The following is a 113,513-nucleotide window of genomic DNA, read 5'->3' on the forward strand; positions in this document are numbered from 1 at the left end:
CAGGTCTTAATCATATCCGGGTGTTTGTGCGAAAAACAAAACAATCGCAAGTATAAAAGAAAAAAAAAAAGAAGGGATTTCCATGTTGTTTCAAGGTTATGCTTTTATTATGTTTTAGGTTAAAATCTGGTTCCAAAATCGACGCTCAAAGGCTAAGAAGATGATAAAGCAGGGCGCAAATCCTATGCAGGCAAGCGGACAACAAACACCCACTCCGGTGACGTCACCAACTCAAGGCCAGCAACCCATGCAACCGCAGTCTCCATCTCAGCAACACTCCCCTCCGACGCCTTCCGCTCACAGTCACAACGCGCATGGGCATCATCCCCCCAATGGACTCAAAATGGAGACCCCTGATCAGAATCCACACAATTCTGTGATGATTTCCCCTGCGTCCTCCGTGAGCCCCGAACACGAGCCCCAGTGGAACGATCACCCAGCAAACAACTATACCTCATCACAGTCCTACATGCCAATGTCCAGCATGCCGCCGATGACGTCAGTAATGACTTCCGGTATGCCTCCAATGTCTCATTACCATTCTGCCTGGTATTCTACTCAACCTATGATGAATCAACAGTCTTGTCTCACGTGAATATGGTAGTATTAGAGCGTAAAAACTGTCAGTCTAGCCTCGGCACGTTCCGATAGTGCTCGGGAATTCTCGGGGAGACTTGTCTGCTTGTGATAGTCCCTGAATGTGTTGTAAACATTATATTATTGCGGTCAAATGTTTGTGGGCTCTCCCACTGAGCGCAGAAGGTTTGCAACATTTGAATTCCGCGCCGTGTGACTTAACACACGGTCACCTGACAGTGCTTGCCATGTCATGTGACACGGCGGAACAGGTGCGTTCTCATTAATTTATATGAAGTCTATAAATTTGTATATACAAAGCCAGTGGGAAAAAAAAGAGAAAATGAAAAAGAAAAAAGAGATCAGTACTGACACGAATTTTTATATCGGGCGGTTTTTATTTTGAAACCCGTATTCCTTTTGCTCATGTACCTTGTATTTAATGCTCCTTGCATTTCGTTTTTCTATGGCGTAATTTATAATTTTGTTGTTCAATTCGTCCTATATTCTTTTAGCGTTATATGGTCCCTTTGTATAAATTTTCCTTTGTTTTTAGCGAAAATTTTTACTTATTTTTTTCTTCTTAGACATCCATTGTCACATTTCATCAATTACATTGATATGTTGACTGTATAAAAATTTTATCTAATGTAATTTGCATGTATACGTACGGTGAAACCGTGACTAAATTAATAAAATAATTTTAAATCAGAAATATATTTCTTAATTGTTTGTTTTCAAGGGAACTATACGACAGCTGAACGAGGGATACCCCCCCCCCCCAAAAAAAAAAAATAAAAAAAATAAATTGCAGTTACTTTCATTAGTCGTTCAACTTGGAAAATGTTGTAGACTCTCTATTTTCTTTCATGCACTGTATTGTCAATATCTCGAGAATCGAATGACAAATGTGTTATATTTTAAAGAGAATTAAAATTCTTAGAATTTAAACTATATACTGTACATTTATAAGAACCGCACGCGGCTTTTTAATTTGACAAGTCAACAATTGTTTATAAGCATGCTGATTATTATTAAGTACATGTATATAGACAAATATCAACTCGCCCACATCATCTTCAAACTGTAAAACTTATTGCTTGACATTTGAATTTCATTTATAAATCTAGAAACAAGGAAAATATATTTGACAAATTAAAAGCTCAGTTACCGAACAACATTTTAAGCGTTAATGTCATTGGTTTACACTTAACGACTATATTTACGAAAACTATAACAGTATCCTTTGATTGTCATTTCATTTACATCTTTTCTTTCGACATTAAAATTCATTTGACAATTTTTTTCCTTCAAAATGTTGAACTAAAAAAAACAAGAGACGTAAGCGAAGTCATTTTTTTCTCTCTAATGATTTCGATTTCACAAATACTAATCCATTATATCTGCATGTATAATGGCCAACGGCACCAGAAAGAACAAAAAATAAAACTGCAAACCCCATTCAAAAAGAGTTTAATTCTCGGTATGAAGAATGATGTAGAAAAAAAAAATCACTCAAATACTCCATTACTTTTCACTTTTTTCCCCAATAATAATCATACTCAATCTTCAATCATGAAAAAAAAGTTCGTTAATTTTTGTAAAGATTATATACATATAAAATAAAATACACACAAACATCCTTCAAATCTCTCAAAAATAAAATTTGAAAAAAAATAAAATACCTTCTGACAACCTGAACAAATATTCGTTGCAGAAAGTGAATTGATTTCTTATTCACAGTACAATACAATCTCGGGACTCGGTCAATACGATTTCTTAACCAAATTTGAATACTTTCCGGTCTTTAATTATAGCTTGTTGAACAAAGGGCCAGAAGCCGAACGCAGGCTGCCTACATTGCTACTGGAATCGATACGAAATTGTTACCTTTGGTTCTTCTGTACGGCGTTTTCAACCTTTCTTAATAAGGCAGTCCAAGAACAATGGCAGCGTCTGAAAACTAAAAGCAGAGTCTTTTGAATCTCTGGGTTTAGCTCGGTATCATATGTTGCCTCATATGTTGGGATTTTTGCGAGTGTATCAAATGTAATGTGCCCTAGTTTTTAGCAATGTCATTTTTTCTTTGTCTGAATCTGGATGGCTAATATCCTACAAATGCTTTCCAAAGAAAGTATTGTTGAGATGAAGAAAAAAATACTCGCGTTGAATTTTGTGATTCTGATTTCTCCAGCTTCACTCATTTCTGCAAATACTTTAAAAATAAAAATAAAAATTTAAAAACATTCAAAGAAAAAAAAAAAGCTTTGTTACAATGAAAAAAGAAACAACTATTCAGGTTAGATTAGTTTATTAACGATTTCACTAGCTGTATAGCAGAACTATTTAAAAAAATTGTAATAGAAGGTTCAACTCTAAAAATATACCAAATTACCCAAAATGAATTATTTATTCTTCATTTAAGTAAGTAAATAAATGATCTCATTTCGAACGAGCAATAATTACATACGAACAGAATTGACTAAAACGGTAACGATTGCATAACTCGTATGATGGAATCTTCATTAGCTCTACTAGTGTATTATCCATTCATTAGCAATTATAACCAGTGTCCATTAACTTATACCCGCGGTGACACGTGAAATTGTTGTGGATCACGGTGAACATGGAACAAAATTGCTTTACACTTGGATTCAAAGATTTGTAACAAAAGATCCACTTTTTTTCCCTCCATGACAATAGAGTTCGTTTAAAATATTAAAAACAAGAAACCAATTTATAAAGCGTGAAATTGAGTTTCTCCTCATTTTTTACCAACAGCGGGTTCTTTTAGATCCCATTCGCACTTGTCACTTATTTTTTTTTATTTCTATTTAGAAAATATCACTTTATTGAAATGAAATGACAAGAGTCGATTGAATTGATAACAGCCTGGAAATACATCATTTTTAGCTTTAAATGGAATAATGGGGAAATCCTAATGATAAACAGATTTTTTAAAAGTCGCATTATAACTTCAAAACAAAGCCCTTCATTTTTTAACAGGTATCTAATAAATCAGAGTTTAAATAATATAGATCCATCCCCCTTGAGAAGCCCTGGATTATTATCCCACAATTAAGCCAAAACGCGTTGGGTTCGTGATTTAGCGATTTTTTTTCTCTCCTTCATATTTATGAGCTGTATCCGTCCTTAAAGAAGAAGACTCACGCCCCATCTAGGACAACAAATGGCAAGAGATTTGGGAGTTTGAACCTGACACCCGACCGAACTACAGGGGCCGAACGCTACATCTCCTCGCTCCGTGGATTATTCAGCCAAATGATAGAAATATGGCTTTCTCCATAATAACGCCAGGTAAATATTTGCTTTATAACGCTGCAGCCGCCGAACTGGGACCAGCCAAGGGAAGAGGGTTCGTCCCCGAGATTGCCAAGTCTGTGTCGGTTAACTGGGTTTTCTCATTTAGACTGCTCATTGAAGCGAGGGAAGAAAATAAAGATTTGAAGTATTTGTTGGCCTAGTCTAATGGCTTTCCTTTATGACTTTTTGATCTATGTTCAAATGAATATAAGAACAAAGTAAACAAACTTCACATAAACTAAGCGCTCTGAAGCATGGGAGTTTTTCCGTAGCTTGGTGATTTTGGAGATGCTACATGATAACCTATTGTTGGAAATGTCAGAGAAATAGATCTTGTTTGAAAGAATTCGTTGAAAATCGCGGAGCGTAGATCTTTACATTTTAATCTCTTTTCATAGTGAAAGTAGCGAAGTTTATACAAGAATTGCATATCCTCATGGAATGCTCGTATGGGCGTAGAGAAACGTAAAGATCTGTTGCCAGGTTCCTGTCGTATTTCGCACTATAACATGCTAAGACACTTTTCCTGGTGCGTGCAACAATGGACTCATGACGAGTCATACAATCTCTTCACTCCAGTCGCCCGGGGCTAACACCGAACTGAGATGTCCCCACAATGTGACACAGCGCCATTCCCCAGCACCGTCCAAAGAAAGGTACATGGAATGAAGTCATCGCGCAGACAACTCGACACCTAACGGTCGTCTGCTGGCTCCGGACAGTCGCGCGGGGTCCGAGGAGCTGGACCGCCATAGTCCAGAAGCAGACGATAGGGTGTGTGGTCGGTATTGTTTTTCGCGGGTTTATTGGTTTTGTGTTCGATCTGTCACTCCGTCTCGTTGTAAAAGGGAGGAGAATGGATCGACTACAGGGCGAAAAGATATATCACGTATGAAAATCACAACACAGATCGCCTGCCACATGCCTTTTTTATTGTTTTTAAGAAAATCACAATGCCCTTTTACTTAAAACACAATGCTTAGATTAGTCATACATTTTACGGGGGAGGTGTAAAGAACGTAGGAATGTTTTTAGGCTTTTTTATGTCTTGAATTAAAAAAACAAACAATGCAAGGAATAATTATTTTACGATACAAAACTACAAAATTGTGTATTGTGCAGCATTAAAATATTTGAAATATAATTTTCATAAATAATATTTCCTCCTTAAATCTCAGAAATCTGTTCAGATGACATAAAAAGAATTTTCAAAAAATCGCTCTGCAATTTCCGTTGGGATCGAGAGCCAAAGTTGTAAGTTTGACAGACGACAGATTCCCTACGGCGCATGAACTTTGGAAGCTGCAAGACTTCGCGCCACACGAGGTAGTGTTGCATAACGATTTCAGCGTTTCCCACAAACCTCACACAGACCGATGGAGAAGTTTGCAACAACCAAAAACCCCCTGGCTACTAATGTACCCGCTTTCATGTCTTTTAATTCAATTTTTTGTTTCAATTTCCGTAATGTTTTGATCACGATTAAACACCGACTGCTGTTTCCCCGGGATATATTTCACATTTCTCTATGCTGTAAAATATAAAAATGAACAACAACAAAAATCAATAACAACCTTCTCATCACTACATATAAGACACTAAAAATATATATTTTACAGATGCAAAAAAGAAAAAAATGCGGTAAAAATGTCTTTGAACACACAATCTTAGCTTTTTCAAACAAAAAAAACTCTGTCGCACTCGGTAACACTTGAAGAACACATTGTAATTGATCAAAGAGAATTCCTTCCACAAAGCGGGTATTAAAGGGACTGTATGCTATCAATGTATGAGAACTACTTGCATCTCATTAAACAAGTGTATTCGCAGTTCATTTTGAATGCATTTGTTTTTATCTGTGTTCAAAAACCGAGATTTTTTTCCTTCTTAAATCTCATCTCAAGTATAGCTAAATTTAAATTGGATCTTCACAATAATGGAATAAAAAAAATTTTAAGGATTTGATTATCTGTTGAATCATAAGTTGTTAACTAGCAAGATTCCGAAAAAGGAAAAACTCTGCCAAAATATAGGACCCTATGCATGACAATTTTGTTTTTTCAAAATGACGTTGCTATCTTGATTCCAAGTCCCAAGTGTTTTTTTTGCATGCCAAAAACCATCAAAAGCATTATATCTTGAAATGAATTTTGAAATGAAACTCTATGACTCTTTTTAACGAATAAAAAAAACTTATGAGAATTTTTCTCCAGTTGTTCCGGGTAAGAAGATATGAAACGATTCAAACACTGAAGAAAAAACTCTGGAACTAACGAATTTACTGGCTATTTCATGAATGCGGTTCCTGGGTTGGTCAAAGAAAGCATTTTATTCATGTTCATCACAACAATAACCAATCGACTTCTGATTAACAATCGCAAGGTAAAGATTTCTCGAAATTCAAATTTTCATTAGGATAACACTTTAAAATGAGAAAAAAAAATCATTTCAGGTGGGCAGCGGTATATTTCGCGATTTCCTGTGCAACCCGCGCCATTTAATCATAGTTACAAAACCGGAAATGAAAACGTGCATAAAATCAAGGAAAAGAGACGGAAAACTAACCATCCGTGTTCCGTTATTTGACTGAGTCACGTGGCCCATCTCTGTCTTAAAAGCTACAAGATAACTTGTAAGAATGCAGACAACAAGTGATATATGGTGTCAATCTTTGTCAACGCCCCTTTGAGACTTCAAAGTATCCGTATAAGTGTTTCATGTTATCCCATTTGATACCCTGCGCGCGGGGGTTCGCTGGGGTGAATAGTGGCTCCCTTGTGTACATTTAACATGCAAATTGCATGACCCATAATCGTTTTAAAATGTACACTAAAATCTTAATGACTTTTGGGAAAAGAGATATGAAGAAAAAGACTGAAGTGAAGAAGAAACACACAAAAATAAGCAAAAACAACGAAAGACAAATGTGCTCACAAATCAGAATTGTGAAAATTATACAGCTTTAAATTAACAAAAATGAATATAAGATGAAACATCGTTGAAAAAAAAAACTTTGCAATTTGACACAAACTATTGTTTCTAAACGTCTGCATAGTGCGAGTTTGGCGAGCGAGGGCTCTTGCTTGACACGTGCGGTTTCGATTGCACGGTCCTTTGTTAGTGTTACCACGAAGTCATGAACTTTGTTTAAAACTGTCTGACGAGTAAGTGTCTTAGTTAATAAAGAGTTATTTATCTCCAACATTCATCGCAAAACAGCGTGTAATGGGGGAGAGCGTGTAACAAAAAGAAGACTTAGTCTTGTTTTATCACAGAAGCGGGTCCCTTACAAGCGGTTTGTTATCATGTAACAATTCTTCAAGTTTATCTTGCTTTTTCGTTTTTACACCTTTGTTTAATGATATCAGGAAACGCACGAGGGCACTTGCATACATTGAAAAAATTAAATTGATTCGCATTGTGGAATCGGTTTGAATGGAAACGCGATGGGTAGATAATAAACAAAGATGTGTCGCAGAAATGAAAACCAATGCTCGAACTACGTTTGATCAGAAATATCACAGTTCCCTTTAGGTTTACAAAAATAAAAATGAAAAGATGAAAAGCGGGCTTGTACATTTTTAATATCTGATATTTCTCCCTATTTTGTAATAGATGACTAATGCTTTGACGTAAAATGATATCAAAAAAGATTTTTATTGACAAATTGATTTTCCAAGAAAGCGGTGCAATCAATATTAAAGATATCCAATTCTACTCACTTCTTGCGTTTAATTTTAATATTTCTGTATTTGTCCAAAGTAGACGACTACACATTTTCACTTCTTAAAAAGTTGATATTGTCGTAGCATTTTAAGTATTTATGCAATAATCTATAACAAAAATACATAAACATTAATATTTATTAATCCAAGAATACTTACTGGCTAATGTGCGAAGTCATAATTTATAATGCTTCTGTTCTGTTCATTTATGCTGTTAGGTGATTAAGTTTTACTTCATTATATATAGATATATATGACAAATACTAATACAATTCTTCTAAAATACAATTCATATACATGTTTTTAAAAATGAATTATTTTATTCAGTATTGTTTTCAAGGGAATCAAGTAAAGCCAAGGTTGCAAGGTTTCCAACCTGCATGCTTCTATTAGTCATACCATATAAATGTAATAAACATGATTTGTTTGAAAACAAAGTTTATGAACAAGATACTGCGTTATCTAATTGAACTTCATCCTCCACACTTTTAAAGAAAATTTTATCATAAACTGTCTGCATGTTGTATTCCAAACATATAGAAAAAAACAACAACAAAAAACAGAGTGAACATTTAAGGGCCTTCGAAGTAATGATATTTACTTGAAAAAGGCTAGAGATTACTTTGAAAAAAAAAAATTCAGGTCCAATTCAATTCAATTTATTCAATCCTAAATATGAAAAATTTCCATAAGCAGAGAAAATCATGACGAAGCATCGTCCAACCTCGGCCAACATGTACGATCCTCTCCCATCTCGAGACAGCTTCATTGTATAGCTGTGTCATGTTGTAAATGTTGCTTGAATATACTGGATGGGTGTAAATACAAAAATTACAACATGACAATGTAAATTTTGTATTTACACCCACCCAGTAAATTCAAAATTTACAACATGACAGCTGTCTACCAGAACATGGCTTCAGATGATGAAGGCAATGGTAATGATGATGTTTTTTATTTGATTTTTTTATTTCTAATTGTATTTTATTCGTTGTCTTGCTAGATTATTGATAATCCATGTATCTTTTCAAACATAGTGACTATTTCCTAAATACTTAACAATTACAAATTCAATTTAAAAATTATCCGTGGAATTGGATTTGCAACTTCTATTTGAATCCATTTCGTCTGCTCTCATCACATTAGTGTTTTTATTTACATAAATTGGGTGCAGTATCACGAAGGTTTTACATATTTGTCAACAAATTTTGAAAGAAACGTGTGTAAAACAAATCAACGATAAATGCAATTTGATGCTTTTAATTCTTTTTCCAAAGGACGAAATTTGACTCAGCGTACTGTGTCTAAATCTTTTTATTCAAAATGTTTTTTTATAATTAGATTGGGGCTTCGTCGATGAATTATTATGTAAAACATTGAAACGCCAGTCGCGAATATTTTTGCATCTTAGAAAAAAATCGTAACTTTCCAGATAACATGACCCTAGGAGCATCGATTCCTTAAGGCGAAATTCGCGTTTTGTCTTTTTGTACGAAATAAAGAGAAATAATTACAGGCTTTCTGTTCCATTTCAGTATCAATTCGATCGGCGGAATTTTGAGCTGTAGAGACTGAAAGCTCCACTCATATATCATAATTATTGACACAGAAGAATAAATACAGGAAACTGCATACAGTGGAAAATAGCACATAACAACGTCATTTGACATCGGAATAGCGCCAATTTTTGGTTATTATTAGGCCATATTTCTTCTGTTTTAACCAAGATTTCCCTTCAAATGCATGTAAGATCTATAGTACACCTCCAAAGATTTCATGAATAAAACTTTACATAAAATTGTTCTTTGCCGGTAATCGATAATGGCTAATTTGATCGAGTCCTTCGATTCTGATTATTAAATAGGGTACTTATTTTTTGATTTTGCACATAATTATTTGAAATTACAGAGTTACTCGGTAATGATAATAATACAGGGTTGCAATCCATTGGAAATTACTATCTAGAACTGCAAAATGTCACATATAAAGCTCACAAGATGTAGTTTCCTCGTCTTTATAATAACTGTATTTCTGGAAAAAGGTGATTTAAGCTAACGTTTTAGGTATATAAGAGCAATAAATTTTCTTGGAATTAGTTGGATTCCCAGGAGAGGACTTGGAGAATACAATGGAGTTAATTCAGAGACCAGAGAAGGATTAATCTCGATTTGTTGTGTTCTATTTGCTCATATGGGATAACGCCGATGTGTTATTGGAATATCTATATTGATGGAATCAAATTTACCTTTGGGATTACTTGTGTGATATTAAGTTAAGGTAAATTGAATGCTTTCGGTATCTGCTGGGCCAATTTTGTTTTGTTTATTAACTGTTTTCTTGAAAACCTGTCCTGGTGGGGAAAAATATAACATTAAACTTATTTTCTTCTCGGTTCCTTTATGGAGCACATAATCTAATTCTGAAGTACAACATTTATAGTGATATGTTGATTAATAATACGTCTACATTGAAATAAAGGAAAGTAGTTATTGATATCAGGGTTAATACATGTCAGCATTTGTATAAAGACTCCTCCCCAAATCTGCCGTATGCTTTGTTCCTCCATACTGCATCCAAGTGCTCCCGTCCAAGAATTAGTGGTCAAATGTTACATATGCTTTAAAATGGTTACAGTATATATGTACACAAACATTATGTACTTTACTTTATATATAACAATAAAATTAAGAGGGCTCTATAGTAGTGGGATTTTTAAGGCTTTATTTACCTCCTCTGTGTAAAGATACAGGAAATTGCTCAAATTTTAAAGCTAAAATTTTTAGATTTTTTCTTTACTTAATGTAAATATATGGCCAAAAATATCAGTTGCCAAAGTTGAGGCTGATCTGATTGTTAATTCGTTGACCATCCAGTCCCCTTAATATTTGGTAACTTCTTTGCTTATTTCTGTGAAGTTTGATATGATGAGACCTTCGATTTTTTTTTAATTTAGACCATAAATCTATTTACATGTAATGAATTGTACATTTTATTGTTAATAACAAAACTTCAAACTGCATTGGTTTACCTAGGGTTCTCAACAGGCGGTCAGTTATACTATTATTATTTTTTATTTAGTTCTGTAATTCACCAAAAATATATATACATGTATAACAAAATTTGTAGACAAAATAAAGGTGATCACAGCGATGAACTATTTATTTTGTCCAATAAAACAACTTTTATTTAATAGATTACGTTCATTTGTATAACTTTTATTAAAAAGAGAAAAAAGTTTTTAGCTGAGTACTGTTAGAAACTTCATGTCTACAGATTTAACGCGGCAAAACTACTTTAAAATATCAAACAAAACTTTACAACACTGGTAAATGAAAATAGTGTATATATCTATATAATATGTTTAACAAGGAGGTAATTTAATCTTTTATAACAAATTCAAAAAAAATTGAAAACTTTTTTGTCATAAATCCACAATATGGATGCATCAATAAATTAAATCCTTTAAGAGGCGAAAAGTGTTCTTTTCAAAGCATTATTAGCTGCAATTTTCATGCAGATTTTTTTTTTTTACGAAAATGTTATTTTCTACTAAAATGACAACAAATATAATGGTTTTTAGTTTCTGTTAGCCTTACTTTTTCAAATCTTGTTAATCATAGAAGTTTAAGTTACATGCAGACTTAGCATACTAGATTTAGCAGGTTTTTGCAGCAAAAAAAAATTCTAAAAAATACAGCTCGTATTGCTTCAAACATTCCCATTGTCAATACATTGTACGCATATTTGAAAAGAGTTATTTTCTTTTTTCAAAATACATGTAAAAAATGTCATAATTCTATATTTCTACATTGTTATTGCTCAGGCAATCACATATGACAATCATATAAACTTTATTTATTGTCATTCGCAAACTTTAACTTAACATTTTTACCATCATATACAATGTAAATTTTATACAAAGTACATTTTAAGAATATTTACATAATATGTGATACAGCATTAAAAAATACTACTTTGCAGCTTCATTTCTATTCAACATTCAACGAATGTACAGAAAGAAGTAATATTATTAATTACACTTCTAATACATGTATATTCATCCGCTGTTTCATATTGGGATGAACAATGTTAACATAAAGATTTTCAACATAATTATATACAAATATCTATTATTTTATGTATATTTCAATTTTTTTTCACATTTTAAACAATCAATTAAATTTATAGTTTAGCGTATTGACCATTGAAGTTTGTACATGAGTGGTATCTCACCAAAAAGTATTTTTCAACCCTTCAATCCTGCAAATCCTTGAGTAGTATTGTAAATATGTAGGATTATACCGTTTCATTCCAAATATAAAATACATCTTTTCATATGAAAGATACTTGTAGAATAGCTTTATATTCACCATTACGAAAAGTACCGATTTCGTTTTCAATAAGCTTAATTTTCTGTACAAAACGATTTACAGGAAATGTTATAAGTAAAACTTTTACATCAACCAATGAACAGTATAATTAGTACAATTAAATACCTTAAATCATACTTCAAGTACATCTTTAAGCTCCATTCTAAGTACAATATTCGTATAAACTCCAGCTCTGATTTTCTCCGCAAAAATGAAAAAGAAGTTGGTTTAAAATTCTTCTTGTTAATTTTCTTTTAAACTTGTTTTGTGCATATATTAATCAATATTAATTTATCATAGGCAAAATCGAATTTGTCACTTCAGAAAAAGTGTCCTAAAAGTTGTTTTCCTTCTAGAAACTTTGAAAACGTACTAACGATGCTAATACATGCATATTACAATAAAAAAGTAAAACTAATGTTTTGTTGTGTTTTCTACAAAACGTTTTCTAGCCAAACATGAACTCATCACGTTTTAAAGGAATAAATCATCAAAAAATTATTTACATTTACTAAACACGAGCATTGAAAAAAGAGTGTTTATTAATAACATTTCGGACTGTGCATGTTGAATCTACTAATAATTATTTAGACTTAATTTTTTTTAATTATTGTATTATTAAATTCTTTCCCTCATATTTCAAAAAGCATAGTGTGAAAATTTGAAGAATTATAGACATCATAAAATGTATGGACACTTTTGATAATCCTATTTTAGAAAATAAAGTGGTTTAAACGATGAAAACTAATAGATAAAGATTCTTTACATTTTATTTCGTGTACATTTTGACACAGTTAACCTATTTGGTGAGTATTTTAAAACGATTAAGAATGAGAAAACAAAATATTTGGATCTCCCATCATCTTCCCCCCAAAATAAAGTTATAAATAGAGACAGTTAGAACGGTCTGATTTATGTCAGAAAAAATCTCAGCAATTCAGTAAAAAATATGTAATGATAAAAATATGAGAAACATTCACTTTCTTTAAATGTGTTTTTATTGTATTGTTTTACAACATAGATCTTAAGAAATTACAGAAAAGGTCAGTAAAATAACTGCATGCGATTTTCTTTGTTTTAAGATTACCTTATAAGAGAAAATTTTGCAGATAATTGTATAGACTTACTTACATTCCAATTTTGTATAATCAATTTTTAACATCATTATTCAAATTAATACAATCTTGATTAAAGGTCTTTGAATTCAATAACTTTGGTTTAACTATATCACATTGTATACATTTTTACAATCAAATATAGCTTTAAAAAATTGAATGCATTCACACATTGTTATTCAATCTTAATTTCCCAAATTTTAAAACAAAAGTGAATAGCGGAGAACAGTATTTCAGTATTTTATAATTTGCAAAATACTAATAAACAATTTATGGATTTAAACAGTTGCCTACTTTTATATCACGAAAAATGTGTTATTCACATTTACATAGAATATTAGATCAATTTAAAACAAATTTGAAAATATTTTTTTATTTTGATTTCAACCTCTTTCTTTGACAGGGAAAACTAAAGACATTTTTATAAATGCATAAATGAAGCATATGTACATACATAATTGCTTTATAGTTTTTATTTGATATTTCTTATTATTTTATATTTTCGAATAGATAACTGTTTTATCAGTAAATAAATTTTATTCTTGAAACAGAGATATTTTTATAGATTTGAAATTTGAAAATATAACAATGGAAGGAAGGGCAGATTCTGAAACTCATAGGAAGCACTCTGTGTCAACGTGTAAACTTATCATAAAAATAAGATTAAACATACAATGTGACTTTTATTTTCAAGTAGAGCTGACATTTGCAGCACCCCGTTTAATGACTTAATGTTCACAATGATCATAAATTTCACATAGTTAAGTAGAAATTTAAAAACAATTACGAACTCACAGATTGAAGTTTGCAATTTATTTGTGCAATTACACGATGGTTATAACAAGTTTTAGGAAATGTCAGAGATACTGTGCTCGGTTGTTCCCAGGGAATATTTGTCGAAGATTCGTTTAAGATAAAAATCAGTGGTGATATTTGTATCAAACAATTAGGGAATAATCTCCTCGTTCACTTTTTTTTGTAATAACAGTAGAAGACTAGTATTTTTGCTCATCAACCTTGCTTTCTTGGATCAAAAGCACATATGGTCGCAGCCTGTCAATTCATGGTTGATCAAGCTAATCGCAATTGCACTCGAATTCCCAAAAGTGATGAAGAGTGAGAATAAATTCCTCAATTAGCTGTCTATTGTTATCAATGGAGAGAGAGAGAGAGAGAGAAAGAGAGAGAGAGTTGTTATAATTCCTCAATTAGCAGTCTATTGTTATCAATAGAGAGAGAGAGAGATTGTTAGAATTACTATATACGGAACACAGTATAAATTTTTTCAAATTGTAATATCAATGATGAAGAGGGGTCTTTTTTAATATGAATTTTTTTGTTTACAGCCAATTGCACATTACGTATAAACTGTTAACTTTGAATTTGATCAATTCGATACAACCACGTGAGATATTTTTCAGTTAGTGGTAATTATGTTTTTCTTAAGATGTGAGAAGCATTCTTAAAACAACTTTGACCTTTTTATTCATCCAAAGACATTTAAAGAATAATAAACATTTTCCTTTAATCGTTAGATAAAGTCTACATGTATTATCTTATTATAGTTTGCCCTTGACATTTTCTTTTTTATACACATGGTAGGCAGTTATATAACAGTAATTTCCATATTTAACAAGACTACTTACAGAAGTATACAAGCATTTCATCCTTAAAACACATTCATGCAATGAAATCATCGTAAAATATATGTATTTTAAAAATATATGTATAAAAATATATGTATATCCTTATCTGATTTTAAAAGAAATGTTCAATGATGAACGCCATATGGAGAAATTGTCAATACTACTGTATTGGCATCAGCATATTTCGATCACCTGGGTCCGTTGGAATCTGACAAGTGTATTATTTCTTAAACGTGTTGGTTTTAGATGTTTACACATTAAATTTGTCAATTGTACATGTCACTAGTTTTTGAAGGCTTGAGGACGAAAAAATAGCCACTATGTGTACATATTTTTTCTTCTTACACTACAACGTTACATTTATAAACATACAAACAGTATTAACAAGTTTATACAAGATAATAATGTAGTTCTTACCAGTATATGCATTTGTTTAATATTTACGGATTTAAAAGTTCTTTTTATACTAGACATACATAAAGTTCTAACAAGTACATACAATAAATAGTTCTTACAAGTATACTTATAAATGTTTAATATTTCGGGATATAACACTGTGTAGAATCGTTTTGCCAGACAAAAGTTATCATGGTATTTTAGAATCCGTCTTATGTGCAGTTTCCAGAGAATCAAAATAGATCGTATGATAGACCATTGTTTAAAGAGTACATGACCATTTTTGTATCTTATGTATCTCATTTGTCAGGTGAGATATTTCCTTTCTATAAAAAAAAATAATGAGGGAATTTTTTTTTTAAATTATCACCGAAGGAAAAAAACCAAAGGTAAATATCTTACTTATCACATATGAGACACACTAAAAACAAAAAAGATAATATAAACTTTTAAAGGAATGGTCTTTCAATTGACATAAATGGAATCTTATAAAACTTTGACTTAAGCAGATGTAAAAATCATATATTGACATTGGCCCAATTATTCGTCACAATGTTATAGATTCCATTTTTCAATTGCATAACAAATCTAGTGACCTTACCTCTTACTTTAAAAACAAAATTTTAAGATGAGCAGGTTTGTTTTAAGTAATGAAATGTCCATTTTTCCATTTCAAACGAAAAATATACTTACAAATGATTTTAACAAAATTGGTGTTGCATATTATCTTGACACTCTTTTAAGGATAGTCAGTTGATATCTATTGAAAAAAAATTGTGAATATTTTTGTGTTGCACTGTTGCTCATTTTACTTAATCTTGGTAAGATTTAGAAGTTGACTTTTTAATGTCATAAAATATACTTCTGTTTCACAACAAAGGACTTGAACAGTTAAGTAAATCATTTTTAATCTATATATCAAATCATGAAAATGTACATTTTGGTTGATACTGTTGTTTTATTTACTTCTATATATATAATTTTATTATGCATATAATAAATACTAGTAAGTATTTTATGCTGTACAAGCACAACTCATTGTCTTGACTTTTACTTATACAAGAAAAGGTTACATTTGCTTCCCTACCTTTATTTAATTTGTTCAATAAAAAATGTTTACATGAGAATACATTTTTTTTTTTCACAAATTCAAATTTGATATTTTGTAAATGAATGTGTTTTAAAGGTTTGTTTACCTCAGTTCAACCTTTGATTATCTGAAATCCCAAATAATCATATTACGATATTTGTATTTGGTCTGTATTTGACTTATTTTCTTTCAGTTATAAGTTAAACGAACTGTTACATAAAATAATAGAAAGAGAAAAAATAGGAATAAATGACCGTATAAAACCCACTTTAGAACTGCAAGCGCTATGGTTATAAATAATTCTGAAAATATGAAATTGATGACGATCGGTTGATTTACTGTGCAATTGTCGTGTTTTCTATGGCCACACTCTCTTCCCGACGTCCAGACAGGGATAACACGAATATAAAGTCACAAAAATTGCATCATGTCAAAATGAATTACGTGTTCTAATGATAATTGTATCGACGGTCCATTCATTTCTCGGTCCTAGTTTTGTCGTTAGTGAATTTAGTTTTAAATATGTCATAAGCGGCCACGTGTATTCCCTCAAAAATCCCTTCTTTTATTTCTCAGTGTGATCTAAGCGACCCTTGTCCTAGTGACTGTCATGAATAATGTTATCTTAATATAACGACCACTGACGCAGTCGCCTTTCTGGATGCGATCCTTGATGGGAGGGTATCAATTACAGGGCCCTAATGAACTGCTATTTTCCACCTAACTTGTTATTATAGAGTGAATATTGGACAAAATTAATGAAAAATATTAAAAGAAATGATTGTTTGCGTGAGTCTAGCGGAAAAGAGCATCTTTCTTGTGGACTGATATTGGTTTCGTGTTTAAGCTAATAAATGACATTTCATTATTGGCTTTGGCTGAAAGAATCGTCTTTTTTGGGAGGATTTATGCAAGTCTGTCCTTAACAAAGCGGAACACATAGAGTATTTACTGCGTATTCATAGATTTTTATATGTATTTCAGCATAATAGATCTAAATATGAATTGCACTTAACATAATCCATTTTAAAATCGTTATCTAATTAACTAGACAGCATCAGCAGCATCATTAGAGTTGTGCTCACCTGGTGATCAAGTTCTATCTAAAAACCTTCAGAACAAAGTAAGATGCATTGAACCATTAAAAGTACATGACGTAATTACATGATGTAATACACGTATTATTTAAACAATGTAAGGGGGAAATTGATTCAATAAACGGTGATATTTAACTGAATTTAAAAAAAGAGAGAGAGAAAGAAGACCACCCACACATGCATGTATGTATGTATGTATATGTGTAAGAATTTAACTGTCTACGCACGTTTTGTCAATTTTGTCACATTTGTCTTACGAATCGGTAACAATTAATGAAGATAAGGTTGCAACAAATTATGATTAATATCCGAAATTGTTTACTGCAACATATGTAGGTACACAACAGGCATGATTACTTGCATGAAAATGGATAGAGAATATAATTTTGCCGCATAATGGTGAAGATACTAAAAAGCTCCCTATTTCAATAAATTCTTCTTTAAGTGTGGTACTTTTCACCCCTGCATGCATTTGTGGCCATTAGCTGACAAAAAGTCGTAGGTTGACAAGATATATATCTTGCAATTTTATACAAGCAGCCTAAAGAAATCAAAGTCTGATTTGAAATGTTGCATTTGGTATTGTCTGTATATCTCTGCATAAGTGACATTCTTGGATATTAATACGAAACATACTAGGCAAATTAGTAAGACCAAGAACAGTTTTAAGTATACCATTCCTAAAAGCATTCTAGTGCTTGATTTTGTCAACAGATTTCAAATACTGTGGAATCATTTAAATTAGTGGGCGCCAATTTTCGTGGATTGTGGGTTTTTTGCTGGATCATGGAGATGTTATTTCGTGGAAGCGTCGGTTTTCAGTTTCAGTAAAAAAAAAATAACTCTTTCAAAATATGTTTTCGTGGAGGATTTAAATTTGTGGGAGATGGATATCCACGAATACCACGAAAATTGAGCCACCGCGAATTCTAATGATTCCACAGTATTCTGTTTAATTTTTCACATTAACAAGTCAAACAATACCAATTAATTAACAATTCAAATGCTTTATTCAGTTTTGTAAAAATAAATATCCAATTTCATTTTTATTTGAACAAAGTTGTTTATTGGTTTGATGACTAAGTAATTAGAACACTTTGTATAAAAACAAAAATGCAATATAATCATCAAACAGAAAAATATACAACATAGTATCATTCATAAGTACATGTGATTAAAAATTGAAGAACCAATAGGACCTTTATTAAACAGTTTGTAATTTTGAAGAAAATTGTTTACTAAAATGCGCATAAACATGCGCAATGAAAACTAAAGTCATCCCCCTTAAATGAAAAACACGCTACGTAATGAGTTACAAATGTCAATATTATAATATATAGACATTGCTCTAAACGAACAGTCTGGATTCAAATTCTTTTTTTTTTAAATCACTGATTGATAATTCTTACAATTAGCCAAAGTTTGAACAAGTTTTATCAAAGAATATATCCAAGTTTAATCAATGACATTATATGTGATAACTTTGGTTGTTCAAAGTTGCATTTTATGTATATCCAATTCGAGAAAAAAAACAAACATGGTTTGCTCATACCGGTAATTATTTGATTGCAAAAAGCATATGCGAAGTCTAAACATATAAGACTATTTCATAGAAAATCATCTAAAATAAATCTAAAAATAGCAAATCGTTCTTAATCCCTTTAAAGATATATTAGATCTATAATGTCAAATACATGTAACGAACCATACAAAAAAGCTACGGCTTTTCGTGGGCCTATTTACAATTTTTGTCTGCAGTACAAAAATACAGCATTGTTTGTTTCCAAAATATTACCTTTACCTGCTTGCCTCAGAACTTGTTCTTGTGTCAAATCACTGTTTCATTGTTTTAAACTTACTATATATATTTATATTATCATGTTTGTAAAAGTTGCTAATAATTGATTGATATTTTTGGACTATTTTTGTCATCTTCATTTGAACATTTTTTCGTATGTAATATATATATATATATATATATATATATATATATATATATATATATATATATATAATAATATATTTTTTAATATATATATACAACATTTTGTTTTAAATGAACTCACTATGGTTTTTCCCTTGGCAAATATTCTCCGGTAGTTGAATGAAAAAAAACAGAAAGAGAGAGAGAGAGAGAGAGAGAGAGAGAGAGAGAGAGAGAGAGAGAGGAGGGAATGATATGTGATTATAGTTAAATGACTCTAAATGGCAATTAACTGGCAAACATTTCCTCCAGCGGACAGAGCGCTCATTTTTTGTTAATTTAGATGCCGCGATTGCAATAGTAATTGTACAAGATGAAAATATTTAGCATGATTTAGTTCCTTTCTAAAACGAATTAAATATGTTGAAATAATATCATGAATCGTAAAACCACATGCAAAAACGTAGTGAAGTATCATAATTATATATAGTATTTTAAAAGACTTCAAAAAATTTTATAATTGGGTTTTACCCAGTTCCATATATATATATATATATAATCAGAAAAGAAAAAGAAAATGAACAGTTCCAAAGTTTCTATTCACTAGCACTTTCTGGATTTTCTGAAAATCCAGAAAGCGGTAGTGAATAGAAACTTTGGAACTGTTCATTTTCTTTTTCTTTTTTGATTATTTATACTGTGTGATATCACCTTTCACTCTTTTTTGATTATATATATATATATATATATATATATATATATATATATATATATATATATATATATATATATATATATATATATATATATATATATATATATATTCAGTATTGAATTATTCATATAATTAAAAAAATCTTTTACCATATACTGTACTGTAATCGATTATAAGTTCAATAATCTAAAATATACCTACATGATTATGAATATAATTGTCCCTCAATATGATAAATGTTTTTTTTTGATAAGTGTAAATTAAAAGCAGTTCTACGAACCCTTATTGCACGAAGTTGGTGCTTTTACTACACAATGATGTATATGACTATAAGTTATTATTTTAATGAGAGATTTTAAGGATAAAATAGTTGCTAAGACGTTTCAACCTAATGCACTTCTTATAACAAACCCATGTTGTTCGTCATTTGCCTCTAAACGTGAACAATTCATTTACACTTTTAATTTGTATTTGAAGTTTTAATGTCAAAATCCTTGCAAGATTTAATCACTGCATGATCTAATCTTGGATGTCATCAACTGTTAGATCATAATAAATTTTTGTCATTTTCTTTTTTTTTCAACCTTTGACACTGTTTCCACTAAAATCGAAATAATTTTTGATTTAAATTTAATTTTAAACATATTTTATTGAGTAATCAAATGGACTTGCTAACAGGCAAAGCTCATATAGACCCTCTCCAAGATACAAAATAATATTTTGTTGTTTACTTATTTTTTTTTTATTGTGAATTTCATTTATCTTAGAATAAAATCATGATAATATGTGGGGTTTTTTATTTTTCTTTCCCATTTCAGGTCTCTGTTGCAGATGACAATATTCATCGCCCGTTGTTTGCGAGAACATTTTATATGAATGCCTTATCAAACCTAAACGGGATCCTCTCTTCTCTCTATTCTCCGATGGAAAGGAAAAGAATTGCGTGTAACTGATCCTTTAAAGCATTGGGAAGGCGTGAGAATGGCCGAAAGTCAACTTCTGTTCCAAGATGGAAACAAAAAGGGCTTGAAATCCGACAGTTTTTAGTGGTGTAATAAACATCTTGAGATTTCTGGCTTCTGACAGCAGTTGACTATGTATATCCCCCTAACCTGTAATTTGTATGAAGGCTGTATGAGAACTAGAGAGAAAACTTTTTTTTCAATATTGTTTCCGATCAAAGGGAGGCCCACATAAAGGAGTTTTTCAAAGTCTCTTTCCTTGGTTTCTTCATTTATTCTAAAAGTCACCAATATACCTAAAATAGTTTCTAAAAATTTCTTTTTCTTCGTTTTCTTACTTTCAAATTTTTAGTTTTGTCATAATAATTGTCTTATTAATTTCACTTAATGAGCTTATATTATTTTAATGTTTAAAAAAACAACAACATTAACAGTAATAAAATTTGCTGAAAAAGACTAATATCTTTTTACTGCGATCTTTTATTAGAATTCTCAATACATATAAACCTGATTGCCCATCTTATGTCACGTTCAAAGATAAGGGTCTTATTTAACTTTGACAAAACCAGATCTGCTGAATGTCAAAGGAGAACTCAATCATATCAATTAAGTTGTCTGTAAGATAGATAGAGACTAGCATAGCATGTTAGTGCTAAGTCATTTCCCGTGCCCCTTTGAATGCAATCATCAGAAATCAATTATTTGGACATCTGAAATCGTATTTGTTCTTTTAATTCATTTATGAAACGCAAGAAAGGTATTTTCATATTGGATTACTCTCAAATGATTTGACTTTTGTCGATCAACAATGAGAAATCATAATTTTCAATACATTTTTTTGAGGAACTTTTTTTTTTGAGATCCGGTGATTTTTTTGGTAGCTGTAATTACCGCTAGTGAATGATGTTTATAAAGAATATGAAACAGATTGAATACAATTAGAAGTAGATAATGCAATGAATAAATAAAAAGATCGAGCTGATAAGAAACTGTACAAGACGACACTGGAGAAATGGGATACGTTAGAAAGATGATCACCCTTGCAATTACAGCCCTAACCTTTGCCCCCGATGATTCCGTTGCATTCCTTTGACTTTGGTAATTATCGGTTCATTGTTAATTTAAAGTTTACAAATGCAATTTCAATTCAAAATTTCAATGGTCCGTAGGAGTATGCTGAGAAAGTTTGATACACTTTACACAATACGCTTTCTTGACGTTCGATGGGATTTTTTTCTCTCCCCTAAATCATATACATCACGACATTCCATAACGAAAAGACGATGTCATCATGACCTAAAGATAAGACAGTATATTGAACAGTATTAGCAAAATTAAAAAACATGATCTGTTCTTCGATCAGGAAAACCATTTTCGAAGACAGGCATTATATAAAGGTACCTTGGTCAGCTTTTTTCTCAAAATTAAAGCAACATCCAACTTTTAGTTCGCTAGATTTTTCCTCACGTATATATTTTGACGATTGCTTTTCTTAACCTTTTTATTACAAGTGCAAAAGTAGCCGTCCAAAAAATTTTTTAAAAAAGAGGAGTTTAATAATTCTCTTAATTTTCCAAAATAGCTTTCTAATACTTGTTTCGGAAACACAGAGAATCTATCATTTTTCTTTGCAGTCAATTTTAAAATGGATTTTGTAGCCGGAGGCGTTTTTCCTCCCTCCATCTCTGTCCACGAGCGCCGAATTTTCGGGATAAATCAAGGGGTGGGTCTAGATTTACATTTCTCTTGAACAATTTATTTCACATTCAAAGATTTCAATTACGCCAATTAATGAAATAATCACAAAATCAATTAAAGGCGGAAACAGGCCTCGCGCCAATTTTCCGAGAACGTTTTAGTCTGACGTCGGCGCAGCGTGCCGTGACTTCCGGCGTTTGGGGCGAAATGGTAGGAAGACACGAAGCTCTGCATAACAACCACATAAAAAAGCCAATGTTTTCTTTTTGATATTCCATCAATCTCCCAACTGGATCAATATGATTACAGTAGGTTTAGATTTACGACATGCTAGAGTTTCATGACAAAGCTATTTAAAAGAAATTAATAAGGAAAAAAAAACTTCGCATGGCTTGCATGTGCAGTGTAGTTATATCATTCTAAGATTTTTGTTACAGAGAGATGGTTACAAAGTAAGGAAGACGGAAGCTTTTTCTGTTTATTTCTGTTTATGCTAACATTGTAGGTCGATCCGATGTATTTTCGGATTAGAATTCAAATTGAAATTTTTTTCTCTATCAGTTTATCATCACACTGTCTTTTATATTAGTTCTTAATCGAACCGTCATCGTTTCATGATTATAATTGGGTAAAAATTAAATTTTATAGGATCCCTTGCTTATTGCAATTTTGTTAACACTAAGATTTGGTCAAGACTTTTTCATTGTAGGTTATACATGCACATGTATGCATGCCATTCCTCGACAGTTGGTTAATTCGTCACACATTGTTAGATACAAAGTTTATATTGTTGATCGTCTCTCGCTTAAGTTGTTTTGTAACGCACTTCAATAAATAAAAGGTCGCGTTCAAGAAAAATACTGGTAAAAACATTGTGTCACTGAATCACTTAGCAAATTACATTTCATATATGGAAAATATTTACTAGATCATAAAGGAAAGAGCATCAAAACAAAGCTGAACCCGACATTTTAGTAATCAAAAAGTAGGGTTATTTGTTTCAATATCATGAAACATAATAGAAAAATAATGCGGAAATCGAAATTTTCGCATTTAACATGCTTTATTCACCTATCCTCTGATTTAAAAAGAAATATCCTTGTTCTGAGAATAGATTTCAAAATGTTGATCATCGCATTTAGCAAAAGCTGGCCAATCATTCTTCTACAGGAAAACCCAGATAAATCTCATAAGTCAACAACCTGCCAAGATAAATTTGATGAACTATACTTCAAAATGTTATGAAATTTTATGACTGACATACATGAACCACCTTCTCAGGGTTTATTAACAATTAGCCAAAACTCAGAATATCTTTTTCCCACCTAGCCAAAATTAGGATTTTCACAACTGAGTGGTCACTTGTATATTGTCTGTTTTGACTTGCATTTACCCGTATTACACATTGTATTTTAAAATGAAATTAATATGTATATGTATTTATCAAATAATTTGCATTACTTTTCCCTATGTCCGGTTTTTATGTTTAAGTATAGAGCTGAAATTAAACCATTTTTTTTTTTTTAGATTGTACTTATATCGGTAGGACGAAATAAAGAATTAGAAAATGATTTTGAAAAAAAAGGAGAAACCCTTTATTTACTTTACAAAACATTTTTTGGGCCCCCACTAAAAAACGCTGGACCGCTGCTGGATATTTGACATAAAAACTCGAATTTGAATTAACCGCGGCTAGGATAATAAAGGGTCTTTCGTTAATTCAGTGGTCAATTTATTATTTGGGATTGTGTCGGAATAGTTATAATTTGCAATATAGTTCCTAAGAAAATATAATACCGGTATTAGAGATAAATTATTGATTCTAGTTACTTGGTTAGAAATGTATTTAAGTCATTTATAAAATTAACATGCCCGATGCTGTAGTCTTAGTAGCGATGTATTTTTATTTCTTATATATGAAAAAGATTGTAAAAAGTGACCAAATAATGAAATTTTTTAAAATGTTTACCACGTGGTTTGGTCCAGAGTTAATATTAAAAAAAAGCATTTTCCCGCCAAAAATGGGCATATTGTAGTATATATAAGGGCTTATAAAATCTAATTTTTTATGAAATAACACTTTCATGAACATGGTAATTTCTAGCATTTTTTTTAAATGTACTTTGCCTTGTAAAATCTAATATAATTGTTTGTAACAAATTCCTCTACGTTCATTTTGAACTTTCCATGTTTTAATAACCTACAATTATCGACATTTTGACATTTATGTTACGCTGTAAATTTTGAATTGACCAGGTGGCAGTAAATACAAAATTTACAACTGTCTTGTTGTTAATTTCGTATTTACTGCCACCCAATCAATTCAACTTTTACAATATGACATTTATATTCTCTATTTGTTGAAGGAGATGCATCTTGTCTTAATTCAGGGACGTATATACGTCCCTGCTTAAATATATAACATATTTACCGTATTTAGTCTTGCATTCACTTATACGGATTAAAGAATCATTTTAAAGATTTGAAGTATTCACAAAACGAACAAAATAATCGGACTATATATTCCATATAACCAGCGAAATTAAATCATTGTTCTAATCATTTATACAGTGAATGAAACAATGTTAATTTAATGTAATTTCCTTTTTTTTAATTGTTGCCATGTATGGTACAAGGAGGAATGTAAAAATTATTTTATATGTACACGTACATGTATATTATCACATGATTTGCATGAGACAACCACTGGGTTATTGCAGATTTTCGTACATCAAAAATTTGTTCTAGTCATTTTTTACGATATATAGGCGCATTTCCTTTAAACGATGCTTAATCTCACTTACCTTTCTAACAACATTTAAATTTGATTTCAAGCATTAAAATAAAATATATTATAGATATGTCGGAACTAAATTTCTGGTAAGTTTCTTTAATATAGGTAATATTATGAAACAGCTCTTGTATGCACCCGACGTTTCGCAATAGAATGCGTCTAAGGCATGCGGTATTAAACACAATTGTACCGAATGACCCCTTTTGGCAAAAAAGGAATATCGATAGAAAAGGGGAAACAAATGGCGGGATCGAGTTACTAAATATTTATTAAGACTTTGGCTGGGGAGACGGAGCCGACAGGATGACTACCCTCTTTGTGGACGGGAGGGTGGTTCTGGTTTCGGGAGTCACCCTAGAACAATGGGTGAGGGGCTTGATAGATCGGCCGATAGAGTACGGAGAAGTGAGACCCCTAGCTCGTGGTCTCACTAATAACCGCAATTAACCAACGCAATTTTCTCACTCGCGTACACATTCTGTCACATTTTTACTATCAAAGGAATTCAAACTTTCCCTGAGAACAGATCAACCGTAAGCGGTTAGCGATGGTGTACTGCATCAGGTGAGGTTCGGATGTACCTCTAGAATGTACCTTTACATCAGACACTCTTGGTTTCTAAAAAGAGCAACTCTATAAAAGAGACTCATAATACCTTGACAAAAAATAACCAACAACATGGAAAATGTTCTTCTTATCTGTGTCCAAACATATGTATTTTAAGAAATTTTTAATCTATATTTTAAATGTTTTAAAAATCAATTCACAAATTATTAAGTATCAAATAATGATTTGAAATTGAAACAACTTTCTATTCTCTATAACTTCCAGTTTTCCCCATCTGCCTGTTCGCGAATCGACAGTAAAATTACTGATAAGTTGCTTTTTTTAAAATAAAAAATAGAAAACAATAAATGTTTGTTTATCATCACATCTTGACAAATAAAGGCATTTGTGAAAAAAAAGAGGAAAAATACATTCGACAAAAGCTCACTACTTAAAAATACTGTAATACATGTGTATAAATTTACTATAAACTGAACAAACTCCACTTATTGCTCATTCTACCGCACCCCATAAATATTGGATCTGTAATTGTGAGGACCTTTGGGTAGAATGGATTAATATTTCGAACATTAAGTGTCGAGTTACATTTGACATTTATAATTCTGAATTGGTCATTAGCCGAGTGTCATCCGCTCGTTAACTCGGCCATCCAGAGTTGTTCATTTGTACTAAAGCGTGCAGGGTCGAGGGCAGATGTTTCGGTCCCGGAACATTGTGGTTCGCAGCGGCCCCTTCTCCGGTTCAGTGATTACACTCCCCCGCCCCTGGCAGACTCCGTCGTTGTGTTCTGGGCGTAGTATATAATTAGGACCCAGGAACTGACTCTGTTCTCTCATTCCGGTCGGTACAGATTGTTATCTTCTGACCATTGCTTAAAAGACAGGTAAATGCGTGCGTGTCTTTGGCCATTGCTGATACGAATACCAAAAGTGGAATTTGCATCCATTGCAGATCTACGATTAAATAGCATGTGCATTAATACATGTATCTTTAAATGTTGTTTCAAAACTACTTGTCGTCCGAGAGTCACCCTGATAGATATAATATTTTATCATCAATGAATATATTTGATGTCTTACTCAGCATATTGCAAATAAATGATGTATTTTTGTAAAGTGGTCCTAAATAGAAGCCTAGTTTATTCAAATTATTTGATGCAAAGGGAAACAGTGCACTCTACGGCAAAAGACACTTTATTTTACGACAACGTCTTTTTCTCGTTATATCAGTAAATAGTCTTTTTACTGCATGTTTTAATTGGCCGTCGTAATTATGTATCTCCCGTAGTGTCTCATTCTTTTCCTCCGCGGACCGTCATGGGTTCCTGTTTTTACATTGATGTTCTGATAACCGGCTCAGCATGTTCGCAATATCTGTGATGAAAATCCCCAGAATTGTCCCCAGTTATCAATCTTCTGTAATTGTTGTAAAATAAAATCTCTGACAATTTAGTTCGTCTAATTAAGTTCACGTTTTCTATTGCTCCATTGCACTGTTGAACGGCGGACTGGCATCGACATTGTAAATTCAAGCACCTATCACTTGTATCTTAATAACAGATAAAGTGGCTCTTGAGTGCTACATGTTGAAACCAAAATGACCGTGCGCATAAGATTTGTTGAATGTTCGCTACCCGTATATTAATCGCTATACCAACCAACATCCCGCGCGTCGGATTGAGATACAAGGGTTATCATTTAATTAGATGGGTTCCAAACGGCGGTCGGAAAAATCGGAACTCACCCGCATGACATGTCGCGGAAAATGTCAGTCTTGCCAATCTGATGCTTCATATTACCATCCACGTGGCCTCAATTTAGAGTTATTTATCATTCCAACCGCTAACTATACAAGCTACTTACACAAAAAGCTTTTTACCGTTGATTTTGCACAATGGCCATTATTTCCGAAGGATCAAGTCGGTGTAACTTGATGACAAACCAATGCAAATGAACAGTAGCATATGATGTTTGTAGAGAGATCTCATTTCAAGTATGGGTCGTTAAGATCATAATTAATATCTCTTAGAATTATGCCCCACATAGTTCACCTTTTTTAAAGGACTTTCTTTAATTAATCATTTCTAAAATCTTCAAATGAATTATTTTTTTAATAATTACACAATTCTGCTAATTCACCAAACTTATGATATTTTTTTTTATTTCAAGAAAAATCATGTATACAAGCAACAAAAGAAAGATTGAAAACTGGTTATAATGATAAATGATATCCAAATCTATTAATATTTGTTTGTTTTTTTTTTTCATTTAGATTTTTGAGATAACTTATGTTTCAAGAGATGTGTATGTCCGTGGCCATTTTTAGTGTTTTTTTGGGTTTTTTTATAAATTTTAGGAAGTAAGGAAAACGGGCTCAGTATAAATATATGGGAAACAATGAAAAAATTTTCTTTACTTAATAATGGTTTATAGCTAAACAATTTTTTATTATTATTTAAGATAGATCTGATATGTAATCTGTTAAGCACCCAGTCTCTAAAACGATAAGACGGGTAAGTTTGTGTTTATGGTAATATGTTGGTAGTCTTTCTCCATTCTTACAATAAAAGCGGTCAATTTCACATAACTCTCAAATCTTGAATTGTCAAATGTAAAAAAAAGGAGAATTAAAAGCAGAACATTCTATGCAAGAATTTTTTGAAGGCTGGAGAAAGTAAAGCAACTATCATTTGTGATTTTTAGTTTTAAAAAAAACCAGTAACTAATTGAAACTGCACTACCTTTGCAGTATTATATTTGTGTGGGTTGAAACGCACCTGTTAAGATAATTCTTATTTACTAAAAATTTATTATTGAAAAATTAACATTTATAGTGTTTTTATTAATTACAAAACATTATGATCACCGGTTGGTAGATGACTTACCGGTGACTGTTGCTGCAGATGTTCTTTGTATAAGATTTTTCTAACAAATAATTATGATGCATCGAATTGGTTTATTGAGTAGTCATGTCTGATAATTGCACTTTATTACTGCAAAAACTCAAATGATGCAGGTTTCGTGATGTTTTTGTTTAAAGTCTTATATTGTCTTCTTTTTAAATTTTATCCAACGAGTCCGTATTTTATTTACTGGTATAGTGTTTATTTGTACATGTACGTGTTAATATTTTGTTTCAAAGTTGTATTTAAATGCGAGATTTTTTTTGTTTTGTTATTTAAGTTAAATTTAATTTAAGTTTGCTTTCGTATATTATCACTACCACAGTCAATTGTCATCTTAACAGCTTTACATTTCTGCATGATAATCCCTCAGAAAGTTTTTAATATTTATTAAAATTCCTGTGTGCAACCAAAGGCATTCGGTTAGGGGATAAATTCTTATAGACTGTTGCAGGATAAGTGTAAAGCATTCAAAACAGCGTCGATAAAATAAAAGTCAGCTGACAAAAAGTGCAGCCAGTACTCACTATAAGGGGACTGTGGTTTACGTGAATATCAATATAATATAATTAAGCAGTAATTTAGCTGCGATTAAGAATATGTTTGCAGGCAGCACGCGTCTAATTACACAGGTTAACAACAAACATGAAACAGATAAATGCCAGAGAAGTTGTGATAATCGTTTAAAATTCAATTTTTGTAAAGCTTTGGCCCGAGATCATCGGGTAGAAACCGCTAAGGTACAAAACAAAGCGACAATTAAGGTGTCAGAAATGATGTAGTGGCAGCCCAAAGAGTTGTACTGGCTTCTAATCTCTCTTGGAGCTACAACTTACACTATAAAACAATAGCATTTTATCTTTACTGTGATCACGAACTGCGAAAATACGGCTGCGTTCGCTTGGCTGAAAACCGGAAGTGAAGTGGATGGCGATCGATGCAGTACCGTAATTAAGGAATAGTTTAATCACAAATGTCAAACTGATTACAACACAGATATTATAAATGATCTTTCTTCTTCGATATCATACTCAATTTAAAAACAATGAAATTTCCGAAAACTTGTAACAAGAGAAAGACCGAACAGAGAGAACGACGTCGGACAGAAAAGAACTAGCGGAGGTTTTGATCACGTGACGCATGCCTGTCTTCTGCGATGTGACAGTGGAAATAAATTGCAAAAGAATAGCGTCCCATTTCCGATAAACCAACCGTCAAAGTCATTTGTTTCGGTCTAAGTATTTTCTGTGTCTTGTTTTTTCTCTCGATTAAATTTCACATTAGCAATATTTTTATGGTTTCCGTACAATATTATCGTTTCTTTGAGATTATAAATGCTGTAGAACTTAAGATTTCTATCAAACTGACGAATCGCACACACACACAAAATATTTCAGTCTTTCAAAACAAGTTTTGATAACATTCACTCAAACAATCTGCAACAAAGGAAAGACTTTTGTCGTTGTAAATAATATTAATTGACCCTAAAAGAAAATTTAATTAACAATTTATATTGATTAATGAAGTCTAGAACATTGTCACTCCTTATAATAAGGGAGGATGTTAAAAATGCAATCATATTCAAGGACAACAACAAACTGTGACAACTATCATAATGTTTGATAAACTGGTAGAATATATATATATATATATATATATATATATATATATATATATATATATATATATATATATATATATATATATATATATATATATATATATATATATATCAGGGCATTACAGAAAGAGGACATTGTCCTATTCAGTGCGTCATGTAATTTGCTTTCTGCAGGTACTTTACAAAGAAGGAGCAGCCATTTTTTCATATATGAGATCTAGAGAATATGCTAGATCTTTTTGGGAGTCTAACGTCAGTCCTCATGGAGTCCGGTCCATGTTCCCAATGTAGTTTATAACCATGACATAAAGCACACACAGTAAACTAAGAAAACATGAATTTAGGCGCCGCTTAACAATGATACCTTTTCTGTAATTGGTATTTGAATAGATGTCGGCACAGAATGAATATTATGCGTTTGAAGACCGAATTTTCTTTTTAAGTTTAAAAGAGGAGCAGATTTTAATACGCCGAAAAAATATGAATATATTTTATAACTATATATAGAATACCGTAATTCGGTTTTGTCATTAGCTGTATAATTACCATAATATTTTTAAGAAGCAGGTTAGGAAATAAACATCAGTAAACGTAAATTCAATTGATTAAGATAATGTTTCGATGTTAATAAAAGCAGGATGGGATATCCACTTTGTTTTTACAAATCATAACTATTTATACGCAAAGCAAGGAAAACCGCTCTAAAAGAACTAATGTTTTTAAAGTGTCAGGACCAAACTTTGAGTAGATAAAAAATTGTGTAGCTCGTATACTTGAAAAAATACTTTTTGATAGATTGAAAAAACTTAGTTTTTGTATAGGAGGAGAAAATGCACATCCATTAATTGACCCTAATCCCATGTTATTTTTCTCTAAAATCGACATCTCCTGCTGAGGAACTATTCAGATGTTAGAATAGTTCACGATTATCACTTAATTAGATATATAACGGTCCCTGTCTTACATGTAATTTTAGAACAATGTCTGTAAATTAATACTTCGTGGACTTTTTCGGTTTTTCCTGATCTGTGGAATCAACTCAACATTGAAAGAAACGAACGGCAAGAACTGACTATGGATTGGCTGTTCCATCTAGGTCACTTTCTAATCAAAGATTCGGTATATTAAGAAATTTATTCAACTTGCATGAATTCTTCTATGATATTTTCAATATGTAAAATGGAAAATGTGCTAGGGATGTTGTAATCATTACGGACAAATCTGGCGCGGGTTAGGTATATTCAACAGAAAACAATTTATTAATAGTTTGAAATCAAGCGTTCCTTTGAAAACAAACAATTTGTTAAGAGGCTAGATGGTCGTATCCATTTTTAAGACTATTTTGATCTCCTTGGTAAGAAGAGTTCTGTATGCATTTTTGGTACATTATACTTAAATCTGAACGCTAAAATACATGTATATGGACCTTTTGAAAGAATTTATATCTTACATTTTATAAACCTGTAGGCACCTTTTATTTACTAGATCTTGACCTTAAAAATCGTGGCAATATATTCTTTATTTCGCTAATTAATTAAGAATCTCATGCTGAGAGAATATCATATCCAGACACCCAATCATGTCAACTTGTCTGAGTTTTTCAACAAGTCAGATCTAAATAAGTCATAACAATCTTAGCGTCATACAATTTAGCTGATGTTATATGTTCAATTTGATATGTGTATTCATGTAGATAGAACCATTTTAACAAGGCCTTGGACTTTCAGTAGGGCGTAGCTATCTATTCCTTGCGTCAAAACAAGTTAAATAGGTTTCAAGCGAAATATGCACCGATTGCGTTGTCCTATAGCTAAAAAGCCAGACAAGTCTTGTTGATTTCAGAGAGCCGTGGTTGACAATGAAATATACAGGCCTACGTCACATTGCTGTTTGACACAACTACCCAAAGTCCAAGCTCTTATTAAAATGGTTCTATATATAGTCTTTATCCGATCCTCAAACAGTTCAAAGTCTCGTTATTACCTTAAAGATGTTACTCGTTCTTCATGCGTTACTAGTGTAAATGATTTGAAACTTAGAGAAAATTAACAAGGTCTCTTACAAAGTTATACAATACTGTCTAGAATGTTTTAATAGAAAATACATGACTGCGTTCAAAAGGTGTAGATTTGTGTAAAATTAAGGGGTTGTCAAACTTCACTTTTTTTTCAAACATGGTTGCTGGTAATACTGCAGAGCTAAAGTAAAATAATTGTTACCTAAGTGAAATCTAAATATCAATACACCATTACACATTTTCCATCACAAAGCCCAAATTTTTAAATATGAACCAAAAAATTCTGAAGATGCACGAGTTATCGAACGTGGCCCAGGGGATCCTTTTGCAAAAGTCCTTTTTTTTCATTGGTAATTGCAAATTTTCATTAAAGCCAATTTGTATTCAAAAATAGATAAGAAAAATCCAAACGGCTATCAGGCATAAAAAAAATTAATTTACTTGTTTGAAATCAAACTATTTAAAACTGGCTTATGCGGGAAGGCAAAAAAATAAATATTAGGAGTTGTTATTAGAGTAATGAGGAATGTCTATAGACGAAGAATGCTCCAATAGTTCGTTAGCGCCATTGAATCAGGATAATTCTGTTCGGGATACAGGGCGGAAAAGGCTTTGTATAACAGTGTTGTCTTATAATGTCCCCATATGGTCGGGATTTTCTGAATTATTTCGCCTCAATCCAGTTTTCCGTTTATTAATTAACTAAAATAGCGGCCTATTCTGCATCCTTAACAATCTTTTTTATAAGCATTTGCAATCATATCAATGCAGTTTTTGACGTTTGAAAAGAGAGAGAGAGAGAGAGAGAGAGAGAGAGAGAGAGAGAGAGAGAGAGAGAGAGAGAGAGAGAGAGAGAGAGAGATTTTCATACAAAGTCATAAAGAAAAAAACCCAAAACATTATCGAAATTTTTTTAACTTTTGTGGGTTTTTTCATTTTCTTTTTTTTTTCTTTCCTTTTTTTCCAGTGAGGACATTTTCACCGGAAATTTCAAGAAAAATAGGACCTTGACCCACAGGGGCATCGTAAGCCTGTAGGTTACAAGTTAGAACTACCCGTACCAGCTCAATTACTTTTCTTGTTTAGCAGTTGTAACGTGTACTTGTACGTTTAAATGTTTTAATGTAATTATGGATATCCTCTCCTACTAAGCTGAGAATGTTGGTTATAAACGAAAAGTAGGAATTCTGCATGTGTTAATTTTATTAAACATCATTTATTATATATGCACATTTTTATTTATCGCAAATTAATAAGATAACGGAGCCATTGCATGCTTTGGAGGAAGAGATGCGTGAAATAAACTCCAATAACATATTAAACGCTAATGAAAATTTATGTTGGTAGATATCAGTATTCGCATTGAATATTCAGGCTTAAAAAAAGTGAACATATTTTTTAAAATTAATAGACAACAGGGAAACAGAAGCTACAAGTTCGACCTTACGGGTACTTTGCAATTTACACGTATGTTCATTCGGGTACATACGTGCAGAAATTCGTCATTACACAAACTGATGACGTAATGCACATATTTCCCGTTCTACACGTACACGTACGCGTACACGTTGGTTTGCTAAACCTCTCTATTTTGCATTTATTTGCCGGATGTTTTGTAAATTTAAGCATTTGGTTGCGAATGGCTTGCATTTTATCTCAAAAGAATGAAACATATCAGTTATTCTTTGCTTTAATAAGTAGAGAAATTTCTTTTAAACTTTTTGATATATTGTTTTAAAGGGGCATGATCACGATCTTGGCATGTTTTTGTTAACATTGGTTAAATAAATATACTGGTAAAAGTTACCTGTAAACTTTTTTTCCAAACTGATTTTTATATCTGCTGATTCGTTTTAAACATAATTGAACAGTTCCTAGCGTTTTTCACATTCATGTTTAGTTTTAGAAATGATTTTTTTTCTATATTCAAAATGTATACAAAACATGACCTGAGCTTTGTTTACAGAACAAATAATTGTGAGCTCTGTATCTCGCTGACTGCAACTCAACGACTGACTCTCAAATTTTCGTTGACTATTAGAAATGCCTTGCTGATGTACTAGTGTTAAAACATTTTTAAAAAATCCATACTGTTATTTGGTTGGCTCTCTCCACCACCACTATACCGGCTCCCAATCGCAACTTCTCGGGCCTTTCCGGAAGAGCTCGGATTAGAATTTTATTCAAAATGGAGTTGCTTCCTATTATAAGAATCAGCTAGACAGTCTTTCATGTCTTTCCTGAGGAATAACTTAGGGTGTATCATTGACTTCAATGAAGTCCATCTCACTTCTAAACAGATCGTAAAATGTGTTGTATAAAATAGCAAATTTAATGAAAAGGGGGAGGGGGTGTCATGGACGCCTATGTAATACAGTCGAGGTGTTTTTCCGAGCACTGCCGGAAAAGTCCGAAAAGTTGCGATTGCCACCACTCCCTACCCCCTCCCCCCAATCATGATTTTAAAATGTTAAATTTGCTCTTAGTAGGTCGGGTACAACTCATATGCGCATGACATTTGGTATTTTTTATTCATGCAGTTGTAGTTGCGAAGTTATGAATTGCTTTTGAATATTTTTTTTTCAAAATTAACGTTCTTCATAACTTTTTTGACGTTAAAAAATTGTAATTCATGACATAATTTCAAGTTTTGAATGCATTCCCATACACTCTATCTGACTCACTAACAGAGGTGTGGCTTATGAAACAAATCTCTCCATCATATTTTCAGTCTTTATTTTTAAAAAAAAATCTTGCCTTAAGAAGAGGCCCAACCCTTGATTAGAATAATTGAGCTTGAACCCCTTTACCCAATGATAGTTTGTGCCATGTTTGGCTGAATTTGGCTTCTAAAGATGTTTGTAGAAGAAGTCCAAATTGTGAAAAAAAAAAAGTATCCACAAACGGCGCTGGACAAAAAGTGATCAAAAAAGCTTATGTGAGCTAAAATCAGAAAATATCAATTAGAGTAGATTACACCACTGGGATTTATTCTAATTAAATTCCAGTGATTTATAAGAGTCGTTGATTATTTCTTAAAGAATGAGAGTACCAAACCCCCGGATGTTTACATCAGAGAGAAGTTATAGTACCAAAACCCCGAATGTTTACATCAGAGAAAAGTTATAGTACCAAACCCCCGGATGTTTACATCAGAGAAAAGTTATAGTACCAAACCCCCGGATGTTTACATCAGAGAAAAGTTATAGTACCAAACCCCCGGATGTTTACATCAGAGAAAAGTTATAACGTTGTAATAATAAGGAATGAATGAGTAGGCGTTACGCGATTGGCTGAATTCAGGTATGTGACAATTCTCATTTTGCAGTAAAAATATTAGTTTTTAAAATAAATGATGGAATGAGCGAATATTTTAAAGAATATAGCAACACTAGGAAAAATTGTAGGGGTGTGGGTTGATTTTTTATGTAGAGTGAAATTTACTGCCGATCACTGTAAGTTGTAAACAACTGCAAATTTTAACGCCACGGGGCCCTATATTTTTTTGTCATTTCCTGAAAGGTCTTGAATTGAAGTTTCAAATGATACCAAAGATTTGACTGAAACTATTATAGTAAAGTACTGAGAGGTCATAACGTTTGTATGGTGTTCTATGGGAAAATAATTGGCAGGCGTTTCCCTATAAGAGGGCAGGATGTATCGTCGTGGCCATTTTTATGCTATTTTTACCTCATGTAGATGAAGAGCTATGAATAAAGATTTAAGAAATTGTTGAAATTTAATTCTAAAATGTTCAGAATTTTTCTTTATTTCATAATAGTTTATAGCTAAAAACATCATATTTCAAGGTTGTTGGCAAATCTTATGGTTTATTTATTGACCAACCATCCATTAACATATATATAAAGAAAAATATGTTTTGATTTGAAAAATTTATAACAATACAATGTTTTTAATTTTCAAAACAAGCGACGGAGTTCTTTCGATCCTTTTAAAGTCAACAAAACATTAAAATTCTATATTTTGTTATAAACAGACTGGGCAATGTAATGAGTTAGCTTCGGCGGAATTAAAGAACACAATAGTCTTTCAACACAAGAAAACATTGTTGTACGAAAGCCTATTAGTATCATTTATGCAAATGAATTATAAAATAAATAGCGTAACGTTGGTTTACATTAGGATAACTCTGATAAGTGAATCAAAATAATTAAAAAAAAATTTATAATATATAAATTAAATCTGATAAAAATTCACATAACTTTTTATATCAATTAAAAATGTTTCAATGAAATAAGACGGTAGGGCATCTTTATCGATTTTCTGGCCGACTCATTTGCTCGTTTATTCTCAATAAAAAAAAATTACCTACGAAAATGAGACCAATGGGCCTCTGTACCCCACGGGTTGGGACGTTTAAAGTGTGTTTATTTGATGTTGCTTGTCAAATGTTGGGGTAGGTTTTCCCCATCCCTTTCAACAATAATTCTACGTGTCTGTTATATATGTAATCTAGAAACATACATATAATATATTTATGTTTCAAAAATAACCCTTTGTTCATCTATGCAGTGTTTAATTAACTTGTTATAAAATGCTAATTATAAAAAATGAACACAAAATTTTCTTTTACATACAGAATACATATACATGTTATCTTTTTTTTAAATAACACACTTTCCAAAAATTTTCAAATAACAAAAAAAAAATGTCCATGAGTTTAATTTCTTTAGCGATTGCAATTATATTCAAGATTTGGTGCGATCGCTCAAAATATACATGTATAATGTAGGTCAAGAAAGATAACTCTTAATTAAATAATTCCAGTGCGGTCAGTGTTTAATACCAATTTATTTCGACGTTTGATAAAATATTAGATATGACTTCTATATGTAGGTAAAACGTGACCTTTTTTTTTATATTCAATTAATAATTTTTTAGCCATTGAGTGTTTCGTCTTGTGTCAGAGTAAGTGGTTTGGATATATGTTCGGGGAAGGGGTGTTACAAAAAAGTAAACTTATTAATTATCAATAAACTTTATCCCTCTAACTGAAATTATAGTTTAGAGAGAAATTGAGTTATGAACAATGTTTAATGGAGAAGGCTTAAATAGGCTGTGGAGAAGGCTTAAATAGGCTTTGCCTGCTGCCCAATCCTATTATGTAAATATTATTTTGCATAATAAAATATGTTCAAATCAAATCAATGTTTAATGGAAATTACGTCATACATAGTGTATGAAAGCAGAAGGAGGTAAACCGACGGTCATTACAAACGAATAAAGAATAGCAGAAGAAAGAAAACTAACTCTCTCATGATCTAATGATCTAGAAGGTGATTGGGAGTCCGCCCCCCCCCCCCCCCCCGGAAATTCAAATTTCTTAAATATACATATTAAAATCACCAAAGGTATGCCCCGAACAACGTAATCTCTAATAAATCAATGTTTTTGAAAGGTTTTGTAAAACATCACTTGTTGCCAGTTTGATAATGAGATACGACTCAATGCTCACCAAGTATAAGAAAACATATGAATTCTAATATCAAAAATTGATAACTTCATACACATAATTTTCCACAAGAAAGTGTACTGGTAGTTAGAAAGATATATATTGTATCCTATGAACTTAACATCTCTTTCCCATTCTCATATACTCTTTATTAGAAATCTACAAAATAAATGAGTTAGAACTGTTAATTTTTTAATACACTGTACCTTTTTTTGCAAGATTTCTGACAATTTAAAATGTGACACAAGATAGGATATTGGTCGTAAGGAAATTAATAACTGAATTCCTGACAGTCATATACATGTATCACACAGAAACACTGGTGTACAGGGCTTTCAAAAAAGCTGATCAAAAGAAGACAAAAATCTGGATGATTGTTTCTTCATTATATATTCTTCTAAAATCTTTATTGTCCTATGAACGAAGAATGTTTCACACACTTCCTAAAATTTTACGAGAACAGGCAACAAAAAATTTATTTTACAACTTCAGGAATTACAGAATCTCAAACGATACACTGTATAAACATTTTATCTGTTACAAGTATTCTATGAATTCCTGTTGAGCAAATAACAATAAATCGGAAAGCAACCAAAAAAAAAAATTCACCTTTAAAAAAATACCCATTGCTCTACCTTAAAAGGTATGTATCAATTGTGAGAGATATGTATAAATTAAAACCAATTCTAAAATTGTACAAGGATAAATGAAGAGAAAGAATAGGAGAATGAATATCAAACATCCTTTTTAAATGTATAGGGGCAGGATCAAATTTTGAGCTGAAAATTTTCAAAATTTTCAAAATTTTAATTTTTCATTTTTGGCTTCCTTTCGTGTATTTTTAATAGTAAACCAAAATTTGAGTGTCCATCTGACTCAGTCATCAATTTAAGAGCATGATACAGTGCTTACAAATCTTTTAATGTAAACAAAGCTTAAGCCAAGTTTTTGTTTACAGATTAAGCGCTGAATAGAAAACACCAGGTATACCAAAATTGAACATAACAAACACTTAAGCCTGTTCAAAACAAACAGTAAATGCTTGAAATAGAGACTTTTACCAGTATACTGGACCAATGTTAGCAAACACATGGCACAAGCCTTGTTTACATAACAAAGATTTGTGAGCCAGAGGTCTGCATCTTGACGCTAATATTTTTGGCTGAACTTTAGAAATACCATGGTGAAGCATTGTAAAGATTAAAAAAGGGACAATTTGAAAATTTATACTTCAAATCAAGATCATGCCCCCTTTTAAAACAAATATTCATAACTGGTTGAAGACACATCACAAAGTGTTCTGGCAGTGAGGCAGTGATAAGTACTGAATTTTGAACACTTCTAGAACTTTTGCTACACAAAAATGATTGTTACATTGACTTGTTTTCATACATGATTACATGTTTTGCAAAGTTGTTAATGACTACCATGGACAACAGAAGCGAGTACAAAAATATCCATACAATGCACACAACCATGCTGCTGAATACTGTTAAAAATAATGCATGCAATATACACCAATGTAAGTACATGTAAATGTAAAATATTTCACCCTGCAGTATGTTGGGCCCAAAAACATTATTGTTTTGCTTCTCAGGCTAAAAATTTCACAAAATAAAACAACATGTGGGTATTTAATTTACATTGTACATGTAAGATTTGCATTGGGGGAATAGCTCAATTTTCATATCCTATTAAAAATTCAAAATTGAGTTATTCCCCTTTTGAATAAGGAAATAAAATCAACTTTTTTTCGACAGCATTTGAAATTGACCCAATAGGGCAGTGCCTGAGAAGCAATACATTCCTTGTTATTGGTCTAAGTAATTCATTAATAATGCTATAAAATAAATTACTACACATTAAATAATTTGAATCCCCTCATAGCATAATTGAGCAGCCCTGATGTGATGATTTCCCCATTACTGGAAATAAATGCCCCTGCAACTTAAAAAGCATTAATATCAAATACCTGGTGACTATGGATGTAAGTTAATTAAAAGTTTCAATGTTTATACATACATGACGATGTATATTTTAAAAAATCTTCTTAATGTTCTAAAAAACGACAAATTTAAAAAAATGATCAAATATCAAATAAAACCTTCATACAACCATTTGTTTTAATATAGGTCATACATTAAGAAAAATATTTTTTAAGTGTTTAAGTAATAGCGACAGATTAGGGGCAATAATTCAATGATAGGATCATAATCATACAGAAGACTCATGAGAACTCTGGCGGTGTTTCCTACGTGGTGCTGGAACAGGAAATGGATTGAATGGACTGACTAATGAGGGTGAGGGGATTTCTGGGGGAGAGACAGGTTCTGGACTCCCAGGAGACATGGCCTCCGCAGTTCTTGACCGTGGCCTTTTGAATGAGAATTTTTTAGGGGAGACAGAAGCACTTTTGGGACTGGTGACGAGACTAGAGGAGGTATGGCCGTTAGTAGTATTTACACTCAGATTTTTTATCCTTGCAAACAGTTTTCTTGGACGTGATGACTTTTTCTTTGGGGTAGGAGAAAGTGTTACCGAGGTTGAGGGGCACTCATCCGACTCGGAAACTGAATCCAGTTCTTGCACAGTTTCAATGAGGGGGATATTCTCCATTTCCTTTTCATCCCTTTTCATGACTCCCACTTCAAAAGCCACTATAGAGGCATGATCCAATTTGCCAGGTGCTTTAGCCATTTGATTTACAATGTCAGAGTCTCGTTTCTCTTTTTCCTTCATGGTCAGTTTTCTTCTGACGTACAGCTGAGGATTTTCTAGTATTTTTCTCTTGGCGTCTGTCAGAGCGAGAACATGCTGGACTAGGGCCCCACACAGTTCCTGGGCAGAACACTGCTCCTCTGTAACCAGTTCAAACTCATAGACCACCCTCTCCATTTGTTTCATAGCATACAAATGTCTCTCACTGGGCTCCATTTCAGGTTTTCCTGAATTCTCGGAACTCGGAGAAAGCTCATTGCTGTTTGCATCATTGATCTTTTTCGGCAGCGCAGATTTGGTGACAACAGGGTCGAAATTATCTGATATGCCATCTGTAGTCAGAAACACAATATCACCTGGTTCACAGAAAGACAGTGAGCATGTTAGATTCTGGAGCTCCGGATCGTTACCACACACTGGTCCTATTGCACCACCTGCGTCTCGAATATCCCGCTCTGAGGTAATATCGTGTGAACCGATTGTCAACTCCCTGATACCAAAGCGATGGCTGAATATGTAACAGTAACTGTCCCCTACATTTACACAGCAGATGGCAAACTGCTGGGAATTTTTCACTGGACAGACCATGCAGGCACACATGGTTGTTAGGCCCCCTTCCCTTTCTAAAATGGTGGCATGGGCTGCATCAAAAGCCTGTCTTAAAAGCACAAGAGCCTCCTACAAATACAAATTCAAAACACACATAAACATAGCACATTTCCATATTTTTTTCATTCTCATCAAAATCAATTGCAAATGAAAAATGAAAATATTTGCAATTTCTTTATTTATACCATATATCAGTTTTTATTTCAAATCTTGATTTTTATGTGGACCATGGGTAAACTATTTTAAAATCTAAATATAACTATGATATTAAAATTTTGATAACATAGAAAACAATACTGATCTGACACAAATAACATAAAAAATAAAACCCAAAATTATCCAGGTATACTCGGCATCTTTCATGGTCAAAACATTTTTGTTAAGATAGATATGAAAATTTTGGGATTAGCATTAAAACATTTTATAATCCATTCCACTTACCTGTGTGTTTTGTGGCTGTTGGCGATCCTGGAAGAGTTTCCGGTTGACGTACTTCATGGCCCCATACAGGGCACACCTAGCTGCCAGTCGAGACTTCTCCCCCCAGTTTACACCATCCGCTATCAGCAATAAACAGTTATTTTTCCTTGCACACAATGCAAAAGCATCAGCAATAGGATCCCCTGAAAACATCAAACTACATGTACTCATTTAACACAGGCTTTAATTTGGTGTTTTAACTATCTTATCAAAAAACTACTGTAAAACATCGTATTGAATTTTCAATGCTAATGGGCAAAATGGATGTTTTACATACAATTAACCAAAATGGCAATTAGGGACAGAAATACATGTACCATACAATCGCAGCTCCTTGGGCCTTTCAATAGAGCTCGGAAAAACCCCTCGAATGTATTAACATCACTGGATGTTTGAATTTTATACAAAATGGAGTCTTTCACATCAGTTTAAATATCCGCCAAACTATCTTTTATGTCTCTTCAGTGGTATTTTTAACTATATATCATTAAATTTATAAAAGACCAGCTCACATCTCAACAGATCTTAAGATGTGTTTTAAATCAAATTTTTACAAAAGAGGGGTTTGTCATGTACGCCTAATTCATACATTTGGGGTGTTTTTCCAAGCTCTGCCAGAAAGGCCCGAGAAGCTGCGATTGAAATACCATATTCTTATTTTGCATTTTACTACAGATGTACTTCAACATCTTTCCAATTCTATTTTGGTCCAGTTAAGTAAGTTTAGCAAGGTATCATATTGTACATTATATACTGATTACTGGATAATGACTTCCGACTATAAATGTCCTTTGCAAACATGCAATAGACCAAAGTAGATTACCTTAATAAACTTAGGACCATGAATGTCCTTTGCATACCATACATGTACATAATGTACTAGACTAAAAAGGAAAAATATTTTTATGACATTGATAGGTGATCTTTTATTACTGTGTATTACTTGTAAAAGGGCACTGACATAGATTAAAAAAGACACTTTTGAAATGCACCTTACAGTGAATTCGTTAATTTTCATAGGCATCAATTTTCAAGCAATTTGGTAAAACACAAAGTACTGATGATGTGTAAATCTATGGACAAAGGCTCTACCAATACAAATTGTTAATTCAAACATATACCTTTTACTTTAATGAACATTTGCTTTGGGGGATCATGCTCAATAATGAAATCAAACATATTAAGTGCTTACTGAATGTACATGTAGATGAGACAAATGTATTTATACATCGAAATCATGGTAATAAAGTAAAAGCCTTATACACGAGTGTACCTGACATCTTGCCATTGACTGGATGCTGCTCATAGAGAGACATGCAAATCCCATAAGCTCTCTGGTCCTTTATATTCCAGTTCTTCACACCTGCTGCCTCTATGTATGTATTAGATGGTACCCTGTTGCTGCCTGAAATAACAGAAACAAGCATCTTATTGAATGGACAGAACTTAGAACACCAACAAATAGGCATAGCAAGAGATTTTGTTATTTTTCATGCCATGTTGCAAGTAATGGTATGAAAAATAGTATGGACTTATCAGGTCTATGTTAAACTTTGTCTTAGTGAAGTTAGAATTCTGAGTTTTTATTTCACTTCACAAAACCCTTCAAATGTGTCTGACAATATACTAGTAAATGATAAGTCATTTGCTGCTACTAAATATACATGTTTCAATGCTTTTGTTTCTTGTGGCCACTGTTTTATCAGGGCATGTACTACGTGTGATCATTTTTACTATTATAATTTACCAGTAATCAAAATACTATTTTCAAGGTAAAAAGAGTATTTCAAGATGAATATGATTGCCCTTGTCCATCTTCATCAAATAACTTCCATACCTAGTCTTCAACATGAGTATCAATAAAATACCAGTATGCTTTACTGTGTAATGATAATGTAAGCTTTAGATTTAATTTTAAAATATTTAAATTTTCATAAATGCATCACTGTGACATGTCTAATGTGCTCAAGGGATATTGTTTGCTATTTTCTTTGTTCTTGTATACAGATGTTGGAAAAAATCATACTACTAAGGTCATTAAATATGCAACATGGGTATAAAATTTCTGTATAAAATTATCTTCAGATGATGACATTTTCATATCTGAATATAAATAGTTCATACATCATACAAATGCATATAGGATGAGTAACAGCATATGCACTCAATTTGCAAGGCATAAATGATTTATCTTTGGGTCAATCGTTCTATGCTCTTTCCCTCGCATCATTACCATAGATTTTCCTCCCATCCACTTCATTTACTAATTTCCATTATTCAGCATCGAATGACATTTTCCTCTGGGGACTGATAATTAGTGAATTCAATGTAGTTCCTGCATCTAATGATGACTTTTAGAGGTTTTGTTTGGGTCATTTGGTAATCTGTTTTCTGTGAGTGTGTATGTATAACTGTTACTACAGTAAATTTGCAGATCATGATGGAAAGAATACATCTAACCTTCATATATATATTTAAGTGGAGCAACTTTATATTAAATAAAACATCACCAAGAAATGATACTTAAGCACCGACTCATTATTTTTTAAAAGATAATAGTTTCATAACTACAGTGGTGTGTGCATGTTAACGCATTAAGAAAATTTGTGTGCACATGCCAATGCAGTTATGAGACTATATATTTAAAAAAATAATGATTCAATGCTTATGTTTACATTTTTTTTTAACTTCTTGCCTTGTCTGCAAATGTGATTTATGCCTCAAAATTACTGTACGTTTCACTTTAACAGCATCTCAACAAAATAAAACTGATCATTTACAGATTTATCCTTTGAGTACCCTGCCTGTGTTATGGTGGTGCACCTACAGTAGCTTTCCACATACTTCACATGCAAATCATTGAACATGTACATGTTTTTCTTACTAGTGTCTCTGAAGACAAATCCGAGTCCATCCTCGGGACCAGTGTAGCTAGCAAACACCTCATCGCTGAACTCATCCAGGCCCAGTAACGGCACATCCTGTGATGATTTTCCAAACCAAGTCTCACTTCCAAAATTTGTCATGCTGCAAGACATTTACTTTACACATTATATGGCCAGTATAGTTTGCAAACACTTTACAAACTCAACAAAAATTCATCAATTGTAATTTTGTCAACCCTATGAAATTGTGTATGAATAAATTTAAAATGACTCTGACATTGTAAGACACAGTTGGTAAAGGGAAGACATTTATGGGTGCATTAATCAATTTTATGGAGCAATGAAATTGCAATGATAAACAAAGATCACCGATCTTCAGTAGTGACTTTCAAACATTGACATACATGTCCTCTGAGAGTAGTAAGTTTGTCTACATAAAGTTGATAAAACACTAGGGCATATTTGGTGTAATTGACCAATACATCGTGCAGTTTTTAGAGAACACCGTGTAAATACTATAAACTTGTTACCAGATTAATCCGTAGTAACGTTTGTGAGGTACCACTAAGAGTATCTACACAACGTAATAAAACTAAAAGATTTCATTCAAATTCCTTACGTTTTGTCCCTGTGTCAAATGTTAATCCTCTTCATATCTAAGCACGTATCCGTTTTGAGTACATCTTTCAGATTATAAGAAAGTGTTAAAAATGCTGTGGACCCTCTTTTGAATCATTATGTTAATCACTAGCGTCCAAGATCAATGTTTAGAAAGAATTCCTAAAATAGATCGACTGTTCAAGGTTGATGTGACGCTTTAATGATGATTAGAATGTTTACTTATATGGTGGGTACATAGTTTATGATATGTATGTGTTATTGATTTCGGTTCTATTCGATCAAACCAAAAAGTTACGCCAATAGCAAAAATAGTGTGAGCACATTTCTTATTTATATCGTACAAAGTTCTATGGTTTACTTATAAGTTTATATCGAGTGTTTTCTCCTGCCATACACAAGACGAGGTGGCCGAGTGGTTAAGGCGATGGACTGCTAATCCATTGGGGTCTCCCCGCGTGGGTTCGAATCCCATCCTCGTCGGTAAACTTTTTAAGGTTTTTTTTATTAGAATGGTCTCAAAGGGTCATCAACACTCGCAGTTAATACAGTACCGATCCGGGTACCCGGTTTACTTTTTGAAAATTTGGGTCCACTCGGGGTTTACTTTGGGTTTACTTTTGTGTTTACTTGGATATTGCTTTTGAGGTCAACAGTACGCACTGAAGTGTGAAGCAGACCTGTCTTTAATCTTACCATCCTACTGCCCCTTGTATATTCCGAATACACAGTTAGCGTCTGTTTTAAGGGGTATACTTCTAACTTGGTTTACTTTCTGTGTCTACTCTGGGTTTACTTTGGGTTTACTCTGGGTCCACTTTAGTAAACCCGAAGTAAACCCAGAGTAAAAACCCAGAAAGTAATCCCAGGGTTTAGTTGGGGTTTACTTTCTGTTAGTTTGGGTCTGATCGGTACTGTAGTGTATGTATACAAGTATCATTTTCTCCACAAATCCAGGAGAAAATCTCGATTTTCGGTTTGCAATAAAGCATGTGGTTTTAACTATAAGAGACAATACTAACAAGGTCACAAATGACAGCGTGTAATCATAATGATATTGATGTAACTTCTGCCCTTGATGGTCATAATCATTCTCGTGACATTTCGGAATCACTTTATTGAAAAATGAAAAGTCTTGATTTACGTAATAAATGTGACTCACATAATTATTTGACCCTTTATCACTGTACTCAATAACAAGAGGCCAATTGGCCTTAACGGTCACCTGAGTAGCATATATCCCATACACAAACTTGTCATGGAGTCTCATATATGCATCTAATTAATTAGGTTTCATACTGGAGTAGAAAAATTATAAATTTGTAATGACGACCACGTTTCAAAAAGAACTGTGAAACCTATTATTTTGGTGAAAAACTAAAAGATCTGGTCAACAAAATCATGAATTCAGTTTTCCTTTCAGGTGTGTGGGAGTAAAGAAAATAATTTTTAACGTTATATGCATTAACATCTATACATCCATTTTGGCCCTGCCCTAGAGTCAAAACCCATCCTTGAGGGGACATGAAAATTAAAATTTCAGTAGAGGACTTCCTGATAAACATAATTATTAGTCAGTTTTTTTATACAGATGTGTGAGAATAGAGAAGAAAATGTTTAAACATTATATGCATTAACACTATATTGCCATATTGCGCCCCCCCCCCCCCTTTCATGTTTTGAACCCCTGACTCAGGGGCCATGAATTTCACAATTTAGGTCAAGGAGATTGTGGATATCATAACCATGTATTCATTTTTTTGCCCACATGTGTGGGAGTAGAGAAGATTTTTTAAGATTTAAAACATTTTTACTATATGGCCATATTGGCCCAACCCTAGAGCCTGAACACCTAACAAAGGGGTCATGAATTTCACAATTGTAGTAGAGGCCCTCATGGACATCATAACCATGTATTCAGTTTTTTGCTCACATGTGTGGGAGTAGAGAAGAAGATTTTTTAAGATTTAAATTTTTTTTACTATATGGCCATATTGGCCCCACCCTAGAGCCTGAACCCCTGACCCAGGGGTCATGAATTTCACAATTTTGGTAGAGGACCTCATGGACATCATAACAATGCATTTAATTTTTAACAAATATATATGGGAGTAGAGAAGAAGATTTTCTAAGATTTAATACATTTTTACTATTTGGCCATATTGGCCTCACCCTAGAGCCTGAACCCCTGACCCAGGGGTCATGAATTTCACAATTTTGGTAGAGGGCTTCATGGACATCATAATCATGCATTTAGTTTTTAACAAATATATATGGGGGTAGAGAAGAAAATTTTCTAAGATATAATACATTTTTACTATTTGGCCATATTGGCCCAACCCTAGAGCCTGAACCCCTGACCAAGGGGTCATGAACTTCACAATTTAGGTTAAGGGCTTCATGGACATCATTATCATGCATTTAGTTATTGACAAATATATATGATAATAGAGAAGAAGATTTTCTAAGATTTAATACATTTTTACTATATGGCCATATTGGCCCAACCCTAGAGCCTGAACCCCTGACCCAGGGGTCATGAATTTCACAATTTAGGTTGAGGGCTTCATGGACATCATAATCATGCATTTAGTTTTTGACAAATGTACATGTATATGGTAGTAGAGAAGAAGATTTTCCAAGATTTAATACATTTTTACTAGATGGCCACATTGGCCCCACCCTAGAGCCAGAACCCCGGACCCAGGGGCCATAAATTTCACAATTTTGGTAGAGGGCTTCATGGACAACATAACCATGCATTTAGTTTTTTCCTCACATGCATGGGAGTAGAGAAGAAGATTTTTGAAAATTTGGCTTTTTTTGCATATTTGGCCCCGCCCGTGGCACCTCAGGGGTGGTAGAGCCATGAATTTCATAATTTAGATTCTTCTTACCATAGAGATGCTTTACACCAAAAACGGTAACGATTGGCCTGGTAGTTTTCAAGAAGAAGTCAAAAATGTAAAATTGTTAACGCACGACGCACAGACGCACGACGCACGACGACGGACGAAGACCAATTGCAATAGGTCACCTGAGTGACTCAGGTGACCTAAAAATTATACCTGAAAGAAACCCAAAAACTAATGCTCCATTTCATTTCAGCTATTTTGTTATAGACATTGCTAGGATTGGACATATATTAATTAGGTGTGATATTCTGGTGATGTAAATGTACATGTGGCATTCCAACAACTTTATATTGCAACTGGATGGCAGACTTTATGTAGGATGGCAGACAAGTAAATTTGTTTTGAAAGACATTTTTGTTGGAAAGAAATAATATTGTTCGAGATTATTAAGGACATTGGACACATTACACTGTATATGAACTGATAGTACACAGCTCCTTGATATTTAACACAGGAGAAACCATGGAGCTAACAAGATCTGTTCATCTTTTACATTGCTTAATACCTTTAAATTTTCTGTTTGGTAAATTCTTTAAAAAAAAACAACAACAACAATAACAACAAGACGGTTTATGTTATACAAATTTTGTTTTAATATTTTCATGTTTATGGTAAATTATACATTGTACAGTACATAGAAATAAACAATATATACATGAAGACTACTATTTCTGAATTGAATATGAAATCGTGATGAGATTAACAGTTCTGTCAATGCTGATTTAGTAAAATGCTACATTAATGAATGAATTTGAATGTGTTTGCAAAGTACACATTACAATTTAATTAAACATATCTTTAACAAAGAAATTACACTATGTATAATAATCTTTAATCTGAAGATGCAAAGATACTGTAATTATGCATATTTAAAAAAAAAAAGATCACTAACTGCATAATTTACAATACAATCAATTTCAAATGAATGAAAATTATAAATTTTGTATGCTTCAGCAATCAACACATAATAGTTGTACATACTTGGGGGGGGGGGGGTGTCAAGCGTTTCTTATTATTCATACACATACAAGTATATTTGAGAGTTAATGCTTAACTTGTAAATACATGTAGTACATGTACATATAAAATGGAGATTTCCTATCGCTGTCTAATCACATGCAGGGTTCAACATAGTTTCCAGGAAACAGTCCCGTGAGTCCATTCAACACTCCTTCATACCAGCCATCGTCGTTTTTCTTCAAGACGTAGATAACGGAATTCTCAAAGAAAGAGAGTTCATCCTCTTTTTCGGCATTATAGTCATAAATTGCTATAACTGGTAAAGAAACAATGCATGTGAATTAGAATCTGAATAATCAATGAAAAGAGTTTTAATCAAGCATAATAGGATAAAAGTATTACAGCACAAAATTACTGTAAAAATTCAAGCATTGTTTATATTGTAAATCCTCTCTTTGTCCTAAAGGGTACTGATTTATCCTTTAAATCAAGTTTTTATGCAATTTCCCTTTAAGTATATCAAAAATGGTAAATCTGTATTTTTCCAAACATATTCATAATTTGCAATTTTATTTTTTCCCAAAGAAATGATATCAAACAAATTTTTGTCACTGAATTCTTACAGTTGAGAGAAAACTGCAAATTTACTCTAAAAACTAGGCACAAAAAATCCAGTTACTGTACACGTATCTGTGAAGAGTTCTACCTCTATTTTTGCATCTCTGTACAACAGTTTTCTGTGTTCTTACCTTTCTCCAGGTAATGTTCAGGTACCCAATCAGGCAGGGCAAAGTTTGGTCCAGTGGCAGCGTAGGGGTCCTCCTCCTGGCGGTATCCAATGTCATCACCGTCGTCTATGAACTCTGGGGGTGGGAGGGGGTGCTCCAGATAGGGTGGATACTGTTGGTTGTCCTGTGGGGGTGGAGGCAGAGGGGGTGAGGCTAAAATTAAAACCAGTTTCATCAATTTGAAAGTCAATATCTGAGTACATGTATTGGCTTATTTCGTATCTGCAAAGCAAAATTTCGCACCTTTAGATACAAAAAAAAAATATATCTGCAAACAGGTTATAATTGATATATCTATAATTGTTGCTCAAAATGTTCATGAAAACATAAAAAACACGTACTTTTTTGATAGTCAGCCATATTAGGGCAAAGATTTTTTTTTTGGTAAAGGTAGCATATATTGTAATTGTACTGATCATAGTGATACTAATTATATGTACATAAAAAAAAGTTGGTTTTACATATAACCTAAAATTTTATAAAACCCAACATGGAATTTAAATAATTTATACACGTATTAAAGGTTGTTAGAGTGACATGACTATCACCAAGAGCTTTAGTTTGCTCAGTGTGTGTTTTATATAATTACATGTATCAGTAAGGGAAAGCAACAAATTGCATGAAAAATGGCAAAATCCCTCTTCCGTTGTAAAGTTTAATAATGCATTTGTTCAAGTGTGTCAGCTTATGATTTGAGGAGCTTAATACACAAAAAATGATAGGATTAAATGATAAAATATACTCAAGGCATGAATAAATAGAGAGAGCAATATTAAAGTTTGAGAAAAAAAAATACAGTATGCATGTATGTTTTGTATATTCAAAACTTTAGGATATATATGGTGACTGAATATATTAACATTTAATCAAAGGTTACATTTGGGGAAAAAAGTTTGAAACTCATGAATATATACCAGTACCAGGGTTACCAGAAAAAAGGTTGGTTTATGACATTTATGATGTTATGTAAATGCATTGTAAATTTTAAATACTGTTACATCACAAGTAATACTCCAATGTATAACTCTGATGATATATAATCTATAGCAAGAAGTCATTGGAGAAAAGTAGATACCGATATTGGCTAGAAAAAAAAATCTATAAAATGATGTTGACATAAAGTAGTTATTCAAGAAAAATTAAAATGCAACCTTTACATCTGTTTTCTTAGAGTAATCTATTGTAAATTATTATGCCTTCTGTCAGTTTGTCACTATATATTCAATACTCATCCATTTTCGCATAGTATCAAAGGATTTATATAGCGTAAGCATACTATGCCGAAATAGAGCACGACAAATGTTTTCAACGAAAATCTTTCCAGCACCGACAGCGGGATTCGAACTCACGACGCTAAAATCATTCCAGCGTGAAGTCCTCATCCATTTTCGCATAGTATCAAAGGATTTATATAGCGTAAGCATACTATGCCGAAATAGAGCACGGCAAATGTTTTCAACGAAAATCTTTCCAGCACCGACAGCGGGATTCGAACTCACGATGCTAAAATCATTCCAGCGTGAAGTCCTACGCGTTACCGCTCCGCTAAAGCAGCAGTTATCAAGATATGCGGTATTGATATATATATAACGTAGATATATACGACTGACATCAAGCAATTAAAATTATTCATTTTTCCAAAAACACTTTATTATTGACGGTAATTTTAAAGTTAAAGTTTCTTTTAAACTTTTGAACAAATTGATTGAACATTTTTCAAAGAAATTCTACATGAGAATCACAAAAACGCTTTTTTAAAAGACGCTTTATAAAGAATGTACAAGAAAAAAATTCAATGAGATTTCGTCTGCTAAACATTTCGAGTTTTCTCGGTAAGGCCAAACGTCTCTCATTACTTGAAAAGAACATAAACCTCTGTTGACTTTTTATTGTACAACAACTTGTTGATTAAATAAACAAGCAAATCAATTGATTAATTTGAAGAAAAAAACCCAACAACAAACGCTTGCTTTTCCGGTGAATATTTTTAGGGACTTGTCAACCCTCGAACGTCACAGCTACTTATAGCAAAGCACGTCAGTATATTCAACAGTCGGCATAATAATAACAATAGTGTAGTGTTGTGCATGTACTATGCCTAAATAGTAGTCAGGGTTTGATACATAGTGCACTCGCCTCTGGCTCGTGCACTATGTATCAAACCCTGACTACTATTTAGGCATAGTACATGCACAACACAACACTATTATATAATTTGGAGTTCATGCTCTGATATAAATTTCAAAGTTAGCAAGAGGCCCAGGGGCCACATCACTCACCTGAGCAACAATATAGCCTTAACTCTTATCAAGTATTAAAATCCAAATATCTTGAAAAATAAGTACAGTGAATCTTGCACAAAAAGTTAAAAAATCTGCAAATTTTCATCCACATATTTTTATGGTAAATACCAAGCCGTTTTTTTGTTTTCGTATTTGTGAAAAGATTTTTCTCTATTTCTATTTAAAAATCCCCTGCTCCATGCCCCCCTTTTCTCCATAGAACTAAACTATATTCTGTACAACATGTGCTTTCACACAAGTTACAACTTTTTAGGCTGAATGCTTTTCCAGAGGATTTTATCGATATTTTCCTATGTAAAAATTTGCCCCCCCCCCCATTGTGGCCCCACCTTACCCCTGGGGACCATGATTTGAACACACTTGAATCTACACTACCTGAAGATGCTTTCATACAAGTTATTACTTTTCTGGCTGAATATATTTGAGAAAAAGATTTTCTCTATATATTCTTATGTAAAACTTGACCCCCCCCCCCCTCCCTCAATATGCCACCCTACCCCTGGGAACCATGATTTGAGCAAACTTGAATCTACACTACCTGAAGATGCTTCCACACAAGCTCAGGTGAGCTAAAAATCCAGTAATATTACATATAGAAATGTTATGTCAGTTATATTTATGCTTATTAATGCAATTGGTAAACCTAGACATGTTTATGTTTAACAATGTTTTCTTAACACTGATCTTAAAACCTTTATTGTAAAATTTGACATTAATTCATCTGATTCTTAGGTAACTCTGTCTATTTTCATCTAGTAGAGATGTATATCCCTGTGTTTATAACAGTAATAAAAGGAGTAAATTTGCTGAACATTAAAGTACATGAGAAACAACATGTATTAAGGTGAAATGGGAAACCTCCATGTTGTGACTCCTAGCACAAAAAAAAACAATAAATTTAAGTGTAATTTTATAAATATGTTCTTTCAAAAAATTGTTACCTAACAGCATAGCGCAATGGGTTAGAGCGTTTACTACAAATCTGTACGTCATGTGTTGGAATCCCACTGGGGCTTTTATATTTTTATGGAAAATTTTAAAAACATATTTCTGGGTCTAATATTGTAAAATTCAAAAATTCAAAATCAATGAAAAAGTTTTGATTTTAATGTATTTGATCCACAATAATATCAACATAATTTATGGCCATACCACCTTAATTAGTGTTATGTACCGGTAATTGATGTGTATCTTGCAGAATTATAAGATTTAATGTATATGCCTGTAATAATCTTTTTGATAACCATATTAAACCTGATGGATTTTTTTCAAACCAAGACCATACAAATACATGTATTATAATTTCTCCATTAGTATGCATACATTCATATCTAATGGACAGATGCTAACAATCAGAGCATGTGTCTATGTGAGTACATGTATTAGCCTCTATTAGTGAGTACATGTAAAACTAAATGTATAACATATTACATGTATGTGTCTATACGTATAAACTACATGTAAACTACATGTATAGACACACACATGTATGTGTCTATGTATATGTAAAATACACATTCTCCATTAATACACATTCCTACAGAAGGTAAATGTATTTTTTTAAACTACTAGCAGCACAATTTTTTTTCTACATTTTAAATTTTATATATGTATTAAATATATGTAATCTCAATCTATCCTAGCTAACTGCTGAATCTAAAATTAATGTAAAAAAGAAACTCTAATATAAAACAAATGTCACTATATATTAAGTCCCTTTGTTACTTCAATAGTCAGCATATCAGGATTCTCTGAAACTAAAATGAACTGTAAAATCACAAACATCATGAGGGGAATAAACCTGAGTTTAATGAAGAAAAAAAATTCAGTTTTATTGAACTGATTATCTTTTAATTTTGTACAGAAAAAAAATTGACTGAATATTAAAATATTGAAAATATGAATCTTGTAATCATCAAAATAAGACATCTATTCATTCACCTCAAACTGTAAGTGATTTTCCAGTACCTATTAAACCAAACACAGATCAGTTTTGTTGATGAAGAGATGAAGCAAACCACCTCAAAGCGAAACAACAAGCCAAAGCAGTGATGTGCTAGGGAAAAGAGGCTGGTGAGGGAAAAAAAAGGGCAGGAAAAAGCATGCAAACCTTCCAGAATACCATTGGGCACTTCCACTCCTTGCTGAACCTCGGGTGAGGGGGGTGGCGGTAAGTTGTCTGAAATAAGACCACAACATCAACACATGCTAAGCCCAGCCATGACCATGCTCCTCTCTCCTTTCTTTGTATAGAGAGAGAGAGCTCACTGACTGCAGGACAAGGGTTGACAAAAAGCATTGACAAGAGCTGGACTCCAAAAACTAATTTACAGCAAACTGATTTAATTTGTGATTTTATTCAGGCATTTTAAGTCTTATTTACGCTGTCATTAAATAAAATGTTTTTCTTTTTTATATTCTGTTTTTTTTTGGTGATGGGGGGGGGGGGGGGGGGGGGCATAATGGGAATCTTTTGAATAGAAAGAACTGCTACAAGCTCTTCCCTAGTAAACATAAACTTACAGTATCAAATTTGTTAAAGAAGCACCTTTTATTATTGTTCATGTCGATAAAGTTTAAATATCTGTTGGGTTTTTTTTTTAATCATCAGATGGTTAATGACAGCAACATTCACTTGAAGCATTTTTGCCAAATAGACAGTACATACTTGGGTATGCCATTAGAAATTTAAATTTAAATGTACCGTAGTTAAATTATTACTCAAAAGTTTTATGGGCAATGACATTTTTTTTTTTACATGCAAATAACATAACAGTTAGAGAAACAGTACACATGTAAAGACATCTTTGGACCTGTCAATAAATGTCTTATTATCAACATCAAGCATAAAATCAAAATCAAAAGCAAAATATTTTCATACGCATACCAGGTACACATCAACTGCTTAAAATTTGAAAATAATGGTTACAGATTTATTCTTTTCAACGTTATACATATCATTATCAGAAAATTCAAATCTATCAATATACCATTAAACTAAAAACAATCTCTGTAATGAATTCCGTTTACAAAGAAAGATTTAAGCATAACAACTCTGTGTACAATAAAGCTGCCGTGGCAATTGTAATAAACTGCTTTGAATAACTGCTTTACAACATACATGTTTGTATGGTAACTGACCACCAGACTTACCGACAGCGGACTGTGACATTCGACCAGGGTGTGACATGGGCGTGGCCATTCCTACCGGTGGGGGTGGAGCAGGAGCAGGGGGTGGGGCCATGGAAGGCGCCATCATCTGACCATAATTACTTCCTCTTGTCGAAGATCGAGACTGACCTGGAGAATGTTAAATAAATATTTATTGTAATTCATTTAAACTATTAATCTATTGGGTGCAAAGCTCATACATTGCATGAATTAAAGTAATCACAGACTAGAACATACATAATTTTGTTCACAATATTGTAGGACGCTAAATTTAGCATGACGTGTTCCAGGTTTCAAAGAATAATTTGGATTCATTTTAATTGCAATTCATTATATTGCTTAGTTTATTTTATGTTTCAAGACTTATGAAGAATGAAATTAACCCTGCTGATGAAAGCACAAATTTGTCATAAGCATTTTCGCTACACCCTGTAACCTCATACATGTATTTAATGTACTTTACATGAATTCTGTTTCAACTTTAAATCACACTTCATTTATATATGGTTTACACATATTTAAATTTTCCATTACATGTACCTGGTAGCCCTGTGGTCTGAACAGTGTAACTATTAGGTCCAGGTCCGTACTGTGAGGGGACCGAGGGGACTGAGGGTGGGGCCACAGGAGGGGCAGGGGTTCTGTAGTGACTTCCAGCATTCCTCCCCATGGTGCCCCCAGCCCGGTTCATTGGGGGTGTGGGGGGATGCGACGTCGGAGCCTGGGAGGATGAGCTGCTACTGATAGAGGGGCTTCGAGCAGGTTTGGTACTACCCTGTTTGTAAAACAGAATATGAAATTATCATAAAACCGAAAATTCACATTTAAAAATTGTGAAAAAGATGATGATTTATTACCATCAGCAAAAAAGTCAATCCAAATGATGAGATAATGAAAATGAGTTCTGTTACCTCTAATGCTGGTAAATAGACTTTTATATTCCTTTATTAGGTATTCAATGATAACTGCATGCTCATATTCAATGCTCATTCTGTTTATTTTGGCAATTTCATAAGATGATTATTAATAAACTTAAAACGGTCGATAATAATAAATTGAATTTTTTCATTCAAAATGCGTTTTAAACTAAAATCTTTCAGAATGCTACTGTAAAGTACAGTTTACAAAATTTCATAACACCAATCGATTAATTAATGCTGGAAAAAAAAATTGTTTTAAAAATCAACTGATATTGATAAAGAAATTCAAATGTACCTATGAAATGTTAGCAAAAATTATTTAAAATTTTAGGTTATTCTCAAATAAAGAGTTCTGTTGTTAAACATACATGAGAAATACACTATTGTATGTTATCATACATCATGGTAAAACTAAAAGACATATTAATATGAATTTCCCTTGACCACTCTAGTCTACAGTTATACATGAATATTTGTATCTACATGTATTTTTCTACCTACAGACTATATATAATCAGGTCTAGGAAGTTATTCTACAAGCACCTTAACATTCACCGAATAGCAGTATATCAATACATGTATTAGATATGGAATAAAATATAATATACTTCAAGTTAAATTACTGTTTATTTAATAAATTGGTTTAAGGTGGAGTCTGGAGTATGTTCAAATTAATTCTTCACACAAATACTACAAAAGCAGTGCTGTCTAAGGCTGTGTGGTGAAGAGAAAAGTTTGATGCCCTGTGACTTTTTTTGTTTTGTTTTTCTTTTTTGGTGCTCCAATTTGAAATTATGGATTTCGATTTGCAGTCAAATTTTATTTTACACAAACATATATATAAAAGGCAGCAATTGTTAATTAGATGTATCACAGTACATGTACTATATTTTCCCAACTAAAGAAGGTGAAAAAGACAGTATCGGTTCTACAACTTTGCTGTGTAAACTTAGATTTATCATAATATTAGTTTTATTTCTGTAAAACACTTGTATAATAAGAATCAATGATGAACTAAAAGAAAGTTAAATAAATGAACTAAAATCAACCAATTACATGACTGTATTTTAATTGAAATTTAACTAGCCCATGGGTATTTGAGCTCTTCTTTCACAAACATTCATTCAGTATTACCGTACATGAATTTAGATACTAGTACATTTACTTATTGATAGTTGAAAAAAAAATTGAAATCTTCATGTATTGTATTTAACTTCCTGCACACTAGGACATTACAAAACAATATAAAGTTTAACAAAAAATAAATAAAAATGCCAGTAAAAATTGTATAAATATAAACACAATAACAACATAAGTTTCAAGCACTTATCGATAAAAGAAATCTGATCAAATTCATACAAAAAATCTGCCCATAAACTGGCTGTAAAGGAACCAGTATTCTAATTTACTGCCTCTAAACATTAACACCTGTAAACAAATCTGACAGATGTACAAATGATTTGATGTAAAAGTAACCATGAGCAGACACCCAGGTGTATTGATATTTTTTACATGTACCTAGAATTGTAATATTTCAACTGTCGTAACTTTGTAGAAAATACTATACTTTTTATTTCACAAATTCAGCTAAATCTTTCAAAAAGTATAGGATTTAAAAAGTTACTGTTACCAACGGCTATCTATTTTACTGAGAAGTTAAATCTTGTAAAAAGACTTTTATTTTATCTATAATTTACATCCCATTAATTTATACCATTTGTATACCGGTACATGTATGTTTAAGCAATAAAATATATTCAAACAATCTATATCTGATTAACCAACCTAAGCAAAAACAAGATGCCTATATTTTGTTATGTTATTTCCTTTTTAAATATAAATGAATTAACCATAATCGCTTGTATTTGGTGTCTATAACAGTCACTTAATGGGTCTGGGAGAGTTTTTTTCAACCTTTTTTAGAATTCTATAATGCATACACATTTTTTACCTAGTTAATAAAAATTTCAAATTGACATTTATCTTTCAAATTGCTGAACTTTTATTCCTATTCCTCCTCAAATCAACTACTACATGTACCCTGTTGTAAACGCAGTGTAACAAAATCAAGCAGTACCGAGCACTGTAAACCAACTTTTATATGCAGCTTATTTATTTCACAATTCACCTGTAATAAACTAGTTCTGCAGCAATTGGTTTTTGCCACAGATCCTTTATACATGAACTTCAACAAAAATCAAGACTGGGGGTGAGAAATATTTGCAATTAGGACGTTATCTCGAAATAATATGAAATTTTTTTTCTCACAAATCTTGTGGAATTTTCTCAGCACACCAATTAAAGTTGGTTTACAGTATGCAGTAGTGACATTTAGGAGCATGCAGTGAGTGAAAATTGTGAGCTACCACACCCAGGGTCAGGTATTTGAATCAAACTACACCGAACATAAACACTACCATGTTACCTTGAGCATTAAACCCGGTTCTTGTACCTGGAAAGAGATCTATAGTACAACACACCGATACATGCAAAACAATGATATCCAATACATGTGTACTGCTAAAGACATCACAAGGCAATTAAGCATGCTATGTACATAGGAGTCTCTTTATCAAATGGTATGACATGAATCTTCTTTTACCAACATAATCAAAACATAGAAGGGTGAACTTTGTTAAACATTCAGATATTAAGGTTATATTTTCACAGTTAACTTGTGATCATGCTTTGAAATGAGAGCTAGAGGAAAATAAGGGCAAGCTACATGTACACGAAGATCATATTGACCTTGATTTAAAAAAAAAAAACAACAGAAAATGTAACTGTCATCATTGGAGGTCATAGGTCAACTAAGGTCAGCCACTTACCCTGACCCCGTGACCTAATTCATCCAGACTGGCGTAATCTATGGGTTTGCGCTGGTATTTTGTGGGTTTCTCTGCTTGCTCTGGAAAGATGATGCCATTCTTGACTCCAGTCGGCCTGGTTGAGCTCCTGTTGGTTGTCAGGACACCGATTTCTCTCCTTGCCACCTTCTCTTTGTGAATATTTACTGTCTGTAAAACAAGACATTTCATAGAAGTACTGAGTCAAGACTTGCATCTCTGTATCCTCATAACGTCAGAAGACAAGCAACATATAGAATTGTTTTGCAAGTTGGTTTGCTTTGATTGCAGCACTAGAAATATCATCAAAACTGTTTTAATGCAGTTTTAATTGTTTGTCTGTGTAATTCTACAACAGGTTTACTTTTATAATCAGCCAATCAGTTAAAGTTCTTCAATCCTCTAAAAATCTATACCCTTTAAAATTAAAATGCATACAATCTTAGCATACTTTTGCTATGACAAATAAGCCAAAACATTTCTGATCCTTAAGAAGTAAGAACATGTGAATACTGCACCTGTGCCAAGTAGTTGACTCCTGATTCCATTTCTGCCAGCTGACTCTGCTGAAGGTCAAGCAGCTTGAGGAAGTTAGTGGCCAAACTGTTGATCTGGTAGGCTACACTGGCCAGAGAGTGTGTGGTGTAGTTCTTGGTTTCCTCCAAAGCAGCACGCTTGTCTGTAGCCTTAAAACAAAGGAAAAAAATGGCAGTCATTATCAAGCATCTATGCATTCTTTAAAGTCAGGTCACAAAGAGCAGAAAGATGTGACAATCCTATGGGTGTCAAATTATGATTTTTGTGTTTCATAAGACATTGGATGAAAACACAAACATGTAATGGCTTCTGCGTTTCATGATACTCTAAGTCTGAGTGACAGTTTACACACCTTTTTATTAAAGGTGTCAAATGTTTAATTATTGAATATTTACATAGAGCAGGACTTGCATGCGCAAACTATGCTGTTGCTATACCAACAGATACTTAGATAGTACTGTATATGTCTATATGATATGCATATTAAAAAAATATTCAAAAATGATACTCATAACCAAATTTCAAGAGAGAGAGAGAGAGAGAGAGAGAGAGAGAGAGAGAGAGAGAGAGAGAGAGGGGTGTCTTTGTGAAAAATGAAGATTTGAAAATAATGGTTTAAAAAATTGCTGGTGCTATTTACTACACTTCAGTATGAAACACATGGATGTAACACACCAACATCCTGCCAATTCAAGTTACTATGACTTAGAAGAGATAAACGAAAAAAATTCATAATAAAATCAGTAAAGAGCTAGGCATCAATTAAAAACATCCTGAAATTGGGTGTTAACATCTCATCTTGGGGATACATCTATCCAAAAACAGAGACAGTATGATCTTGACAATTTTTCACCTGAACATAATTATCCCGACAATACTGAGCTACTTTCTCCAGATTTTTGTAACTATCTTGAAGATGCTGGCGTCCATCAGGGATCTCTTGATCCATAAGCTGAGTTAATTCAGCCATCTTTCTGGCCCGAATTCTCTTCCTAAAGCGTCTGTAAAACGCAGATAACAATATTGGTTTTCAATTATTTGAAGAGCGTTCCCGATGTAAAAAGAAATTTTCCTAAAAGTTAAAGTAAACGTGTCATACTGTACTAAGCAATTTGAATTACATAAATAATGCCTTAATATAACAAAATAAAGGTGACTGATTGAGAAACTTAATATATGAATTCTCAAGTGATCAGAAATTGCTGCCATCGGGATCATTTATTTCTGACGGAGTAAAAGAGTTTTAATGAACTAGACTTACATTTCATTTCCCGCGATTTTTGTTTACATTTTGTACAGGTGGATACATCAATGACAGATTGAAATTAACAAAGAGGTAAAAGAAAAGTATTAAAATTTAAGTATAATCACACGGTGACCCATTTTAAAACTTTTATATGGTTTTTAATATCCCGATCTTTTCTGATCTTCCTGTTCCGCTGCAATATCATTATCTTCAGCGGCTTCAGCTTTTATAGTTATACTGATATTGCATTGCAGTAACCGATCATGGTGATGCTAGTGGAACTACAGGCAACGTGCAGTGCCCTTGGATACCAAGAAGGCAAAAAATATGTGAAAGAACCAGACTGTTTAGGTATGATATTCAATTTGAGATATACAGTACAACTCAATTATACAGAAACTTGATATTCCAAATTTACTGCTACAACAAAAATTAAAATACCATTTCCTGACCTGTTTAACAATTTACTGATGTAGAATTAATAGCAAATTCTTTTGTTTATCATTACTGGTAGTATTTCTTTTACAGAGACGGTCAAAGATCTTATTCGCTTCTTGAAAAGGGAGGATGAAACCTGTGACATTAGGAGACAGTTAGGGGAGGCCTGCATTTTGCAGAAAGATATCATTCCTATCCTGAAGCAGTACCACACTGACAGAGTCCTGTTTGAAGCTGTCATCAGGTAGGACTTGCTGATGCAAAAGAGCACAATTGTTTGAATGATAATCTCTGAGACGTTGAAAGTGAGGGCCACTTGAAATATTTAGTAATTTAAGCACATTCTAACTGAATGGTTTTGATATGATACTGTGTACAGGGAAATATTCCCCCTGTTTTATTTTTGCTTCTTTTGTCCTCTTCAGCAGTTGAATTCAAGACTGGGTGAATTAATTGTTTTTAAAGTAACTGTTATTTAGAAAGAGTATCTATTTCTAACTGTGTCATGGTGAATTTTAAGATGGTTGAAAACGGTTCAAAAGGCGATAACCACCCTGTATACAGTATATGATTCAATATTTATGATGTTAACTATTTTTATGTTAACTAGATTATTAGTTAACTTGACCCAGCCTGCAGTTTTGTGTTTCAACAACCACATCCCAGAGGACAAAACACTTCGAAATCATTACATTGAGATTGAGTCCCAGTTACAGAGCTATAAAGAGGTTAGAACGACCATGATTAACAGTGTCACAAAGAATATATTTAGTTAAAAAAAAAAAAAATTCCTTCTGATACATTATAATTTTCATGCTTGCATTTTACAGGTCTTTGTTGATGAAGAATTATTTGGAGTCTTGACAAGAAAAATGGGAGACCTTTTAAAATTGGTACTTTTTTTAAAATTTAATCGGTTAAATTTTCACTGACTCAGAAAGGGGTTGGATGGCCAATGGATTAATAATAAACATTTAAATATTGTTGTTAAGAAAAAGGAAAAGGGTACATGTGAAGTGTTTGTTTGATAAACTGTATTCTATGTTGATAGGACTGGGAGCACAGACAGGAGGAGGACAGACTTCTGATAGAGAGGATGCTGATCTTGATCAGGAATGTTCTCCATGTCCCACCAAACTTGGACAGAGAACAGGCAAGTCTTTGTAATTACAGCACATGCACAATCCTGAAATCAATTTTTTGCTGCTTTCTGTTTTATGCACAGATGTTTGATCATGTAACATTTACTAGGTCCTTGTTGTGCTTTACAAAACTTTTAAAGTACATGGAATAATCAAATAGGTATTTGTTACATGAAGAGTGAACTTTGTCTTGATATTTGCAAAACATTTAATATTTTAAAGATGTGTATTTTTATTTATCCTAGAGGACGGATGATGATGCCAGTGTTCATGATCAAGTTATCTGGTAATTATCAAATAAAATTACTTTTCATTTTATTTATTTATTTTTGCTAATTCAAGAAAAATGTTATATGTACATGCATTTTTAATGACTCAGGAAAACAATTGGAGAGGAAAAAATCATCATTAGGCATTGATTTGAAGCAAATTACTAGTACATGACAGAATTCAAAAATTATTTTTTATCTCTTCAGGATTCTGTCTGTCAGAGAAAACTTATATTCCTGAATGTGTAAATTGAAAAAGTGTACTTAAACATGTATATCTGCATGCTCATTTCTCTGTTATTTATTTCCAGGGCTATACACTGCAGTGGTTTGGAAGACCTTCTCCTTTACATTGCCAGTTCAGAAGATGAGAGGAATTTCTCCATGCATGTGTTAGAGATTGTCTCTTTGATGTTTAGAGAACAGGTACATGTAACTCTTTATGTACACAATTGAAGGCATTCCGTACATTAGTCATTAAGAATCTGGATAGTACCCATCATGCTCTGCAATCTGAATCAAGAGAACTTTAAATTTTTCATTTTTCACTTGAAACAGTGAAGTTTTTCAAACCTGTTCTTGAAATTACCAGGCACCAGACAATCATACCATGAAGATATTTTGAACAAAGTGTCCCAAAACTTATTTACAGTTGTTTCACATGTACAATTCGTTGCTGTTATTGTAGACTCCTGATATGCTGGCAACTGCTGGAGTTAGTCGGTCCATGACAGAGAAAGAGAAGGATGAGAGGTGAAAGCACTAAACATCACTTTATGTCTGTATTCTTGATTTAATTTCAGATATTAGTGTAAGATTAATATCATAGAGTAAAATTAACCTATTGGGGTGTCATTAAGATTGAAAGATTGTAGAACACGTATACAATATATATTGAAACGAAATCATTTTGGAAATTATAATGTCTTCATTTGAACATCTAAATTGCTATGACTCTTCAGTTTTATAGGCAATATCATCAGGTATACGTATATACTAATGCATCTTTAAAAGGTTTTATCTAATATTATTTCCTCTTTAGAGAACTTCAGATGGCTCTGGAACAGGAGAAGGCACAAAAGAGGGCCAGCTTGATGAAATTTAGCACCAGGTATACAGTGAAAGTTTCAATATTTTTTTTTCAATGATGTCTAATCTACATACATGTGTAAATGTTACTGAAATCTCTGTCATGTGAATATTTTTTTTATATTAACCTTTTATGTATTTTACATGTATCTATATACACAGACATTCTCGATTTGGCGGTACGTATGTCGTGCAGAACATGAAATCCATCAGTGACAGAGACGTCATTTTCCACAAGAACCAGAAGGATGTGTCCAATCTAACGTTTGACATCAACAAGAAGCCAAAGAAGAAAGCCAAGAATCGACAGCCAATCAAAGAGCAGGAATTGACGCGGCGTTCCACTCTGAGCATCAGACTTGGGCTGAAGGAATTCTGTGTCCAGTTCCTGGAGAGCTGCTACAATCCACTTATGTATGCTGTCAAGGTACTGAAGCTGTTTTCTTGGTAGCTGTTTTGAAGCTATTTTGACCTTCTAATGATGGAACTTTATTAAGAGTGTGTCTATGAATTTTGTATATAAGTTATGAATTAGTGTTACATGTTAGATTGTTTGGCAATGTCAATGTTAATTTAAGGTTAGTGGTGTTAAAAAGAATTGTAAGAGAATATTAATATTTATACAAATGTTTTTTTGATGTGATTGTCCATTTCATTTGATGTACAGTGAGGTATCAGTAATCTGGACACTTTTAACTAACAGAGTAATGTATAATATTGTAATAAAGAGGATACAATTATTTCGACGTATCATCAATCTAGAAAATCTAGAGAATTTGATTAGGGATGAGTGTCAAGATAAAGCAGGTTCCACTGTACCTAGATATTATCAAAATCAAATAAAACCAGCCTGATTTTGAATTATCTTAATATTAAATGCATCAATGAATAATCAATCCATACTGTGGTTTCCTTTCCAGGATATTTTAAACAGGGAGAAGGCCCAGGACCATGATGAGACGTATTATCTGTGGTCCATGCGGTTCTTCATGGAGTTCTGTAGACTACACAGCAAACAGGTGGAGCTTGTCAGGTGAGGCCCCTTGTGTCCTGGAGAATGTCTCTAAACATTTGTGTAGTGTGTTTGAGACATTGATTGAGGGGTGCAGTACATGTACATGATTATGTAAGTACATGTCAACTGTTCTCGTCAGTTGTTGATGCAGCTGAACTTTGATATCTCAAATGTTTGAATGTTGAATACAATGAATATGTATCTCAATTTTTTTTTCTTGATCGAGTTGAGCTCTGAAACAACGATGGTTCACAGAACAACTATTTCTGTAAAAAATATCTATGAATTATTTTTTTTTCTTCCAGTGAGACTATGTCTGTGCCGACCTTCCACTACATCCAGGTACAGCTCTTCCAGTACTACGAGATGATCATGATGGAAAAGAAGGAGGCCAAAGTCTGGGCTAAAAGGTAAAGATACTGTAAACATATTAAATTTAGCACGTTCAATAATTTACGGTAAATTTTTTTTCCAACAGCTTTGCATAGATTTGATTTAGTGTAGTTCTGAATGTACCAATTCATATATGCACGACATTCACTGATGTATTTTAGAAGCTGCATTCTGTCAAAAACAGTAAACGGATTAATTGTAATACATTTGAAATACTAATCATCTCAAAAGTATGAGCTTCTCTGTGACATGTCTCAAACAGGCAAGCTTACTCTGTTTTTAGCTTACCTGAGCTGAAAGCTCAAGTGAGCTTTTCTGATCACCCGTTGTCCGTCGTCCGTCTGTCCGTCCGTCTGTAAACTTTTTACATTTTGATCTTCTTCTCTAAAACCACTTGACCAAATTTAACCAAATTTGGCACAAATCATCCTTATAAGAAGGTGAATATAAATTGCAAAAATAAAAGGCCAGATTGTATTCAAAGCGGAGAAAACCTTGAAACTGTATAAAAGGGGGGTGCATTTTAAAAAATCTTCTTCTCAAGAACTACTGAGTTAATCTTAACGTAATTTAGCATAAATCATCCTTAGGGAAAGGAAAATATAAATTGCAAAAATTATAGTCGAACTCTGTTCCAAATTTGAGATATTTGCGAAAATACTAAGAAAGAATGGCTCGTTATTCCATATACATAGACTGGCAATTCATTGTGATAGACTGGTCTTATGACAGGCATCGCCAGTCTACCGCATCTCGAAAACGAGGTTCTTTGTTTGAAGCTGGCAGTTTGTTGTGCAACAGTTCACGTGCGAATATAATCTATGAAACATGGAAATAACATTGGTGCCGATTATTGTGAAGTTATTTCAACGCGTTGTCATTTTCACTTGTGAGGGTGGTTTTAGTTTGTTTTGAATTTTTCGTTTCATTTTGCTTTTTACTTGGGAAACAATCGCCATGTATTTGGAACATAAACTTCGGTAAATAGGCAGTTGATTGTTTACCTGCGAAAATGATAAAATCTGATGCATTAACAACGTACTAAAGTGCATTTCCCTTTGTTTTTATTGTTTATTAATTTCTAATTGTGTCAACAAGGATCAAACAAGGGAGCGACTTTGATTAAAATAATCGATTTTTGATCGGAATTTCCTCCGAAAGAGAATTTGAAGTAGCCATGTATTCCGAGTAATCGTGTAAATTAAATCCAAAGACAATAAAAAGATGTTAAATTTATGAATTTGAAAAGACGTTTTCACAGCCTCAGTTAAACCCTGATGTGATTAATCACCTGCGACTGTCTTATCTTTAGAGGTTATAAATACGGGTGATGCAAACACATATACGGTGCATTGAAAATTACAATCGATAATCATTACATTTCTTGTTGATACTACAATTAGAAGGTAACTTGTAATTATTTAATAACTCTGCCAATTTAATGCAAAACCGTTTGTTTACAGTTATCTTCAAAACTAAAAACTGTTGTAATTGGGTCATAGGGTAGGACTAATTTCTCCAAAATACACAGTGCATAATCTGATTTTGTGTCACCTGGCTAACTCAATTACAAAACATTTTATTTATTTAATGTATGAATGCATTAAATAAAATGAAATTTAACAAATTGAATAAGTTTTTAAAAGTTGCCTGTCATTCTACGGCTGACGCTGAAATGTTTGTTGATCATTGGAATTGTCTTGCTAAACATTATATACTTGTGTACAGAAAAATCAAAAGGATGATGTGCTATAACTACTTTCTGGGGTCCTTTCTCATTTGATAAATTATTTGAAATCTGCAACAATTTTGGTATTTTTCAAACGAGTAAATAAAAACTTCTTTTTAACAGTTCTGACACATTATAATTATGAGGATATCCGTGCATTATCATTATTTTAAAGAAAATATTGCAGCAGAAAATCATCTTGGTTTGTAGTCGTTTGTTGTTTTTGAGGGAATATGAAATAATTAATGGGCCTTAGACCAGAACTGATACCTGTATGCCTGACAATATAGTAAATTATATAGCTTTTTAACACATCATGTGATAACATTTTCCAGTCAAATGTTTTCATCGATCAAGTGAGTAAGGATATTAAACGTCACACAAGTTTACATCAGGTAAACAATTATTTAAGGGAAGACCAATTAAGTTTTTTACTGTAGCCTTAGCAACTTTTGCCACAGATTTCAAACACTGCGTACTGCCTTCCAGACTAGCTGGCGATTCTCTGTCCGTCAATCTTTGTTAACTTTCACATATGAGATATCAGCTGTGAAAATGAAATGTATCTCATCTGCATGGTATATTCATAGAGCTTGGCATCTTAAATAAACACACTAAAAATATTCACTTAGATGTGGAAAATGATAATTTCACTAATTTAAGTTCGATATTTTTTTTTCATAAATACAAATTTACCAATTGAAACAAGAAATATTGCAGGTAAATGGTAACTACCTTTTCCAGTATTTTCATCATATAAAATAAATATGCATTGCATGGCCTCTAAGACAACATATTAATGAAATAAAATGTTGGCATCCTTTAATTGTGTAGATTCAAAATGTTCAAATTATGATTACACACAATAAGGTAGGCCCAAAATGGGTGCTGATATACGTCTTAGGAAATATATGATTTTTTTTTATCTTAAATGAGCTAATACTGTTCACATATGTGCAAAAACTGTAGGAAATAATATACCGGTGTTATATATAATTAATATATCACAATATATTTTCACCCCTACCTCTTTATAAAATATTGAGTTTTAGGTCAGAAAATTATCATGGTACTTAACTTTGCTAAATATTAAATTTTACTGTTCATAATTATTTAAGGACACACGAGACGTTCCTCAATTTTATATAATTTTCCTTGATAAATTATTCCTTATTTATTAACATTTAAACCTGTTAATCCCCAAAAATTGAAGGTTTATTACCAGGCTATTTTTAGAGCTATAATATTTAGAATTTTCCTTAAAATAGCATGCAAAATGCATTTGAATGCTTATAAATAAAGTCATAGTATATATTTTCAATTGACCACTTTATATCTAAATAAAAAAAAGTATCATATAACAGGAAAATATAATTATGGAATTACTTGGTGGAAATCTTCTCATTGTGGAGATAGGAAAAAATAGAAAATAATGGAACGCAAGATAGGTTGCGTCTGACCGTTAAATGTGTTAAGTCAATGTACTTCGCCATTGTTGCTCAGGTGAGCGATGTGGCCCATGGGCCTCTTGTTTGTGTAGGGTACACCTTGCTTTAAAAGCATACCAGGAGTTGTTGATGACCCTAGATTCTATGGATCGCTCTGGCAACCGTCAGCTGGTGGAAAGTGCAAAGGTCATCAAAAGTAGGTCATTGATGAATTATATTTATGAATTGTAATTTGATGATCTTTTTCGTGAAAGAGGTTTTTTTTTATGATTATTTGTTTTTGTTGCAGACAATATATTTTATATGATGGAGTTTCGAGATACTTTTTTGACTCTGCTGAGAAAGTTCAATGAAAGTGTCCAGTCAAGGTAAATGTATTTGATTGTTGAATTTATGAGACAAGTTCAAATATTTTCTTACACAATCTTTAAAGATCAGTAAAGATTTCTTTGTATACATGTAGGTGCTAGGAAGTGTGTTGAACTAAACTAAATATTCTTGCAATGTGAATATTATTATTCTGGTACATGTATATTGAACAGTAGGTGTAAATGCATCTGCTAGCATTGAATGATGCATACAAGTTAGTGCAGCTGATTCATTTAGATTATTTTTGCATGTTACAAACACTTTCATTGCTCTGCAGGTCATTTTTGAAAGATTTAGTGGAAACCACTCATCTGTTTCTAAAAATGCTGGAAAAAATGACCAAAGGCAGTTCCAACTTTGTTGTGCAAAAGAAGAAAGCCAAAAGAAAGAAAAAAACTAAACCTAAAGGTGCTTTATGATCTGCTTGTACCCGTTTAATATCATGGTGAATTTTACAAAAATATTTTGAATCTTTTTATCTATATCGATTATATACTTTGTTATAACTCTTGTTTCTTTCCTGACATTAGCTGCACCTGACCAGCCAAGGGAGCCTACTCCTGAGGAACTGGAGGACAAATGGGATGACATTTCTGGAGAGTTGTCCTCCTTGATACAGGGAAGAGGGGAACTGCCTACAGATGTCGCTCCATTTGATGCGGCATCAGAAGTAGATATTGACCATCAAAGGTAACACCTTGTGCTTGTAGATGAAACCAAACATTAGAGACTCAAAATATGAAGAGTTTTTATATTGAATAATTTTTCCAGTATCTGTAAAATGTTGAAAATTTTCCTAATTTTAACAGCCTTTGGCCACTGCAATAAAATGAAGCACAGGAGCCCTGGATACAAGGAGGACAATAATTAATATAAACTTATTTGATTATACTGTGGAATCATTAAATTTCGTGGGGGCCAATTTTCGTGGATTGCTTAAGTTTTACAGGTTCGTGGGGACGAAATTTCGTGTATTCTCTTAAACCTACAAAGGATATATGACTTTATTATCCTAATTTATTAATTCGTGGAGGATGTTAATACGTGGATGCAAGGTACCCACGAATTCCACGAAAATTGAGCCACCACGAAATCTAATGATTCCACAGTAATTAGTTACATGTGTATAAAGTAAGAGCAGTTCAAAGTCTGTCCAGTGTGTTAATTTTGATTCTTGATGTCACACAGGGTGGATGCCTTGATTCGAATCCAGGATGCACTTCGAGATCAGCGCCCTGGAGAAGCATTGGCTCTGCTGAGGGCAGCCAGGTAAAAATAAAATGCTTAGTTAGCTCTAAATGCATGCCTTTGTGGATCATCAGTCAATTGTACATATATGTATCTTTTCACCAAAGATATGTGAGACAGTTTTTATCCTGAGTATATCATCATTTACAGGTCAACTGCATGTAATGTAGATCTCTGAGTAAATACAGGGCAAATGGTTATGAAAGATGACATTCAGTTTGTATTTTGATTTTATGTGTGGCATTTTGTAGAGAGGTTTGGCCAGAGAGGGATCAGTTTGGAGCACAGGACATTGGGCCAGAGGAAGAGTTCATGGCTGTGCGAGAAATCTTCATGTCTGACCTACCTAGTAAGTATTCTATTCATTGACCCTTACTGTCTACTTAACCTCTGTGTATGAGATAAAGAGCTTTATTCAAAAGTTTATGACTGCGAAAAGTGTCATGTTAGACCTAGCCTACCAAATGAGTATTGTATCCATTGATCCCTTTTGCTCTGCTTAACGCTTATGAGATAAAAGCCTGCTTAAGGTTTTTTGTTTCACTTCACTGTAAAAACTGCATGGTCCTCTTTATTTCTTCTATTAGCTTAATTTTGTCGTGAAATACTGTGTGAAGTATGTAAAGAAGTTGAAATCATAACTGTTATTAAAGCTGAAACATTGCCAGGTCTCCTGGATGTCACATGATTATGAATTTAAACTTACATGAACTTAGTATTATCTTTTGTTTACATTAAATAATGCCCCTAGTTCTATAATACACAATAAAATGTCCATATAAGTTGTTTTTGCCCACTCAATAACATGAGGCCCTATGAAATGAAATGACGCCAATGCATTTTTTAATCAATAACTACTGAGTACTTGTTAACAAAATGTACTGTCTAAATGATTAAGATCATTATGATCTCGAAATCGTTTTTCATTCTGAGATTGAAGAAATCCAGTAATTTCCGAAGAATCAAGAATGAAGATCAATAGCCATGAAAATTTCATGTTGGATTTATTTTATTCGCATAAAAAAAAATTGAATTAAATTTCATTCTTGATATTGGACATGTCATTACCCGGTAAATAACAGTGTAATTATACAACCAAGCTACCCACTCCATGTATACACTTTGACCCCCTGCTCCTCACTAGTTATGTCCCTTGATGTCTGTGAGGTCACTGAGCACCGATCTTCGCGCGTCAGCCTGGGTGGGGGAGGAACTGGGGCATTTTCCTCGTTGGAAATAAAAAAGTTGACAGGGGGTGGGTGATTAATGACAGTGGATCTGTTATAGTCCAGACATCGAGTCTGTCTGCAGATGTGAAATACGACGAAAGCTATAGCTGCCAGAACAATGAAGACAGAAACTGAAACTGTCAGGGCAATGAACTGAGTGTTGGTGGCTGCCAAGGACACCGTCTGCTCATTGGACATGCTATCAGGACCCAGGGGTTTCTCCGTTGGAAAAAACGTCACAGCGTGAAAACTTGTACCGAGGCCTGGTAAAGGAGTCGTTGCTGGGACAAAGTCTGATGTTTTAAGTTCACTTATCGTTTGACCGTTCAGTTCCTGTGGTGTGTAACAGACAATATCTTCTGGGTCGGAGAACTTAGAGGTTTCAAATTTTATCCACTGTCCTAGCCATACTAATCTTTGATCGCAATGGAAATTGTTATCCAAGATGTTCAGTTCCTCAATATGAGGCAGACTACCCATTATGCGGTTTGGTAAGGTGGTGAGATTGTTAGACATTAGGTTCAACTCACTTATAAATCGCAGGTTTCTCAGCATCGCAGAAGATTCTAACAAGTACTTGGCTAAAGTAGGACTGTGGCTGAGATCTAAAGTACTTAATTTCGATAGAGGTCGAAGGAAATTTCCCTTGACTGAGTCTTGGGCTATAGTGATTCCTGACATTGACAGTTGTAGAAGGTTCTCAAGGTTATCAAAAACATCTTCAGACATTTCCACAAGGTGTAACTTGTCAATGTTGAGATAAGAAAGGCTAGACACATTATAAAACAACTTTGAGCTCATATTCTGAATGAGGTTTTCTCCTATACTTAGCTTTTTAAGGGAAGTAACTTTCCTGAAAGTCCCTAAAGTTATGTTGGATATTAGATTTCTTTGCAGATAAAACTCCTCAAGCTGAGAATTTTCAGGTAATGAAATAGAATCCAGTTCACTGATTAGGTTGTTTTGAATATTGAAGTAATGAAGTGAAGGAGGAATCTTTGGCAACTCTGTTAGATAATTGTTTTGGAGCTCCAACTTGCTTAATTTCGTTAATTGTGAAAGAGCACCATCCTCTATTTCTGTTATGTCGTTGTCGTTAAGACTCAGAATTACTGCATTGTGATGAATGTCCTGTCCTATATTTGTCAAGTTATTTTCACTGGCATCAATGAATAGAACTGACTCTGGCAATTCTTTGGGGAAATGTTCGAGTAAACAATTCTTAATATTTAGCATTCTTAGAGTAGGGAGTGTGGATAAGACTCCATCAATGCTGTGTAGTGGGTTATTGTTGAGTTCCAGCGACTGGAGGGATGTCAGATCTGTGAATGTGTCCGTGTCAATGGAGGAGATGGCATTATAACCTAGCTTTAGCATTCTAAGTTTAGGTAGTAATTTAAAAGATCTAGCTGACAAGGCGGTTATTTTATTCCAAGACAGGTCAAGCAGTTCCAAGGCAGGAAGATTATTAATTGCATCATCGATATCAACCAGATGATTCTTGCTTAAAATCAGAGTCTTAAGGCTTTGCATCCTGAAGAATGTGTTCGTACTGAGTGTTCTCAGAGAGTTGTCGGTGAGATCCAGTTTTTCCAGTTTGTTCATTCTCATAAGGGATCCTGCTCCTATATTATGAAGCAGATTGCTCTGTAGCTCCAACACCACCAACCGCTGAAGGGGAATTGTTATCATTATGTCCAAAACACTCACTTGGTTGAAATTCATTTTAAGCGTCCGAGCCTCTGATGGAATTTCCGAAGGAATCTCCAACAGTTGGTTTTGGGAGCAATCGACTTCATCATAAGTGCAGTGGCAGTCTGTCGGACACTTCGAACCATGGACAAACGTACACAGTAATCCACAGATCACAAAGTAGGTGATAGCTGCCATACCGAAGAAACACTGGCAGTGTAGTACTACACGCGTACTTGTTGACGGAGATGACCAAATACCATGGTTTTCTCATAAATGTGTTTATACCGAGTAACTGTTCTCAAATTAAATCTTAATGACCCAAGAGACCCAAGAGAGGAACTTCTTGTGCAACCCAAGTGCTACTTCATTAAATTAGTGTGTCAAACATTTGTAAGTGTTTTAGAAGCATTCAGGAAACAAATTTGTCATGTTTGATTGTATGGTTGTTAAAGAAAGTCGTGACTGTAATTTTTACTTTTATTTTATTTCTTTGTTGCGACAATAAAAAAAGGTTTTTTTTAATAATTACAAAGAGTGAAATTTATCTGATGATTAAAACTTTGGACTCCTGACTTTCACAGAAGTCGAGAGACCTAAGTAAGTAATAAGTGTTTGGATACAAAAAGACCTAATAAGACGATTAGGAACTGCCAAGAACTAAACAAGTAGCATAATTTAAAATACAGTATAATGTGTATTTTTTTTAAAACCAATTCCATCATGTTTGAAATACATTAAATTCATAATTATCAAGGTAATTTTCTTCTATACCCAATTTTCAACAAATTGATGGTATACCGGTACTAATATTTTTCTGGCAAATTTTCTCATGGCTAACTGGTAGAAAAGGCGGTTTCTTACTTCTTTAATGCTAGCCGTGTTGACGACTAGAGTAAACCCCGAGTTTGTTGCACTAATGAAGCAGACTTCTCCGTTGTACTTCCTGCAGGCGTGCTATACTGAGGACCAAACCATCAGATTTCAACAGCATCCTGTTTTTACCTCTTCTTAAGTCAGATAAACCTTCCCTTGACTTTGATTTAATTGGTTTTGACAGATTCAAAATATAAACAAATTTACAGGATCAAGGCTGTGGATGTTTATAATCTTACAAGACTAAGTACTGTAATATGTTCCTTAGTTGCGACCTTATTCTTTGGATTTTGAAATTTTTCGAATTATGAATTTATATTTGATGAGATTTTTTTTATTTATAATTTAAGTAAAAGACACCAAATTGTAGAAGATTTTTGTTGTAATTAGATACAGCTATTTACCTAGGTATTTGTTGGATACCCCAGAACCATGATGCTCATTTCCACCATTAGGCACTTCTGATTTGTTGATTTGTCTACCGGTACATTTGGGGTCAATCACATAGGTACTGTGCAAAATTACATAATGTACTAGCATTAAATTTAATTGATGGGGGGGGGGGGGAGCCTGAGGTCGCCTTATATCAGCCAAAGAGCCATTAAGCTTGAGGGCTTAAGTTATATACGGCAACCAAGGTCGTGATTTTTATAATATTTAATAACTTATAGAAAATATCAAAGAAACAATTAAAAACATCATGACTGTGATGAATGATTACAATTTGCTCAATGTGTGGATACTCCATCTCTTATAAACTTTCCTGAAAATCTGTGTTATATGTTTGTATACCAAGTTGATGTCCGCATAATTTTTTGATGCCATACTTGGACATCGGAGTTGAAAGACATATAGCAAACTTTACATCGTAATAGCCTATGATTAACAGAAAGGGGGGTGTAATAACAACCGAAGAACTGGAGAGCGGGGTGTGTACAGTAATAACAACCGAAGAACTGGAGAAGGGTGTGTAATTTTATTTCGCACCCCTATAGGGCTTATTACACATGGTTAGGCAAATTTACATGATACAGAATGAAAAAGTGTGTACTTTTTGTAAGTACATTGTATACGATTTAAATAAATGCTATAGTTTTCTTAAATAGAAATTTTTCATTTCAGGGCCAACAACAGAGCCATCCATGGATTTGGTTGAAGAAGAACTTGAAGATGAAAGTAGGTCAATGAGTATTGAGACAATTCACTAGAAATTACAATCTCAAATATTCTTAGAAGCTTTAAGGGGGCACATTCAGTATGATGACCCCTCGAGTACATGTATATACTAGTATAATGTCACTCTGTAAAAACGTGGACATGAGTGTATAGAGCGTGTAAAGTGAACAATTGTGCATTGACTTACAGCGCTTTAGAATTTTAGTAACAAGTATCATAGTAATCTTGTGACAAAGCTTAAAGGGGCATGGTCACAATTTTGGTCAAATTTTATTTTTTTCTAATTTTTTCTAATTTTACTGTTTACAATGCTTTTTTAGTAATGCATTTCTAATGATCAAGCAACATTTGAGTGTCGGACAGTTGTAGAGTTATAAACAAGATGCCATGCTTCTTTAAAGTGAGGGTGTACCAGTTTGCATAATAAACATTCTAAAGTTTATTCTACTGTAATTGGATAATACATAACTTCTGAGTCAAGTGTGGTTGACATTGGGTGGGTTTATATTCAGGGTTGTCTCTAAAAATTGAAGTAGAAGGAAAAAATAAAAAAGTAGAAGGGGGGGGGGTCTGGGGGTCTTGCTTATAGCTAGACTGTGTTTGAAATGCAATAATAGCTAGGTAACTAAGGCATTATAGGTGGGGGAATTCCCCGCCCGCCGCCCCCGTGGATCTTAGAGACAGCCCTGTTATTATAATGAGTGGTAGGTGGAAAAAAGATGAATTACTTTATAGAGGAATTGTGCTATTATGAATATATAACATTTATTTACTGGCTATGAGTACAGACTTTGAAATAAATGTCATAAGGAACACATATGACATGTGAGAGAAATAATCACTGAAATGTAATGTGAAATGTTGCAAAATTTTACCAGAAATTCATTAAAGATTTAAATCACCTTTATAGTTGAAGAGGAGGAGAGGACTGCCATAGAATGTGCTGAACAAGAGTTCAACTTCAAAGAATTTCTAGCAAAGTAAGACATGTCTGCAATTGATTTAAACATATTGTAAAAGTAAAAAAGGGAATCATAAAGAAATTAATGTGGCAACCTAGAAAATAAAATAAAACATTAAAACTAAGGAAGCATTGCCTACACTTATACACTTTTATGGATTCAATTAATATAGGCGATTTGCCAGCTCTTTAATCCATATTCCTTGTATATATTTATGTATACTGTAAACCAACTCACAATTTACCTGAGATGAACTGGTTCGCGGCGACTAATTTTCGCAACCAAGCTTTATCCACACTGGTTTTTTTTATTACAACCATATAACAAATACTGGTTCGCGGCGAGATTATTTGTGAGAATAAGGATCTCGCCAACCTCGCGAAAATTTCTCACTCTTGAATGAAAGTTGGTTTACAGTATATTATGAATAAGATACTTCTTAAACTATACATTTTCATTCAAATTGTATGGATGACTAATGCATAAGGGTTAATTATACCCAACTCCAAAAGAGAAGGGGTATTACTGTTTTACCCTGTGTGTCTGTCTGTCCTTCTGTCCATCCTTCTGTCTATCTGTCCATAACAAAAATTCCTGTCACATTTTACTCAGCAACTTTTCATTGCAGGTGCTTGAAATTTGAACACACTGTTTGTTTAGGCATACCATATATTGGGATATATTTTTGTACCAATCTAACCTCTACTTCCTGTTAAATGATGACATTATTTTTAGCCAAAATTTTCAAAGAAATTTTCCTCAAAGATTTCTCGGGAACTCTTCATCTCAGATGCTTGAAATTTTAACACACTGTTTAATTAGGCATGCCATACGTTGGGATATATTTTTGTACCAATCGAACCTAAACTTCCTGTTAAATGATGACATTATTTTATAAGCCAAAATTTTCAAGCAAATTTTGTCCGATTTCTCAGCAACCATTTATCGCAGATGCTTTAATTTTAAGACACTTCTTGTTTAATCATGCCATACTTTGGGATATATTTTTGTAACGATCGGACGTCAACTTCCTGTTAAATGTTGACTTTGCTTATTTTGTATATTCACATTAGAGCAGGGGTATATTTCTAGTGAACATTGGCTCACAGATATCTTGTTTTGATTTTGACATACACAATATTGATACGAACCCTTCAAACAAATTGTTAAGAAATTGTTTTACTGCTCCTATAGATTTGGGAAGCCAGAAATTCTAAAAGCTTACGTGCTATTACTGGCGGACTATGAGAAGAACTCGGTCCACACAAACCATTGCGTGATCAAGATGCTGCACCGCCTCAGTGTGGAGCTGGGCTTTGCGGGAATGATGTTCCAGGCCTCCCTGTTTAGGGTGTTTCAGAAGATTGTTTTGTCTCCCCTTGCAAAGACAGAGAGATACCAGGTATGTGTATCCCTTGATAACTGCTAAATCATTGATGTAGTGTGTATAAAATACTGTGCAATTAATTTGACTGGAATAGAATTATTATGGAGGTAGGATTAGGGGGATGATACTTGTAAATTGTCCTGTCCAAGTTGAAACTTGGTCAAATTGTCAATACCCTGTTAGATGAAACATGTACATGTTTGTGCAATTCTTTGACCAGCTTCATTTCAGCAGTATACAAGTTTCAAGATGATCACTTTGAAGCATGAATGCATGAATAGGCTCTGTGACAAAATGTTTACCTGTAGATGTATAAAATGAATTTGATGTTCTTGTTGTTGTTTTTATTTTTTTAAAGGAAATTACCAAATTTGCTACCTATGTGATCAGACAATTTGTGGAAGTTGCTGAGAAGAACAAGAAGGTGTTCATGGAGATGTTGTTCTGGAAGGGGCACCGTGAGGCGTCAGAGATAGTGGACGGTTACGGGTCTTATCAAGGGTACAGTTGTAATCTCACCTTTTCCACAATGTTCCTTGAGGCTAAAGAAAATTTATTATTTTGTGAAGCACAATCGCCGTATTTTATAAATGCTGCAGCATCATTCAATTTATTACCATTTAAAAAAGGGAAATAACTCAATTTCAATTTAGCATACATAAAAATTGTGTTGATTAAGAAATATCTGGCCTAAAAAACAAGTAATATTGATTCATTTTGTTTGATGCCCTTGAAATACGAGCACATGTGCTTCTTGTTATCTTGAACATATGGTATTAAGAACTTCCTCTTATCGCTAAAGGAAGTGCACAAAAAAATATATTTGTTGCTTGATAAATTTTAAAAGCCTTTTGAAACTTAATAATGAGGCCGGTAATATTTTGGTTTTTTTCTATCATGAGATTTTATCAATTTAACACTCTGGAAATGTTTATGGAGATAATCCATTTTTCCCAGCATGCATCAATTTGCTGACATAGATAAGCCACATAGCTGCTGGTGACTAGGTCTATGTTTATACCAATATTTGTATCATGTGTTTCATGTGTTAAACTGTGTGTCATGTATCATGGTACAAATTTTTGTACCAATAGGATGTCAACTTCCAGTAAAATGATGACTGTTAATTTTTAGCTTTAATTTTCAAAAAAAATTTCGTCAAATATTTCGAGGCAACTATTTATTGCAGATACTTGAAATTTTAACACACTATTTGTTTAGGTATGTCATATGGTTCAATATATTTTTGTACCAATGAGACGTCAACTTCCTGTTAAATGATGACTTTGTTTATTTTTAGCCTAAATTCTCAAACAAATTTTTGTCAAAAATTTCTCAGCAACTATTCATTGCAGATGCTTGAAATTTTAGAACATTATTTGTTTATGCATCCCATACGTTGTGAATTATTTTTGTATGAATGGGACATCAACTTTCTGTTAAATGTTGACTTTGTTTATTTTGCATATTCACATCAGAGCAGGTTGATGATACATATGCTGGTTCAGTTTATGCTAGCAGAAGGAAAACAGAACTAAGACACAATGTCAAAATTAGGAAACTGAGCAATGCACCATGTGTGTTAATTTATGTTCAAACTCTTAACAATGAATTAAGAAATTCCTTAAGTGCAAGAAAAACTAAATACAATTACACTGATCCAGGGACATTCCACTCTAGATACATGTAACATTTACTGCTGGTTGGAATGCATTATCATGAGATCCAAAATTCTTCTCCAAAAACCCTGTTTTAAAATTTAAAATTTTAATTCTTATTTTGATGACGACATATTAACTTCGTTACCAAGGGTCTGTAAAAATACTACATGTATGTGTCTCAGTCTCACTGACATCAGCATCGGTGCTGCCCTCTCTTAAATGCTTAAAGATAACCCAGCAGCAGGGAGGTAATGATTTTAACAATATGGCAGCGCCCATGGATTGCAAGAATTAGGTACTGGTATTCTTATCGATATGCCTTCTTTGAGCCCTTGAGTATTTTTTCATGTTCACTTCCAAAATCACATTTCTTGAAGAATTGTCTTCTGTATAAATGTATTTAAATTGGTTTTTGATCCAACAATTATTTTCTGATTTAACCAAGAAAAGTGAAGCAGGTGTGGTCAGAAGATCAAGAGATGGAACTTCGACGTCTGTTTGAGGAACACAGCACCACAGAGGAAGGGGGTAAGTGATAAGCTATGTCATTGCCAAATGTCATGTGAACTTTCATTTTCATTTGATAACAGATGTGTTGAATTAATTTGAATTTGTTGGGGCCAACTTTTGGGGATTATGGGGTTATAGCTTTTTTTTGTGAGGATGTAATTTCATGGATTCATTAGGTTTCAAATTAAGAAAGAAAGATAACTCTTTCTAAATTAGTTTTCGACAAGGATGTAAACTCATGGGGTAGGGCTACCGATGAAAAGCAAAAAATTTGAGCCACCATGAATTCTAATGATTCCACATTAATGATGGAAAGAACAATTTATTAACCGGGTTTTCCAACAGAAAAATTCGGTTATTAAAATGGTAAAAATGGCGGGCGGGTGGGCGGGCGGGCGGCTGCCAAAAGGGTACCCTCATTGTACGGATAACTCCTCCTACAGTTCTCAAGATAGGAAGTTGTTCTTTTGCAGATCAATTGTACATATATCAGAGGTGTGCATATTGCAAGGATTTTGATTTCTGATAATTTATGAAAAAAATACCAGCTTTTGAACTTAGTCATTTTTTGGCAAAATATTGCATATAGGGTACCCTCATTGTACGGATAACTCCTCCTACAGTTCTCAAGATAGGAAGTTGTTCTTTTGCAGATCAATTGTACATATATCAGAGGTGTGCATATTGCTAGGATTTTGATTTCCGATAATTTATGAAAAAAATACTAGCTTTTGAACTTAGTCAAATTTTGGCAAAATGTTGCACATAGGGTACTCCATTTCACTGGATACGTGTTGATAGGATTATGGATACAGTTCACAAAAAAGAAAACCCGGTTTGCTGTCACATTGACAGCTTTTCTCTTGTTTTGTGACTTCATGTGGTTTTTTTTTTTTTTTTACATTTTGTTGTAGATGTCATTGAGAACATCATGAGAGACATGAGTGACCAGTCTAAAACGAGAGGGCAGATCATTAGGGAACTGAAGAAACAGGGGTTGATAGAGAGCGCTAAAGACCTGAAAAGACCAAACGGGTGAGAAATTAAAACTTAAGTTAAAATGTTAGAAAAAAATAATAATTTCATCAAAGAAAGTATGGTATATAAAGAGCATGTTAAAGACCTCAAATATAAATAGAATGTTAAAGACCTCAAAAGAAAGAAGAATTAACTAGGGTTCGGGGTAAGAACATGGGTGAATGAAAATGCCATCATGGAATTTTGTTTAGCCGATTCATTTGTTTGCCATTGCAGACCAAAAAGAGTGAAGGGCTGGAACGAAGAACAAGAATTTGAATTGAGAAACTTGTACGACAGATTTAAAAGTACAGATGGTAAGAAAAGAGTATTAAGTATCTTGAATCAATTCAAACTTCTACCTAAATTATCATAGAAAATTGGATTTATCTTTCTTGACTGGGTACCTGGTTACAATTCCATGGAATAAAATGTTCATTACATGTACCTGCACATTTCCACTTTTACATAAGGTGGAGTTGAAAAGGACTGCATATAATTCCAACTTCGTGTCTGTCCAAAAAGAAATGGTTTCGTTCTCAAAACTTCACAATTTTATCTTTGTATCTATAAATTACGATGTTCAGTCATTGGAATTTTTATTATTTTTTATGTTGTCCTTCATTGTGTATTACAGATCCAGTTGGAAACATCATATCAAACATGTCAGAGAAAAGAAGTAAGGTCAAGGTCATTGAGAAGTTGTGTGCCCTTGACCTTGTGTCAGATAGAAAGGACCTTTATAAAAGACGGAAACGGAAGCCCAAGAATCCCTGGGATGCTGGAGAAGGTGACCTGCCAATCAATGATGACTGGAGCAGTGGGGAAAGTGGAAAGGAGGGGCCAAACCAAGGGGAATCTAGTGATGGTAAAAGAAAATTTGTGTAAAGGTTTAAATTTGCTCAAGGTCATATTTGGGGTGCAACATATAGCTGATGTTAAACAAGTTTCATATAGTCATGAAAAAATCTTCAAGCAAAATTTTAAATGGATTTAAAAGAGAAATCTTTTGTCAATAGCAAACAAACATAAAATCAAAGCAAAATTCAGCTCACCTTTTTATTGTGTAAAATATATAGGAGTGTATATAGATGTTATTGCATTATTACTTATGCTGTTGTTGCAACTTATCACATTGGTTTTTTAGAATCATCTGCTCAGTCAACTTCCTCTTCGGAAGATGAAGGCGACCAGAGCGATGTTGAGGATGAAGAGCAAAACACAGTGGGTGATGTCACTAACATGACTGTAGTGATTTCCCAACTTGTGGAGAAAGGTATACATGTTTATGTGTATTTTTAAATATAAACAAGGTTTTTTGGTACATTTCAAACAGGCATGAACTATATTTTAAGAATATCTAGAGTAATGACTGAGAAAATGAAAGAGAAAAATTTAATAGAATTAATTTTTTGTTTACCAAAAATTAAGTGCATAAGGTTTTCAAAATCTTTAATTTGATTGTTTGTTGGCAAGTGGGAAATACATTGTTTTACATATTAGGTAATGTTCTCTCTGAATTTTAAAATAGGCTACAAAGACCAAATTCTGTGGATTCAAAAATGCATCAAAAGAAAAGCTGATGATAAGGAGAAAAAAGGCAAGTTGCTTTGGTTATCGTTCAATAGTGGGATATTTCATTAGATTTTTATATCAGGTTGAATACATGATAATTCATAAACTTCTTTTCTTACAGATAATACAGTCTCTGTCCCCATTGTTCCTCTCACAGAAGAAAATGAAACCGCCATGGAAGATGAAATGTTCCTGTCCTTTCTCCGCAATATTGGAATCACTTCACCCGCCAATGAGCAGGTAGAATTATTCTTTTCATTTTTGCCACTTTGTTATGAGGATTTAAGATGCATGAATCACCATTTTGGTATTCATTTCAGTTTAATGACACTACCAATTCAAATTAGTCATGGAGTATTTACCCTATTCAAAAAGGTGATACATGTTTATGTCCAGTTGAAAAGAAATGAAATATTTGGTCTTATTTTACAGGAAGCGTTTTGGAGAATCCCAGGAGAAATGGTGCTTCAAGATCTAAGGAACCTGGAGATTGGCCTAACCTTGGATGAGAATGACCAACCAGAGTCTGCAGATAAAATCAAAGTCATGCAAACAGCAACAGCCAAAGGTGCCAAGAAAAAAAACAAAAAGAAAAAGAAAGTTCAGAAAGCTAAAAAGAATAGCAAGTTTGAGGATTTGCTCAAACAAATGGCGGAAAAGAGAAAGCAGAATAAAGAGGATGGTCGCCTAGCAAGGAGAGAAAAAAAGAGGTGCTGATTTGAATCATCCTTGTTGACAATTTATTAGCTCACCTGAGCCAAAGGCTCAAGTGAGCTTTTCTGATCACAATTTGTCCGTTGTCTGTCGTCGTTGTCGTTGTCATTGTCGCCGTCGTTGTCGTCGTTGTAAACTTTTCACATTTTCATCTTCTTCTCAAGAACCACTGGGCAGATTTCAACCAAATTTGACACAAAGCACCACTAGGTGAAGGGGATTCAAGTTTGTTCAAATGAAGGGCCACGCCCTTTTTAAAGGGGAGATAATTGAGAATTTTTGAAAATTTGTTGGTATTTTTCAAAAATCTTCTTCTCAAAAACTATTAGGCCGGTAAAGCTTAAACTTGTGTGGAGGCATCTTCAGGTAGTTTAGATTCAAGTTTGTTCAAATCATGGTCCCGGGGGGTAGGGTGGGGCCACAATTGGGGGATCAAGTTTTACATAGGAATATATCGAGAAAATCTTTAAAAATCTTCTTCTCAAAAACTATTAGGCCAGAAAAGCTCAAATTAAAATGGAAGCATCCTCAGGAAGTGTAGATTCAAGTTTGTTCAAATCATGGTCCCTGGGGGTAGGGTGGGGCCACAATTGGGCGATCAAGTTTTACATAGGAATATATAGAGAAAATCTTTAAAAATCTTCTTCTCAAAAACTATCAGGCCAGAAAGACTCAAATGAAAATGGGAGCATCCTCAGGTAGTGTAGATTCAAGTTTGTTCAAATCATGGTCCCCGGGGGTAGGGTGGGGCCACAATTGGGGGATCAAGTTTTACATAGGGATATATAGAGAAAATCTTTAAAAATCTTCTTCTCAAAAACTATCAGGCCAGAAAGACTCAAATTAAAATGGGAGCATCCTCAGGTAGTGTAGATTCAAGTTTGTTCAAATCATGGTCCCTGGGGGTAGGGTGGGGCCACAATTGGGGGATCAAGTTTTACATAGGAATATATAGAGAAAATCTTTAAAAATCTTCTTCTCAAAAACTATCAGGCCAGAAAAGCTCAAATTTGAGTGGAAGCATCCTCATGTAGTGTAGATTCAAGTTTGTTCAAATCATGGTCCCCGGGGGTAGGGTGGGGCCACAATTGGGGGATCAAGTTTTACATAGGAATATATAGAGGAAATCTTTAAAAATCTTCTTCTCAAAAACTATTAGGCCAGAAAAGCTCAAATTTAAGTGGAAGCATCCTCAGGAAGTGTAGATTCAAGTTTGTTCAAATCATGGTCCCCAGGGGTAGGGTGGGGCCACAATTGGGCGATCAAGTTTTACATAGGAATATATAGAGAAAATCTTTAAAAATTTTCTTCTCAAAAACTATTAGGCCAGAAAAACTCAAATGAAAATGGAAGCATCCTCAGGAAGTGTTGATTCAAGTTTGTTCAAATCATGGTCCCCGGGGGTAGGGTGAGGCCACAATTGGGGGATCAAGTTTTACAATCTTTAAAAATATTCGGGGAAAGTTTTCGGTCCAAAACTCAGTACTTAGTGTGAAAGCACAGGTTATGAGATTAAAGGTCAATTTAAGTTTGATGAAACCATGATTCCCTAGAGAATAGTGGGGCCACGAAATGGGGAGGGGGGGGGGGGTTATAGGAATAGAGAAAAAATCTTCTTACAGGTACAACAACAAAAGGGGCTTGGTATTTACCAAAAAATAAGAGGTGGATAAAAATTGGCAGATTTTCAATTTTTTTTTAGCAAGATCTACTGTACTCAGTTGTCAAGATATTTTGATACTGTAATGCTAATTTGATCAGAATTAAGGCAATTGTTGCTCAGGTGAGCGATGTGGCCCCTGGGCCTCTTGTTTTCATCTTACCGGTATTATTTTCTTCGAATAAATTATATTTCTATAGTCTTTCCCAGGATATTTATGCCGCACATTTAGACAATTTTTAACAAAAATACACATACCTGTGAAAGAAGTGCAATTAAAATTGATGAAAGAGAAAATTTCCAAGATATCTTTATTGACACTTTATCATTTTTCACTCGGGGAAAATATACAGAAACGAAAACCAATTTCTGATGGAGATTTATGTTAGGGAATATTTACATCTTTTCTCCATTCAGAAGGCACTCGAAATACCTCGCACAATTTATCAACATTATCATCCTGGTACCTTCATCTCTTTTGCAATGTAAAATCCTCGTAGACTTTTTATTTTTAGCCGTGTATTGATAATCTTACATGCCAGAGGGGGAGTTTCAAAGAGAAATTTTTTGGATATTTTAATACTATTGAATGAACATGGTTTGAACCCAGAGGTATTTATAGAAATAGAACAATTTTAAAAAAGGTGCATCAAAAATATCTTGGGACAGACTATTGATAAAGATGTATGGAACATTCTTAGGGGTAAATTCCATATTGCACAATCTTTTTTTACCTGGACTATGAAACCATTTCTTATGCGATTCAGTTAATTATATTATTTAATGATTTGTGAATGGATTTAATTTTATAGAAACTCTCCATCTTCTGCTGTTCCTGCCACTACAATAGATGATGATGACCTCGCAGGGAACCATCAAACAGAAGTCCCTGGGACAGTGCCACCTGGCAGCACCGAGAAACAGAAAAAGGGAGTTTACTCTTCCGGCAAGAAAAGGAGAATAAAAAGACTGCTGGATTCTGATAGTGACAAAAGGTCAGAAATCTAAGTTTTCTTTTCAAAGTATTTGATCATTTACATATTAACTACTTACAAAAGTATTAGCAGTTATTTATAAAAGCTTTATACAGGTTAATTGTAGGCTCTGCCAACAAATTATGTACTGGTACATGTAAATATATTTTTACATACTGAAAAGGTTTAGAGCTTTGTCAAATCTTAAATGATTATGAAATAGATAGACTTTCTACAATGCCTCACAAAACTTTTTATCATATACATGTTATTACATGATAATTCTTGATGCCCATTTATCCAAGACTTTTCTGGTTGGAGTATTGAAGTTTAATTTTTAACATTCGTAAATGTATCTTGTTGGTTGTTATAAGTTTGTCTTATTAAATAACTATTTTCTTTAAAGTTATGGCTCTGACAGTGAAAAAGAGAACCAATCGTTTTCCCAGCCAGATAAAGAAGAGGAAGACGGAGAACAGCAGACCCAGCCCCTGAGGTTTGACAGTGATGATGATGATGTACCACTGGTTTCTATGGGAAAGCGAAGCAGAACTGCGGGCTCAGACACCAGCCCAGAGGGCAAAAAACCAAGGCTGATGATTGATGATGATTCAGCAGATGAAGTTGTGTCTAACAGTGAGTATAAAGTAACTTTTGTACTACTGTATGCTGTTAAATTCAAGTCCCCGTTAAAGGTTAGCAACATTTACATTTACAGGGACCAAAAGAGAACAGCAATATTCTTTGTTATGGGAAAAACTAAATACATTAAATGTATTAATGTTGTTTGAATACAATTCGGGTGACTTCACTATTTCTGGTATGAATATTATGGGTGTGCTATAGTTGTTGTAAGATTGAGATAATGGGGTTTGTCTGTCTATTTAATTTTATGTGTAAAATATATTTTAATTAAGAAGCAATTTCACTGTAATTAAATGAGAATTTCAAGATAAGTTTAGGCCATAGAAACTTTATGAAAAGAAAATGCACTCGTTTGAATCACAAATAAAAATAATAAAATAAATTTTAAAAAATATGTGTATTTGTACATGTATATTTCAGGTAAGAGAAATTCCAACAAAAAAGCCAAATTATCTTTTGATTCTGATGACGATTCACAATCTTTGCCATCTCCGAAAAAAGTTTCTAAACCAGACTCTAAACGACAGCTGATATCTGACGACAGTGAAGAGGAGGAGGATAAAGAGCCATCACCAAAAGAGTCGGGTAAAGACTGACATCAATGTGTGATGTTTTTGTTATAAAGTATGCAATCATATTCTCTCTTGATGCTTAATGCATTTTTTGGCAGCGTGTACATGTATATAGAATATTTTTAGAAAAAAAAGCCCTGTAATTGTTTCTTTAGTATGGATGCACAAATTGAAATAGGAAATATGATTTTTGGTTACCTATTTTAATGGAATATTTGCAAAATGATTTGATCATGCTTAATTTAATTAAGAAATAGAAATAATGTATGAGTTTTCGTGAATGTTGCAGAATAACCTCCAAGGTCGAGAAATGTTGTTTTGAAATATAAAAGCAGAGGTGTTAGCCGAGGCTTTTATATTTCAAAAAACATTTCGAGACCAAGGAGGTTATCCTGCAACATTCACGAAAATAAGAACTTTATTTCTATTCTTCTAACAGTCCAGTATTTCTACAGATTGTTTCTCCTATAGAGAGACGATCTAGGTCATTTTGACGGCTGTTTCGTGTAACGCCAATGGTTTTGTTAGTAATGTTTACATGTGTATCGATTAAAGAAATCACATGCAGACGACAGACTTTTTCTTAGGATTTTAATACCCTTTACTTATTTATAAAATATCTTTGAATCACATTCCTAATATTTTAAGGGCAATTTAATATGATAATTACTACTATATTATTACTACTATATTTTATGTAAAAACATGCTGTGAAAATGTGCTAGGGAGGTCCTAGGAACAGCCGCATTGATCTCTTAAAGATAAAAATTTGAGGCATTACACATTGTTTTGACTGGAACTAACACGTGAAATTGACATGGTTCATGGTATATTGGAAAATAATGTCTGTGGCACCTCTTTGATCTTCGCAATAACTGTAGTAGAATGGTATATAATTCTGCTTTTCTAAAATTCATGTACCTTTATTTAAAAATGTTATGCAAAACTCTTGGTTTCACAATTGTTTAAAATTTGTACAAAATTGAAAACCTTTTAATTTTATACTATCAAATGTTTTGCAGCCTCTTTCCCGGCCACTTTACTGACACAACCTCCGGATGACTCCGATTCGGATCTGGATGACCATGTTCCACTTCGACAAGTTCTCCACAAGAGGAAAATCATTTCTAGCGACGAGGAAGATTAGCAGGATGTATGAGAAAGAAACTTGAACATTAACAGCTACAATTTACGAACAAGTGGAAATTATTTCTCCCTCTAGAAAGCACTATAGGGGTACCGATATTTATAAAGTGAGATCTCACTTTTGAATTGCTTTTTCTATACTAGTATTTAATACTGTATTAATCAGTGAAAGAAGGATATTATTTATCTGCATGTCATGAAATAAAACATTAAACATATGTATTTTTTATTTTCTTTGCAAAAATTTTTCCAAGCATGTGGTTGTATTTTTTGTATCTTTAATATTCTAAAATACAGCAATGTTGTCTTCCATATTTTACATATTTTTAAGATGATATGTTTGCATGACTAGATGAATGTGAAGTCGTCATTATAATATTTTTTTCACTGCTCTTCAAAAGGCATTTCAGTGAGTAATTTCAGATGATTCCCATAAATTTAAAACGATACTGAAATACTAAATGAAGATTTATTAGGGCCTCTCTCTGTGAGCGCCCTATAGTGATCAGTTGTCCATATGTCTGTGCGAGCTTGCTTGTCTGGAGCATATCTTCTCTTCCCTTGGCCCAATTTGGGTACTTCACGCACAGAGTGCCTATGGGTAAAGGTTGTGCAGTGACATTGAACCATGTTTCCGAGTCTAAGGTTAAAGTTGTGGCAGAATTATATCCAAATTCTTGTCTGGGGCATACCTTCGCTTTCTTTGGTTCAATCTGGCTCATACTTCACTCACAGAATGTCTTTGGCCAAAGGGTGTGCAGTGGCCTTGAATGAAGTATGTAGGTCAAGGTTTTAAGTCATTGGACCATGCAAAAATCCTTTTTTTTTTCAGAGCATACATACTTTCCACTAAGCCCTATTTGGCTCATGCTTCACATAAACAGAGCTTTTGAGTAAAGGGTGTGTAGTGACCTTTAAACAATTTTTAAGGTCAAATGTGAAGGTCATAGCAGAATCATATTTTAAAAAACCCTTGTCCTGAGCATATCTTCTCTCCCTTTGCGCCAATCTGGCTCATACTTCACCCACATGGTGCCTTTGATCAAAGGAGATGCAGTGACCTTGAATAATGTTTGTAGGTCAAGCTCATATCAGACCATGCAAAAATCCTTTTTTAAAGAGCATCGATACTCTTCACTTGGCCCTATTTGACTTATACTTCACTCAAATAGAGCTGTTTGGTTAATGGAGTGCAGTGATCTTGAACCAAGTCAATGTGAAGGTATTTGCGGATCTCTTGCTATTTAACAAGTTTTAGACAGTATGCTTAATCTTGCTCAGATTGAACAAAAATGCCTGTAATTAAGGGGTAATGAAATTGAATCAGAAGTTCTTTGCCAGCTGGAAAGTTACAGGTCAAGGAAAAGCAAAATTCTCTGAAATTCTGTACATCCTATTGTCCATTATTTAAGCAGGGCCCTTTAAGATGGTCACTATCTCAATGTTGTGTAGTTAATGCTTTTGTCATTAGTCATTACACTACATGTACAAATACATGTACTTTCAGGACAACAAATTTTTAATTAAGGTAACTCCGTACCTATAAAATCATGGGTTCAAAGTTAAAAACTTAACTTTTTTTTAACTTAGTGGACTTGAATTTTATCAAAAAATGAATAAAATATATATGTATCCATACTATTTAAGATTTCAGGTAATAAAAACCAAAAGCTGAAATTATCATCTGAAAATAACACTTTTTTTTGTTTAAAAATTAAATATAAGTGGATGGATACTTGTTTGTCTATTAAAATTTTATTGCTTACTTTGCCAGAAAACTAGAATTAATTAAAAAAAAAGAAAAAATCGTTTACATAAGAAAAATTATAGCATTTGATTTAGATATATCACTTGGAGAAAAGTAGAAAAGAGTTATTTCCCTTTGTCATTATTGAATTATGTCGAATATAAGGATGAAAAAAGCTTATTAAATATCTCCAAGTAAACAATAATTTGAGTTTTTGATGTGCACCTATGATAACATAGAAATTACAAATCTACTTGCAAGAATTTTAATGAATTCATGGTTTATGTAAAATGTATGACGTCACAGGAGGGTGGATTTACTTTAAAAGTAAATCTTAACATGATTATTTGGGGATTAGCATATATTATAAATTGAGGCTTGGTTTGGAAAATACAAATTTCAGTGCATTTACGCAAAATAAATCAGTGGTAGTTACCTCTTGTTTTAATATCAAGGAAATATTACATGTCCATCAAGTTTGAGTGAAGAGTGATGGAAACCAAACTGCATTTCCCCGCTTATATCTTATTAGGTGTTTAAAAATAACTCTTTTAAATAATAAAAACAAACTGAAACATTCAACACTTTATCAGGTGAAGTATCATAGAACAGATCCATATATAAAGCGCATATTTTGTTGTGGATTACTAACATACATGTATTTTTTTTCAGAATATTGAAACTAAGCAATGCCTCGTAAAGTAGGAAAAACTCCAAATATGGTATTTTAAGAGAAAATAAAATATGCGGATGAATGGACAAAGAAACCCAACTTTTTGGCAAAGGAAAGGGAAAAAAACGTGCCGAGTTCGACCCTGATGGGACTCGAACCCACAATCTTCGGCTCCGGAGGCCGACGCCTTATCCATTAGGCCACAGGGTCTGCGTTGGCCATGAGGAGTTTAATTTCCTCTATATTTAAAGGTCAAGTATAAATGCTAATCTTTATTAAAACTACGGTTTTTAAAAACTTTCACACGTCAATCATTTTACGAATCGTCAAAAATATTATGTTTTATATTATACACTTGAAAATTTTTTTTAAAACGTGAACATTTTAACATCGAAATTCGTATTTTTTCAATCACAAATAGTTTTTTTTTTCATTTCTGGCATAATTTTCACGATGTATTCCTGATAAATCATGGCATAATTAGTCCCGTGTGTCCACTGAACAACACATTTTTTTTATACTCCTCAATATGATAAAAAAAAAACACAAGATAAATTCAACAAGAAAACGTGGCTTTTTAAGCCTTGTAAAATCTCGATAAATTCCGAATGGCAAAATAAATGTATGGAAGCGCATTCGTGTACAAACTTGATAAGCGATTACACACTGCTATGAAACAATCATTCGTTCTACATGTAATTCACCATATTAACTTCAATATTAATACATTTATATAGGAACAAGATGGATACTCATCCGATCCACTTCAAGTGTGTAATTCTCTCTTTGATATATATATATATATATATATATATATATATATATATATATATATATATATATATATATATATATATATATTTATTTTTTTTTATTTTAACCGATTCCAATTTACACTTTTCCGTGAATCAAAATATGAGGATTTTCAAAGAGACGCTATATGCATGTCCCTTTCTCTAAAATAGATCTATACTACTTGTATTTCACTAAAGTTTAATCTATTCAACTAAAGACGCCTTACTGCGTTCATATTTAGAAAAGATTGTTTGGTCAACTTTCAATATATCTTAGAATTTTTATTGGATAGGAAAACAGTATTTGTATATATTAATGATAACCTGGATAAAATAACGTCCCGTAGTAATGATGAGAACAGAAATCAAATAAGCTGTTTTATCATTTTTATTTCTGTCGATCGTCACACAATTATCTGAAAAATAAAAATGAAAAAAAAAATGACAAAACTGTTATAGTTTCTTGATACAGAATTTTAATTATTGAGGGAAATTTGCATTCTTAATCCCTTTTTATAGCTTGCACAAGTCCTTCTGTCTGTCCTTGTCTTACTTTGTAATTGATTAGTTTTGGTTTTGGTTGTTGGTACAATGGCAGAATCCGTCGACGCAATGTCTCCCGTCCCTGTCACAACCGAGGGAATCGGCGTCACGACAGGTGTCCCGGCTAGTACAGGCTGAAATAACGGCACAACCAATCGTTATCCGTGGAGTCAGTGGGATAAGTTGGGGGGGGGGGTCGCTAACCTTAACGTACGAGAGAGAGAGAGAGAGAGAGAGAGAGAGAGTCACTGATCATTATGAAATGAACAACTTCTCTTACCGATTCCATGTGTGTTGTGTGTGTAGCACGTGCATAGGTGGTGGGAGCATGCGAGGAAAGACCCACCGGCGCAAGCGGTGCTTACACAGTCCGATGTTTGAGTGCAAGACTCACTGCACACCACAGCTACAAAATTACATTTAGAGTTTCTTTTAACATGTTTTCTAATCGATTATTGTAATTCAATAAATCTCATTCATTTATTAACTTTACATGACGTGCTAAAGTATATTTTGGGACATTTAGTAAAGTTTCTAAAATTAGTAAATAAAGAAAATTGATTTATGTTAAAATCATGCGTGTTGTACTACAATGAGTGTATCATATTTGTCACAAATAAAATAACATAGCAGCTTGGTTAGCTTTTTAATTCGGACAATCTATTGATTTATTATCCTCTTAGCAAACCAAAGAGGACCGAAAACCAATGGCTCGTGTAGGTGTAGACTTTACAGGAACTCAACCGCATGAGCACGAAGTTGACATACCCACGGTTCGACCAAATGAAAGGACTTTATTTGTGTGATGTTTTACATGCTACTGATGAAAATAATACATTTTGTTTGTGATTTTTATCCACAACAGCATGCTCAAATTCGTCAACTGCGCCTGATCCTACACACGATCAATCCATGCATCGCTGGTTAGTTGCAGGGGCCGAGTTTTCAGTATAACCAATTGTGCACTTGCACATGGGTATATTGTATAAATTATTAAATGCTCATATCATAAACAGTTGCAAAAGAAAACTGCATAAATCATGTAAATATGTCCGACAATATCAGCACTTGATCAGCGATAGTTTACCTGTACATATTCTTTAGATCTAATTATTGCATATATCAAAATTGGACGCGACGGCGTTTTAAAAAGTCACACTTAAATGAATTGATAATAGTGCATGCGCCGTTTCAAGCCCTGCCTAATTTTCTATGTAAAGCGCAAATTTTCAATTTTATACTGGGTATAAGTATGGTGACATTGTGATTTGATAAAGATATTTAATGTTAGGATTCTGACAACGGATAGATATATCAAAGGGTAATGGTTGACGAGTTTCTAGAATTACACCTATAAACGCACAAAGCTGCATGTACTTTACATTTATGTGTTTCAAATGTTTACAATTGCTTGTAACAAAGGGGAAATCTTAGCTCTAACTTGATTAATAAACTATTGATCATCGTAATTTTCAAAAGTTAAATATTTTCACATTAGAAATAATGTACGAGGGGGTCGTGTAAAAAAAATGCTATAATTGTTAAAATAACAGTCTGTGAATTACAATATTTACTTTAAATAAACAAAAAGTTTATAAAAATGTCTACAAAATACTTTTAATCACTACCTCCAGGTAACTAAAAACATAATAACGTTGCTAGTTACCATTTCCACAATAACCTACTCACCGATAACGCAAGCAACAACAGCCAAGGAAAACACAGCTTTCATCTTCACAAGTTGTATGTAATATGAATTCTGTGTCCAAAAACTGTTTATCTTATATAACCTAGAATCCTAGCGCGGAACTTCGTGACCAGATATATTCTTATCAAGGTTAGTAGCTATATATAAGAATTATAGCTGCTTTTCATTTAAAAAATGTCCAGTTGAATACTGTTGAATATACTAAATCATATCCAAACAAAGTACGTACAGAAAATGTTATTGGAAAGAACAATGTTAAACAAATTATAAAATATGATCTACCTTAAAATTTTCGTTTATTAAATTTTTGGCCATGAACGATTATAATTTAGGAAAGAAATAATCCATTTGAAATATCTTAGCCTTAAAATGTAAATATATTCTCCAATCCTTATAAACCCTTCAAATAATTGTCCCTTTTGTCATCATATAGCGCAATATTGAAAACAAGGAATGTAAACAAAGATCATTGCCAAGGAAAGATATTCTGCGCCTTTTTTTAAACCAGATACATGAAAACTGTAAAAGCCTAAATGAGGATTTGAAATAATATTCTTTAAAAATTGTCTATTGACCACTTATAGAGGGTAACTTTATTTTTCATCTTACTATGTCAACCTACTTGTTGACTGGATTTTTTGTCACTTGGAAATGAAATTTTATATAAAATGCATTAAGGTACAGATATTAAACTATTTACAAAATTAACATGTAATTTAAAAGTGATTGGAGTTTTACACATACTGTCCAATGGTTTAAGCAATGTACCTCTATTTATATTGAAAGTGTTTTTAATTCAAAATAACACAGAGATAACACTATCTTTGTTTTAAGCCCAGGCACCTGAATTTTTATCAATCAATTGCCCAGTAAACCAAATATCGAAAAATCCCACCCCCTCTAAAATAGATTTTTTTTAATTCTTGCTCTGTGTAAAATATATATTCAACTGCATAGTGATAAAGTCTATCATGCAGTGGTAATTTTTTACTCATGTCTTACACATCATGATTTCATTTTGCATAATATCAACAACTCTAAAAACAACCATTAAATCATGCAACATCCCCACCTCTAGGAAAATGATAACCTTTAAAAGTCAAATATAAATGCTAATCTTTATAAAAACTACGTTTTTTAAATACTTTCATACGTCAATCATTTTACGAATCGTCAAAAATATTATGTTTTATATTATACACTTGAATTTTTTTTTTTTTAAAACATCGAAATTCGTATTTTTCAATCACAAATAGTTTTTTTTTTTTTTCATTTCTGGCATGATTTTCACGTTGTATTCCTGATAAATCATGGCATAAATAGTCCTGTGTGTCCACTGAACAACACGTTTTTTTTTAGAATCCTCAATATGATAAAAAATTCAAGATAAATTCAACAAGAAAACGTGGCTTTTTAAGCCTTGTTAAATCTCGATGAATTCCGAATGGCAAAATAAATGTATGGAAGCGCATTCGTGTACAAACTTGATAAGCGATTACACACTGCTATACGAAACAATCCTTCGTTCTACATGTAATTTACCATATTAACTTCAATATTAATACATTTAAATAGGAACAAGATGGATACTCATCCGATCCACTTCAAGCGTGTAATTCTCGGTGCATTTGATATGTATATTTTTTTAAATTGTAACCGATTCCAATTTACACTTTTCCGTGAATCAAAATATGAGGATTTTCAAAGAGACGAAAAGATTGTTTGGTCAACTTTCAATATCTTAGAATTTTTATTGGATAGGAAAACAGTATTTGTATATTAAGGACGTTGTTTACTCAGGTTTTGAGTTGTCAAATCCGAATTGTGAAAAAGTTCAATTTCATGAGTAAAACTTGTTTTAAAATACAAAAAGTATTTATGAAATGAATTATTATTGACATAACAATAGATAGTTTTACTAAATTATGGAATAAGGCTCTGACAAAGTTTGACTTTTAGCGAAACAGAGGAAATTCGGACTAAATTTTTCAGATTTTGTTTTCCACTGAAATATTTTTGGTATTACTATAATATTTAAAGTTAAGATTGTTTTTATTATTAAACATAATTTTGCATATTTTCTGGTGGTTTTATTTTGCTTTTTCGTTTACATAAGCGCATGGCACACACTACAAAAATATTGATAAATGATTACAGACAAATTTGGATCATTGGCCTCATATAAATTTCATGCCAGCAGAGAAAGGTCAATATAGTTAGTTTAATACTATAAATGTTTTAGCATTATCATCATTCAGTTTTTTGTTATATTGAATCAAAAACGGGTAGTAATTTGAAAACTGATAGAGGAAATTCGGACTAGAATATCTATAAAAAATGTGAATGAAAACTTAATGCTTTGTATTTGTATTTAATGTCACTACCATTCATAAACTGTATTTCATTTATTTTAATTGTTAAAGAGTTAAGCAATTTGTATTATTTTCACAATTAAGAAAATCTCAATCATAGTGTATATAAAATTTTTATGGATTTTTCTTAAATTTTCAAAAAATATTCAATGGCCATTAACTCAAAAAGTAGGTCATTGACCTACTTTTTTGAAAGTGATGAATGACACTACCATGTAAGGTCTATAACAAACAATAGTTGGTTTTTCATTATCATCAGTGGAATTTTTTTTCATTCTGAGTAAACGTCATCCTTAATTATAACCTGGATGAAATAACGTCCCGTAGTAATGATGAGAACAAAAATCAAATAAGCTGTTTTATCATTTTTATTTCTGTCGATCGTCACACAATTATCTGAAAAATAAAAATGAAAAAAAAAATGACAAAACTGTTATAGTTTGTTGATACCGAATTTTTATTATTGAGAGAAATTTGCAGTCTTTTAAATCTCTTTTTTATAATTGCTGTCTGTCCTTGTCCTTCTCTTCGATGTCTTTTTTTTTCGAATCTTACTTTGTAATTGATTATTATTGGTTTTGGTTGTTGGTACAATGGCAGAATCCGTCGACGCAATGTTTCTCGTCCCTGTCACAATGGAGGGAATCGGCGTCACGACAGGTGTCCCGGCTAGTACAGGCTGAAATAACGGCACAACCAATCGGTATCAGTGGAGTCAGTGTGATAAGTTGGGGGTCGCTAACCTTAACGTGAGAGAGAGAGAGAGAGAGAGAGAGAGAGAGAGAGAGAGAGAGAGAGAGAGAGAGAGAGAGATGTGTGTCCTTGATCATTATGAAATGATAAACTTCTCTCTTACCGATTCCATGTGTGTTGTGTGTGTAGCACGTGCATTGGTGTGCGTGGTGGGAGCATGCGAGGAAAGACCCACCGGCGCAAGCAGTGTTCACACAGTCCGATGTTTGAGTGCAAGACTCACAGCACACCACAGCTACAAAATTACATTTAGAGTTTCTTTTAACATGTTTTCTAATCGATTATTGTAATTCAATAAATCTCATTCATTTATTAACTTTACATGACGTGCTAAAGTATATTTTGGGACATTTAGTAAAGTTTCTAAAATTAGTAAATATAGAAAACTGCTTTATGTTGAAAACATGTGTGTTGTACTACAATGACTGTATCATATTTGTCACAAATAAAATAACATAGCAGCTTAGTTAGCTTTTTCAATCGGACAATCTATTGTTTTATCATCCTCTTAGCAAACCAAAGAGGACCGAAAACCAATGTAGATGCATCGATTTTACAGAAACTCAACCGAGCACGAAGTTGACATCCACGGTTCGACCGAATGGAAGGACTTTATTTGTGTGATATTTTACGTGCTACTGATGAAAATAATACATTTTGTTTGTGATTTTTTTCTCCACAACAGCATTCTCAAATTCGTCAACTGCGCCTGATCCTACACACAGTTAATCCATGCATCGCTGGTTAGTTGCAGGGGCCGAGTTTTCAGTATAACCAATTGTGCACATGCACATGGGTATATTGTATAAATTATTAAATGGTCATATCATAAACAGTTGCAAAAGAAAACTGCATAAATCATGTAAATATGTCCGACAATATCAGCACTTTATCAGCGATAGTATACATGTACATATTATTTAGATTTAATTATTGCATATGTCAGAATTGGATGCGACGGCGTTTAAAAAGTCACACCAAAATGAATTGATAATAGTGCATGCGAAGTTTCAAGCCCTGCCTAATTTTCTATGTAAAGCGCAAATTTTCAATTTACTGGGTATAAGTATGGTGACATTGTGATTTAATAAAGGTATTCAACTTTATGATTCTGACAACGGATAGATGTGTCAAAGGGTAATGGTTGACGAGTTTCAAGAATCAGTGGCGTCACGCAAATTGAAAGTTAGGAGGGGGGGGGGATTACACCTGTAAACGCAAAAAGCTGTACTTTACATTTATATGTGTTTCAAATGTTTACAAATTGCTAATAACAAAGGGGAAATCTTAAATCTAACTGGATCCATTTACTGTTGATCATCGTAATTTTCAAAAGTTTATATTTAGAAATAATATACGAGGGGGTCGTGTAAAAAAATGCTATAATTGTTAAATAATAGTCTGTGAATTACAATATTTACTTTAGATGAACAAAAAGTTTTTTCAAATGTCTACAAAATACTTTTAATCACTACCTCCAGGTAACTAAAAACATAATAACGTTGCTAGTTAACATTTTCACTATAACCTACTCACCGATAACGCAAGCAACAACAGCCAAGGAAAACACAGCTTTCATCTTCACAAGTTGTAAGTAATATGAATTCTGTGTCCAAAAACTGTTTATCTTATATAACCTTGAATCCTAGCGCGGAACTTCGTGACCAGATATATTACTGTTATCAAAGTTAGGAGCTTTATATAATATAGCTGCTTTTCATTCAAAAAAAATGTCCAGTTTATAGTGTTGAATATACTAAATCATATCCTGACAAAATACGTATAGAAAATGTTATTGGAAAACACAATTTTAAACAAATTATGAAATATGATCTGCCTTCAAATTTTCGTATATTATATTTTTGGCCATGAACGATTATTTAGAAAAGAAATAATCCAATATAATGGAATATCTTAGCTTTAAAATGTAAATAGATTCTCCAATCCTTCTAAACCCTTCAAAATCAAATAATTGGCCATTTCGTCATCATATAGGGCAATATTGAAAACAAATAATGTAAACAAAGACTATTGCCAAGGAAAGATGAAAAACAGTATTCCGCACCTTTTTAAACCAGATACATGAAAATTGTAAAGCCTAAAAGAGGATTTAAAATAATATTCTTTGAAAATTGTCTATTGACAACCTATAGATAGCGACATTATTTTTCATCTTACAATGTGAACCACCTTGTTGAATGGATTTTTTGTCACTTGGTAATGATATTTTATATAAAATGCATTAAGGTACAGACATTAAAATATTTACAAGATGAGCATGTCTTAAACACATTTAATGTATTATCGTTTTACTAACAGCGTGCCAGTTTGCTTGTCGGGCCGTGCTAAAATTTTGTACGCTGATTATTATATTCCTCACCGATTGGTTGTTCGATTTCATTGATGTGAATGCTTATTTGCATATCAAACACAGAACCCAGAAACGCACTGACCAATGACACATTGCATGATGTTTTGGTAGTGAATATCAACACGTGGACAGTCCAAAGACTGGTGTTTGGAAAATTTATTTCTTTACGTTTTTAACTTCGTTAATATGCGATAGTTTCTGTAATATGTGGTTTACTTCAAGACTTGTTAATATTTCATGTAAGAGCGCTTCCGCTCCTAGTATAAATAGATTTACCGGGGAGTATTCTATTATTGCGACGTTCGTTAAACAAGTAAAAACGGTTGAGGACGTTTATTTCATTTGAATACATTGTCTATCTTCCCCTTTCTAGCGTTTTGTTACCGATATGAAAATTGATGACACAGTATGTAACTGTTAGTACCATATGCAGAAGACCCCGTCAAGGAGGTCCGAGTAAAATGGTGTAGGCATACTAGTATAAATCACTTATTTCTAGGCACATATATTTAATACATTTTAAAACAAACAACAAGCTTTGGACTGTCCACGTGTTGATATTCACTACCAAAACATCATGTAATGTCATTGGTCAGTGCGTTTCTGGGTTCTGTGCTTGATATGCAAATTAGTATTAACTTCTATGAAATCGAACAACCAATCGATGAGTAATATGATAATCAGCGTACGAAATTTTAGCACGACCCGACAAGCAAACTGGCACGCTGTTAGTAAAACGATAATAAAAGTGATTGGAGTTTTACATATATTGTCCATTGGTATAAGCAATGTACCCCTAATTATTTTGAAAGTGTTTTTAATACAAAATTACACAGAGATAACACTATCTTTGTTTTAAGCCCAGGCACCTGAATTTTTATCAATCAATTGCTCAATAAGCCAAATAACGAAAAAAAAATCCTACCCCCTCTAAAATAGTTTTTTTTTTAAATTCTTTCTCTATGTAAAATATATAGTCAACTGCATAGTGATAAAGTCTATCATGCAGTGATAATTTTTTATTCGTATCTTACACATCATGATTTCATTTTGCATAATATCAACAACTCTAAAAACAACCATTAAATCATGCAGCATCCCCAACCCTAGGAAAATGATAACTACATAGAAGATAAGATGAACATGTATTTATACAAAAGAGTCATACAAATAATACACAAAACATATGTTTATTTTTTCTTCCCAATCTTTCCTGGTTTGGCTGAAGCAAAAATGGCTGATTCTCCAACAGTCACAGTTTCCAGTCTCTCTTGACACAGTTTAGCAAGTTTTTGTGCAATTATCATTGTACTTAAATGTTCGGTTTTGAAAATTACCGTCTGACCATCAGCTACAATTAAACAATAACAATTATGTTTAAGACTGAAAAGAAATGACTTCTGAATTTACTGGTAAACGATATAACTTTTTTTTATAGAAAATTCATGCTCTATAATATACAATAAAACAACTGCAGTAATCCATAAAATGAATGAATGGTAGTATCTCTAAGCCGATTAATTGATTAATACGTGAAACACAGAAGGTTCCAACAATTATGCAATCTCCAGAATCAAAATTTTAAATATTAAAGTTTGTGAAAAGAAGTGGATGATAACTAATTATTATACATGTCCTTCAATTTTGATTTTAGATCATTTAAGCATGATTGTTTATATTTTTTAACTATGTAAATTGAAAGAAAATCTAGTCATTACTCAATGATAAACCTACCAAAATCGAGCTTCATCTCTGGATTGCTTCTGTCACTTTTGATGTCAACCTTAGTTACTATACTTTGATTGGTATCTATCATCTTTGGTGAATTTACAATGCACATCATCTCTCTGAAGCACGAACAACAACAAATAGAAATTACTTGTAGTCCTTTTTTGTTATAATAGAGCACAGTGTCGATATATGTTTCATATGAATTTATTTTACATTAGCATTTGTCCAAAGGCATTGGTGAACATTTGAACAGATACAAAATGCGATAACATAAAATTGGCATCATCTTACCGTATTGAGCGCACTCCATTGTGATATGGATCAAATGAAAATTTAATGGTTTTTAAAGGTTTTAAATTAATTTTTTTGATGAAAAAGTTAACCGCTACACCCTTGGCCTTCATGCTGATCAAATCGGAAATATAGAGACGAAATGTAAATACAGAACCGTACGCGAAAATCCCGGAAAGACAAATTCATTTTTATTAAGGTTCGTACATTCCGAGTTCGAATCCCGCATGAGCTTTTGTTGTTACTTACTGGAATAATTATTTTAGATAGTCATTTTTTATCCCCAAACTGCAAATTTTCGCTTATTTGACATTTGTACAGTTTATTTATCATTGTATCTTTCATTATCCAAAAATTTCCTGTTAATCATTTGAGTGACTTTTTCCAGGTGTGTTATTCCACCTTAAAATTTGATGTGAATAAATGCATAATATATACATCTAATAAATCATGTCCATTAATGTCAATAAAACGTTTTATTTTTTTGATAAAAAAAAATTATGAAAATAAAAAACTTCTTTTGATAATATTTTTCAAACCTTGAATGCAAATGATTTTACAGGATCTGTCCCAAGAGGTCTAAGATCGTGCAGATTTTATCTATCGACAAGCAAATCTTCGACAGTACAGTAGTTATTAATTTCAAATTATATTAATTTCCAACCCATCATGGCCCCGTGTCACGCGGGGGATCTGTGGACACGAGCAGATTTAGATAAGCAGACCTGATAACAGTTCTCTTTCACATAATAAACCGAGATAAACATGAAAACAGCGCTCTTATTACTGTCTTTAATTGGTAAAGTATACATGTATATTTATATATTCTTTTCAGATTACGCCTTTAAAGAATAATAAAAGAAATTCAGTTCGCCTGCATGAAGTAAGCCTGTGTATTTTATAGGTCTGTGCGTTTCTGAGTACTGTGGTTGGCACGGCGACACGTCTAAGTGCACCACCCTCTGCAGCAATGGATTCCACCTGACATGTGTCAACTACCAGTGCACGTGCGCTCACTCAGCTCCAGATACAAGTAAGTAACTTTATGTTTAAAAATGTTTTCTTAAAGAATTAAAATAAAACTATCATCATTCGTATAAATATGCATATTTCTGACAAAATATTTTCACTCTACACCAGCCTGCTCCTCTGTGGACAAATGTAACTCCCTTGGAAAATGTCCGGTCAACATGCATTGGGAGTGTCTGTCGGACGGTCACTGCCATTGCCGAACTAACACGTAAGTTGGTCACTGCCATTGCCGAACTAACACGTAAATTGGTCATATCTATTCTATACCAACGTGAACCATTGCATTATCTATTGAATCGGGAGAAATTGCAAGAATATCCAAGAAAATGCGATGATGCGGACAATCTATTCAAAAGGCAAAACATGGTCAAACTATTTCTACTTGCACCCCACTCTTTTATTTCTACATGTATACTCAGTATAAAGATAAAATACGCAAAAAGATTATACTAACATACATTGTAAGAGCAAAAATGTATACGTGTAACAGTTTATGAAATATATTTGTCAATAATTTTTTTTATCCTATTCAGTTTCAGATTGTAAACTCCGCAAACTGGCGAAGTTCTCTGTACCAATGATCGGAATAAAAAGATCTCTCGTATTTACACATCGATTTTTTTCTCTCTGTGAGCTGCAATGTTCTTCTGACATTAATTAACATTACAAATGATAGTACATGTACCATTAAAGCGGCGGAGATTTTTTTTATCTACACAATTGTCTTGTGTTGCTGGTCAAAATGACGAATCAAACACCAGTAAATTTTCCAAAAGATTTATAATAAATATGATGTTCTTATACCTGCATATTCAAATCATAATGGACATGCATTTTTTATAGGGAAATATTTACATTTTCAACTGTTTTTGTCTGCGATAACATTACGGATCAATTTTGAAGCCTATAACCCAATAATTTCATAAAAGATGATTGACACAAAATGGGCGTGTTTTACTAGTCTAGCATAACCGAAACACGGTGTTGGTTGCGCCGCGTAGTTATACACAGCAAAATAGCGGTTTTAATTAAAATGCTGTTCTCAAGTGCAGAAATAGGAAATGTTATAAGTAATAAGGAGTCATTCTTTGAATATTATGAAGTGATAATTTCGATCGGAGTGTGGTCAAATCTATCATAAAGTCCTTTTAGCTTTATCGGATTTGACCAAGCCCGGACCAAAAGAGAATCACCTCATAATACTCAAATAATGATTCCTCATTCCTTAATTAGTATGCGCTTTAATATCATCATTTATCTTCATTTATTCTTTATTCACTTAAGCTTTACAGCCCATCTGAATTAAGTTTCAAGATCGGTATTGTCGTCCTAAGGTAGCTAGCAATATGCGTGATGGAATCATGCATTTCAACCTGGTAATACTTTTTTACAACGCGTAAAAACCGTAGTGCTTGTATTGTTACATCATTTAATGGCCTTTAATGCAGTCTTCTGAATTGATGCTTTTGCCGAGTTACAATTTTTTGCAAAGTGATTTTTAAGATCCCCATCAACACCCTTCCTATAACGGAAGTCGGAATCATGACTCAGTCAATGCACAAAAACGAATATCCATCCTTATTCTTACTGTAGTCGATAAGGACTCGGCAGTACAAGCATTTTTCTCATAGTAGCTTCTAACATTCTTCTCCGAATGAGTATTATACAAATAGCATCTTAAAATGGAAATATGGTAGATATTAAAACTATGCCAGTTATCAATTAACGTTTGCGGAAAAAAACGACTTTGGTGGCTTTTAATAAAAAATAATTCTAACCAATCACGTAACATTATTCTTGATTACTATGTAATATGAAATTTGATGCATGTAATGTAGCATTCATCCCTCAAGATTCTGCAATAAAAGAAACCCAAGTAACATATACTGATTTTTATTGACATTTCATAAATATCATTATCATATATTATTATGGCTGAACATCAAGTACAGAAACAAAAACTTGCGTAAAACTAAATAGGCACTGAGCGAGAAACACACTGAGAATGAACGAAGCATCACACAATGCCTGAATGAATCTACCAGAACACTGACGCCAGAGAAGACAATCAAAGAGACACAGTTCACTTCAGCGCTGGGAAGATATGATTGTATACCAAGAAAAACAATCTTTTCTTCTCCTGTCGAAAAATTTCTCTCTAGCAAGTTCATATACATGTTTGAAACATTTTGTTGATAAAAATTTCTATCAGATATCACATTCAATTCATTAAAATGGCTCATCAAGGGAAGTCTGCACACATCCATCTTTTACAGAAAGAGCTATACTACACCGAAACACAACACATTTCATTCACACACCTGTCAGTCTTGCCAATTTCCCCAGATAATAATGATTTTAATAAAAGAAAGAAAAAAAATCAAGTGAAAATATCACTAGCACCATTTTATGGGGGGTTATTCAGTCCGTTGTATGCCACTTGGCTGACCTCTTCGCACTCAGTCCGAAACACACACAAGCCAGCACAACTCATCTTTGTCCCACTATAGGGTCATGCACACAGAGAGTTCACCTGCTGGATCAGCACTCGCAGCAGCTACTTAATCAGGGGAGTCTCTGACGGCAGCAAGGCTAGGAAAAAAAACAGCATTAGGGAACAACTGTTTCAGGTCAGAGCTGATGGTAGGAATCAGAATCATGCCAATAAAACTGTCCATCGCGTTTGTGGAATGCCCAACGTTTCCTAGGACGCTGCCTCGGCTAGTCACCTGCTGATGCTGTGCGACCTCTCGCGGTCCTGGTTCCCGGCGCGTGACCCGCCATCTTCCTCTGTCGTGTTGTACCTGGCAAAGAATGGGTGTCTGAAAGCTTCCCTTAGAGTGATGCGCTCCTTTGGGCAGTATTTCAACATGCACCAGACGAGATCAAACAAGTCTCTGTGGTCAGTGTTCTCCGGATCCGTTATGTAATGCTGGAAAGATACAAGGCATGCATTGTATGGCTGTGATTGTTGAATATACAGACACAATGAATCATGAAGACAATCCACATGATACAGATAATATACATGTAAACACCTCCTATCAAGAGCTGTCTAAGTGATATTATCCACCATTTTTTTTTCTTGGACATATTTTGATGCATGAAACAGGCAACATTTAATGGCTGGGATTATATCGCTAAACTTATTGGATACACTTCACCTTTATGTAATCTGTTTTATAACTGACCATGCTTGAAGTGAATGACATGATATATTATCATGCAACATTGATGTCCACTGTATTATTTATTGACAGTCAAAACATATTCTGCTTCATATTCATAAAGTGGTCACATTTAGTGCAGTGTTCAAGTCAAATCTAAGTGTACAAAAGCTGCACTGTGAATTCACAAAGCTTACAGTGTTAATTAAGATTATACACAGGTTTTTTTCTCTTTCAAAAAATCAACTATGCATAATGTTGCATTAAAAGCTCTTTCCAAGTTGGTCAGTAGATAAATGTTTTTCATCACTGAAGACACTCTGGCTAACACACTTCAAAAATCCAAAGAGAGGTTACACGTTTTCCATGAAAGTTGTTAAGAAAACACAACAGAGACAATTAGAAATAAAAAAAAAAAAGCATTAGTTCTCTTTCGTGAAAATGTCCGAGGAAATAAACACTTAATAATTCAAAATAAGTAACAAACTTGTTAAAACTGCTTTCACTAAGAATACAACAATGAAAGAAAGAGAGAGAGAGTACCTGAGCACACTCTCAGGAAATATACACAGTTCTGAAGTCACAAAGGTGTTGTTATTTAACCATGCAAGAAAATTGCTTGAGAGGATAATCCTCCGATGGAGTGGAGAATAAATGTGTGCAAGCCTTCCAGAACCTCAAGAGAATTTCACAACAGCAAAAATTAATGGAGAGAGTCAGACTACACAGAACTGTAAGCCAGGCACTGTTCATGCTTTTCACCTGTTCCTCTTGTCTCCTCCGACGTCAAGCTGAGACTGCATGGGAACACATAAGGAATTGACTCCCCTAATCACAAATTTATTGTCGCCCTGGCTTTGATCGCTACTGGCTTCAGCACTGGAATTATTTGTTGGATCTAAGCAGCCGGAATCCCGGCCTAGACTCGAGTCCTTCCCAGGACACATGTTGTCGCTGGAAGGTATTTGAGAGAAACACTCAACCGTCTGATCAGAGCCCTTGCCACTCGAGGGCTCTGTCGGAGGGTTTAGTGGTGAATCTAGGCCGGGTTTCCCTAAAAAACAACAGGTCTCCTCCTCGCCATCACCACCACCACTATTACCACCGGTGACCATTTTGTCAGAACTCTTTTTCTTTTTAGGTCTTCTCCTCCTCTTTTTCTTGTCACCTTTGGCTGCCCCAGGTGAGTGTTCCCCAGTGGCTGCAGCCTGATCCATGCTCTCTGGAGGTTCAGGTTCTAGATAAATCTGACATGGACCTGGCTCTACAATCATGGAATAGTCACAAGGTTTCAAGGGTGCTTTTGGCTTTTCATTTCGTGGTGAAGTGACATCAGGCGAAATACTCTCTGATGCAGACTTGAATTCGTCCGATTCATCCGGGACGTTCTCTGCCTCTTTCCCTGCAGACTGAGCTTCAGGAACTTCCCCAGAACTCTGATCATTTACCTCCTTAAGAACGGATTCAGTTTCTGCCTCAAGAGATTCAGAGACCATTTCCTCTGACTTCTTCACATCTTCCATCATTTCTACATCATTTTCATTTGCTTTCGATTGAGAATTTTCAAATTCCTCATTTTTCTCTGAAGGCATATCACTTCTGGCATCAGCAGAAATTTCATTCTGTTCTCCACTCTCCTGTAAATCCTGTTCTTCCTTATTATTTCCAGGATCAGCCAATATCAAGGTCTTTTGTTCCACATTTGGAGTAGGTGGGGTGACCATGATATCAGCCATACTGGTTTCCTGTGAAGGAATATCTTTGGCACATTCCTCCTTCGATGGAATGCTACTATCTCCTTCCTGCAATAAAGCTGTTTCACTAGGGGCAACTACATCTACAAGGGAACTAGGTCTATTGTCACACGTTTCTGAAGCAGAATTGTCGAGCGTGTTTATCTCACCTTGATCTACTAATGGTGATGCGGATTTTTTCGCTTGAGATGAAAGATCTGGATAAATCTTTAAGACAGTATCTGGAGTAGATTTTTTGAAAAAATCAAATATACTCCTCATGCTAGGCTCTGGCTTTGGTTTTGTTGGATCTGGTCCATCTTGGCGTGAGTTCCTTCGAGCTCTTCTCTCAGCTTCCTCTCTGGCTTCTTCCTCTGCTACCTCTCGTTCAATTTCTTTCAGCCGTGCACGTCTACGTGTCGATGGAGAGTCCTCTTTGTTAAGCTCTGTCCCTGTTGGAGGTTTGGAAGATGGCAAGGAATCTTTTCTAACTGCTCCTTCTGGTATACTTTTCTCCAGTTCAGCTTTAAGGGCTTTACGAGCTAGTCTTGTGTACAGGTCTTCATCTGGATTACTTGAATCTTCTGTTGGAAGCTTCAGGCTTTCTTCATTATCAATATTTTTGCTTGCCTTTTCACTGATGAGGTCTGGTTTATCATCTGGCTTTTCAGGGTCATAAGTGTCGTCATTAACAGCTTCAGTCCTCTTCAATCTACGCCCCTGTCGTACAGCTGAATGGTCAGACTCTGTGCTTTCTTCAGACACCTGATCAGCCATGCCACCTCTTCTAGCTCGCCTTGCCCTTCGAGCCTCCACTGCATCCATTTGTTCAGCCATCTCAGCAGCAAGCTTGGCTTCCCTTTCTGCTCTTCTTGCTCGCCTGGCTTTTCGAGCTTCCTGCACAATTTCTGATCCCTCCACATCAAGCATTGGAGTTTCTGGGGAAGGCTTTCTGCTTCTCCTTTTGCGTTCTGGTTTAGTTTCTGTACCTGTTTCTTCATTGTCATCAACTGCCAAAGTATCTTTGTCACTGGCTTTTGAAACCCTATCAGAATCAGTCTCTGAGCTAGCCACAGAATCTTGTTCTTCAAGCACCTTTAGGGCCTGCTCAGAGTCTGCCTTTTCCTCTGGTACTTTCACTTCCGTTTCACTGGGAGCCTCATTTGGAGTCTTTTTAGCAAAGATCTTCTTTGCCCCTGGAAACATTTCAAACAAAGTTTTTTCTGGCCTTTCTACAATCACATCTGGTATTTTCAAGTCTGTTGTTACTTTCTCAGATTTCTCAGGAATGCTATCAAGCTCCATCTTTTCCTGCTCCTTACTCCGACTTTTGCTCCGACATATCCCATCCTTCTCATCCTCATTCTCCGGAACTTTTTCTGCAGATGCAGAACGAACCTCATCGATGGAAGGATAACGACCCGGGTACTGCTTGTGAATGGGACGAAAGAACTGATGCTTCATGGCCTCTTTTAATGTGATGCGTTCGTTGGGTAAATAGTCCAGCATCATTTCAACGAGTTCTAGGCACTGACGGTGTTCTGCGCCCTTGTCACGTAGATAGTGCTGAAATAAAGGAACCAAAATCTCATCAAACACCCAACATGCTGTCCACCGACTTCCTCTACATCCGTACAACAAATTCTACATTTCTTGCAACAATTTATCTTTTTTTTTTTCTTCAAACTTTTGCTAGTTTTTCTTTAATTTTTCCTAATTTCTTTTTTCTCAATTTAATTACAGGAAAAGTAAAGCATTGTAATTGAAGAAAAGGCAATGTATTTACCTCAAAATTTCAACAAGCTTTGACCAGTCAATCTTAAAACACACACAAACTGCTTGTTGCTGGCATTCACAGATAAATACAACAGAACTGAAAATCCATTCTAACTGAACAAGCATCTCATCATCTATATGTTTTCAATTATGTCGCATCAGTCTTTAATAACAGTATCTCAGCTGATCTGATCATATTTGTATTGTTACGGATAGCGTCATGCCATTAGTTTGTTCTACAAATCTTCACTTCAAGCATGGTCATCAACTGTTGTGTACTCTACATAACACTGTGTACACCAAATTATTTTTTACCACCATCAAATCTATTAGTATATCAATATTTGGGTGTTCTTAATCTATGGAGTAGCCTATTCATGCATCAAAATAAAAGTATTTCAACAACTTCCACAGAATCTGTGGCAACAATATTGGATCACAGGCACTTTTTGACAGTGCTTTCTCATGATCACTGAAATAGAATACATAAGCAGTGTTAATCAATGAATAAATTGATATCAAATTATCAAACTATTATCCAATGAAAAATGGCATTTCTACAACAGAGAGTACAACAAACAAGACACAAATTCTTAAATCTTTCTTGTTAATAGATAATAAAAAAAATTATTTCATAGCAAATTGATCATATGAATAGAAACAGATTGGATAAAATTCTTTCAGTAAGTTTTTCCTTTCCATTTTGTAAACATCCCTACCTTTAACCTCTTGCAATTTTCACGAACATATTTTCCTTTAGAACTTCTCTGATCCCAGTCGAGTTTACCATTGTAGAAATACTTGTATTTTCTGTAGGTTCCAAACAAAAGACAAACAGAAGCTATCATCAGACACAAATCATGCACGCTCTACTGTTCAACATAAATAAACTCATGCACAGGCCATGTTGAACCAAGGCTAAAATATTGTTTTCTAAATAGCTACCAATTAGAAAGCCATTTTTTCATTACAGCATGAATTTCATCTAAATTGCTGCCAATCCCGACACTGGCCAAAAATTAAATTCCACTTGATTTCCTCTGAAATTGTAAATTTGTTAAAAGTTGTAAGCACTGCTTCATTTTAGCAAAGCTTGCATTTAAAACTTGACATCTGGCTTTCTATTAGGTGCACAAAGATTAGCCTTAGTAAGAAATAAGGACATGCTGCCACAGTTACACAAAAAAGAAAGTTTGTTTGGTCGTGGGGATCCACTATTGTATATCTCCATGTCAAGGACAGAGCAATACAACTTAAAAACAGTGGGCGAGCAGGGGCAGGCAACTCCTGAAATGACTGGTGCTGATATACGGCAGGCAGGCAACAGGCATCAGTCGGCAGCATACTTACATAGAGCGGCCTGCAGTTTTCCCGTACATAGCGGCCTGCAGAGGAGGTGGGGTCCCAATCAAGGCGCCCATGCCAGAAAAAATTTGTTCTTCAAATGGGAAAATAGAGGCATGAGGGCTAAGCTTCATATCACAATTATTTTTTTATCATACATTTACAAGAAATATCAGTAAAAATTTGAGAGGATAAAAACATTTTATGTTTATATTAATGACGAGATGTGTTTAACAAATGAAATGAAGTCATCTCTCAAATAATCACTATTTCAGATATTCTAAGCACAAAGTAGAAGAAAAGAATTTAAGGATATGTTGTCAAATCTCTCTCACCACAAAACAGTCTGGGATATAAGAGGCTGGTAACTATGTAAATTTGATTTACTCTATCATAATTTTTTTTTTTTTTTTTTTAACCCAAGTTTGTTTTTAAATAAGTTCCAAATATTATTGCATGTTTTTCTTACAATACTCAAGACAAGAGATGAATCACACAAAGAAATCTGTATAATGTGGAATCTTTTCATTTTATAAGTTTTGTAGTTTGTTCAAATATCTAAAGTTTGTAATGGCATAATCATATAGGTAACTAAAGCTTCTGTGTAAACTAATACCACTGTATACTATTGAATAAAATAATGATGACAAGATTACCAGCCCCTCTCGGTCCCCCATTTTAATCAGCTGAGGGAGAGAGACTATGAGTACACGTATGTGTAAATATGACACAAACAAGGTAATAAGAGGGTAGTAGACCTGTGCATTAGTTTACAACCATAAATCATCTTAAATACAGTAAACAATAATAAAATCATAAAAAAAAAAGTTTTGTTTTTTACTGATAATATTTTCCACACAATTACACATGAATATTTCTGGAATTGCCATTATCATCATTACACAAGCCGATTGCCGTTTACACTCACTGGCGGCTGCACACTTACTTGGTTTTCTTGATCATTCTGTATGGCAAAGTGCCCAGAATTCTCTCCATCATTGCTAAGTGTTCCTTGTTGTCATGTGTCTATAAAAAGCAAAACACAACCCACTCATTTTGTGCACCAGTGTAAGGAAGCTTACAAATATTTTTAGTTGCTTCCCAAAATACATTGATTCATTTTCCTGTAAATCTCAGAATTTTGTTTTTTATACCAATTTGCAATTTGATTATCTGATTAACATTTTCGGTCATTTATGAGATATTGCAAAGTTTCATGCATAAGGCCTTTTTTTAAAATAAAATTCCAGTTTTAACAGTAAATGTTATTATTTACCAGAATACTCTTATTTTCATGTATTTTGAGTAGAAATAGTGAGAAAAGCAGGTCTTACCTGGAATAATGTAAAGCCTGTATAGAGTTCAAACATGATACAGCCAATGGACCACACATCACAGGGCTGGGCCCATCCCATCTCTACAAGCAAAATGTATCACATTGCAAAGTTGTTGTCTGTACATGTACACTCTACATATAATGTGTGAAGGCCAGGTACAATCAATTCAAATTCAACATCCAAGGATGGAACTAAATAATTCTTTAACATATTAATATCTTAGTAAACTTTTGTATCTAGGCATAAGGAAATGAGAAACTGAATTTGTATTTACTTAATAAACTTTGTCAGATCATATAATTGATCGTAATAATTCAAATTAATTGACAAAAATTAATAACAAGACTTGTTCATCATCTTAACTTTACCTAATATGACCTCTGGAGCTCTGTAGTGGCGGGTTGAGACAATAGTACTGTGGTGTTCATGATCAAACGTGGCCGAACCAAAATCTATCAGTCGGATATCTGTGTTTTTGATATTGCGCTCATCTCGTTTCTGAGAGAATGGCAAAAAAGATAAAAAAGAGACAAAAATGAAAATCTTGATATTTATCACAAGAAAAGGTTTAGTGCATCAACACATCACAAACACATCAAATGCGCAAGTTTACAGCTTCAGAGCAAAATGTTATTCGGCAGCTTCTTTTATTATGATCTTTATCTTGAGTATTCAAATTTGAATATATATCAGACAGCAAAGTCGTCTTGCTTATATCACCAGAAATAGATCAAGGCTGGAGCAGATGAGTCAGAGTTTATAAACAAAATAGCTGCAGAACATGCTGTACAGTTTCCCCTTCCAATCTTATTTTCCTTATCATGTTTATAAATAACCATTCATTGCATATTTCTAATCGACTTTGAAATTTTGATTATGAAGTGGGTTAGTAACCTTAGAAATAGAAATTCAAGAAAGGTATTACAAAATAACAAAATGGAAGAAAAAAAATAAATTGTTTCACTTGTCTTTTTTTCTCTCTCCTCTCACTCACTTCTTTTTTTTTTTGGTGAGAGGGGGGTTAAAGAATATTAAATGTGCAATATCTTTTGAGTTCTCTCAAAAAATGAAAGAAAAATAGAGGGCAGTAAATACACTACAGTCATAAAAATAAAGGTATCGAAATCTCTTTAAGAAGAAAAAAAAAGAAAAAAGAAAATTGGTGTCAACAAACTGGAATTGGAATCCTTGGGGCAGATGTATTCATAAAAAATATAGAAAAAGAGATACATGTACCTGGATAGTTGTTATGACAGCATACAGAAAACACTGCAGACCAAGTGCCACAACGAGGGGCGGGCCCAGAAGGTGAAGGTCAGCAAGCCTTCACGAAATCGCCAGGCCCTTACCAACCCCTACATGCTGTAGGATTCAGACAAACCTGTCCAGTGTGCATGTACTTACAATTTTACATGTTGACCAAGTTATGGAAAATTCATCAAATCATAAAGGCACTCTGAAACTAATTTTTGCTTCCTAACCTCAATATTCAATTAATTTCCATTCAAAGAAAATCTGATTCTCCACTTTTGTCTTTTAATCTGAAATTTTCAGAAAAATTTGAATGGCAATAAGGTAAAAAAAAAAAAATTGCTATGAGATTGATATTAAGACATTTCAAGGTGCCTCAAATTTTTGTTAGATAGTATGGACAGGTTTCTCGTCATTCCTAGCATGCTTATGACTAAACGACTATTACCGTTTTAATCCCTAATTCTTCACACGTTACCTTCCTTGGGTTGTACGAGACTTCATAATCGGAATTAACAAACAAGATATTTTCTGGTTTCAGGTCAGTGTGTGTCAGCTTGTTTTCATGCAGAACTGCAACAAGAAAGAAAATGCTTTTTAAAATTATTATTCACCACTTGACTCTATTCGTATTCTTTGGACAATGTTCAATAGCACGGGCAACTGCCACACTATCCAAGCTGTGTAAATGGGAATGACTTACAGTTGACTGCATAACACAGCTGGTATGATATGTGTCTCACTTGATCAATTGTGTAGGGGAGGTAATGGTTGTCTTTCTGTAATATTAAATGAAACAATTTCATGAATAGCTCAGGAAAATCTAAATTTTTTATGAACATCAATAATCTTTATATCACTTGCATTTTTTTTCTTTCTTTCAAACTTTAATTTACATTAAAATAAGCATTTTATGTAAGTGCATTACGGTATTTTAGATAATACT

At 33.4% G+C, this 113,513-nt stretch overlaps 6 protein-coding genes, 3 long non-coding RNA genes and 2 other non-coding genes across 21 annotated transcripts in view; 3 read left to right on the forward strand and 8 right to left on the reverse strand.

Moving 5' to 3' along the window:
* The window catches only part of LOC105338251 (homeobox protein Dlx6a), a 21,520-nt gene extending 20,229 nt beyond the window's left edge, over window positions 1–1,291 (forward strand). For all 4 annotated transcript variants that reach the window (XM_011443269.3, XM_034467678.2, XM_034467671.2 and 1 more), the window contains one exon: window positions 119–1,291. In XM_011443269.3, coding sequence (XP_011441571.1) covers window positions 119–595 — 477 coding nt within the window. In that variant the 3' untranslated portion in view covers window positions 596–1,291. The remainder of the gene's footprint in view (window positions 1–118) is intronic.
* A 37,092-nt stretch (window positions 1,292–38,383) lies between these two features.
* Window positions 38,384–45,515, reverse strand: LOC105338254 (PP2C-like domain-containing protein CG9801). Its single transcript, XM_011443271.4, has 5 exons — window positions 45,324–45,515; window positions 44,704–44,846; window positions 43,093–43,224; window positions 41,781–41,962; window positions 38,384–41,408 (listed from the first exon to the last, which is right to left on the reverse strand). Exons 2-5 carry the CDS (start codon window positions 44,843–44,845, stop codon window positions 40,227–40,229), a joined length of 1,638 nt encoding a protein of 545 aa, XP_011441573.3. The 5' UTR covers window position 44,846; window positions 45,324–45,515; the 3' UTR covers window positions 38,384–40,226.
* A 208-nt stretch (window positions 45,516–45,723) lies between these two features.
* Trnas-gcu (transfer RNA serine (anticodon GCU)) lies at window positions 45,724–45,805 on the forward strand. The gene has a single exon. It is a non-coding gene; the product is annotated as a tRNA-Ser (tRNA).
* A 3,001-nt stretch (window positions 45,806–48,806) lies between these two features.
* LOC105338255 (abl interactor 2) lies at window positions 48,807–60,776 on the reverse strand. Of its 4 annotated transcripts, none has more exons than XM_011443273.4 (9): window positions 60,616–60,776; window positions 59,744–59,911; window positions 59,208–59,396; window positions 58,805–58,831; window positions 56,000–56,234; window positions 55,442–55,588; window positions 54,411–54,467; window positions 49,947–50,138; window positions 48,807–49,513 (listed from the first exon to the last, which is right to left on the reverse strand). In XM_011443273.4, the coding sequence occupies exons 1-9, from the start codon at window positions 60,730–60,732 to the stop codon at window positions 49,350–49,352; spliced, it is 1,296 nt and encodes a 431-aa protein (XP_011441575.2). In that variant the 5' UTR covers window positions 60,733–60,776; the 3' UTR covers window positions 48,807–49,349. The 4 variants fall into 4 exon arrangements, with proteins under 4 accessions (XP_011441575.2, XP_011441574.2, XP_011441577.2 ...); XM_011443272.4 differs by having other exon boundaries at window positions 54,399–54,467; XM_011443275.4 differs by lacking the exon at window positions 58,805–58,831 and having other exon boundaries at window positions 54,399–54,467.
* A 202-nt stretch (window positions 60,777–60,978) lies between these two features.
* Window positions 60,979–88,162, forward strand: LOC105338258 (protein timeless homolog). Its single transcript, XM_011443278.4, has 35 exons — window positions 60,979–61,098; window positions 61,263–61,359; window positions 61,537–61,690; window positions 62,057–62,174; window positions 62,277–62,339; window positions 62,498–62,599; window positions 62,834–62,874; window positions 63,169–63,283; window positions 63,546–63,610; window positions 63,900–63,968; window positions 64,109–64,373; window positions 64,867–64,979; window positions 65,267–65,371; window positions 68,624–68,727; window positions 68,821–68,899; window positions 69,178–69,308; window positions 69,431–69,590; window positions 70,089–70,169; window positions 70,400–70,497; window positions 75,068–75,121; window positions 76,032–76,101; window positions 77,278–77,485; window positions 77,829–77,971; window positions 79,577–79,659; window positions 80,556–80,676; window positions 80,896–80,975; window positions 81,296–81,526; window positions 81,806–81,934; window positions 82,190–82,258; window positions 82,355–82,473; window positions 82,666–82,943; window positions 85,420–85,602; window positions 85,988–86,217; window positions 86,647–86,811; window positions 87,821–88,162. Exons 2-35 carry the CDS (start codon window positions 61,272–61,274, stop codon window positions 87,943–87,945), a joined length of 4,239 nt encoding a protein of 1,412 aa, XP_011441580.3. The 5' UTR covers window positions 60,979–61,098; window positions 61,263–61,271; the 3' UTR covers window positions 87,946–88,162.
* Window positions 71,134–73,381, reverse strand: LOC105338257 (leucine-rich repeat-containing protein 15). The gene has a single exon (XM_011443277.4). It carries the CDS (start codon window positions 73,265–73,267, stop codon window positions 71,249–71,251), a length of 2,019 nt encoding a protein of 672 aa, XP_011441579.3. The 5' UTR covers window positions 73,268–73,381; the 3' UTR covers window positions 71,134–71,248.
* A 2,339-nt stretch (window positions 88,163–90,501) lies between the features above and the next one.
* Window positions 90,502–90,574, reverse strand: Trnar-ccg (transfer RNA arginine (anticodon CCG)). The gene has a single exon. It is a non-coding gene; the product is annotated as a tRNA-Arg (tRNA).
* A 956-nt stretch (window positions 90,575–91,530) lies between these two features.
* Window positions 91,531–93,519, reverse strand: LOC109617071 (uncharacterized). Its single transcript, XR_004601269.2, has 4 exons — window positions 93,391–93,519; window positions 91,982–92,107; window positions 91,712–91,835; window positions 91,531–91,574 (listed from the first exon to the last, which is right to left on the reverse strand). It is a non-coding gene; the product is annotated as an uncharacterized lncRNA (long non-coding RNA).
* A 2,614-nt stretch (window positions 93,520–96,133) lies between these two features.
* Window positions 96,134–98,214, reverse strand: LOC136275362 (uncharacterized). Its single transcript, XR_010713918.1, has 4 exons — window positions 98,071–98,214; window positions 96,638–96,769; window positions 96,337–96,460; window positions 96,134–96,177 (listed from the first exon to the last, which is right to left on the reverse strand). It is a non-coding gene; the product is annotated as an uncharacterized lncRNA (long non-coding RNA).
* A 1,824-nt stretch (window positions 98,215–100,038) lies between these two features.
* On the reverse strand, window positions 100,039–101,077 carry LOC105338260 (uncharacterized). Its single transcript, XR_010713919.1, has 3 exons — window positions 100,928–101,077; window positions 100,640–100,752; window positions 100,039–100,256 (listed from the first exon to the last, which is right to left on the reverse strand). It is a non-coding gene; the product is annotated as an uncharacterized lncRNA (long non-coding RNA).
* Window positions 101,078–104,718: 3,641 nt separating this feature from the next.
* Window positions 104,719–113,513, reverse strand: part of LOC105338262 (uncharacterized) — a 21,699-nt gene continuing 12,904 nt past the window's right edge. For 3 of the 5 annotated variants that reach the window (XM_020071416.3, XM_020071418.3, XM_020071419.3), the window contains 8 exons: window positions 113,271–113,346; window positions 113,016–113,140; window positions 111,685–111,814; window positions 111,314–111,396; window positions 110,926–111,005; window positions 109,986–110,073; window positions 105,889–108,425; window positions 104,748–104,891 (listed from right to left, as the gene is read on the reverse strand). In XM_020071416.3, the coding sequence (XP_019926975.3) occupies window positions 104,882–104,891; window positions 105,889–108,425; window positions 109,986–110,073; window positions 110,926–111,005; window positions 111,314–111,396; window positions 111,685–111,814; window positions 113,016–113,140; window positions 113,271–113,346 (3,129 nt within the window). In that variant the 3' untranslated portion in view covers window positions 104,748–104,881. Of the gene's footprint in view, window positions 104,892–105,888; window positions 108,426–109,985; window positions 110,074–110,925; window positions 111,006–111,313; window positions 111,397–111,684; window positions 111,815–113,015; window positions 113,141–113,270; window positions 113,347–113,513 lie in introns of all 5 variants that reach the window. The other 2 variants (XM_066084244.1, XM_020071417.3) reach the window with 2 other exon arrangements.

The sequence above is a fragment of the Magallana gigas genome, chromosome 5 (assembly GCF_963853765.1).
Source record: "Magallana gigas chromosome 5, xbMagGiga1.1, whole genome shotgun sequence".
Lineage (NCBI taxonomy): Eukaryota > Metazoa > Mollusca > Bivalvia > Ostreida > Ostreidae > Magallana > Magallana gigas.

Bases quoted from the DNA above. Each gene is read 5' to 3' on its own strand.
- LOC105338254 (XM_011443271.4), bottom strand. From the start codon at position 44,845: ATGACAAATTTTGGAAGTGAGACTTGGTTTGGAAAATCATCACAGGAT. The intron at 43,225-44,703 runs GTAAGAAAAACA...CTGTTATTTCAG, and splicing joins ATTTGTCTTCAGAGACACTA to GCAGCAACAGGGTACCATCT. The intron at 41,963-43,092 runs GTACACTCGTGT...TGATGTTTTCAG, and splicing joins AGTCAATGGCAAGATGTCAG to GGGATCCTATTGCTGATGCT.
- LOC105338255 (XM_011443272.4), bottom strand. From the start codon at position 60,732: ATGGCTGAATTAACTCAGCTTATGGATCAAGAGATCCCTGATGGACGC. The intron at 59,912-60,615 runs GTGAAAAATTGT...CTTTGTTTTAAG, and splicing joins GTCGGGATAATTATGTTCAG to GCTACAGACAAGCGTGCTGC. The intron at 55,589-55,999 runs GTACATGTAATG...AACATTCTCCAG, and splicing joins TCAGACCACAGGGCTACCAG to GTCAGTCTCGATCTTCGACA.
- LOC105338258 (XM_011443278.4), top strand. From the start codon at position 61,272: ATGGTGATGCTAGTGGAACTACAGGCAACGTGCAGTGCCCTTGGATAC. The intron at 69,309-69,430 runs GTGCTTTATGAT...TCCTGACATTAG, and splicing joins GAAAAAAACTAAACCTAAAG to CTGCACCTGACCAGCCAAGG. The intron at 81,935-82,189 runs GTATACATGTTT...ATTTTAAAATAG, and splicing joins TTCCCAACTTGTGGAGAAAG to GCTACAAAGACCAAATTCTG.
- LOC105338257 (XM_011443277.4), bottom strand. From the start codon at position 73,267: ATGGCAGCTATCACCTACTTTGTGATCTGTGGATTACTGTGTACGTTT.